The sequence below is a fragment of the Mustelus asterias genome, chromosome 7, assembly GCF_964213995.1.
Source record: "Mustelus asterias chromosome 7, sMusAst1.hap1.1, whole genome shotgun sequence".
Classification (NCBI taxonomy): Eukaryota; Metazoa; Chordata; class Chondrichthyes; order Carcharhiniformes; family Triakidae; genus Mustelus; species Mustelus asterias.
The window spans coordinates 8,253,012-8,374,907 of NC_135807.1; the positions used below are offsets into that span (position 1 = coordinate 8,253,012).

A 121,896-nucleotide genomic window follows, 5' to 3' on the forward strand; every position below is an offset into this window, starting at 1 on the left:
GTATTGGGCTAATGGTAAGATACTTGGTAGTGTGGATGAACAGAGGGATCTGGGTGTCCATGTGCATAGATCCCTGAAAGTTGGCACCCAGGTTGATAGGGTTATTAAGAAGGCGTACGGTGTGTCAGCTTTTATTGGTAGAGGGATTGAGTTTCGGAGCCAGGAGGTCATGCTGCAACTGTACAAAACTCTGGTGTGGCCGCATTTGGAGTATTGCGTACAGTTCTTGTCGCCGTATTATAGGAAAGATGCGGAAGTGTTGGAAAGGGTGCAGAGGAGATTTACCAGGATGTTGCCTGGTATGGTGGGAAAATCGTATGAGGAAAGGCTGAGGGGCTTGAGGTTGTTTTCGTTAGAGAGAAGAAGGTTAAGAGGGGACTTAATAGAGGTATACAAGATGATCAGAGGATTAGATAGGGTGGATAGTGAGAGCCTTTTTCCTCGGATGGTGTTGGCTAGCACGAAGGGACATAGCTTTAAATTGAGGGGTGAGAGATATAGGACAGATGTTAGAGGTAGGTTCTTTACTCAGAGAGTAGTAAGGGCGTGGAATGCCCTGCCTGCAGCAGTGGTGGACTCGTCAACGTTGAGAGCGTTCAAGTGGTTATTGGATAAACATATGGATGATATTGGAATAGTGTAGATTAGAGGGGCTTTAGATTGGTTTCACTGGTCGGTGCAACATTGAGGGCCGAAGGGCCTGTACTGCGCTGTAATGTTCTATGTTCTATATGACAATCATTTTTTTTGTAATAAATGTTTTTTACGAGAATTACATGAAATTAACAGCACAGAAATAGTCCATTCAGTACAACTGGTCTATCCCGGTGTCTACACCAACCTCCTTCCAGCTTAATTCATCTAACTCCATTAACACAACAAATCCAGAAAAGAGTCATACAGACTCAAAACTAATTCGGTTTCTCGCTCCACAGATGCGGCCAAAACTGCTGAGATTTTCCAGCGTTTTCTGTTTTATTTCCCATGAGCATATCCTTCTATTTCTCTCTCCCCTATGCACTTATCTAGCCTTCTCCTCAGTGCATCTATGCCATTCGCCTCAACTAAGCCCTGTGTTCGTGAGTTCTGATGTGGAGATGCCGGCGTTGGACTGGGGTAAACACAGTAAGAGTTTTAACAACACCAGGTTAAAGTCCAACAGGTTTATTTGGTAGCACAAGCCATTAGCTTTCAGAGCGCTGCTCCTTTGTTAGATGGAGTGGATATCTGCTCCATCTGACAAAGGAGCAGCGCTCTGAAAGCTAATGGCATTTGCTACCAAATAAACCTGTTGGACTTTAACCTGGTGTTGTTAAAACTCTTACTGTGTTTCATGAGTTCCACAAGGGTGGTACAGTGGCACAGTGGTTAGCATTGCTGCCTCACAGCGCCAGGGACCTGGGTTCGATTCCTGGCTTGGGTGACTGTCTGTGCGGAATCTGCACGTTCTCTTCGTGTCTGCGTGGGATTTTTCCGGGTGCTCCGGTTTCCTCCTACAGTCCAAAAGACATGCTGGTTAGGTGAATTGACCATGCTAAATTCTTCCTCAGTGTACCCGAACAGGTGCTGGAGTGTGGCGACTAGAGGATTTTCACAGTAACTTCATTGCAGTGTTAGTGTAAGCCTACTTGTGACTCTAATGCATAAACTTTTAAACCCAGTCTCCAAATAAAGTGTTGGACTCCACCACAGGAGTGAATATTATTGACAGGGTTTCTGTGGCTCTGATATAAAGTAGGAAACACAACAGCCAATTTGCTCACAATAAGATTACACTTTCATTTGATTTGATTTATTATTGTCACATTGTATTGGGATACAGTGAAAAGTATTGTTTCTTGTGCACTATACAGACAAAGCATACCGTTCATAGAGAAGAAACGAGAGAGTGCAGAATGTAGTGTTACAGTCATAGCTAGGGTGTAGAGAAAGATCAACTTAATGCAAGGTGAGTCCATTCAAAAATCTGATGGCAGCAGGGAAGAAGCTGTTCTTGAGTCGGTTGGTACGTGTCCTCAGACTTTTGTATCTTTTCCCGACAGAAGAAGGTGGAAGAGAGAATGTCCGGGGTGCGTGGGGTCCTTAATTATGCTGGCTGCTTTTCCGAGGCAGCGGGAAGTGTAGACAGAGTGAATGGATGGGAGGCTGGTTTGTGTGATGGTCTGCGCTTCATTCATGACCCTTTGTAGTTTCTTGCGGTCTTGGGCAGAGCAGGGGCCATACCAAGCTGTGATACAACCAGAAAGAATGCTTTCTATGGTGCATCTGTAAAAGTTGATGAGAGTCATAGCTGACATGCCAAATTTCCTTAGCCTCCTGAGAAAGTAGAGGCATTGGTGGACTTTCTTTACTGTAGCACAATCAGCAACGTGATATGATCAGACAATCTGCTTTTAGTGATATTGTTTAACAGATAAATATTGGTCATTGGTAGAGGGCATTGGGGACACTAGCAGCCCTTCCTTGAAATAATGCCATAGGATCCATTATGTTCATCAAAGAGGGGAAACAACCTCAGTTTGACCTGAACCTCCAATAGTTCAGGATTTCTTCAGTCTCACACTGGAGTATCAGCCTGGATTATGTGGTCAAATGTCTGGATTGGGACTGTAACCCAGTGTGGGAGTAGTTTAACAGCTACTCGGAATACAGCAGCAAATGGAAAGCCAGAGCTTCATCAGTCTATCCTCCATCATCAGCAGAATAATGGACACTTACCAATAAGCTACACACCAATGCTCAGTTTGGGCTCTACGCAGCCCATTCTCTTCTAGACCTTATTACAGCCTTGGCCCAAACTTGGACAAAATAAGAGTTGCGAGTGACTGCCCTTGACATCAAGGCAGCAATTGACTGAGTGTTACATCAAGGAGCCCGAGCAAAACTGAAGTCAATGGGAATCAGGAGGGAAACTCTACTGGTTGGAATCAGTAGGTGGCAGTAGTTGTTGGAGGCCAATCATCTCAGCAGCGATGACATTGCTGCAAAGGATTCTCCGGGTAGCACCCTCAGTCCACCCATCTACAGATGCTTCATCAATGACCTTCCTCTCATCATAAGGCCAGGATTGGAGATGTTCACTAATGATTGGATAATTTTCAATTCCTTTCTCGACTCAGATACTGAAGTAGTCCGTGCCCATATACAGAAAGACCTGGACAATAATTGGGCTTGAATGGGAAATAACAGTCACGCCACACAAGTGTCGGGCAATGACATCTCTAACAAGGAAGAGTTTAACCAATCCCCTTTGATAGTCAAAGGGATTAGCACCCCCCCCTATCTTCAACTCCCTGGTGGATTACCACTGACTAGAAACTGAACCGGACTAACCAGATAGGCATTGGAATGGCACGGTAGCACTGTGGTTAGCACTGCTGCCTCTCAGCGTCAGGGATCCGGGTTCAATTCTTGGCTTGGGTTACTGTCTGTGTGGAGTCTGCACGTTCTCCCCGTGTCTGCGTGGGTTTCCTCTGGGTGCTCCGGTTTCCTCCCACATTCTGAAAGACGTGCTGGTTGAGGTGCATTGACCCGAACAGGCACCGGACTGTGGCGACTGTGGGGAATTTCACAGTAACTTCATTGCAGTGTTGATATAAGCCTCGCTAATAAATAAACTTTAAAAAAAGGATAAATACTGTGGCTACAAGATTTAGTCAGGGGCTAGGAATTCTGACAACATCAGACAATATTTGTCCATTCCAAAGATTCGCAACATTTCTTCTGAAGTGAACACCTGTGAAAGGGTCTGTGTTTTGATCCTTTTCTAAATGACTTTCAAACAAATGTGCGATCGAATCCTGGGAGTGTTCCTTTAAAATATTAACAGCTTTTTTATTGTTCAGTTTCTGGTTAAACAGCCTGTGTGATTAGCAGCAGTAATAACCTCTTTGTTTTGCTTTGTGTCCACAAAGATTACCAATTGAGGACAAATTTCTTCCTTTGCAATTTAAACGTTAAAATAATTTCCTACAGAATCTTCGTGTCCAAATTAATTTTGCGGGTTAAGAGGTTTTGTTCGTTAAAAACTGGAAAACTGCAGACAATGAACCTTGATGTTGCCTGGTATGGAGGGCATTAGCTATGAGGAGAGGTTGGAGAAACTTGGTTTGTTCTCACTGGAACGACGGAGGTTGAGGGGCGACCTGATAGAAGTCTACAAGATTATGAGGGGCATGGACAGAGTGGATAGTCAGAAGCTTTTTCCCAGGGAGGAAGAGTCAATTACTAGGGGGCACAGGTTTAAGGTGCGAGGGGTAAGGTATAAAAGAGATGTACGAGGCAGGTTTTTTTACACAGAGGGTGGTGGGTGCCTGGAACTCGTTGCCGGGGGAGGTAGTGGAAGCAGATACAATAGTGAGTTTAAGGGGCGTCTGGACAAATACATGAATAGGATGGGAATGGAAGGATATGGTCCCCGGAAGGGTAGGGGGCTTTAGTGCACACGGACAGCATGGTCGGTGCAGGCTTGGAGGGTTGAAGGGCCTGTTCCTGTGCTGCAATAAGTTGATAAGATATAGGAGCAGAATTAGGCCACTCGGCCCGTCAAGTCCACTCCACGATTCTATCATGGCTGATATGCTCCTCACCCCCATTTTCCTGCCTTCTCCCCATAACCCTTCAACCCATTACCAATTAAAAATCTGTCTAACTCCTCCTTAAATTCACTCACTGTCCCAGCATCCACCACACTACGGGGCGGCGAATTCCACAGATTCACAACCCTTTGGGAGAAGTAGTTTCTCCTCAACTCCGTTTTCTTCTTTGTTTTCTGTTCTTTTGAAGATTTACGTTTGTTTTCATGTTTAAGATTTCTAAAAGTTGGCATTGCCACTTTGTTTCCGTCCAAGATGTGGTACATTGCACCTGCGCACATTGGCTGGAGTTTTCCCGCCACGCCCGCCCCGGAGTCAGAACTGCAGAACGGAATTCTCCGTTAGCTTCGGGTGGGATTTTATGAGCCTCGCCCGAGCGTGGTCGTACAATACCGGCCTTTGTATCTGCCTTTGTTCTGACCATTTCACACTTGGCCCAATGCATTCCGTTTCCCCAGCTGTCTCGGAAAAGTCACTCGCCTTTTCCAATCTGTTGTGAGCTTCGAACCTGATCAACCGGTCACATTTATGAATCAAAACCACTGGCGCAAGTTAGAAACAGGCCTGGTTGAAAGAGCAAACACGGCAATTTATAGCTCAGAATTTCTCACTTTATCCCATCCTTAAGCTCGGCACGGTGGTTAACGCTGCTGCCTCACAGCGCCAGGGACCCCGGGTTCGATTCCTGACTTGGGTCACTGTCTGTGCGGAGTCTGCACGTTCTCCCCGTGTCTGCATGGGTTTCCTCCGGGTGCTCTGGTTTCCTCCTGCGGTATGAAAGACGTGCTGGTTCGGGTGCATTGGCCGTGCTAAATTCTCCCTCAGTGTACCCGAACAGGCGCCAGAGTGTGGCGATTCGGGGATTTTCGCAGTAACTTCATTGCGGCATTAATGGAAGCCTACTTGTGACAGTAATAAAAAATATTTTTGAACCATCCTTTTCATGGGATGTGGGTGTCACTGGCTAGGCCAGTATTTATTGCTCATCCTGAATTACCCCTTGAGAAGTTGGTGGTGTTAAGATCCCAACTGATGTTACTACTGGACAGTAAGGTCTCAGAATGGAACCCTGGCTCAATGGACCATAACTTTTATCTTTTTGTTTAGAGACATGGATGAACAGTCAGAGGACTGCTGGTTAACTGTGAACAAAAGAATAAAACATTTATTCAGCATGAAAAGATTGACTATAACACAATACTCCTTCACCCCACCTATATCTTCACAGATGTACACAGACTTTTAAGGATAACAGAAGTTACAAAATATACTTTATACTATAATGTCCTCAGTAGGTTTACAGTTCATGTAAACCAACAGACCAACTGTGGTCAGATACCCCACACTGAAACCAAGTGGCAGATGCCATTAAACATTGGTGATGGAAGAGTCATAGAGGTTTACAGCATGGAAATAGGCCCTTTGGCCCAACTTGTCCATGCTGCCCCTTTTTTTAACCACTAAGCTAGTCCCAATTGCCTGTGTTTGGCCTGTATCCCTCTAGACCCATCTTACCCATGTAACTGTCTAAACGCTTTTTAAAAGACAAAATTGTACCCGCCTCGACTACTATCTCTGGCGGCTTGTTCCAAATACTCACCACCCTCTGAGTGAAAACATTGCTCCTCTGGATCCTTTTGTATCTCTCCCCTCTCACCGTAAACCTATGTCCTCTAGTTTTAGACTCACCTCTCTTTGGGAGAAGGTATTAATTATCTAGCTGGTCTATACCTCTCATTATTTTGTACACCTCTATAAGATCACCGCTAAACCTCTGATGCTCCAGGGAAAAAAGTCCCAGTCTCCTCTCCTTATAACTCAAACCATCAAGTCCCGGTAGCATCCTCGTAAATCTTTTCTGCATTCTTTCTAGTTTAATAATATCCTTTCTATAATAGGGTGACCAGAACTGTACACAGTATTCCAAATGAGGCCCAAGTGTGGGAGGAGTGAATATTTGTGGAAGGGGTAGCAATCAAGTGGGCTGCTTTGTCCTGGATGGTGTCGAACTTCTTGAGTGTTGTTGGAGCTGCACCCATCCAGTCCAGTGGGGAGTATTCCATCACACTCCTGATTTGTGCCTTGCAGATGGTGGGTAGGCTCTGGGGAGTCAGGAGGTGAGTTATTCGCCGCAGTATTCCTAGCCTCTGACCTGCTCTTGTCGCCACTGTGAGTCCAGTTGAGTTTCCGGTCAATGGTAACCCCAAGGATGTTGAGATCTGCTGAGAATGGATCGCTTGTCAGGCAGCATCAGGTAAAGAATTGTGAAGAGAAAATGCAGGAAGTAGTCAGCAGGTCAGGCAGCATCTGTGCAGAGAAATAGAGATTTGGGACTGAATTTTACCGCCCCCCCCCCCCCCCCCCCCCCACCCCAGTGAGCAGGGAGAGAGATACGGGGGGGTGAGGGGGGGCTGGTAAAACCAGCCAGACAATGTCATTTGGCTCCCCAACCATGTCCCTCTGCCAGGATATCTTATCAATGGTTGGAAGCGAATCGGGCAGGATGTTCACCCCAAAGGGACGGGCAACCTGTTAGCCCGTTTGCATATGTAACGGTCCTAATAAGGACATTTCACTGTGCTGTGCTTTACTGGAGGGGGTGCAGAGGAGATTCACCAGGATGCTGCCTGGGATGGAACATTTAAGTTATGAAGAGAGGTTGGATAGAAATCATAGAATCATAGAAACCCTACAGTACAGAAAGAGGCCATTCGGCCCATCGAGTCTGCACCGACCACAATCCCACCCAGGCCCTACCCCCATATCCCTACGTATTTTACCCACTAATCCCTCTAATCTACGCATCCCAGGACACTAAGGGGCAATTTTAGCATGGTCAATCAACCTAACCCGCACATCTTCGGACTGTGGGAGGAAACCGGAGCACCCGGAGGAAACCCACGCAGACACGAGGAGAACGTGCAAACTCCACACAGACAGTGACCCGAGCCGGGAATCGAACCCAGGTCCCTGGAGCTGTGAAGCAGCAGTGCGAACCACTGTGCTACCGTGCCGTCCCACGGCTTGGGTTGTTTTCTCTGGAGCAGAGAAGACTGAGAGACGACCTGATCGAGGTGTTCAAGATTATGAGGGACATGAACAGCGTGGATAGGGAACAGCTGTTCCCCTTAGTTGAAGGGTCAGTCACGAGGGGACATGGGTTCAAGGTGTGGGGCAGGAGGTTTGGGAGATGTGAGGAAAATTTTATTTTACCCCAGAGGGTGGTGACAGTCCGGAATGCGTTGCCTGGGAGGGTGGTGGAGGCGGGTTGCCTCACATCCTTTAAAAAGTACCTGGAGGAGTACCTGGCATATCATAACATCCAGGGCTATGGGCCAAGTGCTGGTAAATGGGATTAGGTGGGAGACCAGATGTTTCCTGTATGTTGGTGCAGACTCGATGGGCTGAATGGCCTCATCTGTGCTGTATGATTCTGTGATTCTTATGTCAGCACTTTCTCAATGGTGGAGTGACATCACCCCCCCCTCCTCTCGTAAGGAGGCCACCAGTTAAATGGAGGCACCCTGCCATTGTTGCCCATGAGTTGGGAAGATGGTTCTTAAAGCAAAGCAGGGGACCACAGGTAGGGAAGGTAACCCCCCACTCCCAGCCCCAGCAATCTCTCTGGACCACGTTCCCCTCCAGCACGTGGAGAACTCCGCTGATCTTCTCTGAATAGCGCCATGGGATCCATTACTCTGCCTCCTTCCTCTCTCTCTCCGTGTACACAGCATGTGCTCTTCCAACATTTTCTCCATATTTTAGTTTTTCAACAGCCTGCAGTGCTTTGCTTCTGATATCGGGGAAAGTAAAATGGGTTAAGAATCATAGAATCCCTACAGTGCAGAATGAGGCCATTCGGCCCATCGAGTCTACACTGACCACAATCCCACCCAGACCCTATCCCCATGCATTTACCCTAGCTAGTCCCCTGACACGAAGTGGCAATTTGCCATGGCCAATCCACCTAACCCGCACATCTTTGGACTCTGGGAGAAAACCGGAGCATCCAGAGGAAACCCACACAGACACGGGGAGAACGTGCAGACTCCGCACAGGCAGTGACCCAAGCCGGGAATCAAACCCAGGTCCCTGGCGCTGTGAGGCAGCAGTGCTAACCACTGTGCCACTATGCCACCCATTAAGGTGTGACCTTCCACCTGAACTAGGGTAAAGAAACCCCTTTATACTTACTGTGGAGCTCAGAGACAATGTCACAGAGAAAACATTAGCCTAGCTTTCCCTTACAGATAATCTGTTTCAGTGCTAAAAAAAAACTACACCCTTGGTTTATTTAGGCACGCGATCCATCAGTTGGGTGTCAGCTGAATTAGTTTAAGCAGCAATTATTTTTATTTATAGGGAGATTTTCAAGTTTATTTTTCACTTTAAAATGCATCCCACTTGGAGAATTGTGGACTAATTTGTGACTTTTTGTTACCTGTTTTAGACACAGTCATCCGCTTAAGAGATCTCCAATTAGTTCAAGTTACAAGATAAATTATTTATGTTTTTCCCTCTCAGAGGATTGTCATCTCATTTACTGGGAGCTCTGACTCTCTGTAAACAGTGTGTGAGTCTTTTTTAAAATTCAATCTTGGGCTGTGGGCATTCACTTTTATTGTCCATCCTAAACTGACCTATTGACTTGCTAGGCCATCTCAGAGGGCAATTAAGTGTGAACCACATTGACTGTGAATTTGGAATCACAGGTAGGCCTGACTGGAGAAGGATGGCTGATTTCCTTCCCTAAGATGTGTGGGTTAGGTTGATTGGCCATGATAAATTGACCCTAGTGTTAGCAGGATAAACATGTGGGGTTACAGGAGGAGGGCCTGGGTGAGATTGTGGTCAGTGCAGACTCGATGGGCTGAATGGCCTCCTTCTGCACTGCAGGGATTCTATGATCAATGAACCAGATGAGTTTTTAACAACAATTGACAATCATTCAATTTTTAATTCTAGATTTTTTTTTTATTGAATTCAAATTTCACCATCTGCTAGGGTAGGATTTGAACCCGGGTCTCCAGAGTATTAATCTGAGTCTCTGGATTACTAGTCCAGTGACAATACCACTACACCACTGTCTCCCCTACAGCACGACAACAACTTGTATTTATATAGGGCTTTTAACATGGGGAAATGGCCCAAAGTGCTTCATGGGAGTGTTATCAGGTAGAATCTGATACATGAGGAGATATTTGGTCTGATGACCAAAAGCTTGGTTAAAGAGGTAGGGTTTAAGGAGTGCCTTAAAAAAAAGTGAGGCATATACGAAGAACAAAAGAACAAAGAATAGTACAGCACAGGAAACAGGCCCTTCGACCCTCATTGGTCCAACTAGACCATTCGTTTGTATCCCTCCATTCCCAGAATGCTCATGTGACTATCCAGGTAAGTCTTAAACAATGTCAGCGTGCCTGCCTCCACCACCCTACTTGGCAGCGCATTCCAGGCCCTACAATCCTGAGGACTTGATAGGGGTTACAGAGAGGATGTTTCCAATTGTGGAGCAGCCTAAAACCAGGGGACCCGAAACCAGGGGACACAGTTTAAAACTGTGTTCTTTTTCAGAATGAAATGAGGAGGGTTTTTTTTTCCCTCAGCATGCTGAGTCTGTGGAATCCTCTTCCCCGGAGAGCAGTGGAGGCTGAACCATTGAATTGATTCAAGACTGAATTTGATTTCTGATAGGCACGAGAATCAGACAAGAAAGTGAAGGTGAAACCACACTCAGAGCAGTCGAGATCTTATTGAATGATGGAGCTGGTGCGGAACAGCCAAAGGACCTATTTCTGTTCCTCAGTTTCTATGAGACAGAGTGGTTTGTGGAGACAACTCCAGAATTCAGGGCCTCAGTAGCTAGGAGACTATTTCTGCCAATAACTGATTAAAGTCAGTGGATGCACAAGAGGCAGAATCTCTCATTTGTTTTTAAATTTTATTTATTAGTGTCACAAGTAGGCTTACATTAACACTGCAATGAAGTTACTGTGAAAATCCCCGAGTCGCCATACTCCGGCGCCTGTTCGGGTACACTGAGGGAGAATTTAGCATGGACAACGCGCCTAACCTGCCTTTTGGACTGTGGGAGGAAACTGGAGCACCCGGAGGAAACCCACGCAGACATGGGGAGAACGTGCAAACTCCACACAGACAGTGACCCAAGCCGGGAATCAAACTCGGGTCCCTGGCCCTCTGAGGCAGCAGTGCTGACCACTGTGCCACCGTGCCGCCCATGTTACAAAGAGTCTACAAACTTATAGCCAAGTTCCACACGCATGAGGACGGCCTCAACTGGGATCTTGGGTTCATGTCACACTATCTGTAACCCCCACCATTTGGCCTGGGCTTGCAAAATCTCACTAACTGTCCTGACTTGAGACAATTCACACCTCTTTAACCTGTGATTATCCCTCTCTCCACTCGCACTGTCTGTACCTGTAAAGACTTGATTACCTGTAAAGACTCGCATTTCAACCATTATCTTGCAATTGTGTCTCTGTCTATATATGCCGTGTTTGTGAAACCCAACTCTCCATTCACCTGATGAAGGAGCAGTGCTCCGAAAGCTCGTGATTCCAAATAAACCTGTTGGGCTTTAACCTGGTGTTGTGAGACTTCTTACAAAGAGTTTAAACAATGGAGTCTTCTCACACATACATTACTGCCACCTTCTTTATCTGCCTTGGCAGTTAGCTTAGAGTAACAGAGTTTCCTCATTGATCTCCCTCTATAGTAATCTGGTCTGACAGTCTACTGCCTGTACTGAGGGTCAGGATGTGGAGATGCTGGTGTTGGACTGGGGTGGACAAGTTGAGAGGTCACGCGACACCAGGTTAAAGTCCAACAGGTTTATTTGAAATCACGAGCTTTCGGAGCGCTGCTCCTTTGTCAGGTGAAGTGAATTGAATTGAATTCTGCCGTGGCAGGATTCGAATCCGGGCCCCCAGAACATTAGCTGAGTTTCTGGATTAGTACCACTCGGTCATCGTCCCCCCTTACTGTTGTTGTTTAAGGAGAGCAACACAAGTGAATCCAACCATAAAGATTGAAAGGAAAGTACTGAGGATTCTTTCTAGATGAATAGAATACAAAGCAGGGAAGTAATACATGGATAGATAACTTTGGTTACACAACATATGGAGTACTGTGCACAGTCTCTCTGTTACAAAAAGATTATTGGTGCAATTGAGAAAGTGCAGGAAAGATTACAAGGACAGTTAACAGAATTGATGAGGTACTTTCATCTGTGGAAAAGTGAAGACTAAGAGGAGATTTAGTATAGAACGCCCAAGAGTACTATTCTTTCAGTGGTCGTACTGGTAATTTCAGTATCTGGAGCAGTGATAAGTCTCATGAGAAATAAGTTGCAAGATTTGATCCTCAATCAATGCTGAGTTTGCTGATCTGAGATAGTTCATTGATTGGGCTTCTGCAGTTGGCAGAATATAATTGTTTCATCGTTGGCCTGCATCAGAGAATACAGAGTCAGACTCATACAGCACAGAAACAGGCCCTTTGGCCCATCATGTCTATGCTGACCATCCAATGCCAATCTGCACTAATCCCATTTACCAGCTTTTGAACCATCACCTACTCGGCCTTGGTGATTGAAGTGCTCGTCCAGATGTTTCTTAAATCTTGCCAGAGTTCTTGCCTCCACCGACCTCTCAGGCAGCGCCTTGCATATTTCCACCACCCTCTGGGTGAAAATCTTTTTCCTCAGATCCCCTCTAAACTATTTACTCCTCACCTTAAACCTATGCCCTCTGGGCAACACAGTGGCTGTGGTTAGCACTGCTGCCTTACAGCGCCAGGGACCCCGGTTCGATTCCCAGCTTGGGTCACTGTCTGTGTGGAGTCTGCATGTTCTCCCCGTGTCTGCGTGGGTTTCCTCCGGGTGCTCCGGTTTCCTCGCGCAACCTGGAAGATGTGCTGGTTAGGTGCATTGGCCATGCTAAATTCTCCCTCAGTGTACGCGAACAGGTGCCGGAGTGTGGCGACTAGGGGATTTTCACAGTAACTCCATTGCAGTGTTAATGTAAGCCTTACTTGTGACAATAATAAATAAACAAACTCTGGTCTTAGTCACTTCTGCCATGGGAAAAAGATTCTTGTGATCTACCCTATCTCTGCCTCTGAAAATGTTGTACACCTCTGTCAGATCCCCCCTCAGCCTCCTCTGCTCCAGGGAAAACAAACACAGCCTATCCAGTCTCTCCTCACAGCTGAAACTCTCATCCCAGGGAACATCCTGGTGAATCTTGCCGGCACTTTCTCCAGTGCCATCACATCCTCCTGATAGTGTGGTGACCGGAACTGCACACAAAAATCAATGAGTATAATTTAGAAAGTCAGGATTATATACGTGCTGTTAGCTCTGTTTTAAACCATTGGCAGGCTCAAATCCTACCCTCAGTGTCGATAGACAGCAATTATAAACTGTTCACTAGACTGTAAGTGGAATGTAATCCCATGAGAATGACTTTGTATGGTTATGATCCTTGGCCAGATCCCGGGATGTGGGGGAAGATCCGGCTAGGGATCAAAAACGTGTTGTTTAATGTGGATAAAGGTTGAGGCCGGAATTTTTCCATCCCGCCCGCCACTTGAATTCTAACTGGGGGTGGGGTGCAGGGGGCGGGGTGGGGGGGGGGGGGGGGGACACATGTAAAGGTACATTGAAGTCGGGCGGAATTCTCTGGTTTTCAGGCGATCGCGGCCGGTAAATCCCTTTCAGAGTTTCAAGAAACCTGCTTTTGAAATAAAGCCACAAGTTCCACTGGTTTTGAACAAAGAAAAACAAACCCTACTATACAAGTTGGGCGGTACGGTGGCACAGTGGTTAGCACTGCTGCTTCACAGCGCCAGGGACCTGGGTTCGATTCCCGGCTTGGGTCACTGTCTGTGTGGAGTTTGCACTTTCTCCCCGTGTCTGCGTGGGTTTCCTCCTGGCATTCTGGTTTCTTCCAAAGATGTGCGGGTTAGTGGGGGTTTATCATGGTTTGGCCATGCTAAATTGGTCCTTAGTCCCAAGATGTGTAGGTTAGGGGCATGGTGGGGTAAATATGATTCTATGATATGATTCTATGACATAAATATGTGGGGTTAGGGATTGGCTCGTGAAGTGGACCTGGGTAAGTTGCTCTGTTGGAGAGTCGGTGCAGGCTCGATGGGCCGAATGGTCTCCTTCTGCACCGCAGGGATTCTATGAATTTATAATATGTATCTTGTACTCTAACATTCAGAGTAAGTATGAGGTACATGTGAATTAGAAGATGCACTGTGGTTGGACTCACCACAATGCAGAGGCAAAGGCAGGTACAACCAAGAATACAAATTCCAAAGATCTCTCAACAAATCACCCAGACATTAGTACAACTGTGAGTCAACCAATCTCACTGAAACTTTGTCTTTCTCATTAGAGTTTCCAATCTCTGTTGTTGAAGATATCTCCTTGGCGGCGGGGTGGCACAGTGGTTAGCACTGCTGCCTCACAGCGCCGGGGACCCGGGTTCGATTCCCGGCTTGGGTGACTGTCTGTGTGGAGCTTGCACATTCTCCCCGTGTCTGCGTGGGTTTCCTCCGGGTGCTCCGGTTTCCTCCCACAGTCCGGACGATGTGCTGGTTAGGGTGCATTGGCCATGCTAAATTCTCCCTCAGTGTACCCGAACAGGCGCCGGAGTGTGTGGCGACTAGGGGATTTTCACAGTAACTTCATTGCAGTGTTAATGTAAGGCTACTTGTGATACTAATAAATAAACTTTAAGCTTGAAATTCTCTCCAAAGGCTTGGACAGCTTTGACACTCGCCCAACTCGCTGAGTTTCAGTCTTGTCTCCCTGGATTCCCGAGTCCACTCAAACACTATCTCACAAACACACTATGGCCAAGCAGAATACCACTGCTCCAAATGGGCACCTTTGTCCCAGTGGCCCATAGTTCAGAATCAGTCTGCTAGCTGCAGATCTTTCTTTAATGCATCGCCTACTTTGCTTCCTGCTTTGAGCTTACTTAATAGGACCTACAGCTATCTCTGTGTCATAGAGTCATATAGGTTTACAGCATGGAAACAGGCCCTTCGGCCCAACTTGTCCTTGCCGCCCTTTTTTTTAGAACCCCTAAACTAATCCCAATTGCCCGCATTCGGCCCATATCCCTCCATACCCATCGTACCCATGTAACTGTCTAAATGCTTTTTAAAAGACAAAATTGTACCCGCCTCTACTATTACCTCTGGCAGCTTGTTCCAGATACTCACCACCCTCTGTGTGAAAAAATTGCCCCTCTGGACACTTTTGTATCTCTCCCCTCTCACCTTAAACCTATGCCCTCTAGTTTTAGATCCCATACCTTTGGGAAAAGATATTGATTATCTAGCTGATCTATGCCCCTCATTATTTTATAGACCTCTATAAGATCACCCCTCAGCCTCCTACGCTCCAGAGAAAAATGTCCCAGTCTATCCAGCCTCCGGTAGCATCCTAGTAAATCTTTTCTGCACTCTTTCTAGTTTAATAATATGCTTTCTATAATAGGGTGACCAGAATTGCGCACACTATTCCAAGTGTGGCCTTACCAATGTCTTGTACAACTTCAACAAGACGTCCCAACTCCTGTATTCAATGTTCTGACCGATGAAACCAAGCATGCCGAATGCCTTCTTCACCACTCTGTCCACCTGTGACTCCACTTTCAAGGAGCTATGAACATGTTTGGATTGTTTTCGCTGGAAAGGCGGCGGCTAAGAGGGGATCTTATTGAAACATATAAGATGATTAGAGGTTTAGATAGGGTGGATAGTGATAGCCTTTTTCCTCTGATGGAGAAATCCAGCACGAGGGGGCATGGCTTTAAATTGAGGGGGGGTAGTTATAGAACCGATGTCAGGGGTAGGTTCTTTACCCAGAGGGTGGTGAGGGATTGGAATGCCCTGCCAGCATCAGTAGTAAATGCGCCTAGTTTGGGGGCGTTTAAGAGATCCGTAGATAGGTTCATGGACGAAAAGAAATTGGTTTAGGTTGGAGGGTCACAGTTTTTTTTTTAACTGGTCGGTGCAACATCGTGGGCCGAAGGGCCTGTTCTGCGCTGTAATGTTCTATGTTCTATGTTCTATGTACCCCTAGATCTCTTTGTTCTGTAACTCTCCCCAACGCCCTACCATTAACTGAGTAAGTCCTGCCCTGGTTCAATCTACCAAAATGCATCACCTCGCATTTATCTAAATTAAACTCCATCTGCCATTCGTCAGCCCACTGGCCCAATTGTCTGTAACACTTCTGGCTAATAGACTGCCTGAAACTAACTGCCTCAAGAAGAAATGTTTACTGACATTTCAACTGATCTGGTGACCTATCAAAACACTCACTGAGGGCCCCACCCTTTCTTACTGGGCAGGAACTAATAGGCATTGGAACATTCTCTACCTTAAATGTTATGATCTCCACAGATAGTTAATTTATTGCCCAGGAACACAAACATTCATGAATTCATGACAGTATGCAAACCTATGTGTTTAAAGTTTATAAAATGTATTTATTAGTGTCACAAGTAGGCTTACATTATGAAGTTACTGTGAAAATACCCTAGTCGCCAAACTCTGGTGCCTGTTTGGGTACACTGAGGGAGAATTTAGCATGGCCAACGCACCTAACCAGCACGTCTTTTGGACTGTGGGAGGAAACCGGAGCACCCGGAGGAAACCCACGCAGACACGGGGAGAAGTTGCAAACTCCACACAGACAGTGACCCAAGGCTGAGAATCGAACCCTGGTCCCTGGCGCTGTGAGGCAGCAGTGCTAACCACTGTGGTGTGACCAGAGGGTGTAGATCCTTGTTTGAATTTCTGAGTGTGTGTGCCTTAAAGTAAACGCAACTGAATCTCTGAGTTATATGGCCTTCACTTTTTAAGTGTGTTTGCTCACTAGTGGCTTGTTTTATCACTATTGTACTTGTATTTGCACAAATCATTCCATTGGTCTGTACAGCATACAAATATAAGTGTAAATGGATTCAGGAGGAGGCTTTCAGCACCTCAATCTTGTTCCACCATTCAGTTCGATCATGGCTGATCTGTATCTTGAAAGTTGGAGCTCAAGAAGGAATAACGAGATCAGAGAGTACTCAATGGATGGCAGGATATCAGGAAGTTCAGAGGAACAGAGGGATCTTGGGGTGCTTGTCCACAGATACCTGAAGGTGGTAAGACAGGTGAATAGGGTAGTTAAGAAGGTATACAGGACGCCTGCCTTTATCAGTTGTGGCATGGAGCATAGGAGCACGGAGGTTATGTTGGAGCTATACAAAACTTTGGTTAGGTCACAGCTGGAGTACTGCGTGCAGTTCTGGTCACCTCACTATAGGAAGGATATTCTAGGGGAGGTGGTGGCATAGTGGTATTGTCACTGGACTAGTAATCCAGGGACCCAGGGGACCCGGGTTCGAATCCTGCCACGGCAGATGGTGAAATTTGAATTCAATAAAAAATATCTGGAATTAAGAATCTACTGATGATCATGAAACCATTGTGGATTATTGGAAAAACCCATCTGCTTCACTAATGTCCTTTAGGGAAGGAAATCTGCCAGCTTTACCTGGTCTGGCCTACATGTGACTCCAGGGCCACAGCAATGTGGTTGACTCTCAGCTGCCCTCCAAGGGCAATTAGGAATGGGCAATAAATGCTGGCCAGCCAGCGACGCCCATGTCCCATGAATGAATTTTTAAAAATACATTCATCACTCTCTGGGTGAAGAAATTTCTCCCCACCTCTGTCCTAAAGGGTCTGCCCCTTATCCTCAAACTATTATCCTTAGTTGAGGATTCCCCCATCGTTGGGAACATTCTTTCTGAATCTACCCTGTTTAGACGGAAATATCCCATTTTGAAAATGAGCATTCTCATTGGCGTCCTGGCCAATATTTACCCTCACCCAACCTTAAAAACAGAAGTTAGAACAGGGAACATTGGGAATATTCAGTGGCTGGAATTCTGCGTTGCTGCTGCCAATGAGAACAGAGGAATTGGCGCTCAGCCAAATCTCCATTCACAGCAGCGGGACTGGAGAATCCCAGCCGTGGGCGAGGTTGGAGAATCCCAGCCGCGGGTGAGTTGGAGAATCCCAGCCGCGGGTGAGTTGGAGAATCCCAGCCGCGGGTGAGTTGGAGAATCCCAGCCGCGGGTGAGTTGGAGAATCCCAGCCGTGGGCGAGGTTGGAGAATCCCAGTCTGACAGCCTCAGCAGAGCGAGAAACAGAGTAAATAATTTAAGCCGCGGACCTTTCTTCAAATCAGATAATCCAGTCCTGACATTTGCTGAACACAAATTGGTTGCTGCATTTCCGTCATTGCAACAATAACAAAAAAAGGCTGGGCAGAATGAGGAACCAGAAATGTAATTGGTGATAAATCTAATCGGAGGTTTATGGGAGTGAACTGCCAAACTCCACTAACACCATGGGCCCAAGTTTCCCTAAATTCAGCAAAGGCCAATAGCTGGGGGGAAAAGTGGGACCAACGGCAGGGTGGGCTCTGATTGAGACGGGATGATTCAGGTATAGAGACTCGATAATGATATGCTAATGTAGGGAAACGATGTATGGGGAAGTTATCCATAAGACCATAAGACATAGGAGCGGAAGTAAGGCCATTCGGCCCATCGAGTCCACTCCACCATTCAATCATGGTTGATTTCAACTCCATTTACCCGCTCTCTCCCCATAGCCCTTAATTCCTCGAGAAATCAAGAATTTATCAATTTCTGTCTTGAAGACGCTCAACGTCTCGGCCTCCACAGCCCTCTGTGGCAATGAATTCCACAGACCTACCACTCTCTGGCTGAAGAAATTTCTCCTCATCTCTGTTCTAAAGTGACTCCCTTTTATTCTAAGGCTGTGCCCCCGCGTCCTAGTCTCCCCTGCTAATGGAAACAACTTCCCTACGTCCATCCTATCTAAGCCGTTCATTATCTTGTAAGTTTCTATTAGATCTCCCCTCAACCTTCTAAACTCCAATGAATATAATCCCACGATCCTCAGACGTTCATCGTATGTCAGGCCTACCATTCCTGGGATCATCCGTGTGAATCTCCGCTGGACCTGCTCCAGTGCCAGTATGTCCTTCCTGAGGTGTGGGGCCCAAAATTGCTCACAGTACTACAAATGGGGCCTAACCAGTGCTTTATAAAGCCTCAGAAGTACATCCCTGCTTTTGTATTCAAGGCCTTTAGAAAACTCCTGACCCTTGCAATCTCCTGATTTCCAGGGATGGTTCTGCTTGCCTGAAGCAGTGGAAGAGGAATTTTCCAGGGATTTAGTTTTTCCTTTATTGACCCTCTTTTAACGTGGTGGCGATGGGAGGGCAAGGGGGAGCTGGAAGTCACAAAGCTCCATAATGAGGTGTGAGGCAGGCTTGATGAACCACATGGTCTTTTCCTGCTTGTTAGTTTTTATGTTCAGAAGCTATTGATTAGCATTTGATTTGATTTATTATTGTCACAAGTATCAGTATTCAGTGAAAAGTATTGTTTCTTGCGCGCTATACAGACAGAGCATACCGTTCATAGAGAAGGAAAGGAGGGAGTGCAGAGTTGATGAACTATTCCATTCATGAGGACTGTCCAGAGTCCATACTGAGAAGAGAGTTTCAGATCCGTTATTTCGGCGAGGCCACAAATGGAATCTTATGACACAGTGCAAAAAATGATGCACGATCTCTGATTCCTGCAGCAAGGGGAAGGGGGCAGGGCCTAAGCTCGCTGGAAAGCCGGCTGCTCTTACTGGAGTGCGCTGTCGCACTTGCACAGATCACTCCGTTTTGTGCAACAGAGCAAATAGATCTGTCAAGTCACCTCACCTCACTCGGCCAGTTGCCCCCCCACCACCCAGCTGATCCCCCGCCCCTGGCCCAGTATATCACCACCCCAGTCGATTGCCCGTTACAGAGTGCAAAACCATCCCCCCCACACAGCCGATCGTCAATTGCGGAATGTGCAGGATATAAATCCTACCCTGGTTTGACTTTCCAAACTGCAACACCTCACATTTATCTGTATTGAAACCCATTTGCCAACCCTCGGCCCACTTCCCTAACTGATCAAGATCCCCTGTAATTTTTGATAACCTTCTTTGCTATCAACGATACCTCCTAATTTATTATCATCCGCAGTCTTACTAACTGTGCCTTGTACATTCACATCCAAATCATTTATATAAATAATGAATAACAAGGGCCCCAACACTGACCCCTGAAGCACACCACTAGTCACGGGCCTCAAGTCCGAGAAACAACCATCAACCATCACCCTCTGCTTCCTACCATCGAGCCAATTTTGAATCCAATTGGCTAGTTCTCCCTGGATCCCATGTGACCTAACCTTCCAGACTAGCCTGCCATGCGGGAACTTGTCAAAGGCCTTGCTAAGCTCCACATAAACAGCATCTACTGTGCTACCCTCATCCATCCTCTTGGTTACTTCTTTGAAAAACTCTGAAAGGTTTGTCAGGCATGACTTCCCACACACAAACCCATTCTAACTATCCCTAAACAGACCTTGGCTGTCCAAATGTTGGTAAATGCTGTCCCTCAGAATCCCCTCCAGTAACTTACCCACCACTGATGTCAGGCTCACCGACTTGTAATTCCCTGGCTTGTCTTTGCGACCCTTCTTAAACAATGGAACAACATTAGCCACCCTCCAGTCTTCTGGAACTTTGCCAGTGGAAAGAGATGAAGCAAGTGTCTCTGCAAGGGCCTCTGCAATTTCTTCCCTAGTTCTTTTAAGAGGGCCTGACCTTTTGCGTTGGTTGCCAAGCAATAATACCACTAGGCCATTGCCTGGTCATCTCACGTTTCCATTCCTTATAACTCTTAATTCGGACATTGGCTGTAGAGCGCTTTGAGATGCCATGAGATTTTGACAGGTGCGATATAAATACATTTCTTTTTTTATTGTTAGTAATGAAGTTGCTGTTCTAACGCCTGAGGAAACAGCTGTCAGGTCTACACACACACCACTGTCAGCAGCACCGCTTCTATTAGGCTGAATAATCAAACAATGTTTTGTACAGGGATTAGAAGCTATTATGTCTCTGATTTTTTTTGGGGCCGAACCGTGTCAGGTCAATAAACTTGCAAAGATGCGATTGCAATGAAATCGAGCAAGTGTGCCTAATAAATTAATACTGCCGGAGCCAGATTCTGCCAAGTGTTGAAAAAAAAGCAGCTTACAAATCTCCCTGTTATTGTTGCCAGTCAGAGATGTTTTATTCTGCAGAAAGTTTCAATACCAACAGGAACCATCAAAGCACAAAAAGATTCAGGAAGAAAAATTGAATGTGATTAGCTTCGGAAAGGATTTGCATTCAATGGCACTTTTCCCTGAGCACCGGACGTCCCAGCACTTTCCAAAGAAGTACAAGGGCAGTCACTGCTGTAATGTGGTAGATGCTGCAGTCAGCTTGTGATAAGCAAACTCCCACAGAGAATAATGTGATAATGACCAGATATTCAGGTTTTCCGTGATATTGATGGAGAGATAACATAGAACATGGGAGCAGGAGGAGGCCATCCGGCCCTTCGAGCCTGTTCCGCCATTCAGTGGCACAGTGGTTAACACTGCTGCCTCACAGCGCCAGGAACCCGGGTTCAATTCCCGGCTTGGGTCACTGTCTGTGTGGAGTTTGCATGTTCTCCCCGTGTCTGCGTGAGTTTCCTCCAGGTGCTCCAGTTTCTTCCCACAGTCTGAAAGATGTGCTGGTTAAGTTCATTGGCCGTGCTAAATTGCCCCCTAGTGTACTCGAAGAGGTGCTGGAGTGTGGCAACTGGGGGGTTTTCACAGTAACTTCTTGCAGTGTTAATGTAAGCCTACCTGTGACTAATAAATTTAACTTAACTTACAATCATGGCTGATCGTCCAACTCAGTAACCTAATCCTGCTTCCTCCCCATAATCTTTGATCCCATTCGCCCCAAGTGCTATATCCAGCCGCCTCTTAAATACATTCAATGTTTTGGCATCAACTACTTCCTGTGCTAATGAATTCCACAGGCTCACTACTCTTTGGGTGAAGAAATGTCTCCTCACTTCCGTCCTAAATGGCCTACCCTGAATCCTCAGACTGTGACCCCTGGTTCTGGACACTCCTACCATCGGGAACATCCACTTGATAACTAATGGACAGAATAATAAAGACAGCCCCCCTTCTATTCTTCAAAATAGTTCCACCAGATGATCTTTCTCATGTATGTGAGCAGGAAGACGGGACCTCAGTTTAACATCTCATCCAAAATGCAGCACCACCAACAATGCAGCACTCCCTCTGTATTGCAATGCAGTATCAGCCCAGTTCACATTCTCAAACACTTGTTACAATCTTGTTAGGGACAATTAATTTAAGAGAAATCTGAACACCCCATAATTAACAGACATAAGTACGCCACAGGACTTCAAAAACAAACTTTTTATTGTACGTAAGAATTAAACAAAAGAAGTACTATTAACTTCTTTAGTTTATAGCTATTTATGCTCCAAACTCCGTTGTATTTTTCATCTCACCCTGCGCCCCCAAGAATTCCCTTGTACATTATAAGAATCTAGAAAGTCCATTCAAGTCTTTAGGAGCAAACCCACATGATATGCCATAGCTCCCCAGAATTCACTTTAATTTTCCTCTGTGTTCTAGCTATTCGCAAAGATAATATTTTATGGAGATTTTTCCATGAAAATTTGGGTGGAGCAACCGTCCGACTTTTATTTGTGGTTAAGTACAATTCTGTTGCCGTTGATGGCCCACAGCGCCTCATGGTTTTATAGTCTTGAGTTGCTAGGTCTGTTCAAAGTTTAGCATGGCAGGAGAGCCATACAACACGATGAAGGGTTGGCATTTTGTCCACATCAGAAAGGCCCTCTGCCACATGGAGAGACTGCCAGGTAAAGCTTGGTGGCCCTCCCAGCAGATTCCCAGGGAGGGTGGGCTCCCTAATCAGTGCTACATGTCTCACTCCACCCCCACTCCTTCCGGTGACAACGTCTGTCTCCAACCCAAGATTCTGCTGTTGGAACAACCGCCACCCCTCATTCCATCTGCACTCCACCCTACTGCTCCACACCCCATTGTAGGGACTTGCTGGCCTGTCCTTGACTCCCTGAAAGAAATTCGGAAGATGTTGAATGCGCCTCCCTGGTGTTGCATCCCTCAGCAATGGCCACCGGGAGTGGTGGCGCTGCTGAGCTACCAGCATTCTGATTGGCCTGGCAGCTCTTGAGAGGATGGCAATGGGGGGGGGGTTATATCATCAATTCAACAGCTGCTCCAAAAGCTGCTTGTTAATTGGCTGCTGTCGGCAAAAGTCTTCCCAGGGTCCCACTGCCTGTCAGAGCGAACTCGGCCGTTGCTTCCAACCTGGCAGAGGGACTTCAGACTGCAGAAAAATTCAGCCCGTGGTTCATACCATTTTTGCAACCACTACCAACTTGCAAATAATCTGAGTAACCTAACTCCCAATCTCCGTTCTGTCTCTTCTGGACAATTTCTACAATTAATTACAACCCATAATTCCATATCCCAAAATCTACAAAGTTCTGCTTCATGTAACTTCAATGAAGAATTTCTGAAAGTCCATTTATACTTCATCAAGGGTATTTCCCCGTGTTGGCACAGTGGGTAGCACTGCTGCCCCACAGCTCCAGGGATCCAGCTTCGGGTGACTGTGTGGAGTTTGCATGTTCTCCCCATGTCTGCATGGGTTCCCTCTGGGTGCTCCGGTTTCCTCCTACAAAGATGTGCAGGTTAGGTTGATTGGCCATGCTCAATTGACCCTAGTGTCAGGGGATTAGCAGGGTAAATATGTGGGGTTACAGGAATAGGTGGGATTGTGGTCAGTGCAGACTCGATGGACCGAATGGCCTCCTTCTGCACTGTAGGGATTCTGTGTTATCAAATGAGGTTGCTCAAACACCATCCAACGTTCTGAGCTTTGAGTTGTCACTTTGACCTGTTTAATGTTATAATTCAGGGAATCCATTAGTGTGTGGTGCAGATGCAGTGGAGGACACCACAAGTCAAGAGGGTGAAATGGATTGGAGCCTCCAGACTTGAATGTTCCAATGCTTTCCTGACCAACCTCCCACCTCATACCCTCGCTAGACTTAACCTCATCCAAAACTCTGTAGTCCATGGGCTGGATTCCCCGACCTTGCCTGCGGCTGGGATTCTCCAGTCCCGCTGCAATGAATAGAGATTTGACTGAGTGCCAAATTCTCACCGGCAGCGGCAGCGAGGATTGAACGGCTGTACAGACTGCCAATCTTTTTCTGATTTGCAATCGGTGATAGTGGGGTTCCGCAGGGATCTGTGCTCGGACCCCAACTGTTCACATTATATATTAATGATTTGGAGGAGGGAGCTGAATGTATTATTTCCAAATTTGCAGATGATACAAAGTTGGGTGGGAGGGTGAGCTGTGAGAAGGATGCAGAGATGCTTCAGCGTGATTTGGATGGGCTGAGTGTGTGGGCATCTGCATGGCAGATGCAGAATAATGTGGATAAATGTGAGGTTATCCACTTTGGTGGCAATAATAGGAAGATATATTATTACTTGAATGGATGTAAATTGAGAGAAGTGGATACTTAGCGATACTTTGGTATCCTTGTCCATCAGTTGCTGCAAGTAAGTGTGCAGGTACAGCAGAAAATAAAGAAGACAAATGGTATGTTAGCCTTCATAGCGAGAGGATTTGAGTATAGGAATAGGGATATTTTGCTGCAATTGTATAGGGCGTTGGTGAGGCCACACTTGGAGTATTGTGTACAGTTTTGATCTCCTTATCTAAGGAAGGATGTCCTTGCTATAGAGGGAGTAGAGCAAAGGTTTACCAGGCTGATTCCTCGGATGGCAGGTCTGGCATATGAGGAGAGATTAAGTCGGTTAGGATTATATTCACTGGAGTTTAGAAGAGTGAGAGGGGATCTCATAGAAACTTATAAGATTCTAACAGGGTTAGACAGATTCAGAAAGAATGTTTCTGATGGTGGAGGAGTCCAGAACCAGGGGTCATAGTTTGAGGATAAGGGGCAAACCTTTTAGAACTGAGGTGAGGAGAAATTTCTTCACCCAGAGGGTGGTGAATGTGTGGAATTCACTCCCACAGAATGTAGTTGAGGCCAAAATGTCTGATTTCAAGAAGAAATTAGACATAGCTCTTGGGGCTAAAGGGATCAAGGGATATGGGTGGAAGTTGGCAGTAACCAGAGGGATGGCACAGGGGCACAGTGGTTAGCACTGACGCCTCGCAGCGCCGGGTCACTGTCTGAGCGGAATTTGCACGTTCTCCCTGTGTCTGCGTGGGTTTCCTCCGGGTGCTCCAGTTTCCTCCCACAGTCCAAAGATGTGCGAGTTAGGCAGATAAGCCATGCTAAATTGACCCTAGTGTCCGGGGGATTAGCAGGGTAAAAGTATGGAGTTATGGGAATAAGGATCTGGGTGAGATTGTGGTCGGTGCAGACTCGATGGGCTGAATGGCCTCCTTCTGCATTGTAGGATTCTATGATTCTAAGGAGGATCAGGATATTGAATTCGATGGTCAGCCATGATCAAAATGAATGGCAGAGCAGACTCGAAGGGCCGAATGGCCTTCTCCTGCTTCTAGTTTCTATGTTTCTATAAATTCTGGCCCATATCTAACTCTCACTAAATCCTGTTCACCCATCACCCCTCTTGGTCTGCAATGAATACCAATCCACCAATTACTCCATTTTAAAATTCTCACCTTGTTTGACAATTCCTCCATAAGCTTTAACCCTCCCCATCTCTGTGCTATCCTCCAGCCCTGCAACCTTCCAGGATCTCTGCATTCCTTGACTCTGGCCTCTTCTGCATCCCCAGTCATTTTTGCTCCATCACTGCCGGCCACACCTTCAACTGTCCGTGTCCTGAGCTGACCAATTCTCTCCCCACATATCTCCACCTCTTTATTTCTCACTCCGCTCCTTTTAAAATGCTGCTTAAAACCAACTCTTTGACCAAGCTTTTAATAAGCTGTGCCAATATCTGTGCTAATGTGAAGTGGTTTGGGATCCTTTACCTCATTCAGAGCGCTATATAAATGCGGGTTGTTGCTGATGTGCGTATGAAAGATAAAAACATGAGATTAATGGGGATGTTTTAATCGGAGAAAATATTTTTGTTTCTTTCCTTTAATGGGCACAATGGGGGAAAACCAACAGCTCCGGATGTAAACGGCCCCATCACAGATGAAAGTGAAACCATTGCAGATCACTCCCAACTACTGGAGGCTAAAGAGGTTGAGACTGTCCCAGACAAAGTGGTCACCAGTGAGCCAGGCCCTTCAGAAGCTGTAGGAGGTTTGGAGGTAGCTGCTGAGGCTTATCTCGGGCCTGTTGCTGCAGAGATGTTTGCTGATGAACCAGAACCAGAACCTGAAGCTGAACTAGAACTAGAACCAGAACCAGAACCAGAACCGGAACTGGAACCGGAACCGGAACCGGAACCTGAACCAGAACCAGAGATCTCAGAAGCCCTGAAGGAAGCGACATCTCCTTCTGATGCAATCGTACAACCCTCGGAGACAGAGCAACAGACTGAAGGTAATATAGCAGCCGTGGCCTTAAATTGTGCGGTTGTGACCAGCAGTGTTTTCCACTGATGGTCACAAGTTTCCTATGGTGGCACAGTGGTTAGCACCGCTGCCTCACAGCGCCAGGGACCCGGGTTCAATTCCCGTCTTGGGTCACTCTCTGTGTGGAGTTTTCACGTTCGCCCCCGTGTCTGCGTGGGTTTCCTCCGGGTGCTCCGGTTTCCTCCCATATCCTGAAAAAGGTGCTGGTTTGGGTGCATTGACCTAAACAGGCGCCGGAATGTGGTGATAGGGGAATTTCACAGTAACTTCATTGTAGTGTTAATGTAAGCCTAACTTGGGACTAATAAATAAACTTTAAACTTGTCTTTAAACTCAAAAGGGACAGCCAGTCTCGAAAGGTACAACTGGCGGATTTGGCTCCTGCAGCTGAGTAGAACAGTCTGCACTGCCCGAGCTATTCACACCAAACAACTAATGAATGTGAGAGTCCCAGTGAAAAATAGGAGACATTCATTCTAACCAGCAATGCCCCAAATGGTGAATTGGTATTTCAGATTTATTGGTTTATTTTTAAATTTGTCTTTGGAATGTGGGCCTTACTGGCAAGGCCAGTATCCATTGCCCATCCTTAGTTGCATTTAAGCAAATGGTAGTGAACCACTAACAGGAGCTCACCAGGCTACTTCAGGGGCAGTTAAAGCCAACCAGATTGCTGTGGGGCTAGAGTCACATGTAGGCCAGGCTAGGTAAGGATGGCAGATTTCCCCTCCAGAAAGCCATTAAGAGTTTAGAAGAATGTAAGGTGACCTTATTGGAACATATCAAATTCTGCAAGGGTGGCACAGTGGTTGGCACTGCTTCCTCACAGCACCAGAGATCCGGGTTCGATTCCGGCCTTGGGTCACTGTCTGTGTGGAGTCTGCACGTTCTCCCCGTGTCTGCGTGGGTTTCCTCTGGGTGCCCCGGTTTCCTCCCACAGTCCAAAGATGTGCAGGTTAGGTGGATTGGCCATGCTAAATTGCCCCTTAGTGTCCAAAGGTGTGCAGGTTAGGTGGATTGGCCTTGCTAAATTGCCCCTTGGTGTCCAAAGGTATGCAGGTTAGGTGGATTGGCCTTGCTAAATTGCCTCTTGGTGTCCAAAGGTGTGCAGGTTAGGTGGATTGGCCATGGTAAATGTGCGGGGGTCACCTGGATAGAGCAGCGGGAGTAGACCTAGGTAAGGTGCTCTTTCGGAGAGTCGGTGCAAACTTGATGGGGCAAATGGTCTCCTTCTGCACTGTAGGGATTCTATGGATTGACAGGGTGGATGCTGAGAGGATGCTTCCCTTTGTGGGGGAATTTAGAACCAGAGGGCACAGTTTAAAAATTAGGGATCTCCCATTTAAGCCAGAGAAGGGGGAGAATTTCTTTTCTTAGGTCATTAGTCTTTGGAATTCTCTTCCATAGAGAGCACTGGAGGCTGGCTCCTTGAGTTTATTCAAGGCTGAGTTCGACAGATCTTTTATCAACGAGGAAGTCGAGGGTTATGGGAGGCAGACAGGAAAGTGGAATTCAGCCACAATCTTACCGAATAGCAGAAAATGCTTACTCCTGCTCCTAATTCTGAAGATTTTATGAACAAGATGGGCTTTTCTAATTAACCAGCAGAGCATTGTTAACAAGACCAGCATTTTATTCCAGATTTACTCATTAACTTGGGTTATAATTCCCCTAGTTACCCAGGTGGGATTCGAATCCGTGTCTCCCAAGCATTCATCCGTAACTCAGGATTACTAATAGTTTATTTATTTATCAGTGTCACAAGTAGGCTTACATCAACACTGCGATGAAGTTACTGTGAAAATCCCCCAGCTCTAGTACAATAACATTACCACTGTGTGACCACAAATCCATATTTATGAATCCTTGTTCCAAACTGACAGCCTCAACTTCTGGGACCAAAAGAGAAAACGCTGGAAAATCTCAGCAGGTCCGGCAGCATCTGTAAGGACAGAAAAGAGCTGACGTTTCGAGTCCAGATGACTCTTTGTCAAAGCTTTGACAAAGCTTCTGCAGATTCCGCACAGATAGTGACCCAAGCCAGGAATCGAACCCGGATCCCTGGCGCTGTGAGGCAGCAGTGCTAACCATTGTGCCGCCGTGCCGCCTATTGTCGCTGCCAAGTTTAAGTTGTTCCTTTAACTGCTTGCTGAGTGCATACCTCATGTTGATGCTCACAGTCACAAGAGTGATCTAGTGGGCTGTATGCACAGAAGATTCATACTTGCAGAAGAACTTTTCTCAGTAAATTCTAAGTTGGCCTTGGCAGAGCAGGGATGCTTAGAACAGCATTCCTTTCTGTCGGGAAGCACTGACCGTCAGTGTATGTGTCGCAGGGGAGATAATGACACAATTAAAGAAAGAGGAAAAGGCTCCCACAGAACCATACTGCACAGAAAATGACCATTTGGTCCATTTAGTCTCTGCCAGCTCCTTGAAGGACCTGTTCAATTCGTCCTACTACCCTGTTCCTTGCCCATAGTCCTGCAATTTGTTCCCCTTCAAGTATTTATCTAGTTTTGAAGTTTACTATTAAATCTGCTTCCACCAGCTTTCAGTCAGGGCCTACGAGATCAACATTGCTACAAAAACACTCTCACCTTGGGCGGGATTTTCTGACCGCACCTGCCCCAAAGCAGGAAAATCCCACCCGAGCTCAACGGACCTTGACTCTGGTTCTTTTATCAAAAGTCATCAATCTGTGTCCTCTGATTACTGACCTTTCTGAAAATGTAATGTTTCGCCCCGTTTACTTCTCCCTATTTACTCGATCAATGCCCTTCACAGTCTTAAGCACCTCGTTCAAATCTCTCCTAAACATTCTCTACTCCAAGGCGAATAAACCTACTCCACTCTGGGACTGTTCTGATGCATCCCTCCTGCACCCTCTCTCTAATGTGTGGTGCCTGGAATTGGAGACAACACGCAGGCTGGCTTTGTCTCAGCACTGTTTACCTTTCCGTATTTCAGGGATAAAGCCTTTGGAAGGTCGGCTGGCTGTGAGATAAGAGTGTGTCTGGGTAATGCGTGTAAAATTTGATTTGGATTGCATGGTTACTGTATCCAGGTGAGATTGGAGAGAAGTTGGAAAGCGAGATAAATGTCGACACTGAGATCGAAGAGGTGGAGACAAAAGAAGAGGAAACAGAAGACACTCTGGCTTCTGAAGTGACAGAGACGAGTAAGTTGAAAATTAAATAATGACTGGATTAAACATGGCAGGCTGATAGACGGAACACATCACCACCTGGGCAATCTTAAATTTCTCGCGGTTCCCCACACTTGCCCAAACCGCTCCCCATTCTCACAAGTGTTGAAATAAATAGAATCATCAAATCCCTACAGGGCAGAAGGAGGCCATTCGGCCCATCAAGCCTGCACCGACAACAATCCCACCCAGGCACTATCCCTGTAACCCCGCCTATTTACCCTGCTAATCCCCCTGACACTATGGGACAATTTAGCATGGCCAATCAACCTAACCTGGACATCTTTAGACTGTGGGAGGAAACCGCAGCACCCGAAGGAAACCCACGCAGACACGGGGAGAATGTGCAAACTCCGCACAGACAGTGTCCTGAGGCCGGAATTGAACCCGGGTCCCTGGCGCTGTGAGGCAACAGTGCTAACCACTGTGTCACTGTGCACCATCTCCCACTCTAACTCATTCTTCACCAGGACTTCAAAAATCCAATCCTCTGTTCTTTGGTTAATCAGTAATGCTTTTAAACCTAAGCTTGTCACTTCACCACTGGGTGTCCTGAAAATGATCTCATCTTTCTACCTTGGTGGTGTCCTGCCCTGTGGACCCTAGCCTTTCACCTGGTTCCTCTCAGTAAACTAACTGTAACTTTTGTTATCCATTAATGGAGAGACTGAAATCCTAAATTCTGCACTGATGCTCTGAATGGTGGAAAACACAAGTCTGAAAGTTTACAGATTAATGCTGTGTAGCAGCTGAATTCAAAATGGTCTTTGATTTTAAAGTTCTCAGCCTTGTGTTCAAATCCCACCCTGGCTTCAACCCACTTGCTGTAACTTCCCCCAGCCTGACAACCCTCCTCCTATTCTGGGTTCTTGCGCACTCCTGATTTTAATCACTCCATCATTGGTAGCCATGCTTTCAGCTGCCTGAGTCCTAAGTTCTGGAATTCCTCCTTAAACCTCTCCACACCACCAACTTTCCCTTCCTTTAAGATATTTTCCTTAGAAGCTATGTCTTTGACCAGCTTTTACTCATCTGCCCTAATATGCCCTCAGGTGGTTCAGCATTGACTTTGGATTGACAGTTGCTCCTGTGAAACACCTTGGGGCATCTTACTACATTAAGGTAAAGGGGTATTATAGCCAGTGAGATTATTGCTAGACTATTAATCCAGAAACTCAGCTAATGTTCTGAGGAACCGGGTTCGAATCCCACCAAGACAGATGCTGGCATGAATTTGAATTCAATAAAAAAAATGTGTCTGGAATTAAGAATCTGCTAATAACCATGAAACCATTGTCGGAAAAATCCATTTGGTTCACTAATGCCCTTTAAGAAAGGAAATCTGCCGTCCTTACCCGGTCTGGCCTACATGTGACTCCAGAGCCACAGCAATGTGGTTGGCTCTCAACTGCCCTCCAAGGGTAATTGGGATGGGCAATAAATGCTGGCCAGCCAGCGACGCCCATGTCCCACAAATGAATTTTAAAAAGATGCTATATAAATGGAAATAGTGCTCACAATGACACTTGTTTCAGCGAAGCGTGCCCCCAGCTGTAGCAGCGTGCTGTAAATGCAGCGGATCGAACGAGGACACACTCCCTATTCACTGTGTTAGATCCTCTGTTGTCTGTAAGAGGCCTGATCATGCTCTGTTTAGGACCCCAATTGCAATCATGTTGCAACTTAGCTCATCCTTTAAGATTCTTTAATTGCTGTTCCTTGCCTGTCTATTGAGATAATTGCTTTTGAGGCTGGTCTTTATTTTCTTTCATTAAACTTATCCCTCTCTATTATTATATGCTGACGGACACTGAAATAAGATGTTGAAGACAAGGCTACGGACCAAATGCTGGAAAATGGGATTAGAATAGATAGATGCTTGATGGCTGGCACAGATGTGAAGGGCTGAAGGGGCTCTTTTGTGCTGTAAAACTCTGACACTAAGGGTGGGAGTTTCTGGCCTCGTTTGCCATGAAACTGGAAAATCCCGCCCGAGGTCAACAGATCTTTCCATGGTCGTGCTACGATTCCCGTGGAGAACGGAACGGGAAAATTCGTCTCTCAGAGCTGCAAGCTTGCAGGATTTTTGCAGGAGTATGTTGAAGTCTCATCAACCCCCTGCCTTGCCATCATAGAAACACAGAAAATAGGAGGAGGAGGAGGCCATTTGGCCCTTCGATCCTGCTCCACCATTCATTACGATCAAAACTGATAATCCAACTCAATAGCCTGATCCCGCCTTCCCCTATTGATCCCTTTGCTCCAAGAGCTATATCTAACTCCCTCTTGAAAACATACAATGTTTTGGCCTCAACTGCTTTCAGTGGTAGCAAATTCCACAGGTTTACCACTCTCTGGGTGAAGAAATTTCTCCTCATCTCGGTCCTAAAAAGTTTACCCCGTATCCTTCAACAACAGCCCCTGGCTCTGGAAATCCCCCATCATTGGGAACATCATTCCTGCATCTACCCAGTCTAGTCCTGTTCGAATTTTATAGGTCTTTATGAGATTTCCCCCTCATTCATCTAAACTCCAATTAATATAATCCTATCCGACTCAATCTCTCCTCATACGCCAATCCCAGCACTCCAGGAATCAGCTTGGTAGACCTTCGCTGCACTCCCTCGAGAGCAAGAATATCTTTCCTCAGATAAGGAGACCAAAACTGCACACAATATTCTAGGTGTGGCCTCACCAAGGCTCTGTATAATTGCAGCAAGACATCCCTGCTCCTGTACTCGAACCGTCTCGCTATGAAGACCAACATACCATTTGCCTGCTTTACCGCCTGCTGCACCTGCATGCTTACCTTCAGCGACTGGTGCACAAGGACACCCAGGTCCTGTTGCACATTTCCCCCTCTTAATTTATAGCCATTCAGATAATAATGTCTTCCTGTTTTTGCTACCAAAATGGATAAGTGGATATCCTTACATTTATCCAAATTCTTCTGCATCTGCCATTTGCCCACTCATTCAGCTTGGTCAAATTATACTGAAGCATCTCTGCATCCTCCTCACAGCTCACCATCCATCCAGCTCTGCAAATTTGAAGATATTACATTTAATTCCCTCATCTAAATCATTAATATATATATATAGTGAATTGCTGGGGTCCCAGCACTGATCCTTACGTTACCCCACTAGTCACTTGCTGCCAGTCAGAACCACTCTTTGCTTCCTGTCTGCCAATGAGTTTTCTATCCATCTGAATGGACTACCCCCAATCCCATACATTGTAATTTTACACGCTCATCTCTTCTGTGGGAATTTGTCGAAAGCCTTCTTAAAGTCCAAATAAACCACATCCACTGACTCCCCCTCATCAACTCCACTAGTTACATCCTTGAAGAATTCCAGATTTGTCAAGAATGATTTCCCTTTCATAAGTCCATGCTGACTCCATCCAATTCTACCACCGTTTACCAGAGGTGCTGCTATAAAATCTTTGATAATGGACTCTCGAGTTTTCCCCAGTATCATCATCAGGTTCACTGGTCTATAATGCCCTGTTTTCTCTCTACCTCCCTCTTTAAATGGTGGGGTGACATTAGCTATTCTCCAATCTGTGGGCGCCGTTCCAGAGTCCATAGAATCTTGGAAGAAGACCGCCAATGCATCCACTATTTCTAGGGCCACTTCCTTCAGTACTCTGGGATGTAAATTATCAGGCCCTGGGGAATTATCGGCCTTTAATTCCATCAATTTCCCCCACATCATTTCCCTACTAATACTGATTTCCTTCAGTACCTCCCTCTCACGAAAGCCTGGCTTCTGCAACATTTCTGATGTGTTATTTGTCAGGTTCTCCTTTGTGAAGACAGAACCAAAGTATGTATTTAGTTGGTCACCCATTTCTTTGTTCTCCATTATAAATTCCTCTGTTTCTGATCATAAGGGACCGACATTTGCCAATCTTTTTTCTCCACATAACTCTAGGAACTTTTACAGTTTTTATGCTCCCCGCAAACTTACTCACTATTTTTCCTTTCTTAATCAATCCCTTCGGCTTCCTTCGCTGAATTCTAAACTGCTCTCAATCCTCAGGTCTGTTGTTTTGTTCTGGCTAATTTATATGCCTCTTCCTTGGATCTAATACTATCTCTAGTTTCCATTTGCCGTTGCCTGTTCCCCATCCCTTTACCCTGATAGTTATGGTGATGGAGTTTCACCTTTGGCCTACCAAACTGCAGGTTCTTTGCACAGTGCTATCACTTTAATAATTAACTTGAGAGGCCAAATATTAACCCAGTTTCCAGCAAACGGAAAGAAATCCACACTGGTGCGATACGCCTTCCTCATGTCACCAGGTGGCCAAACAACATTTGAATAAAAACTTGTTTTAGTCGTGATCATTTGTACTTTCCCTTTTTTAAAACAAAGACAATTTTTTTTTACCAAGTTTCCCAATCTCAACAACTGGTTCCAGAAAAATCTTCCTTCAATTTTATTATTTTTTTCACACGTCACACAAGTCTGTGGGATGTAATTTATTTCATTTATTAGTCACAAGTAGGCTTACATTAACACTGCAATTAAGTTATTGTGAAAATCCCACACTCCGGCACCTGTTCGGGTACACTGAGGGAGAATTTAACATGGCCAATGCACTCTAACCAGCACGTCTTTCAGACTGTGGGAGGAAACCGGAGCATCCGGAGGAAACCCACGCAGACACGGGGAGAATGTGCAGACTCCACACAGACAGTGACCCAAGCCAGGAATTGAACCTGGGTCCCTGGCACTATGAGGCAGCAGTGCTAACCACCGTATGTTGTACAGCATGGAGATTCATCAATTATTTTAATTGATTATTCAACTTTATAGATTGCACAGTTAATTCATTAAAAACATGGGTAAATTACTCACACTTTTAATGTTTTCTTCTTTTAATTAACAGAGAGTAAGGAAGATTAAATCTCTGCTGTTCAAGTCTTGCTCACGTGGAACTGTAAAATTGCTTTATATCCTACAATTTACTATCCTCAATAAGAGATTCCAGCAGCAATTCTGCAGAATCGTTACCATTTAATCTGGGGTTTCTACACACATCACTTGCCAAGACATACAGCCATGCAATCATTCGATTGGACTGCTCGGTGTGTTAATGACATCCATTGGCTGTCCACTAATGTCACCAGGTACAAACGGGAGTAACTGAATCATTCTCGGGAGCTGCTGCTTTCACTACATTTACCACCTTTTAGGTCCGAGTAATCGTGGAACCTGTGTGTAATTGCAAAACTGGGCCTGTAACCTGGCAGGCGAAAGAATTTAATTCGGGTGTTTATTCACTCTATGAACACATCGATGAAACAACAAAAATAGGGACAAACTAGTGTCGTATCCTCATCTTTTAGTGGAAAGAAGTGTAGCAATCTGGACAATGTCTTATGTGTAATTATGCTTGCAGTACTAAGTAGTGATCTTTTTAAAATGTTTTTTTGGGGGGGTTAACACTGTACAAGAGCATGCTCATGACTTGATACAAGACCATGCGCTGTGTATCTTTGCTGCTGGGAGCTTTCAGGAGCACTGCCAAGTTGTCTACAGCATGATGCTGCACAAGTTCGATAAAGTGCTCCACCAAAATGATCCTTTCAATGTGCAATGCAATGTTTGACAGATACAAATTATTTTAGGGAACACTTTATAAATTATTGGATACATAGTAAAAATGAAGAAGAACTGTTTATATTTATAAATATATTCCCGCTCTAGCACATCAGAATGTTAGTAAACATATCATTTGAGCACATTGATTGATAAGATTTTTGTAAGTCAATAGTGTTGAGGATTACAGAGCCAAGGTGGTAGATGGACCCAAGATACAGATCAGCCGTAATCTCACTGAATAATGGAATAGGCTGAAAGGAACGAGGAGGAAGAAAGACAACGTTTGGAAGGTGACATCGCAGTAGCTATGAACCTCCTTAAAATGGTCTGTATTTGATTTAAAGAGTAAATGCTGCAAAATATGAAATATAAAACGGCTTTTAACGATATTCTGGTATTTGTGTGGTTTATTCTTAATTGCAGTTTAGCCTGGACTTCACAAAAATACAGTGCAATATTAAACCAAAAGAGAAGATGCTGGAAAACCTCAGCAGGTCTGGCAGCCTCTGTGAGGAGAGAAAAGAGCTGACGTTTCGAATCCAGATGACCCTTTGTCAAAGTGCAATATTATACTTCCCAACTTGCTGAAAAATGGACACACAAGCAGTAAAGCTAATATCGTTACACTTGATGAGGGATTTGCTATCTATTTATTATTCACAAGTCTTGCACGGTTTTGTGAGGTGATGCATTTTGGAGGATCAAATTCAGGTGCGAATTATACAGTAAATGGCAGAACCCTTAGGAGCATTGACATAGAGGGACCTGGGCGTACAGGTCCCCGGATCCCTGAAAGTGGCAACACAGGTGGATAAGGTGGTCAAGAAGGCATACAGCATGTGTTTGCCTTCATCAGCCAGGGCATCGAGTATAAAAGTTGGCAAGTTATGTTACAGTGTACAAAACTTTCGTTTTAGGGTTATGGTGAGCAGATAGGTAAGGGGAGCGGAGTCCACAAATAGATCAACCATGATCTTATTGAATGGCGGAGCAGGCTCGAGGGGCCAAATGGGCTACTCCTGCTCCTAGTTCTTATGTTTTATACAGGCCACATTTGGAATATTACGTGCAGTTCCGATCGCCACACTACCAGGACATGGATGCTTTGGAGAGGGTGCAAAGAAGGTTCACCAGGATGTTACCAGGTTTGCAGGGTTTTAGGTATGAGGAGAGGTTGGATAAACCGGATTGTTTTCATTGGAAAGACGGAGGCTGAGGGGCGACCTGATAGAGGTCTACAAAATTATGAGAGGCATAGACAGGGTGGATAGTCAGAGGCTTCTTCCCAGGTTGGAAAGGTCGACTACAAGAAGGCACAGGCACAAGGGTCCTGGATGTCTCGGAGCAGGTAGGAAGCATCCTAAAAGGGACGGGTAACCAGACAGACGTCATTGTCCACATTGGTGTAAATGACGTAGGCAGAAAGAGCAGGGAGGTCCTGCGAGAGCAATTCAGGGAGTTGGGTAGTGGCTAAAAAGTAGGGCCTCTCGGGTAGTGATCTCTGGACTACTCCCAGTGCCATGTGCTAGTGAGGCTAGGAACAGGGAGATTGTACAGCTGAACGCGTGGCTAAAGGACTGGTGCAGGAGGGAGGGTTTCAAATTCGTGAATCACTGGGAAGTCTTCAAGAGAGGATGGCACCTGTACAAGAAGGACGGGTTACACCTAAACTGGAGGGGCACGAATATCCTAGCTGGGAGTTTTGCTAGTGTGGTTCGGGTGGGTTTAAACTAATGTGGCGGGGGGGGTGGGGATCAGAACAATAGGTCAATAAGCATAGAGGCTGGGGACGAGGTTGGGGCCAAGATAAGGCTATCTAAGAGGAAGAGCATTCTGGGGGAGGATGACCTCAGTGGGCCTGGAGGTCTGGAGTGCATCTGCTTCAATGCAAGGAGCGTCACGGGCAAGACAGACAAGCTTAGAGTCTTAATGCTTGCACGGGACTTGGATGTGGTTGCAGTGACAGAGACTTGGTTAAAAGGACAGGACTGATACCCTGGAATATTCAGCTGTAAGTGTTTTAGGTGAGACAGAGAAGGGGCTAGGAGAGGTGGGGGAGTAGCAATGCTGGTTAGGGAGCATATTACAGCAGATGGTGGACAATTTGGAAGGGTCAGGTAACGAATCACTGTGGGTGGAGCTGAGAAACAGGAAGGGCGCAGTCACTATGCTAGGAGTATACTACAGGCCTCCCAACAGCCCACGGGAAGGTGAGGAACGGATATGTAAGGAGATTCTGGACAGGTGCAGAAAAAATAGGGTTGTTGTAGTGGGAGACTTTAATTTCCCTTGTATAGACTGGAAATCCCTTAGGGCTGGGGGCCTGGACGGGGAAGAATTTATAAAATGCGTACAGGAAGGTTCTTTGGAACAATATGTTGACAGTCCAACTAGAGAGGGGGCTATACTGGACCTAGTACTGGGGAATGAGCCCGGTCAGGTCATCAAAGTTTCAGTAGGGGAACATGTGGCAAATAGTGACCACAATTCTGTAAACTTTAGGATAGTAATGGAAAAAGATGAGTGTTGTCCTATGGGTAAGATGCCGAATTGGGGGAAGGCTAACTACAGCTGGATTAGGCAGGATTTGGTGGCTGTTGATTGGGAGAGGCTGTTTGAGGGTAAATCCACATCTGGCATGTGGGAGTCTTTTAAGGAGCAGTTGATAGGACTGCAGGACAGGCATGTGCCTGTAAAGAGGAAGGATAGGAAAGGTAGGATTCGGGAGCTGTAGATAACCAGTGAAATTGTGGGTCTAATCAAAAAGAAAAAAGAGGCATACATGAGGTCCAGGCAGCTAAAAACAGATGGAGCACTGGAGGAATACAGAGAAAGTAGAAAAGAACTCAAACAGGGACTTAGAAGGGCAAAAAGGCGTCACGAAATGTCCTTGGCAGACAGGATTAAGGAGAATCCGAAGGCATTTTATACATACGTTAGGAACAAGAGGGTTGTTAGGGAAAGAATCGGACCTCTCAGGGACAAAGGAGGGGAATTATGCTTAGAATCAAAGGAAGTAGGAGAGATCCTAAACGAATACTTTGCAACAGTATTCACAAAGGAGAGGGACATGTTGACTGGCAGTGTCTCAGAGAGATGTGTTGACCCGTTAGAAAAAATCTCAATTACAAGGGAGGAAGTGTTAGGTTTTTTAGGAAACATTAAGACAGACAAATCCCCAGGGCCAGATGGCATCTACCCTAGACTCCTCAGGGAGGCAAGAGATGAAATTGTTGGGCCTCTAACAGAAATCTTTGTCTCTTCACTGGACACAGGTGAGATCCCAGAGGATTGGAGGATAGCAAATGTGGTCCCGTTATTTAAGAAGGGTAGCAAGGATAACCCGGGTAATTATAGGCCGGTGAGCTTGATGTCCGTGGTAGGGAAATTGTTGGAGAAGATTCTTAGAGATAGGATATATGCGCATTTAGAACTGAATAATCTTATTAGCGATAGACAGCATGGTTTTGTACGAGGGAGGTTATGCCTCACAAATTTGGTTGAGTTTTTTGAGGAGGTGACAAAAACGATTGACGAAGGAAGGGCTGTGGATGTCGTCTATATGGATTTTAGTAAAGCGTTTGACAAGGTCCCTCATGGCAGGCTGGTGCAAAAGGTAAAATCTCACGGGATAAAAGGTGAGCTAGCTAGATGGGTGGAGAACTAGCTTAGCCATAGAAGACAGAGGGTAACAGTGGAGGGGTCTTTTTCCGGTTGGAGGTCTGTGACTAGTGGTGTTCCGCAGGGCTCTGTACTGGGACCTCTGCTGTTTGTGATATATAGAAATGATTTGGAGGAAGATGTAGCTGGTGTGATCAGTAAGTTTGCGGACGACACAAAGATTGCTGGAGTTGCGGATAGTGATGAACATTGTCAGAGAATAGAGCAGGATATAGATAGGCTGGAATATTGGGCGGAGAAATGGCAGATGGAATTTAATCCAGATAAATGCGAAGTGATGCATTTCGGTAGATCTAATGTAAGGGGGAGCTATACAATAAATGGCAGAACCATCAGGAGTATAGACACACAGAGGGACCTGGGTGTACAAGTCCACAGATCCTTAAAGGTGGCAGCACAGGTGGAGAGGGTGGTCAAGAAGGCATATGGCATGCTTGCCTTTATTGGATGGGGCATAGAATATAAAAGTTGGCATATGATGTTGCAGCGGTGTAAAACGTTGGTTAGGCCACATTTGGAACACTGCGTCCAGTTCTGGTCGCCACACTACCAGAAGGATGTGGAGGCTTTGGAGAGAGTACAGAAAAGGTTTACCAGGATGTTGCCTGGTATTGAGGGTCTTAGCTATGAGGAGAGATTGGGTAAACTGGGGTTGTTCTCCCTGGAAAGACGGAGGTTGAGGGGCGACCTAATAGAGGTGTATAAAATTATGAAGGGCATAGATAGGGTGAACAGTGGGAAGCTTTTTCCCAGGTTGGAGGTGACGAACACAAGGGGTCACGGGTTCAAGGTGAGGGGAGCAAGATTCAACACAGATGTCAGGGGGACGTATTTTACACAGAGGGTGGTGGGGGCCTGGAATGCACTGCCAAGCAAGGTGATTGAGGCGGACACGCTGGGATCGTTTAAGACTTATCTAGATAGCCACATGAACAGACTGGGAATTGAGGGATACAAACGAATGGTCTCGTTGGGCAAATGAGCGGCGCAGGCTTGGAAGGCCGAAGGGCCTGTTCCTGTGCTGTATTGTTCTTTGTTCAAGGTGAGAGGTGATAAGTTTTGGGGAGACGTGCGGGGAAAGTCTTTCACACAAAGGGTGGAGGGTGTCTGGAACACGCTGCCCATGGAGGTGGTAGAAGCAGGCACGTTAGCAACAGTCAAGGTGTATCTTGATAGACACATGAACGGGAGATGAACAGAGGGATAGAAACCATGTAGCAGCACAGGTTTGGTGGGCCAAAGGGCCTGTTCCTGTGCTGTATTGTTCTTCACCTCAAACGAATCAGCCACTAATCTGTTTTTGGCAGTGATGGATGGACGAGCGAGGAATTTAGGAAGACTAGTGTATCTCTTCAAGTATTGCCAAAAGCGAATTGTACCTCCCTGTAAATTGGCAGGCAGGGCCATGGTTTAACGTCTCATTTGAAAAACATTCCAGTGTTTCTCACAGAGCTGTAATGTCAGCCAGGAGTTTTGAGAAAAACTGAGCAAAACATCAATAAATAAACAAGTCCAGTCGCTTAATTTCACATTATATATTTCACCAAACTTTGATCACTGGATATAAAAGCACTATTGGCTACTGATAAACATCGCTTCTTGTTGAAAGGTTTTTTTAAAAAATCACATTTAATTTTGAAAGTGTAATTTAAATTATTGATCCATACAAAGGAATAAAATAACATTGCCGTGATTTCCTTCTATTGAGTGTATCAGTCGGCAGTTTATAATTTCTGTTCCAGGATGCCTTCCACAATCGGCCCCAGCACAGCCACAGCTTCAATCTCAACACGACCTCCCTGCAAAAAATAATCACTAAATCAGGCAAATCTTGACATACAAACATGTGTCAGTGGCATGGGTCCTATAACACAATGCAGCCCATCAATTCTTATGGGATTACAAAGCTTCAAGTTACATAGAATTTGCATCACAAAGTGCAAATGCCGGCGTTGGACTGGGGTGGACACAGTAAGAAGTCTCACAACACCAGGTTAAAGTCCAACAGGTTTATTTGGAATCACAAGCTTTCGGAACGCTGCTCCTTCATCAGGTGAGTCACCAGGCGAAGGAGCAGCGCTCCAAAAGCTCGTGATTCCAAATAAACCTGTTGGACTTTAACCTGGTGTTGTGAGACTTATTGCTGTGCTTGCGTCACAAAAGCAGGCCATTCAGCCCAACTGGTCAATGCTAGAGTTTACACTCCGCACAAGCCTCTTCCCACCCTATTTCATCTCACCCGATCACTGATTCCTTTCTCTAATAACTCATGTGCCTCTCCAGCTTCTCCTTAAATGTATCAATGCTATTCACCTCAACAACTCCATGTAGACTCAAAGTTCTTCGAAAGTACTTACCAAACCTATGACCTCTACCACCTAGAAGGACAAGGGCAGCAAATGTATGGAAACACCACCACCAGCAAGTTCCCCTCCAAGCCTTTCACCATCACGGTTTGGAAAGGTATCATCATTCCAACATTGTTGTTGGGTCAAAATCTTTGAACTCCCTCTCTAACAGCTCTGTTCATGTACCTACAAATATTGTCATCCTCAATCCAGCAAGCCTTGCACAAACAGGCTGAAGCATTTGCAAATATTTTCAGTCAGAAGTGCATAGCAGGTGATCCATCTTAGACTGGATGGCCAATCTACCTACCTGTACATTTTTGGACTGTGGGAAGAAACTGGAGCACCCAGAGGAAACACACGCAGAGACAGGGAGAATGTGCAAACTCCACACAGACGATCACCCAAGACAAGAATCAAACCCAGGTCGCTGGTGCTGGGCAGCAGTGCTTAGGGCAGCACGGTGGCACAGTGGTTAGCACTGCTGCCTCACAGCGCCAGGGACCTGGGTTCGATTCCCAGCCTTGGGACACTGTCTGTGGGGAGTTTGCACATTCTGCCCGTGTCTGCGTGGGTTTCCTCTGGGTGCTCCGGTTTCCTCCCACAGTCTGAAAGCCGTGCTGGTTAGGTGCATTGGCCATGCTAAATTCCCCCTCAGTGTACCTGAACAGGCGTCAGAGTGTGGCAACTAGGGGATTTTCACAGTAACTTCATTGCAGTGCATACTTGACAATAATGAAAAAAACCTAACCACTGTACCACCGCGCCGCTGCTGAGAGTCACCAAACAATCTTACCCGTGGCAATGCAGCAACCTGATAGGCAGCTCTGGCTGGAAAGTTGGTTTTGAAATCTGAGAAAAAAAAACAAGTTTACTTCACACAGAATTAACAGCTAAGAAACAGGTCATTCTGCTCAAATGCTCTATACCAGTGTTTATGGCCCTACAAACGCCTCCTCTTCCCGTTCTTTTCCTTTCTCTGTCATCTAGCTTCTCCTTAAGTTCACCTATGCTATTCACCTCAGGCACTCCATAGGAAAATAGAAGACAAGTTTATCGATCACAAACAGTAAATGCGTTTTATATAAATTGAAAGAAGTCCTCTTTCTCCGGTTGTCAGTAGGAAAATGTTTCAATATTGCAATTAAATAGCAGCCATTCACTGTCATAGATTATAATTCCAGGAGTTATTAAATCCTCAACCCCTTCCATCTACAAACAGGAGATCTATACTTGCTTTAAAGGGAGTGCAATGAGCGCTCACCAGACTGATTTTTGGGATTTCGCAGCCCAAGGCCTCATTGAAACTGAGTACTTAAGGGGCTTGACAGGATAGGTGATGAGGGGTTCACATTCTGAGTAACTCAACTCCTGACTCCTCAAAGCCTGTCCACCAGTTACCAGGCACAAGCCCGGAATGTGGTGAAATACTCTACACTTGCCTTAATGAGTGCAGCTCAACAACACTCAAGAAGCTCAACACCATCCAGGACAAAGCAGTCTACTTGATGGGCACCTCTTTGGGCGGCACGGTAGCACAGTGGTTAGCACTGCTGCTTCACAGCTCCAGGATCCCGGGTTCGATTCCCGGCTCGGTCACTGTCTGTGTGGAGTTTGCACATTCTCCTCGTGTCTGCGTGGGTTTCCTCCGGGTGCTCCGGTTTCCTCCCACAGTCCAAAGATGTGCGGGTTAGGTTGATTGGCCAGGTTAAAAATTGCCCCTTAGAGTCCTGGGATGCGTACGTTAGAGGGATTAGCGGGTAAATATGTGGGGGTAGGGCCTGGGTGGGATTGTGGTCGGTGCAGACTCGATGGGCCGAATGGCCTCCTTCTGCAGTGTAGGGTTTCTATTCTATTCTCTTCCACCACCTCAATCATGTACTCCCTCAATCAGTGACGCACAGTGGCAGCAGTGTACCAGTTACACGATGCACTGCAGAAAACTCTCAGCCTCTACAACCTAGAAGAACAATGGCAACAGATGCATGGGAACGTTATCACCTGCTAGTTTCCCTCTAAGGCGCACACCTTCCAGACTTTGAACTATATCGCTGTCCCTTCACTGTCACTGGTTCAAAATCCTGGAACTTGCTTGCTAACAGCAGCAACCCCCCCCCCCTCATTGCTCAGACATTGAGCACATTCAAGGCTGAAGCTGATAAGATATTTGGACACAAAGTGAATCAGAGGATATGGGGAAAGGGTGGAAAAGTGGAGTTGAGGTAGAAATTTAGTTTGCGCAGGTTTAGGACAGTACGGTGGCACAGTGGTTAGCACTGCTGCCTCACAGAGCCAGGGACCCGGGTTCAATTCCAGCCTCGGGTCACTGTCTGTGTGGTGTCTGCACGTTCTCCCCGTGTCTGCGTAGGTTTCCTCCAAGTGCTCCGGTTTCCTCCCACAGCCCCAAGATGTGCAGATAAGGTGGATTGGTCATGCCAAATTGTCCCTTAGTATCGCAAGATGTATGGGTGAGATTGATTAGCCGTGGGAAATGTGTGGGGTTCTGGGGATAGGGTGGGGGAGGGGACTGAATGAGATATGCTGTCAGAGAGTCGGTGCAGACTCGAGGGCCGAGTGGTCTCGTCTGCACTGCAGGGATTCTATGATTCTGAGGCTCGAACAGCCCAATGGTTTACTCCTGCTCTTCTGTGGGTTTCCAGTGCTTGCATCGCTATAAAGCTACACAAAGATGGAGATCTATACTCACATTGCTTGTAAACATCGTTAACACAGTTGAAATCGTTGATGTCTGCCAGCAGAACGGTTGTTTTTATAACTATGATGTAAATTTCAAAAAACATTCCTCAGTAAGTGCACAAAATTAAATCCAAGTCAACACATCATAGATGATCTATCTTCTCAAAGAATGATTTCAGTAATATTCTCTGCCAGATTGTCCATTCAGCAATTACCACACAAGGTACAACACTCCATTAAATAAATAAAACAAAACTGAAAATGCCAGAAACTGGTCAATTGATCAATTGGGCCAGTGGGCTGACGAATGGCAGATGGAGTTTAATTTAGACAAATGCAAGGTGATGCATTTTGGTAGATTGAACCAGGGCAGGACTTACTCAATGAATGGTAGGGCGTTGGGGAGAGTTACAGAGCAAAGAGATCTAGGGGTACAGGTTCATAGCTCCTTGAAAGTGGAGTCAAAGGTGGACAGAATGGTGAAGAAGGCATTCGGCATGCTTGGTTTCATTGGTCAGAACACAATACAGGAGTTGGGGCGTTTGTTGAAGTTATACAAGACATTGGTAGGGCACTGGAATACTGTGTACAGTTCTGGTCACCCTATTATAGAAGGATATTATTAAACTAGAAACAGTGCAGAAAAGATTTACGAGGATGCTACCTGGACTTGATGGTTTGAGTTACAAGTAGAGGTTGGATAGGCTGGGACTCGTTTCCCTGGAGCATAGGAGACTTAGGGGTGATCTTATAGAGGTCTATAAAATAATGAGGGGCACAGATAAGGTAGATAGTCAATATCTTTTCCCAAGGTTGGGGAGTCTAAAACTAGAGGGCATAGGTTTAAGGTGAGAGGGGAGAGATACAAAAGGGTCCAGAGGAGCAATTTGTTCACACAGAGGGTGGTGAGTGTCTGGAATGAGCTGCCAGAGGCAGTAGTAAAGCTGGTACAATTTCTGTCTTTTAAAAAGCATTTAGACAGTTACATGGGCAAGATGGGTATAGAGGGATATGGGCCAAATGCAGGCAATTGGGACTAGCTTAGGGGTTTAAAAAAAAGAGCAGCATGAACAAAATGGGCCGAAGGGCCTGTTTCCATGCTGTAAACCTCCATGACTCAATGGTTCAGTAGATCAGGGAGCATTAACAGAGAGAGAGAGAAAAGCTGAGTTAACATATCAGGTCAATGACCTCACAGGCTGGATTAAAAGATCATCGACATGAAACATGAACTGTTTCTTTTTCCACAGCTTCTGCACATTTTCAGCACTTTCCATTTTTATTCCAGGAATTCCAGCATCCACACTATTTTGTTTTAAACTTCCCATTTCCAGCAGAAAGTAGATTTGATGATATCCCTCACTAAGCACAAATCATTGAATATTTTTTGATCATTTCCCCTCTACTTTAGTCTTCCTGATTTATGATTGAAAAACGTTCTTGTTTTCTACGTGGCAAAAGGAGGAATGCCACATTTTCACCTCGTACCATTATTGTAGTCACAGTTTGCAGCCTTGAGGATCTCTCCCATGTTGATAAGCGCCTGCCACAGAGAACATTACAAGTTAGTTCAGATCATCAGTCATTCCTTCTCAGTCGTTATTCTGTGCAAATTTACTTAGAAGCTTAAACGATTTTCCCCACAAATCTCCTTTGAGATTGCAAATCATTTAAATAGCTACAAGTTTTTCAAAGTGAAGATTAATTCATGTTAAAGTCTTGGATTGCAAAATGTTTCATAATTAAAGCACAGTCTGCATGCCCAAACTTGCAAATAACCTTCAAAGATTAGGTCCTAGATCATAACGATTCAAAAAGTTACTCTATTGGTAACAGTCATTGAATATCAACTGTTGATGGATCACAGAAATATTCCTCGGATTACATCAAACCTAGCCGGGTGGATCCAGTGAAAAATGGACGATTTTCTCCAAAACAGATTAGTTATGTTTGATATCCAAACATAAAATCAGTGGTTTACAGAATACCTGATTTACAGAACTTGCTTATATTTGGGAGCAACTGCGAGCTATAGAAACATAGAAAATAGGAGTGGGCCATTCAGCTCTTTGAGCTGGCTCCGTCCTTCAATATGATCTTGGCTGATCCTCTATTTCAATGAAATACTCCCACAATCTCCCCACACCTTTAGAGTCTTAGTTCCTTCTTAAGAATAGTCAGTGACTTGGTATCCACTGCCTTCTGTAGTAGAGAACTCCGCATGTTCACCACCCCCAAGTGATATCCTTTATGGCCTTGGCCATGTCCTGAGATTGCGGACCCTTGTTCTAGACCCTCCAGCCTGAGGAAACAACAGCCCTGTATCCAGTCTGTCCAACTCTGTCAGAATTTGATATATTTCAATCAGATCCCCTCATTCTTCTAAACTCCAGCGAATGGGGTTACGGGAATAGGGCCTGGGTGGGATTGTGGTTGGTGCAAACTCAATGGGCCGTACGGCCTCTTTCTGTACTGTAGGGATTCTATGATTCTATGAATACAGTCTAGTCGACCCAATCGCTCCTCATACAACAATCCTCCCATCCCAGAAAGCACTCCCTCTATGGCACACATAACCTTTCTTAGATAACTGCATACAATACCCCAAATGTGGTCTCACCAAGGCCCTGTACAGCTGGAGTAAGACACCCTTGCTTCTGTACTCAGTCCTCTTGCAATGAAGGCCAGCATAACATTTGCCTTCCTAACTGCTTGCTGGCTTTCAGTGACAGGTGTCCTAGTTCACCAAGGTCCCATTGTATGTCAACATTTCCCAATCTATCACCATTTAAATAATATTCTGCCATTCTGTTCCTCCATCCAAAGTGATAACTTTACATTTATCCACGTTATAATGCATCTGCCATATATTTACCAATTCACTCAACTTGTCTAATATATTTTCGATAAACCTTTAATTACTAACATGAATATTTTGGTTTATATTCACATATGTGGTAAAGGTGCAATTGTAACACTTCTGACTAAAAGTATTAAGGATTGAGACAAGAGTGTCAAACATCACAATGCATACTGAATCTATATATAATCAGTGGCAGATAAAGTACTGTCAGTATGGTCTGGTAACCAAGCAAGGCACAAATGTCACTGATTATTACTACTCCAGGGAGCATTCAAGTCTATAACAATAGATCAAAGAGCAGCAATGTGAACTGGAACATTTTATTAAGGAAATCAGGTGAGAAGAAAGTAGGTCAGTGGAGAAAGGACATGATGTTGATTGAAGAAAAGTGTGGTTCAGAAGTAGCGATACAATTCAGGGCAAAGCAGTCTGCTTGATTGGGATCACGTCCACAAACATTCATTTCCTCCACCACTGATGCACAGTGGCGGCAGTGTGTACCAAGTATAAGACGCACTGCAGCAACTCACTAAGCTTCCTTAGGCAGCACCTTCCAAATCCATGACCACAACCATCTAAAAGAACAAGGGCAGCAGGTACCTGGGAACACCACCACCTGCAAGTTCCCCTCCAAGCCACTCACCATCCTGCCTTGGAAGTATATCGCACTACTTCACACTGTCGCTAACTCAAAATTCTGGAACTCCCTCCCTAATAGCACTGTAGGTGCACCTACACCATATGGACTGCAGCGGCTCAAGAAGTCAGCTCACCACCACCTTCTCAAGGATATTTAGGGATGGGTAATAAATGCTAGCCTCGCCAGCAAAGCCCACATCCCTTAAATGAATTTAAAAAAATTAAAACTAATGAGTTGGTTGGGGGATGGAATGGTTGAACGAAGTGAGATGTTCACAGTTTAAAGTTCCGGGAATGATTGCACAATGAGTAGTCAGAACAATCTATCCCGTATCTATAAAACATTATGGCCGGGATTCTCCCAAAAAAATTTTAAGTGCCCAATTCACGTGAAAATTGGAGTGATTCTAACTGGATTTTTTTAAAGTGTGATTTCCAGATTGAATTTCCGACAGTGAGCACTGAAGAGTGCCCCTGCAGGATTTATGCTGAAAATCAGGGGGCGGGACCTAGTCGCGCCCGAGACGCCGACAGCATCGTGCTGAGTGGGCCACTGCACATGCGCCGATTTATCAGAATGGAGGTCGATGCATGCTCAGTGGCCCTGCATTGCTGGCCTTCCAATCGCTGGCCAGTTCCGCAACTCCCCATTGCTGGCCTCCCGCACCTCCAAGGGCAAGCCCCGATATCCCCCACCTCCCACAGTTCCAATTTTCCGCCCCCCCCGCCGTCCCAATTTCTTGAACCCCCCCCACCCCAGCAGTCCCGATCATCCCCCACCCAGATGGCCAGCCCTGATTGCTGTCCTCCCTCCCTGTGATCCTTTTCCGGAGGGGATGCGGGGCTCCCTCCCCCACCACCCCCTCCCAACCCCACCCCCCACCAATTGCAGCCAATAGGCCCCGCCCCTCTGGCTCCACCCCATTGACACTGGGTGATGCCTGGTGGGCAGTGCCATCTTGGCAGATGGCACCCGGGGGCACCCCCCCTTACCCCCAACCTCCGGGGAGGAGCCTTGATGGCCTCTGTTCCCTCCAGTGGGATTGGCCGCCAGTTCCCCGTTTGTGGGGAGCAGTAGTGGTCCCGGCTGGAGTGAACCACACCTGGCTGACTTAAGGACTGATTAGGGACAGTCAGCATGGCTTTGAATGGAAAATCATGTCTCACAAATTTGATTGAGTTTTTTGAAGGGGTAACCAAGAAGATAGATGAGGGCAGTGCAGTTGATGTCTACATGGACATTAGCAAGGCCTTTGACAAGGAACTGCATGGTAGGTTGTTGCATAAGGTTAAGTCTCACGGGATCCAGGGTGAGGGTGAAATAGATACAAAATTGGCTTGATGACAGAAGACAGAAGGTGGTTGTAGAGGGTTGTTTTTCAAACTGGAGGCCTGCGAACAGCAGTGTACCTCAGGGATCGGTGCTGGGTCCGCTGTTATTTGTCATTTATATTAATGATTTGGATGAGAATTTAATAGGCATAGTTAATAAGTTTGCAGATGACACCAAGATTGGTGCCATAGTGGACAGTGAAGAAGGTTATCTAGAATTGCAACAGGATCTTGATCAATTGGACCAGTAGCTGACGAAAGGCAGATCGAGTTAATTTAGATAAATGCGAGGTAATGCATTTTGGTAGATTGAACCAGGGCAGGACTTACTCAGTTAATGGTAGGACGTTGGGGAGAGTTATAGAACAAAGAGATCTAGGAGTAAAGATTCATAGCTCCTTGAAAGTGGAGTCACAGGTGGACAGAGTGATGAAGAAGGCATTCGGCATGCTTGGTTTCATCGGTCAGAACACTGAATACAGGAGTTGGGACGTCTTGTTGAAGTTGTACAAGACATTGGTAAGGCCACACTTGGAATACTGTGTACAGTTCTGGTCACCCTATTATAGAAAATATATTATTGAACTAGAAAGAGTCTAGAAAAGATTTATTAGGATGCTACTGGGACTTGATGGTTTGAGTTATAAGGAGAGGCTGGATAAACTGGAACTTTTTTCTCTGGAGCGTAGGAGGCTTAGGAGTGATCTTATAGAGGTCTATAAAATAATGAGGGGCACAGATCAGCTAGATAGTCAATATCTTTTCTCAGATGTAGGGGAATCTAAAACTAGAGGGCATAGGTTTAAGGTGAGAGGGGAGAGATACAAAAGGGTCCAGAGGGGCAATTTTTTCACACAGAGGGTGGAGTGTCTGGAACAAGCTGCCAGAGGTAGTAGTAGAGGCGAGTACAATTTTGTCTTTTAAAAAGCATTTAGACAGTTACATGGGTAAGATGGGTATAGAGAGATATGGGCCAAACACGGGCAATTGGGACTAGCTTAGGGGTTAAAAAAAGGGGCGGCATGGACAAGTTGGGCCGAAGGGCCTGTTTCCATGCTGTAAACCTCTATGACGCTATGCTAATGGATGTAAATGCAAATTTAAATATTGAAATCAGTTCAGCTCCAATTCCTGGCAGGGAGCTGATGACGCTAAAAATCTTGGCCGCGGAGTAGCGCAGAGACCCGGGTGCCCAGCGGAGAATCCGCAAAACGGCTTCCGCTGGCTGATGTCTCCCGGCCCGTTGCACTGCTGGAGCAGCGCACCAAGCTGGGAGAATCACCTCCTATGTGTCTAATTCTGGGCATTGTACTTTGGGAAGGAAGTGAGTTTTTGGAGAGAGTACAGAAGAAATGTGCTGGAATGGGGTGAAGGGATACAGTTACGTGGATCAATTGGAGAAGTCATTTTCCTAAAGCAGGAAAGGTTAGAGGAGATTTGTGGCGATTGTCCCTTTAAAGATCCATTTGCAGAGGAAGGATCACATGACCCAGGGTGGGGGATCACCCTGGTGAGCTCGCGTTTCTGTCCCAGAACCTTCTCAGAAGCTGAGTGACGGCCATGAGGCTGAAAGCCTCTGTATTATAGTTATAGGTAACTGAACATTTCAGTTGTTATTTACCCAACTGGTGACAGGAACTATTACCAGATTTGATAAAGGTGTTTAAAATTATGAAGTGTTTAGATAGAGTAAATAAAAATAAATTGTTTATGACTGAAGAGAGCTCACATGAGCATAAACCTTTTTCCATAATGTGTGGTTATGATCTGGAATGCACTGCATAGTGGATTGAAAATCTTGGCTTCAGAATGGCATCAGATTAAAATATGAAAATATAAAATATGACAGAGCTTCGAAAGATAGACTCAATGGGCCCAAAGGCCTCTGTCTACACTGCAGTATTCTACAATACAAAAAGGTACAGCATTAATTGGCCAGGAATTTGCTGTTAATGAAGCTTACACATTACCTGCTTAGCTTCCTGTGTTGTTCCTCCTGTCACAAGCTGTCCAGTTGCAGGATCCAACCCCAGCTGCCCAGAAACGTACATGGTTCGATCCACCACCACTGCTTGGCTATAAAATACATTTACAAAATGATCATAGCCACACAGCACACCACACAATAGTACAGTGGATGGAGCACAAGAATTCCCTCTGCCTTTCAATCAATTTTTGGTCACCAATCCTGATATCTCTCCATGTGGAGCAGCGCCAAATTTTGTCCGATTAGACTTCTACGAAGCACCTTGAGATGTTTTACTATGTTAAAGGTGCTCCATAAATGCCTGTGTGGTATCTCTTCCAACTTTGGCACTAGATGACACGGTGGCACAGTGGTTAGCACTGTTGCCTCAACTCCAGGGAACCGGGGTTCAATTCCAGTCTTGTGTGACTGTCTGTGTGGAGTTTGTACGTTCTCCCCCGTAACTGCATGGGTTTCCTCCGAGTGCTCTGGTTTCCTCCCACAGTCCAAAGATGTGAAGGTTAGATGGATTAGCCATGGTAAATGTGTGGGGATAGATTGGGGAGAGGGTGTTGGTGAGATACTCTGTCAGAGAGTCAGTGCAGACTCAATGGGCCAAATGGCTTCTTCTGCACAGTAGGGATTCTATGATTGTGCCTTGATTCAATGCCTAAAAATTGTGGAGTGTTATATGCTAATTTATATCTCTTACAATAGTACAGCCGTATGTCAGCAGCTCCCAGATTCAAGCCATGGTCTTATTCAATCCACAGCGATAGCTAGGGACATTACATTGGCCCAGTTTGAGATTCACAGACCCTCTGCAGAAGGCAGTGTGTGGGATCAGACACAGAGCAAGTCTCTGTCCTAAAGCTCACAAAAGCTCTGTGGTCAACTATCAGTGAGTGAGGTGAACAGTCAGCGCCCTTCCTTCCCTAATTACTGCAGAACCCAAGCCAACGTAGCTCAGGAATGAAGAGGTGCCACTTTGCTAAGATGAGTGTGGAATTAACTCCCAGAATAACAGGAGACAGAGTGGGTGGATGAGAATGGGGAAGCAGAAGAGAAAATTATATAGACAGTAGTAGAACAATTGAAGTAAATAGTTTAATAAAATGGTGCATTTGCACTATTTATTCCGAACGGTCGCATGGCACTGGCCAGTAAACAGTTAAACAGTTAAATATGCAATAATAAATAAAAGATAGACCAAGAAATTATCTAACATTGTGCAATATGCACAGTGCAGATTTTGCGATGACAGTTAGATTCAATTTGTGATAATTGCAGACCCAGTGAAAACACATTTTTTACTGCAATAAATAACTCCCAAGTTAAATTTTTCGCAACCAGTTGGTGGAATGATCAGAAGTCAATCTTTACTCAGTTTTAAAGTTATTCACAAAGTGAGACATTACAAATATATGCAGGGAACCGCACACTGTGATATAAGGTCTGGTAACCAAAAACTTTTTAAAGTTAAAGTTTATTTATTAGTCACAAGTAAGGTTTATATTAACACTGGTCAAAGAGGTAGGTTTTAAGAAGAGTCTAAAAAGGAGGAAAGGAAGGTAGATGTTTAGGAATATAATTCCAGAGCTTAAGGGCCTGACCAAGAGAGAATAGTAACTACAAAAGGTCGAGAATGCAGCCCAATCCATTTCGCAAACCAGCCTCCCATCCATTAACTATGTCTACACTTCCCGCTACCTCGGCAAAGCAGCCAGCATAATTAAGAACCCCACGCACCCCGGACATTCTCTCTTCCACCTTCCTCCGTCGGGAAAAAGATACAAAAATCTGAGGTCACGTACCAACTGACTCAAGAACAGTTTCTTTCCTGCTGCTGTCAGACTTTTGAATGGACTTACCTTGCATTAAGTTGATCTTTCTCTACACCCAGCTATGACTGTAACATTACATTCTGAACTCTCGTTTCCTTCTCTATGAACGGTATGTTTTGTCTGTATAGCGCGCAAGAAACAATACTTTTCACTATGTTAATACATGTGACAATAATGAATCAAATCAAGTGGTACTGTTACTGGGCTAGTGATCCAAAGGCCCAGGACAACACTCTCGAAGATACAAGTTCAAATCACACCAGAGCAGCTGAGGGAGTTCAATTAAATAATAAATCTGGAATAAAAGGCTTATTTTATAAACAATGATTATGAAACTATTGTTATAAAAACCCACTAGGTTCAATACCTTTCCGGGAAGAAATCTGCTGTCCCTACCCAATCTGGTTTATACATGACTCTTAACTGCCATCTGAAATGATTCTGATGGGCAATGAAGGCTGGTCTTGCTAGCAACATTCACATCCCAAGGAGAAATAATTTAAAAAGTCCCCATGACCCAGCTGCCTAAGTTGTGGAAAAGGAAAATGGGATGAGCAAGAGGCAGAATGAGAGGAGCACAGACATCACCAAGTACTATATTTCTCTATATTATTATATATTGGACAGTAAGAGGCTTAACATTCACTAGTGGTTGTGTCCCCTGAAAAATTAGACTGGTTTAGATTATCAACCATGAGAGCAAAGCAAATGTTAAGAAACACCATTCACATACAGAGCAGCTGCTGCTTGTACAGGCGCACACCAAAAACATCTTAAAGCATTAATATCGACAACAGGTTCCCAATTTTTAAAACTGTTAATGTTCCAACCCCTGCTGCCAATTTTCCCTGACCATTGTTGTATCATATTACTAACAGATGGTGGTGGGTGTGGAGTTATTACAAAATTGACTTCATTGCAGTGTTAATCTAAGCCTACTTGTGACACTAATAAATAAACTCTAAACAACTTTAAATTAGGTCACAAGACCAGGATACAGGGAGACAGTGTAGTGGTAATGTCAATGGACTAGTAATCCAGAGGGGGAACCTAATGCTCGGAGGTGGAGATGCCGGTGTTGGACTGGGGTGGGCACAGTAAGAAGTCTCACAACCAGGTTAAAGTCCAACAGGTTTATTTGGAATCATGAGTTTTTGGAGTGCTGATGAAGGAGCAGCGTTCCGAAAGCTCATGATTCCAAATAAACCTGTTGGACTTTAACCTGGTGTTATAAGACTTCTTACTAATGCGCTGAGGACATTCTCCGGTGATGCAGTGGCATTATTTATCCAGTGACCCAGAGTAATGCTCTGGAGACCTGGGTTCAAATCCCACCACAGCAGATGGTGAAATTTGAATTCAATAATCTGGAATTAAAATTCTAACGGTGACCATGAAACCATTGTCGATTGTCATAAAATCCCATCTGGTTCACTGATGTCCTTTAGGGAAGGAAATCTGCCGTCCTTACCCGGTCTGGCCTACATGTGACTCCAGACCCACAGCAATATGGTTGACACTTAAATATTACCTAAAATGGCCTAGCGAGCCACTCAGTTCAAGGGCAATTAGTGAGTTAGCAATAAATGCTGGTCCAGCTAACGACACCCCATCCTATGAATGATTTTTTAAAAAAAGGCCCACCATGGCAGTTGTGGAACTTAAATTCAATTAAACAATCTGGAATTGAAAGAAGTCTCAGAAATGATGGCCACGAAACTGCCATTGAACAAAAAATATTTAGTTCACTAATGCCCTTTAGGGAAGGAAATCTGCCATCCTTACCCAGATTTCCTTCCCTAAAGGACATTAGTGAACTAAATGTTATTTATTCAATGGCAGTTTCGTGGCCATCTTTCAATTCCATCTGGCCTACATGCGACTCCAGAACCACAACAATGTGGTTGGCTCTGTGTCTCCAGTGAGAAACCCCAAGAATCAGCAGCTATTGTGGACCAGAACTCTTCACCTATAAACAAGCCTCTAAACACACAGAATTTTTTGTTGGAGGACTTGATTTGTTGCTTGGTCAAGTTTTACTTTGATGAGTTTCATGTCTTATTTTGCACATTTGGCAGGGGTGCATGTTGTTTTTCTATTTGTGGGAACTGTGATACAATTGTATATTTTAAACTTTATGTTAATAAGGTCTGTGTCTTTACCCGAGCGAGTTAGCAATAAAACTAATTCTTTAATTGTTAACTTAAGACTAGCTTATTGCTTGAACCAAGTAAAAAGTTGGCAGTATCCCTCCCTTTTATATTCAAAGTCTGAGTCAGTTATAAACAAGGAGAGGAGCCAGTTCACCCCTGTTAAAGCGATCAGAACAATATAAAATAAAGCTTACCACCACAGTGTTACACTCAAAGCATAAGTTCCTAACTTGAACATAAGCCCAACACATTGTTATGCCGTTTTACGGTACCTGTAAATTCCGAGTCTAACTGGAGCTTTGGGAGTGTAGACACAAACTCGTTTTGTAGCCATTGTCGATATTAACCTCACTGCCAGCCTCAGATTAACATTAAAGCAAAACGACCTTTGGAGTAAACTGCTGTCAGAACATTATGGCTGTTATAAACACTGCTGGTCCACACTGTAGTGGGTGCTGGTGTTTGGATTTTATAACTCTTCAAATCAGTCTCAAGATGAGTTTGCAGAAGAGGAAAGAAATTTTCACTTTGTTTACTGAACTGCTTCAGCTTTTCCTTTTCTCCGGCCTTGTTAATAAGAACACAAGAACTAGGAGCAGGAGTAGGCCATCTGGCCCCTCGAGCCTGCTCCGCCACTCAATAAAATCATGGCTGATCTTTTCGTGGACTCACTTACCCGCCCGCTCACCATAACCCTTAATTTTTTTATTGTTCAAAAATCTATCTATCTTTGCCTTAAAAACATTCAACGAGGTAGCGTCAATCACTTCACTGGACAGGGAATTCCCAGCGAGATATACAGTTGCTTCCCAGGGAATTGATGTGGAGATGCCGGCGTTGGACTGGGGTAAACACAGTAAGAAGTTTAACAACACCAGGTTAAAGTCCAACAGGTTTATTTGGTAGCAAAAGCCACACAAGCTTTCGAGGCTCTGAGCCCCTTCTTCAGGTGAGTGGGAATTCTGTTCACAAACAGAACTTATAAGACACAGACTCAATTTACATGAATAATGGTTGGAATGCGAATACTTACAACTAATCCAGTCTTTAAGAAACAAAACAATGGGAGTGGAGAGAGCATCAAGACAGGCTAAAAAGATGTGTATTGTCTCCAGACAAGACAGCCAGTGAAACTCTGCAGGTCCACGCAACTGTGGGAGTTACAAATAGTGTGACATAAATTCTGATTCTAGGATCGCATGATAAAGACTCAGGAGGAAAAAAGCAGAAATATTTATGTGAAATAGTGTGACATAAACCCAATATCCCGGTTGAGGCCGTCCTTGTGTGTGCGGAACCTGGCTATCAGTTTCTGCTCCGCGACTCTGCGCTGTCGTGTGTCGCGAAGGCCGCCTTGGAGAACGCTTACCCGAATATCAGAATATCAGAGAATATTAAGGACGGTCACCTCAGCACCTCACTGTACCGCAAGCCCACGGATAACCTCACGATGCTCCACTTCTCCAGCTTCCACCCTAAACACGTTAAAGAAGCCATCCCCTACGGACAAGCCCTCCGTATACACAGGATCTGCTCGGATGAGGAGGATCGCAACAGACACCTCCAGACGCTGAAAGATGCCCTCATAAGAACAGGATATGGCGCTAGACTCATTGATCAACAGTTCCAACGCGCCACAGCGAAAAACCGCACCGACCTCCTCAGAAGACAAACACGGGACACAGTGGACAGAGTACCCTTCGTTGTCCAGTACTTCCCCGGAGCGGAGAAGCTACGGCATCTCCTCCGGAGCCTTCAACATGTCATTGATGAAGACGAACATCTCGCCAAGGCCATCCCCACACCCCCACTTCTTGCCTTCAAACAACCGCACAACCTCAAACAGACCATTGTCCGCAGCAAACTACCCAGCCTTCAGGAGAACAGTGACCAAGACACCACACAACCCTGCCACAGCAACCTCTGCAAGACGTGCCGGATCATCGACACAGATGCCATCATCTCACGTGAGAACACCATCCACCAGGTACACGGTACATACTCTTGCAACTCGGCCAACGTTGTCTACCTGATACGCTGCAAGAAAGGATGTCCCGAGGCATGGTACATTGGGGAAACTATGCAGACGCTGCGACAACGGATGAATGAACACCGCTCGACAATCACCAGGCAAGACTGTTCTCTTCCTGTTGGGGAGCACTTCAGCGGTCACGGGCATTCGGCCTCTGATATTCGGGTAAGCGTTCTCCAAGGCGGCCTTCGCGACACACGACAGCGCAGAGTCGCGGAGCAGAAACTGATAGCCAGGTTCCGCACACACAAGGACGGCCTCAACCGGGATATTGGGTTTATGTCACACTATTTCACATAAATATTTCTGCTTTTTTCCTCCTGAGTCTTTATCATGCGATCCTAGAATCAGAATTTATGTCACACTATTTGTAACTCCCACAGTTGCGTGGACCTGCAGAGTTTCACTGGCTGTCTTGTCTGGAGACAATACACATCTTTTTAGCCTGTCTTGATGCTCTCTCCACTCCCATTGTTTTGTTTCTTAAAGACTGGATTAGTTGTAAGTATTCGCATTCCAACCATTATTCATGTAAATTGAGTCTGTGTCTTATAAGTTCTGTTTGTGAACAGAATTCCCACTCACCTGAAGAAGGGGCTCAGAGCCTCGAAAGCTTGTGTGGCTTTTGCTACCAAATAAACCTGTTGGACTTTAACCTGGTGTTGTTAAACTTCTTACTGTGTTTTCCCAGGGAATTCCCATGAGATACGCACTTGCTTCCCTTGCTTACTATATAGAGGCACTGTTTTATCTAACTACCACAAAACACAAGTGTAAAACCCACAAAGTCTGTGGGGAAGTGCAATGGATAGGAAACACTGTTCATTCACAGATATCCATAAGAATCTGGGTCACAGAATCTCCTTCTATCTACGGATGTGGAGATGCCGGCGTTGGACTGGGGTGGGCACAGTAAGAAGTCTCACAACACCAAGTTAAAGTCAGACAGATTTATTTGTAATCACAAGCTTTCGGAGCGCTGCTCCTTCATCAGGTGGGTGGAGAGGTAGGTTCACGAGCACGGCAGATATAGAGACGATCACAGGGTAAAGAGATATGAATTGTCTCAAGCCAGGACAGTTTTTGCTCGGCGATTCTTTCTGACGACAACACAGAATCGCCGAGCAGAAATTGATAGCCAAGTTCTGCACGCATGAGGACAGCCTCAACCGGGATCTTGGGTTCATGTCACACTACATGTAACCCCCACCATTTTCCTGAGTTTGCAAAATCCTACTAACTGTCCTGGCTTGAGACAATTCACACCTCTTTAACCTGTGATTATTCCTCTCTCCACTCGCATTGTCTGTACCTGCAAAGACTTGATTACCTGTAAAGACTTGCATTACAACCAATCTTCACATTCCAATCTGTAATGATCTTGCAATTGTGTCTCTGTCTATATATGCCGTGTTTGTGAACCTGCCTCCCCACTCACCTAGAGTCATTGAGGTTTACAGCATGGAAACAGGCCTTTAGCCCAACTTGTCCATGCTGCTCCTTTTTTTTTGAAACCACTAAGCTAGTCCCAATTGCCCGCATTTGGCCCATATCCCTCTATACCCATCTCACCCATGTAACTGTCTAAACGCTTTTAAAAAGACAACATTGTACCCACCTCTACTATTACCTCTGGCAGCTTGTTCCAGACACTCACCACCCTCTGTGTGAAAAAATTGCCCCTCTGGAACCTTTTGTATCTCTCCCCTCTCATCTTAAACATATGCCCTCTAGACTCCCTGACCTTTCAGGAAAGATGTTGACTATGCCCCTAATTATTTTATAGACCTCTGTAAGATCTGCCCTAAGCCTCCTATGCTCCAGGGAAAATGTCCCAGTCTATCCAGCCTCTCCTTATAACTCAAATCATCAAGTCCCATTAGCATCCTAGTAAATCCAGGAGAGGGACAGGTTGTGGCCCTCCACAAGTTGCTCAGATGCTAGAGATAGGAAATAGGAAATAAAAACAAAAAGTGCTGGAAAAACTCAAGCAGGTTTTAAAAAAAATATTTACTCCATTCTTAAAGTTACAAAGCCAATGCACAGAGTGGACAGGGCAAACTCGAATCCATCTCCTTGCTTGCTCCAAAAACCAAATTCAAATTGAATCCAAATCATGGTCTTCACAGAGAAACAAACAAGATCCAAGGTGACAAGATAAGGCATTGGGCTCGATCCAACACTTGATCTTAGCCAAAGGGCAGGTCTGGCAGCATTTGTGGAGAGGGAAACAAAGAGTTGAGTTCAATATAGTTCTTCTTCAGAAATCCATAGTGCTTTGTCATACTTTACAGTTTGATTTGATTTGTCACACGGGGATACAGTGAAAAGTATTCTTTCTTGTCCACTATACAAAGCATACTGTTCATTGAGTACATAGGGGAGGAGGAAAGGAGTTTAAGTTTATTTATTAGTGTCACAAGTAGGCTTACATTAACACTGCAATGAAGTTACTGTGAAAATCCCCTAGTCCCCACACTCTGGCACCTGTTCGGGTACACTGAGGGAGAATTTAGCATGGCCAATGCATCTAACCAGCACGTCTTTCAGACTATGGGAGGAAACTACAGTACCCGGAGTAAGCCCACACAGACACAGGGAGAATGTGCAGACTGCACACAGAAAGTGACCCAAGTCGGAAATTGAACCCAGGTGCCTGGCGCTGTGAGGCAGCTGTACCACCGTGCCACCCTGCAGGGTGCAAAATGTAGTGTTACAGCAACAGCTAGGGCATAGAGAAAGATCAAGATATAGATATAGAATAGATATAGAAACCCTACAGTGCAGAAGGAGGCCATTCGGCCCATCGAGTCTGCACCGACCACAATCCCACCCAGGCCCTACCCCCACATATTTACCCACTAATCCCGCTAACCTACGCATCCCAGGATTCTAAGGGGCAATTTTTAACCTGGCCAATCAACCTAACCCGCACATCTTTGGACTGTGGGAGGAAACCGGAGCACCCGGAGGAAACCCACGCAGACACGAGGAGAATGTGCAAACTCCACACAGACAGTGACCCAAGCTGGGAATCGAACCCGGGACCCTGGAGCTGTGAAGCAGCAGTGCTAACCACTGTGCTACCGTGCCGATAATTAGACTAGTTATTCGTTTTAAAGCAAGAATGTGCAATTATATAGAACCCTTCACGGTCTCCAAATGATAGATAGAATAGATAGAAACCCTACAGTGCAGAAAGAGGCCCTTCGGCCCATCGAGTCTGCACCGACCACAATCCCACCCAGGCCCTATCCCCATATATTTTACCCACTAATCCCTCTAACCTACACATCTCAGGTCTCTAAGGGGCAATTTTTTTAGCATGGCCAATCAACCTAACCTGCACATCTTTGGACTGTGGGAGGAAACCGGAGCACCTGGAGGAAACCCACGCAGACACGAGGAGAATGTGCAAACTCCACACAGACAGTGACCCAAGCCGGGAATCGAACCCAGGTCCCTGGAGCTGTGAAGCAGCAGTGCCAACCACTGTGCTACCAAAGTACTTTACAATCAATTAAGTACTTCTGAAGAGTTGTAATGCTTACTTTAAATGCAACTATTTTACAACAAAAATATAGCCGTTCCATAAGTTTATATGAGTTGACAACTATAACAATGTTAAAAACTATTTAATCTCACTTCACCATCCTATCAAAGTTTTTTTTTTTTTTTTTTTTTTTGATTTTAAACTAAATTTTATTTACAATAGAGAACTTCATTGACACACATGCATTTTTACAAATCCATAATGCAGATCAACTGAGCAGGATTTACCTGTAGGGACCGATTGCCCCAGGTGCCTTGGTGGTGCTGACAATCCTCCTGACCAGCGCTGCCATCCTCTCCAAGCAAGATTACAAAGCCACTGGAGTCCTTCAGACTTTAGCAGCGAACAGCGCGCATGCGCAGCCAGGGCGCACAGCAGCCTGGGATCTGTAGTCCCCCAGTCGGACCCATCTCCCAGAATGCTCCTCCGCAAACCCACGCGCAGCCTCTGTCTGATCAATGAATACTGCGCATGCGACACCGGTGCGGCCCACAGCAGCCTGGGATTTGTAGTCCCCCAGTTGGAGCCATCTCCCAGAATGCTCCTGCGCAGCCTGTCTGATGCCGGGAATTGGGAGTCGCAGCCGCTCGCGCGATAACATTTCACGTGGCTGACGGTTGGCCGGAGCCGGTTAGCCCCGACTGACTGACTTTCCGTTCGGTAGGTTTTTTTTTGTAATATTAGCAGATTCGGCAGGTCATTTGGGACATTTTGGCTGGATGTGGCTGTAAAGTTGAGATGACTGCAGTGTGAGGGGATGACTGCCCACGCAGTGCGCATGCCGCTGACGGATTGGCGCAGGCGCGCTCCGACCACAGCGGTTGGGGCATGCGCGGTAGCGCTGCACCGGTTTCGCGGCGCATGCGTGGTGATTCTCTTGCTCGACTGCCTTTTGGCCAAGTGTCTCCTTCAGGAGTGAGTGTGCAGGAAAGGCAGCTCCTCTCCTAATGTCAACTGGAGGCGGTAGGGGGACTGGAAATGCAAAGGGGGCTGGGAGTTAGGTACATGATTCTGGAGGGGGCGGGGTGGGTTGAAAATTAGGCACATGATTTTTGTGGGGGTGAGAATTAGGTACATGATTTTGGGGGTGTGTGAGAGTTAGGTACATGATTTTGGGGGGGGGGGGGTGTGAGAGTTAGGTACATGATTTTGGGGGGGGGTGTGAGAGTTAGGTACATGATTTTGGGGGGGGGTGTGAGAGTTAGGTACATGATTTTGGGGGGGGGTGTGAGAGTTAGGTACATGATTTTGGGGGTGTGTGAGAGTTAGGTACATGCTTTTGGGGGGGTGTGAGAGTTAGGTACATGATTTTGGGGAGGTGTGAGAGTTAGGTACATGGTTTTGGGGGGGTGAGAGTTAGGTACATGGTTTTGGGGGGGTGAGAGTTAGGTACATGGTTTTGGGGGGGGGGTGAGAGTTAGGTACATGATTTGGGGAGGGGGGTGAGAATTAGGTATGTGATTCTTAAGGCATGTTGAATTGAGGCTCAAATATGAGAGCTGAACTTCTTTGTAATTCACTCATGGGATGTGGGCATTGCTGGCTGGGGCAGCATTTATTGCCCATCCCTAATTGTCCCTGGAGAAGATGGTGGTGAGTTGCATCCTTGAACTGCTGCAGTCCATGTAGGTACACCCACTGTGCTGTTAGGGAGGGAGTTCCAGGATTTTGACCCAGCGACTGCGAAGGAACAGTGATATATTTCCAAGTCAGGATGGTGCCTGACTTGGAGGGAACTTGCAGGTGGTAGTGTTCCCATGCACCTACTGCTCTTGCCTTTCTAAATGGTAAAGGCCATGGGTTTGTATGGTGCAGTGCACCTTGTATATGATGCAAGGACGCGCAGTGGTTAGCACTGCTGCCTCAGTGCCAGGGACCCATTCTGGCCTTGGTGACTGTCTTTGGAGTTTGCACGTTCTCCCCGTGTCTGCGTGGATTTACTACGGGTGCTCTGGTTTCCTTCCACTGTCCAAAATGTGCAGGTTAGGTGGATTGGCCATGCTAAATTGCTCCTTAGTGTTAGAAGATCTGGCAGGGTAAATACATGGAGTTAACGGGGATAAAACCTAGCTGGGATTGTTGTCGGTGGAGGCTCAATGAGCCGAATGGCCTCCTTCTGCACTGTAGGGATTCTATGTCAATTTTCTTGAGTTTTGTATCAAGTATTCCATCACCCCTCTTACTTGTGCCTTGTAGATGGTGGGCAGGCTTTAGGGGGTAAGGAGGTGAGTTACTCACAGCAGAATTCCCAGTCTCTGACTGTTCTTATATCTGTGTTAGTCCAGTTCATTTTCTGTTCAGTGGTAACCCCCAGAATGTTGTTAGTCACGAGTCTGTAACAAAAAGTGACTAGCAAATATTCTGTTACTCAGATGACTGTTCAATGAAGGATTATCTCGCTTGGGATGGCACAGTGGTTCGCACTGCTGCCTCACAGCGCCAGGGACCCGGGTTTGATTCCTGGCTTGGGTCACTGTCTGTGCGGAGTTTCTCCCCGTGTCTGCATGGGTTTCCTCCCACAGCTCATAGAACGTGCTGGTTAGGTGCATTGGCCATGCTAAATTCTCCCTCCGTGTACCCGAACAGGTGCTGGAGTGTGGCGACTAGGGGATTTTCACAGTAACTTCATTGCAGTGTTAATGTGAGCCTACTTGTGACGTTAATAAATAAACTTTGAGCTTATATCGAGACTCACTCTGCACCCTCAATGTTCTTGTGGCACTATTTTGAAGTAGGGAAGTTCTCTCTGGTGTTCTGTCCCAATATTTATCTCCACAAACATTCCCAAAACAGATTGTCAGATTGGTGCTTTTTGCGGAACTGCTTGTGTGTAAATCAACTACCATGTTTCCTATCTTATAAAAATGACTGCACTTCAAATGTACTCTGCAAAAGGTGTTTTGGGACATCCTGTGGTTGTGCAAATGGTATGTAAATGCTAGCCTTTTTAAAATTTGATCCTAATTAGCTGACCCCTCCAGTGGTTCCCAAAGGGTGTGGCACGCCACACTAGTGTTGAGTCTTAACACAAAGAGAGATGGCATGAAATCTGGAAACTTCTACGGGTTTCTATACATGAATGTTTAAATGTTTCTTTGATTGTCCTTGAATCTTCCCGCCATCCTCTCTCGCTGCACCAGTGTGGTGCGCCGCACCTTTGGGAACCACTCCTAAGACTGCGACCTCTTGTTCTAGATTCTCAGAATTTACCCTGTCACGCCTGTTAAGATTTCTGTGCTTCAGCAAGATCGCCTCAAAGCTTTTAAACTCCAGAGAAGGCCCAACCAATTCTCCTTTGCTCGTTGGACAGCTCCCTCATCACAGGAATCAACCTGGTAAACTGTTGCACCCTGTCTAAAACAAGCATATCTCCCTGGGTGAGGAGACCAGAGCTGTACGCTGTACTGTGGGTGTGGTCTCACCAAAGCCTGTACAATTAAACAGAAGAATTAGGAGCAGGAATAGGCCATTTGGCTGCTCAAGCCTTCTATGACATACAATAAGATCATGGCTGATTGTGGCCTCAATTACTTTCCTACCCATCCCTCGTAACCCTTGATTCCCATGTAGATCAGAAATCTGTTTAACTCGGCCTATGTTCCAGCCTCCACTGTTCTCGGAGATAATTCCAAAAGTTAACCACTTTCTGAAAGAAAAAATCCTCTTCATCTGAAACGGGAAACTCTTATTTTGAAACTCTGCCCCGGTTAATTAATTTTATTCATTTACAGGACGTGAGCATTGCTGGCTGGTCAGCATTTATTGCCCACTCCTAGTTGCCCTCCATTTCATAGGGGCATTTGAGAGTGCATTTAGCTTGGCCAATGCACATTGCTGTGGGTCTGGAGTTACATATAGGCCAGACCGGGCGAGGACGATAATTTTCCTTTCCCTTAAGGACATCAGTGAACCAGATAGGTTTTTACGACAATTGACAATGGTTTCATGGTTATCAGTAGATTCTTAATTCCAGATATTTCTTGAATTCAAATTTCAGCATCTGCCATGGTGGGATTCAAACCTGGGTCCCCAGATCTTGCCCTGGGTCTCTGGATTACTAGTCCAGTGACAATACCACTACGCCACCACCTCCCCAGTTCAAGATTTCCCCCTCGAGAGGAGATGTTCTCTCAACATCTCCTCTTGAGGGGCGGCACGACATCTCCTCAGGGGCGGCACGGTTGCACAGTGGTTAGCACTGCTGCTTCACAGCTCCAGGGACCTGGGTTCGATTCCCGGCTTGGGTCTCTGTCTGTGTGGAGTTTGCACATTCCTCCTGTGTCTGCGTGGGTTTCCTCCGGGTGCTCCGGTTTCCTCCCACAGTCCAAAGATGTGTGGGTTAGGTTAATTGGCCATGCTAAATTGCCCCTTAGTGTCCCGGGATGCATAGGTTGGAGGGATTAGCGGGTAAATATGTGGAGATGTGGGGATTGTGTGGGATTGTGGAGATGTGGGGACTGTGTGGGATTGTGGTCGGTGCAGACTCGATGGGCCGAATGGCCTCTTTCTGCACTGTAGGGTTTCTATGAATATTCTATGAACACTTACCCTGTCAAGCTCACTCAGAATCATATGTTTCAGTAAGGTCACCTGGGCGGCACGGTAGCACAGTTGTTAGCACTGCTGCTTCACAGCTCCAGGGTCCTGGGTTCGATTCCCGGCTCAGGTCACTGTCTGTGTGGAGTTTGCACATTCTCCTCGTGTCTGCGTGGGTTTCCTCCGGGTGCTCCGGTTTCCTCCCACAGTCCAAAGATGTGCGGGTTAGGTTGATTGGCCAGGTTAAAAATTGCCCCTGAGAGTCCTGAGATTCGTAGGTTAGCGGGATTAGCGGGTAAAATATGTGGGGGTAGGGCCTGGGTGGGATTGTGGTCGGTGCAGACTCGATGGGCCGAATGGCCTCCTTCTGCACTGTAGGGTTTCTATGATTTCTAATTCTTCTAAACTCCAATGGGTATCGGCCCAACCTTTCCTCATAAGTCAACCTAGTGAACCTTCGCTGAACTTCCTTACTGTTGCATGTTGAACCACTTGTAATAAAGGCTAAAATACCAATAGCCTTCCTAATTGCTTACTGTACCTGCATATATAAGGGCAGCTAAATCATTCTGATTGAATCATTCTGAATATCGTCTTTTACTTGTGTCTCACTTTTTAGAAAATAACTCTGCTTTATTTGTCCTTCCAAAGTGGCTTACTTCGCACTTCCCTACATTATATTCCATTTGCCACCTTCTTGTACAATCACTTAACCTGTCTACATGCCTTTGCATCCTCCTTCCTAGCTTTGTATCATCAGCAAATGTGAATGTGTTATACTCTCCTCACGCCTAAGTCACTTGACACAGGTAGTAAATAGCTAAAGCCCAAGGACTGATCCTTGTGACACTCCACTAATTGCATCTTGCTATCCCAAAAATATCCTGTTTATTTCTGCATTCTATCTCTTAACCAATCCTCAATGCATGCTAATATACACTCCCCAATCCCATGAGCAGCCCGTTAGATTAGTACCTCATCCACAAACAATCACTCCCTCCACCACTGATGCATAGTAACAGCAGTGTGGACCATCTACAAGCTGCACTGCAGGAACTCAGTAAGAAGTTTAACAACACCAGGTTAAAGTCCAACAGGTTCCACTGCAGGAACTCACCAGGGCTCCTTAGAAAGCACCTTCCAAACCCATGACTGCTACTATCTAGAAGGACATGGGCAGCAGTAACCTGGAAACACCACCATTTTGAGGTTACCCTCCAAGCCATTCACCATCCTGACTTAGCAGTATATTGCCATTCCTTCACTTGTTGTGTTAAAGTCCTGGAACTCCCTCCCGAATAGCACTGGTGGGTGTACCTACACTTCAGGGACTGCAGTGATTGAAGAAGGCAGCTCGCCACCACCTTCTCAAGAGCAACTAAGGATGGGCAATAAATGCTGGCTGAACCACCAACACCTGCATCCTGAAAATGAATTTTAAGAATGAGCTATAATCTTGTGTAACAACCCCTGAGTGACACCTTCGTTCCTTTCTCCTCCTCTATCTCGCTCCTTCCTTGAGCAGGCATTTACATTTGCAAGGGGCCTTTCTGGGGAATTCTGGAAGACCACAGTCACTATAGAACTACTGACCCTCCAGAAACATTTATTGGAGTCATCAGTTTATAACATATTATTAAAACAGCTTCCATCATCGAATGGTGACAGCATAGAAGGAGGCCATTTGGCCTCTCATGTATTTGCTAGCTCTCCAAGAGCCATTCACTTAGTCTCAATCCTCCATCTTTTCCCTGTGGCCCTGAAAAAATTTTCTCTTTAGATAATGGCCCAATTCTCTTGAAAGCCACGATTGAGTCTTCCTCCAGCAGTGCATTCCAGACGTTAATCACTCGCTGTTTAAAATGTTTTTCCTTATGTTGCCATTGTTTCTTTTGCAATCACCTTAAATCAGTGCCCTCTGGTATTCGATCCTTCCGCTGATGGAATAGTTTCTGCCATCTACTATGTCCGTATATCAGGTCTCAACCCTGTCCAAGGAGAACAGCCCCATCTTCTCCAATCTTTCTATTTAACATTCCTCATCCCTGGAATCTTTGCTGAAGCCTCTCTTATTCCTTCACACCCTTCCTGAAGTGTGGTGCCCAGAATCTGGGCAGCGCTCCTATTGAAGTTAAACGTGTAACGATGTATTGTGTGGAGGTTTGTAATGGAAAGTGTTGTTATTATTTGCTTTGGAATTGTGTGTAAATTTTATTGTGAAAGTGTTAATTGCATTTTCTTTGTAGAGCCATGTCTGGAGTCAATCGGAAAGAAAAGAAATTTGCCAAGTTGATGAGAAACCAGCCCAGCAATATCACCTTCTCCTCCTCCTCTGATCCAGGGGCTGGCAGATCTGGAATGGGATCATCTGAATCACAAACCGATAGTCCTCATTACAGCTGCTTTACACATCATCAAGGTAAAAAAATCTTTGTGTGGTTTGAAGTTTTGAGCAGCTTTCCTTGGTTTATGGGTTAAAAAGTAAAAGTTCTGATCCATTCATGTTGGTGAAATCTGATATCTGTAGATCCTAACGGTTTTACTCCACCCTCTGGTTGCACTCCTGTTCATCCAAGCTGTCTACTTTGAGTCTGCAATACAATGCATTCTTTTCTAGCACTACAGATAAGTCCTTCAGCCATTCCCACCCCTGCACTCTGGAATTCCTGATTGAACTTTGACCTGTCATCCTCCATAATCTTGCGCTTGACCTAACTCGCACCAAACCTCCTCTTATCAGCCCTGTTCTTGCTGACCTGCATTAGCTCCCAGTCCAATGTCATCTCCATTTTAAAATTCTCATCCTGGTTTTCAAATTACAGCTTGTCCTTGTATCTCCCTAGCCACCTCCAGTCCTGCTACTCTCCCCAAATTCCACACTCAGGTAATTCCCCAATTTTAATCACACTGCAATTTGCCACTTTGCTTTCAGCTGCCCAGGCCAGAAGTTGTTGAATTTTCTTCCCAAGCCTTTTGACCTGGCTTGAAGGCACTCTTTAAAATCTACCTTTTTGGCGAAACATTTGATCGGCTGTCCTAATATCTGCTTATCAGGCTCTTTGTGTCTACTAGATCATCAGTAAAGTGATGGAAGATGTCTCTGGGAGTGCTATCAAGAGGCATTTAGTCAGTAATAACCTGCTCACTGATGTTTGGTTGGGTTCCACCAGGGCCACTTGGTTCTAGACCTCATTACAGTCTTGGTTCAAGTCAGAAATGGAAATGTTTGTTGATGATTGCAGTGTTCTGTCCCATTCACAATTCCTCCCAGACTGAAGTAGACTCTGCCTGCAGGCAGCAAGAGCTGGGCAACATTTGGGCACGAGCTGATAAACAGAAAGAAACACCACACAAGTGTTGGGCATGATGAAACTCAAATCTTAATCTGAAGCTGGGCGCTCCAGCTCCAGTTCTGACCGAACCATGTGCTTTTGTGTGTGTGCTGGCTGGGAAATGGCTGCATGTGCACAGTTCATTTATTTTACCACCTTCAGCTCAGGAGCCAGTCCTGCGCAGAAGCGAGGAATCTGATGAACTGGTGCAGCAACAGTAATCTCTCCCTCAATGTCAACAAAACGAAGGGGCCAGTCATCGACTTCAGGAAGCATAGAGGAGCACTTGCCCCTGTCTACATCAATGGGGATGAAGTAGAAAGGATTGGAGGCTTCAAGTTTTTAGGTGTCCAGATCACCAACAACCTGTCCTAGGCCCTCCATGTCAACACTAGTTAAGAAAACCCACCAACGCCTCTACTTTCTCAGAAGACTAAGGAAATTTGGACTGTCAGTTACAACTCTCACCAATTTTTACAGATGCACCATAGAAAGCATTCTTTCTGGTTGTATCACAGCTTGGTATGGCTCCTGCTCTGCCCAAGACCGCAAGGAACTACAAAAGGTCGTGAATGTAGCCCAATCCATCAAAACAGCCTCCCATCCATTGACTCTGTCTACATATCCTGCTGCCTCGGCAAAGCAACTAGCATAATCAAGAACCTCGCGCACCCCAGACATACTCTCTTCCACCTTCTTCCGATACAAAAGTCTGCGGTCACATACCAACCGACTCAAGGACAGCTTCTTCCCTGCTGCCATCAGACTTTTGAATGGACTTACCTTGCATTAAGTTGATCTTTCTCTACACCCTGGCTATGATTGTAACACTACATTCTGCACTCTCTCCTTCTCTATGAACGGTATGCTTTGTCTGCATAGCCGCCAGAAACAATACTTTTCACTGTGTACTAATACGTGTGACAAATCAAATCGAAAGGCAAACCATGCAATAAAACGGGTCTAATGAGTAGAACTGGAGCACCATTACAAAGTAAGTGTCCCAGGGAGAACGTCCCCAATCAGGGAGGGCAACAGTGTCCAAAGAGGACGTCCTAGGTGAGGGACAAAGGCAGGGATCAGGAACAGCTCCCATTAAGTTAAAAGAGCAGAGAAATGGACCCCAAGTTAGAGCAACTATGAGGAGAACTGAAGAGAAGTGGCTTGAGAAAAGCTCTCGGAGCAAAACCACAAGGCTACTGAGAGAATAGTTGACTGAGTTAAGACTCAGCAAAGTGATCAGTTTAGCAGAGATGCTAATGCAAAACTCAGTTCAGTAAATTCAAAAGTTCACTCTACAGTTGAAGAAACATTAAGTATGGGGTGCATTTTTTGGGTGCCTCTGGGAGAGGTGCAAATTGGGTGTGACACATCAAGTGAATGCTCAGGAATCCACTGGAAGGAAACCAGTTGCAACTGTGCCAGCCCAAACGAGAAGCCTTTGTGTCAAGCTAGTGGTAACATTTCACTGGTTTGTGTCTGTAAATATATTGCTGGGGTAAAGGAACAGTTGGAATCTGAATTATCATCTTGTATTTGTATTGAGATCTTTCTGACGTTTTTGTCTGGTGTTAATATTTTCATTTTTCTTGTTTTAATAAATATCTTATTCCTTGTATGAACAGTTCATCAGCGGACTCCTGTGAATTTGTTTAGTAACTTTACTCCATGGTTTCTGAATAAGAATTACGATCTGCCAAATTAGGTTGCCCTCTGGGATCTGACTTGTCCAGTGTTAGCATCAACTGGGATTGTAACATAGGCAACAACGGGAGCGAATCTGACCATCTCTCCTTGACGTTCAACAACAGTATCTTCATTGAGTCCCCTACTGTCAACATCCAGGAACATTGACTAGAAATTGAACTGGACCAGCCAGCTAAATACTGTGGCTACAAGAGCTGGTCAGAGGGTGGGAATCCTGTGCTGAGTAACTCAACCCCTGACTCCCCACTGCCTGTCCACCGTCTACAAGGCACAAGTCAGAAGTGTGATGGAATACTCTCCTTCCCTGGTGACTGCAGCTCCAACATTCAAGAAGCTTGACACCATCCAGGACAAAGCAACCCACATTATTGGCACCCCATCCACTGATGCACATTGATAAGTCTACACAATCATTGCAGCAATTCTCCAAGGCTCCTTAGACAATACCTCCCATCAACATTTACCATCCTGAAGGACAAGTGCAAATTCAAGGGAGTGCCACCACCTACACATTCCCCTCCAAGCCAGTCCCCAGACTGACTTGGAAATATATCACCGTTCCTTCAATGCCACTGGGTAAAAATCCTGGAATTCTGCACTGCAGCAGTTCACAAAGGCAGCCCACCACCACCTTAGAGGGCAATTTGGGCTGGGTAGTAAACACTGGCCCAGCCATTGATGTCCATGTCCCATGAACAAATTTTCTTTTAAATCATCCAGAACACTCATGAGCGTGTTTTCGTGCAACTTTTGAACCATGGTGATGAATTTCACAGGGTAGTCAAATTTCTCCAGTGACCCTTGAGGCTGACTGTGTCAAAGACTTCGGTCGGGTCCACGGATGTGGTGTGGAGGTCGATGTCCTGTTCTTGGCATGTTTCCTGGAGCATTTTGTTATTTCTCAGTGTGGAAGGATTACCAAGAGAACAGTTGATGTCAGCCTGTACCAGTCTGAGTTGCTCCATTAATGGATGGAGGCCGATTGAGGGGTTAAAATGCTCCGACCATCGTAAATTTGGATTGACTTTGAGCAGTGTTGATTAGCAGGGAGGATTGGTGATGAGCCAGTGGACTGGGCTGTGTAGACACAGTTCAGAGCATCATAGAATCTCCTCCATGTTATGGTCAGCATATGATTGAATTTTGTGTTTTCTAATTCGGCCAGGTATCTTGCATCTCTCTGAGCTTACATTGGACAATCCTGTGGATGTTTTGGTAGGCATCGTGCTTGGATAGTGATGAATTGTCATCAGGTGATGTTTTTCCCCCAGCAATTTCTGGACTGCCTCAGTAATTTCACTGAACTAATCTTAATGCCTACGGACTTACAAATTAGGAGTAGGCCCTCAAGCCTGTTCCACCATTCAACAAGATAATTGCTGATCTGTTTATAACCCCAACCCCACACTCCTGCTTACCCCTGATAACTTTCACCCCTTTGTTAATCAAGAATCTTATCAAAAATATTCAAAGACTCTCTTTTTCAAAAGGCAGTGGGAACAGAATTTCAAAGACCTGTGTGACCCTGTGATAGAAAAAATAATCTCCTAATTTCCATTTTAATTGAGTGACCCTTTATTTTCAGATAGTGCTTATTTGAGCAGGTAGGGCCCTGTGGAGCAGTGGAGTACATTATATCCCTGAAGATCACTCAGTCGTCCTTGCAGTGGATTTTATATTTGATTTACAGAAGCAACACTCTCTAGTTTTTCAGATTCCTTTGTGACTGCTCATTTGGGCCTTGAGATTTTGAGACGATCTGGACTTTTATGGATTCAGATCTTTTATTTTGAGCTTTGAAATGACGAGGATGGTCAGTACCGCAGATGGATTTTGTCAAATGCAGACAGTATGAATTGGTTTCAAGCAGGCAATTGGGTGTGTTTGTGAGGAGTTGAGATTAGAGGGATATTGTGTGAAGACGGATTATTGGGATTGTGATCTGATCAGAAAGGAACAGACTTGTGGACCATTTTTCAGAACTCCAGGAATTCTTTTCATTTCTGGCCCTTTTTAAAAAAAATCCAGGTGTTAATGGCGGCCATGTGCAACAACAGCAGGTGGGATCCAGCCATCAGCCATCTTGTTATGGTGACCGACAGAGGGGCTCACATAGAGGAGGTTTCCGAGGGCAGCGAGGAAGCTCAAGAGGAAACTATCGTAGCTACGTTCAAGAAATTCCCAAAATCATAACTGGTAGGTACTCTGCAGTAAATAGAAGCTTGTTTTTATTATTGCAGGAACAAATGAATTTTAAAATATCTGATTCTAAAGCTCTCCTACTCCTTGCCTGTTTATTTAATGATGTTCTTTAACCTGGGTGCCTTGTAATATTGCAGAATGAATGGGGTTATGACCTTCAATGGGAATCTTGCATTCTGGGAACTAATTGATATCGGTGGCACAGTGGTTACCACTGCTGCCTCACAGCTCCAGAGGCCTGGGTTTGATTCCTGGCTTGGGTCACTGTCTGTGTGGTGATTGCACGTTCTCCCCATGGCTGCCTGGGTTTCCTCCGGGTGCTCCGGTTTCCTCCCACACTCTAAAGATGTACAGGTAAGGTGGATTGGCTATGGTAAATTGCACATTAGTATCTCAAGATGTATAGGTTAGGGGGATTCACGGGATAAATATGTGGGGTTATAGGAATAGGGCCTGGGTGGGATGCTCTGTTGGAAAGTTGGTACAGACTCGATGGGCCGAATGGCCTCATATACTGTAGGAATTCTATGACTTCTATGAAGTTGTGACCTTTTAGATATGATGTAAAGTGAGGTGAGATTGGAGAGAAAATCTGAAAGGGAAAGAAGTTAGAAAATGAACTTTTTTTCATCCTAAAATTATCGCTTAAATATTATTAATCAATTTCTTAATTTTTATTTTTAATACCGTAGCAACAAACTTTGCGCAGGCTCGTGCTGCCGAAATCAATGCCATGTTAAAAGCCGTCGCACACAAGTCTAGCTCTCAGTTTCTGCAGTCACTACCACCAGCAATGCGTCGGAGAGCTATGAGTCACAATATTAAACGTCTCCCGAGAAGGCTTCGAGAAATTGCAAAGAAAGAGGTAAAGTTATAAACCAATCAGAGTATTTGGAATGCTCTTCTGGGTCAAGTAACTGAGGCAAAAGCTCTGAAGTGGCTTAGTTATCTGTAGTTGCAATGATTGGTGTGTTCTGAGTATTTGTAAAACAAAGATCCAATTGAGATGAATGGCAACTCATTCAAATGTGTTTTGTAATTATATATTCAACACGCGACTGACTTTGCTGCAATATTCCGTATTGAAATGGTCAATGATAGATTTAGGGGCTTGTGCCCTATTCTTTGTTCTGATTTTCAATGGATGAATCCTTGATTGTATTATGATAGAGAATGAATTTTGTTTCTTTTCCATATGAATATTTTAAAATATTGCTTTTAATTATCCGCTCTCACCTTATAAGCTGGAATGCGACTGTTTTAAAAACTGCAGCTGATAATGTTGTCTTCATAACAGTTTTACCCGAGTATTGATAACTTGTGTTGGTGTCGTTGAATGGCCGATGCGATCCTTTGGAAGAACGGGGGGAAACTCCTTTTTGAAAGCCCTGGTTTATTAATTTGCGAACCAAACCTTTTACTGCAGGTGGAAAAGATCGCCCAGCTGAAGAAAGAGCAATCGAAGAGCAAGTCCCGCAAAGCCCGTCGGCGACATGGCAACTTGTTAATGGAATTCAATCGTAGGCAGCGAAAGAACATTTGGCTGGAGACCCACATATGGCACGCAAAAAGATTCCATATGGTCAAAAAGTGGGGATACTGTTTGGGCAATAAACCAACAACTAAAAGTTACAGAGCATGTTACCGTGCTATGTCAAAGCAGTGTCTCCTGCAGGTACTGTACCCTCAAATCTGTGTTTTTAATCATTTTGTGGAGGACAATTGATTGGGGGCTAGAAGATACAAGTTAAATTTGCAAAATCCTTATTGTGTACTGCTTACAAAATCATCTTTGGCATTGAGCTGGCATGGACTCGGTGGATCAAGTGGCCTCCTTTTGTGCTTTGCTGTACTTGAGATTATTTCAGTATTTAATATTTTCCACTTCCTTCTCCCCCCCCTTCCCCCATTGAAAACCAGAAAGGAAGGTTGCCTCTCTTGTATACCGTTGGGAGAATTCTGGATCAGTTTTCTATGTGTCAGCACTCTATGGTTCACTGGACAGATGTGATATGATGATCTAAAAGTTGTGCATAACATCATGTTTCAATTTACTTGCTCTTGCGTCTCAACTGACCGATCTCTTTCAGTCACTGCATTTTTAACATGTGGTGTTTAATGATGCAATGGCCTTGAAGAGCAATCACTTCAGAGTGTAACAGTCAAGTTTGTCCCCTGGCATGTTATCCAGAAATGAATCTATTCAGCTTTCTGAGACAGAGTGAAAGTTATATTTGGATGAAGTTTCAATAAAATTGTTTAAAGGTTTGATGCATGAAGTCAGTTCTCATGTACTGTGACCGAAATGAATGAGACTAGTAATCTAGATACCCAAGGTAATGCTTTGGGGCCCCGGGTTCGAATCCCACCAGATGCTAGAATTTTACACCAATAAAACTCTGGAATTCTAACGATGACCATGAAACATTGTCGTAAAAACCCTTCTGGTTTCCTCATGTGCTTTCGAGAAGGAAATCTGCCGTCCTTGCCTGGGCTAACCTACATGTGACTCGAGACCCACAGGGATGTGTGCTTGACTCTTATCTGCCCTCTGAAATGGCCTAGCCAGCCACTCGGTTCAGGGGCAATTAGGGATAGGAAACAAATGCTGGCCTTGCTTTCCTGGAAATGGAATTGGATTGAAGAGTAAATATTCTAATTCAGTGCTGTTTTGGCCTGTGCACTTTTTTTTGACAAAACATAACTATTTATCTAGGCGACATAAAGATTGTTTTAATCAATTCAAGTAGAATCATAGAATGATTACAGCACAGAAGGAGGCTATTCGGCCCATCTTATCCATGCCTTGTCTCTGCAGAAGCATCTTAATTAGTCCCGCTCCCTTTTCCTTTCACCTGTAAATCTACAAAATTTTCCCTTTTGAAAACCACGATTGAATCTGCCTCCACCACACTCTCGGGCAGTGCACTGCAGCTCCTAATCACTCGCTGTGTATATTTAAAAACATATACTTCCATCGCTCTTGGTTCTTTTGATTTGCACCTTAAATTGGTGTCTTCTGGTCTTTGCCCTTTCTCTCTATCTACTCTGCTCAGACTGCATCTGTCAAATCTCCTCTCAACCGTTGCCCAGCTTCTCCAAGCTATCCAAAGATGTGCGGGTTAAGTTGATTGGCCATGTTAAATTGACCCTAGTGACAGGGGGATTATCAGGGTAAATGTGTGGGGTTACGGGAATAGGGCCTGGGTGGGATTGTGATCGGTACAGACTCGATGAGTCAAACGGCCTCCTTCTGTACTGTAAGGATTCTGTGTAACTAAAGTCCCCCATCCCTGCAGTCATTATTGTAAATTTTTTCTCTATCTTGCCCAATACTCCCTCATCCTTCCTGACATCTGATGCCTAGAACTTGACATGATTTCAGTTCAGGCTGAGCCAGTGTTTTATAATTTTCTTCATAATTTTCTTGCTTTTGTATTCTCTGCCTCCATTCATAAAACCCTGGAACCCGCTTTCTCAGTCTGCCTTGCCAGCTTTATGCACTTAAACTCTCTCTCTCTCTGTCCCTGCAGCACCTTTCAACTTGTATCATTATATAGTTACCAGTCCATATTCTGGGAGCATTTGGCTATAGTTTTAATTGGTAATTTTTCTGCCTGCAATTCTTCCAGGATTTGTCTTACTCTTGCTGTTTGGAGCTGAGTGGTACAGAGGATAATCTCCTGAAGACTCTTGGACGTTTGAGTAGCAGAGATGCAGGTATGCTCATCACTATTCAATCATCATCCTCCATGTTGTTTTGCTGTTTCTTGATTACGAAACAATGCAGCGTGTTTCCAGACTTGACACAACTGCTAGGAGGTATTCTTAATGTGTGGTTGGTAGGAAGCAAAGTTAACTGATATTTATTACCTCCCCATGGTGGCCTGAACACTCGGTGCCGTATTATCTGTTTGAGGTGTGTTAATTCACCAGAGAAGTCCCCTCAATCCAATTTGTAGAGCTCCCAATACAAAGAATAATTCCATGCTGCATCTGTTTCAGTGGATTGAGAACGTTTATTTTGTTCTAAATCATAATGAGCTTCAAGCTAAATAAATTGTTCCTCCTCTTTGCTGCAATCCATAACAGAGTTTAATGTTCCTGGGCAAAGAGAATCTAACCACCTCTCCGTGACATTCTGTGGTATTACCATTGTTGAATGCGCCACTATCAACATCCTAGGGGTTACCATTGACAGAACCTGAACTAGACGCAGCCATATAAATATTGTGGCTACCTCAAGAGCAGGTTCGAGGCTGAGGGTCCTGTGGTGAGTAACTCACTTCCTGACTCCCCAAAACCTGCCTGCCATCTACAAGACACAAGTCAGGAGTGCGATGGAATACTCTTCACTTGCCTAGATCAATGCAGCTCCAACAACACTCAAGAAGCTCAGCACCATTCAGAGCAAAGCAGCCCATTTGACTGACACCCCTTCCACCACCTTCAACATTTACTCCCTCCACCACCAATGCACAGTGGCAGCAGTGAGCACCATCTCCAAGATGCACTACAGCAACTCACCAAGGCTCCTTTGGCAGCACCTTCCTGTGATCTCTATCACCTAGAAGGACAAGGGTGGAAGACACACGGGAACATTGTCGCCTGCATTTTTTCCTCCAAGTCACACATCATCCTGACTTCGAAACATATTGCTGTTCCTTCACTGTCACTGGGTCAAAAATCCTGGAACAGCACAGTGGATGTATCTACACTGCGGGGATTGCAGCGGTTCAAGAAAGCAACTCACCACCACCTTCTCGAGGGGAATTTAAGGTTAGGCAATAAATGCTGGCCTAGCATTTGCCCTGGAAAATATTTTAAACAAAGCCCGCAAGAAAATGGAATGGTGCTGACTCTCCCACTCTGACTTCACTCGCATGGCCAATCTCTTGATTTCTCTATCTCATTGCTCTGCTTGAGATAATTTAATGGCCCACACCCCCTTACTCTCTCTCTGGAACAACATTACAAGTCAGTCTTCCTCCAAGCTGGTAAAGGTAAATGACCTTGAAGTAAGACGTTTCAGTCCTGTGGAGTTTGCTTGCATTGATTGCACACTCAATGAAAGTTTTTGCTCCATTCCCCTTCCCCACATTTACATAAACACTGTTTGATTTTGATGCATCATGTGGAATTCTATGGGCGATCAACTAGTTATAGTTATCGAAGCCATTCAACAAATAGCTACTTGTGGGAATGACCTAATGAAACTCCGTAATTCTTTTTGTCTTGATTCTTTGCTATAATAAAACTTGTTCTGTGGCATTTTTATTATTATCTTTAATTGATCGAATGAATATTGCCCTGCTGATTCTATTTTTGTCTGGTACTAAAGGTACAACATTTGCCTCTGTGGCCTGCCTGTCTGGGAAGCGTCAAGGGTCATTGGTTCTTTACAAGGCAGATCAATATCCTACGAAGCCACTGGGCCCAGTTACATTCCTCTGGAGGCCTAAAACACCATCTGAAAACAGACAGCTTTGGATTTGGGCACATCCAGCACTTAAAATGGTAACTCATTTTCACTATTCAATGTAAAGATTCACACCGTTTTCAAGGAAATTAGTCAGAAATATAACTTGCAGAGCACCCGAAATTATATGAAATAGGTTTGTAATCAGGTATGGCTTTTACTTTATAGCTTCAAAGAATATTATGCAAGAGGTGTGACCATAAGATGATAAGAAGTAGGAACAGGAGTAGGCCATTTGGCCCATTGAATCTGCTCCGTCATTCAATAAGATCATAGCTGACCTGATTTGTGGCCTTGAGCATTGTCTTGTCTGTCCCCCATAACTCTAACGTGTTGTGTTTTTTACCCCTGCTTTTGCCTAAGTTTCAGCCAAGCCTGGACTATGTTTTATAATTCTTTCTCAACTTTTTTTTCCATTCCCTCTCCTAAGAACCTCACTTTTTAAAACAAAAATCAAGATTTCTTTTTGGCCTTTGTGCTAATACAATGTGGAAAAGTGAGAAGTTATGCACTTTGGAAGAAGGAATGGAGGCATAGATTATTTTCTAAATGGGAAATGCTTAGGAAATCAGAAACACAAAGGGACTTGAGAGTCCTTGTTCAAGATTCTCTTAAGGTTAATGTACAGGTTCAGTCGTCAGTTAGGAAGGCAAATGCAATGTTAGCATTGAGAGGGCTAGAATACAAGAGCAGGGTGTACTTCTGAGGCTCTGGTCAGACACCATTTGGAGTATTGTGAGCAGTTTTGGGCCCCGTACTTAAGGAAGGATGTGCTGGCCTTGGAAACGGTCCAGAGGAGGTTCATAAGAATGATCCCTGGAATGAAGAGCATGTCGTATGAGGAACGGTTGAAGACTCTGGGTCTGTACTCATTGGAGTTTAGAAGGATGGGTGGGGATCTTATTGAAACTTACAGGAGACTGGGAGGCCTGGATAGAGTGGACGTGGAGAGGATGTTTCCACTAGTAGGAAAAACTAGAACCAGAGGGCACAACCTCAGGCTAAAGGGACGATCCTTTAAAACAGAGATGAGGAGAAATTTCTTCAGCCAGAGTGTGGTGAATCTGTGGAATTCTTTGCCACAGAAGGCTGTGGAAGCCAGGTCATTGAGTGTCTTTAAGACAGAGATAGATAGTTTCTTGATTAGTAAAGGGATCAGGGATTATGAGAAAAGGGCAGGAGAATGGGGATGAGAAAAATAGCAAACCATGATTGAATGGCGGAGCGGACTCGATGGGCAGAGTGGCCTAATTCTGCTCCTATGTCTTATGGTGAAGCGCATGGGATATGTTATATGTATGCAAGTTGTTGTATATAGTTTGGAAATATTATAATGGACAGAGGGCACACCTTGATGGAAAACGTCAATGTGGGACTTTTATTCACGTGAGATTGCTGGGGCAAATGGCATAGCGAGTTTGAGGAAGCTAGATAAACACGAGAGAGAAAGATGAAATTAACTGAAAATAGGCCGAAGCTGGCTCTTGTGCACAAAAATCGGCACAGGCCTGTTAGAGTTCAGAAGAGTAAGACACAGCTTGATTGAAATGTGAATGATCCTGAAGAGTCTTGACAGGGTGGATGTGGGGAAGATTTTCTCTGGGGAGAATCTAGAACTAGGGACCACTGTTTAAAAAATAAGGGGTCACTCATCTAAGACAGCAGAGGAGAAACTTTTTCTCAGAATCGCGAGGATTTGGGATTCTCCTCTTCAAAAAGCAGTGGAAGTAGAGTCTGAGTATCTTTAAAAGGCAGAGGTAGATTTTTGATGAGCAAAGGGGTGTCAGGGGTAGGTGGGAATGTGGAGTTTCATGGCTGATCAGACTGTATGGCGGAGCAGGGCTCGAGGGGCCGAGTGGCCTACTCCTGCTCCTAATTGGTATGCTGGTACGAGCAGTCTGTTTCTGTGCTGTACATTCTCTGTGCTGTACAAGTTTTGAGTAGTTTTCCAGTGCCAATTTGACTTGGTGGGAACACAGAAGATCACAGATTCAATTCCCTCACCAGGGCAAGAGTATGTAGTTTAGACTGACACCACAATGTAGTAGGCGGTGCAACTTTTTTTGGGGGGGGGGATGTGCTGCAGTTTTTTTTAAAAAAAGATGTTAAACTGAGATTATACCTGCATGTTTAGGTGCATGTAAAACTTCACAGGTGAACCGAAAGGAAAAGCTTGCACTTACTCCAGGCAGGACATTTACAAAGTACAAAGAGGTGGCCCAACGGATAAAGATCTAGAAGAGTATACAGCTAATAGGAAGGATCTTAAGAAGGAAATTAGGAGAGCCAGAAGGGGTCATGAGAAGGCCTTGGCAGGATTAAGGAAAACCCCAAGGCATTCTGCAAGTATGTGAAGAGCAAGAGGATAAGACGTGAAAGAATAGGTCCTATCAAGCGTGATGGTGGGAAAGTTTGTATGGAACCAGAAGAAATAGCAGAGGTACTTAATGAATACTTTACTTCAGTATTCACTATGGAAAAGGATCTTGGTGGTTGTAGTGCAGACTTGCAGCGGACTGAAAAGCTTGAGCATGTAGATATTAAGAAAGATGATGTGTTGGAGCTTTTGAAAAGCATCAAGTTCGATAAGTTGCCGGGACCGGATGAGATGTACCCCAGGCTACTGTGGGAGGCGAGGGAGGAGATTGCTGAGCCTCTGGCAATGATCTTTGCATCATTCATGGAGACGGGAGAGGTTCTGGAGGATTGTGGATGTTGTTCCTTTATTCAAGAAAGGGAGTAGAGATAGCCCTGGAAATTATAGACCAGTGAGTCTAACCTCAGTGGTTGGTAAGTTGATGGAGAAGATCCTGAGAGGCAGGATTTATGAACATTTGGAGAGGTATAATATGATTAAGAATAGTCAGCATGGCTTTGTCAAAGGCAGATCATGCCTTACGAGCCTGGTTGAATTTTTTGAGGATGTGACTAAACACATTGAAGGAAGAGTAGTAGGTGTAGTATATATGGACTTCAGCAAGGCATTTGATAAGGTGCCCCATGCAAGGCTTATTGAGAAAGTGAGGGGGCATGGGATCCAAGGGGACATTGCTTTGTGGATCCAGAACTGGCTTGCCCACAGAAGGCAAAGAGTGGTTATAGATAGGTCATATTCTGAATGGCGGTTGGAGGGCCGAAGGGCCTGTTTGCTGTGCTGTACCAGTGGAGTGCCCCAGGGATCTGTTCTGGGACCCTTACTCTGTGATTTTTATAAATGACCTGGATGAGGAAGTGGAGGGATGGGTTGGTAAGTTTGCTGATGACACAGAGGTTGGAGGTGTTGTGGATAGTGTGGAGGGATGTCAGAAGTTGCAGCGAGACATTGATAGGATGCAAGACTGGGCGGAGAAGTGGCAGATGGAGTTTAACCCAGATAAGTGTGAGGTGGCTCATTTTGGCAGGTCAAATAGGGTGGCGGAATATATTATTAATGGTAGGACTCTTGGCAGAGTGGAAGATCAGAAGGATCTTGGTGTCAGAGTTCATAGAACGCTCAAAGCAGCTGTGCAGGTTGAGGCTGTGGTTCAGAAGGCATATAGTGTACTGGCTTTCATCAATCGAGGAATTGAGTTTAGGAGTCGTGAGATAATGTTGCAGCTATACAAGACCCTGGTCAGACCACACTTGGAGTATGTGCTCAGTTCTGGTCGCCTCATTACAGGAAGGAAGTGGAAGCCATAGAAAGGGTGCAGAGGAGATTTACAAGGTTGTTGCCTGGGTTGGGGAGCATGCCTTATGAGGATAGGTTGAGTGAGCTCGGCCTTTTCTCCTTGGAGAGACGAAGGATGAGGGGTGACCTGATAGAGGTGTATAAGATGTTGAGAGGTATTGATCGAGTGGACAATCAGAGGCTTTTTCCTAGGGCTGAAATGGTTGCCACAAGAGGACACAGGTTTAAGGTGCTGGGGGGTAGGTACAGAGGAGATGTCAGGGGTAAGTTTTTCACTCAGAGGGTGGTGGGTGCGTGGAATGGGCTGCCAGCAACAGTGGTGGAGGCGGATTCGATAGGGTCTTTTAAGAGACTTTTAGATAAGTACATGGAACTTAGTAAGATAGAGGGTTATAGGTAAGCCTAGTAATCGCTAAGGTCGGGACATGTTCAGCACAACTTTGTGGGCTGAAGGGTCTGTATTGTGCTGTAGTTTTTCTATGTTTCTATTTGTGTTTTTCACTGTATGAACACTGAATTAAAATACTCGTCAAGCAGGGATTTGTTTTAAGGTTGTTTATGTATGGCACTCAGCAGAGAAGGATAAGGTCACCATCAAAGAAAAAAATGTTTTGGGAAGGGGAGAATTAACATTTTGGACAGAGGTGGATCGAAACATATATAAATAACTATAAGATGGGTTTTGTGGAGAGAACAAAATTTATTTCTATCTTGTGTATACTAGTTTACAAAATTTGAGAGGTTTATTGTTTCAATATCAGAAGTGTAAATATTTGTTCTGATGAAGTTTTGTGATAGTTCAGCATATTTGCTGAAGGGATATTTCTTCCTAAATAACGAGGAGGTTACATACAGCGATGTGCAGTGTGCACACTCATTCTTAGTCCCAGCACAAACTTGGCTGGAGTGTTTCCCAGTGTATCCGCACCTTCTTTGAACTTCTTGCAAATGGTTTTCTACCTCTCTTTGCACCTGAATACAGGGTAACCCAGCGTATGTAATTTCTAATTGAATGTTTTTTTCCCCCCCGTTTAGGATTTATTAACGGAGCTTCAGTTGGTCTGTCAATGTCTGGATGTCCCTGTACCTGAACCAGCTCCGAGTGAATGTAAAACTATAACACACGTGACAGCAAACCAAACCGTTCCTGGCTTGAAAAGAAAACTCCAGGATAATGCTGGGGAGGAGGTCATACCCGAGAAAAAGATTATCGGCGATGGGACTAGAGATCCACTGCAAACAGTGACATGGACATCATTAACATCTGGCATTGTAATAGAGTGAGTATGAAGGAAGCACGTGGCCTGAAATCTACATGTAAGCGAGTAGCTAGATGGCATTGTTGACGATGTGGAGATGCCGGCGTTGGACTGGGGTAAGCACAGTAAGAAGTCTCACAACACCAGGTTAAAGTCCAACCAAATAAACCTGTTGGACTTTAACCTGGTGTTGTGAGACTTCTTATTGTTGACAATAACAGCATACTGATTAATGGACTAGTAATCCAGATTACAGACTTGCTGTATCTGTTCTTTAACTATGGCCTCATGAGCAGCCACAACTTTATTCACCCTTCGCGACTGTGGTTCATTTGATCATGTCATAAGCTCTGGAATTCCATCCGTTTCTCTCTTTTCTCACGCGCTTTCTCTTTCTTTTCTCTCTCTTCTCTCACCTTTTCTGTCTCTCTCCTTTTCTCTCTCTCTCTCTCGTTCTTTTCTCTCTCTCTCTCTCGTTCTTTTCTCTCTCTCGTTCTTTTCTCTCTCTCGTTCTTTTCTCTCTCTCGTTCTTTTCTCTCTCTCGTTCTTTTCTCTCTCTCGTTCTTTTCTCTCTCTCGTTCTTTTCTCTCTCTCGTTCTTTTCTCTCTCTCGTTCTTTTCTCTCTCTCGTTCTTTTCTCTCTCTCGGCACGGTAGCACAGTGGTTAGCACTGCTGCTTCACAGCTCCAGGGACCTGGGTTCGATTCCCGGCTTGGGTCACTGTCTGTGTGAAGTTTGCACATTCTCCTCGTGTCTGCGTGGGTTTCCTCCGGGTGCTCCGGTTTCCTCCCACAGCCCAAAGATGTGCGGGTTAGGTTGATTGGCCATGCTAAAATTGCCCTTAGTGTCCTGAGATGCGTAGGTTAGAGGGATTAGTGGGTAAATATGTAGGGATATGGGAGTAGGGCCTGGGTGGGATTGTGGTCGGTGTAGACTCGATGGGCCGAATGGCCTCTTTCTGCACTGTAGGGTTTCTATGATTCTATGATTTCTTTCTTTCCTCTCTCTTTCCTTCCTCTCTCTCTCACTCTCTTTTTCTTCTCCCCCTCTCTTTTTCTTCTCCCCCTTTCTCTCTCTCTCCTTTTTTCTCCATCTTTGGGACACTCCTTAAAACCGATGCTTTTGGTCATTTGACCAAATGTTTCATAGAACATAGAACATAGAACATTACAGCGCAGAACAGGCCCTTCGGCCCACGATGTTGCACCGACCAGTTAAAAAAAAAAAAAAAAAAAAACTGTGACCCTCCAACCTAAACCAATTTCTTTTCGTCCATGAACCTATCTACGGATCTCTTAAACGCCCCCAAACTAGGCGCATTTACTACTGATGCTGGCAGGGCATTCCAATCCCTCACCACCCTCTGGGTAAAGAACCTACCCCTGACATCGGTTCTATAACTACCCCCCCTCAATTTAAAGCCATGCCCCCTCGTGCTGGATTTCTCCATCAGAGGAAAAAGGCTATCACTATCCACCCTATCTAAACCTCTAATCATCTTATATGTTTCAATAAGATCCCCTCTTAGCCGCCGCCTTTCCAGCGAAAACAATCCCAAATCCCTCAGCCTCTCCTCATAGGATCTCCCCTCCATACCAGGCAACATCCTGGTAAACCTCCTCTGCACCCTCTCCAAAGCCTCCACATCCTTCCTGTAATGTGGGGACCAGAACTGCACACAGTACTCCAAGTGCGGCCGCACCAGAGTTGTGTACAGTTGCAACATAACGCTACGACTCCTAAATTCAATCCCCCTACCAATAAACGCCAAGACACCATATGCCTTCTTAACAACCTTATCTACTTGATTCCCAACTTTCAGGGATCTATGCACACATACACCTAGATCCCTCTGCTCCTCCACACTATTCAAAGTCCTCCCGTTAGCCCTATACTCAACACATCTGTTATTCCTACCAAAGTGAATTACCTCACACTTCTCCGCATTAAACTCCATCCGCCACCTCTCGGCCCAACTTTGCAACCTGTCTAAGTCTTCCTGCAAACTACGACACCCTTCCTCACTGTCTACCACACCACCGACTTTGGTGTCATCAGCAAATTTGCTAATCCACCCAACTATACCCTCATCCAGATCATTAATAAATATTATGTGGCCTAGTGTCACTCTTTGTTTTATGATGCTTTCGTGAAGTGCTTTGGGACGTTTTATGTTTAGAAATGTGTGGCAAAGCAAGAGTTTTTCAACAGTAAATGTTCACAAATGAATAGATTTATTGTGTGTGCGTTCGTGTTTAATGCAGAATTGGTGGGATTGTCTTTTTCAGAGATCTGACCATGGAAATTTTGAGGTATCGGCTGATTGGCCCTCTATCCCACTGTGTGATGTTTGAAGCTTTGCAAGCTGCTGCTATCCTGAAAGTGAGTCTTTTGTTGGAGATTTCCTGTAGCCAAGACAAACCGTGGCCTCAAAAGTCGAGCACTGCATTAATTTATAATTCGAGGTTTCCCTCAGTCCCCATGTTACCTCCAAGCCTGGAGGTCCAGTGCTGCTGTCATCTGTGGCTCAGTGCATTTACATCACTGTGTTAACTTGTCAAGTTTTTTAAGTCAGTCAGGTTAGAATCTGACAATGTAGTAAATTATTCCAACACTGAATACTTCCACATCAACATATCTGGGGATAAATCACACTGTAATATTTTCCTGTTGCATGGGTATAGAGGGATATGGGCCAAATGCGGGCAATTGGGACTAGCTCAGTGGTTAAAAAAGGGGCGGCATGGACAAGTTGGGCCGAAGGGCCTGTTTCCATGCTGTAAACCTCTATGACTCTATAGGCAAATTAAATGGCTTTGACAAAGTAGAGATCGGAGAAATTTTGTGTGAATGTTTACTTATCTTGCAGCGTGATTTCAATCTCTCAAAAGAAAATTGCTAACTCTTTCTCCCATTAGTCAATTCCTCCTGTTTAGTTTCCTAATGCCTACCACTTATTAAAGAAAATATACGTTGACTAGCTTTGCGTATGCATCACAGAATTTAAAAAGCACTTTGCAGCTTGTAGATATAGTATTTCTAGGGAATCCGTTGTAGTTATGATAATACCAGAGTTTTAAGATCCACAAATTCTGGCTCCTTCCATTCCCTTCTCTTGCTGCACTAGACTTTAATGTTGTGCACAGACATTTTTTATTCATTCGTGGGTCATGGGCGTCGCTGGCTGGCCAGCATTTATTGCCCATCCCTAGTTGCCCTTGTTCAGAGGGCAGTTGAGAATCAACCACATTGCTGTGGCTCTGGAGTCACGTGTAGGCCAGACCGGGTAAGGACGGCAGATTTTCTTCCCTAAAGGACATTAGTGAACCAGATGGATTTTTCCGACAATGACCAACGGTTTCAGGGTCATCAGTAGATTCTTAATTCCAGATATTTTTTATTGAATTCAAATTCCACCATCTGCTGTGGTGGGATTTGAACCCGGGTCCCCAGAACATTAGCTGAGTTTCTGGATTAATGGTCCAGCGATAACACCACTAGGCCTGTGCTTTGAGAAGAAAGAAATTACAACAGGACACAAAGATACTTGGGAGTTCAAAGGTTATGGGGAGAAAGCAGGAGAACGGGGATGAGCCATGATTGAATGGCGGAGCAGACAAATGGCCTAATTCTGCCCCAAATCTTGGGGGGTTATTTTGTATTTTATTTGAAGTATAACTCATAGAGTCATATCATAGAAACCCTACAGTCCAGAAAGAGGCCATTCGGCCCATCGAGTCTGCACCGATCACAATCCCACCCAGGCCCTACCCCCATATCCCTACTAGTTGCTACTTTAAATGCTGTCACGTGCAAACTGATAAAATTTCAGCTTTGCTCCTATAGCCCTGCGATGCTGCTTATCTTCAATTCCTATGTCTCAGATGGCAGTAATAACATACACATGAACATATCAGTTAGGAGTAGGCTGTTCTGGTCCTCTGAGACTGTTTCTCCATTTGATAAGATCTTGGCTGATCTGAGTGTGACCTCAACTCTATTTTCTTGCCTACGCCCCCACATACATTGCACATTATTTAGTTGCCAGCTCTGAGACCCACGATGATTACCTCCCATAATGTTGTGATGAATTGCGTGCTATGCGATAAATCCACAGTGAACTAATCTCTTTAAGTGATCGATTTTGATCCAAGAAAACTAGCTTTGCCTATGTTTTGTTCTTTTCAGTCTTGATATAGATAGTGTGACTGCTCTGCTGTTGACCTCTGGAATTCTTGCCCAGTTCCCTCGACTCTGTTAATACGCTTTGTTTTTTCCCAAAGCCCTCTTGTTTGAAGCTACCTTTTTAGTTCCCCAGTTCCAGCCTTTCCATTTCTCGTGTATTTTCCAAGCTTGTGACAGCGAGTACTCTGAAATCAAAAAAGTGAGGAGTGCCATATGGGAATTGTTATGGCATGAGCGTGATGGGCTGAAAGGCCTCCTCCTGTGCTGTACATAAATAAACGACCCCACAGTGTACGTTGGTGTGCGGCTGAAAAGAGAGCTGGCGGTGGGTGCACACTAACTAATTTGACAATGCAAATGTTAATTTCCACTCATTCTGGGGAACTGTCATTGGTCAAGTTGGTAAGAGTTTTAACAACACCAGGTTAAAGTTCAACAGGTTTATTTGGTAGCAAATGCCATTAGCTTTCGGAGCGCTGCTCCTTCGTCAGATGGAGTGGAAATCTCATCAGATTTCCACTCCATCTGACGAAGGAGCAGCGCTCCGAAAGCTAATGGCATTTGCTACCAAATAAATCTGTTGGACTTTAACCTGATGTTATTAAAACTCTTACTGTGTTTACCTCAGTCCAACGCCGGCATCTCCACATCATGATTGGTCAAGTTAAGCAGGAATTCTGATGGGTTCACTGTGCCCATGCTGCCTTTTGTTTCTCCTCTTCTGACGTATCCTCTTTGTTTTAAAACTGGCTTTAGAATTCCGAAGGGAGGGAAGAGTCGGGATTGCGCTGCTGGTGGTCCGAATATTGCAAGAGACCTGAAAACATGACCCTTCATAATGGTCAGGAAGGTGTCCTACTGTTACTTCCTGGTGAGTGATACAGAGCTCAGAAACAAGTGATTGTTACTAGTTTGGAGTCCAACAGAAATGTGAATTATTAATTGGTAATTGTCGTTTTGAAATGCGACTTTGAGTGTGCACCACCTTGTATTCTTGTGTTTATTCAAGGTAACTTGACACCAGATTAGAATATCTGATTCTCAACTTTAGGCACACATAATATTTAAGTTATTAGGCCAGAGTTTGGAACCATAAAAGCATCATCAGAACTTGCTGCGCTCCTAACCAAAGCCATTCCAGCTACAAAACTGGCATCAACCTGGCAATGTGGAAAATTGCCCAGGTATGTCCTGTACACAAGAAACAGGACAAATCCAACCTGGCCAATTACCAACCCCATCAGTCTACTCTCGATCATCAGTAAAGTGATGGGAAGGGTCATCCACAGCGCTATCAAGTTGCATTTACTCAGCAATAACCTGCTCACGGATGCTCAGTTTGGGTTCCACCAGGGTCACTCAGCTCCTGACCTCATTACAACCTTGGTTCAAAAATGGACTAAAGAGCTGAATGCCAGGGATGCAGTGACAGTGACTGCCCTTCACATCAAGGCAGCATTTATCCAAGTGTGTTATCAAGGAGCTCTAGCAAAACTGGAGTCAATGGGAATCAGAGAAAACTCTCCACTGTTGGAGTCATACCCAGCACAAAGGAAGAGGGTTGTGCTGGTTGGAGGTCAATCATCTCAGCTCCAGGACTGCAGGAGTTCCTCAGGATAGTGTCCTCAACCCTACCATCTTCAGCTGCTTCATCAATGACCTCCCTTCCATCATAAAGTCAGAATTGGGGTTGTTCGCAGATGACTGTATAATGTTCATCACCATTTGCAACTGCTCAGATACTAAAGTAGTCCATGTCCAAATGCAGCAAGACCTGAATGATATCCAGGCTTGAGAAGTGGCAAGTTACATTCACGCCACACAAGTGCCGGACAATGACCATCTCCAACAAGAGTATCTAACTTTTGCCCCTTTACATTCAATGGCACTACCATCGACATTAACATCCTGGGGATTACCATTAACCAGATACTGAACTGGAACAACCCTATAAATACTGTGGCTACCAGAGCAAGTCAAAGGCTAGGAATCCTGCGGGAGGAACATACCTTCTGACCCCCAAAGTTTACCATCTACAAGGCACAAGTCAGGAGTGTGATGGATACCCTCCACTTGTCTGGATGAGTGCAGCTCCAACAACACACAAGAAGCTTAACACAATCCAGGACAAAACAGCCCATTTGATTGCTGCCCCTTTCACAAACGTTCAATCCCTCCATTACTGATGAACATTGGCAGCCATGTGTACCGTCTACAAAATGCAGTGGGTGGCACGGTGGCACAGTGGTTGGCACTGCTGCCTCACAGCGCCAGGGATCTGGGTTCGATTCTGGCTCTGGTCACTCTGTGCAGGGTCTGCATATTGTCCCTGTGTCTGCGTGGGTTTCTCCTGGGTGTTCCGGTTTCCTCCCAGTCCAAAGATGTGCAGATTAGGTTGATTGACCATGTTAAATTGCCCCTTAGTGTCAGGGGGATTAGCAAGGTAAATACGTGAGGGATAGGGCCTGGATGGGACTGTGGTTGGTACAGACTCGATGGGCCTAATGGCCTCCTCCTGCACTGTAGGGATTCTATACGATGCACTGCAGAAACTCATCAAGATTCATTAGACAGTACCTTCCAAATGTCTGACCTCTATCATCCATAGGGACAAGAGCAGCAAACGTATGGGAACACCACCTAAAAGGTTCACTGAATTGGAAAAATATTGCTGTTCCTTCATTGTCGCTGGGTCAAAATCCTGGCACTCCCTCCCTATCAGCTCTGTAGGTGTAACTACACTCATGGACTGTTCAAGAAGGCAGCTCACCACCACCCCCTTCTGATGGGCAACAAATACTGGTCTAGCCAGCAATGCCCAGATCCTGCAGCAAATGAATTAAAGTAATCACTGCACCAAACAAGTGTATTGGATTACGTTGCAGAAGTCAGTGTCTACGTGAAATTACAGCCTTATTGGCGAGTGTTGATCAATGCAGTGTGAAGTGAATCGTTTTACGATTTAATAACTTAAATGTCAAATTCTGTAAGTAGCCTTTTAAAGAGAAAAATTTCCTCCTGTCGATTTCCTGTACTTTGTCTCGTCATTGTTTGAGATCCGACCCACTACAGTGGCATCATCAGCAAACCTGAGGATGGAGCTGAATTTGGCCACAGGTATAAAAGGAGTATAGCAGGGGGCTGAGGACACAGCCTTGTGGGGCACCGGTGTTGAGGATGATCGTGGAGGAGGTGCTGTTGCCTATCCTTAGTGATTGCGGTCTGTGGGTTAGGAAGTTGAGGATCCAGTTGCAGAGGGAGGAGCCGAGAAATGCTTCAGCCTTCCCTTTTGCATTGATCTACTGAGTTTAAGTTTTAAGCTTAAATTTATTTATTATTGTCACAAGTAGGCTTACATTAACACTGCAATGAAGTTACTGTGAAAATCCCCTAGTCGCCACACTCCGGCGCCTGTTCGGGTACACGGAGGGAGAATTTAGCATTGGCAATGCGCCAAACCAGCACGTCTTTCAGACTGTGGGAGGAAACCGGAGCACCCGGAGGAAACCCGCATAGACACGGGGAGAAGGTGCAGACAGTGACCCAAACCGGGAATTGAACCCGAGTCTTTGGCGCTGTGAGGCAGCAGTGCTAACCACTGTGCTGCCCTGATGTCCTTTGAGGATGGGATATTTGTGCAGTTAGATGTTTAATTGTCTGACGCCAATCATGACTGCATATGACAGGACTGCACAGTATTGATCTGACCTGTTTATTGAATACGTTTCTGCTGCCAATGGCCCATAGTGTGCCAGTGGACAGCCAGTTTTGAACTAATTGGCCTTGTTCAAGTGGGTATAACTCAGATATCCTGTTTGATGAACTTTGGCAGGGCGTTGATCTGTAGAGCGAGGGCTATCACAGCCAGGCCAAATAATGCCTTCACCCAAAATTTTAATTCCTGACAGTTCAATCTTTGGTCACTAATTCATGGAATCATAGAATCCCTACAGTACAGAAGGAGGCCATTCGGCCCATCGAGTCTGTACCTCCCACAATCCTATTCCCGTAACCCTATTAGCATGTCGGGGGATTAGCATTTACCCTGCTAATCCCCCGACACTGAGGGCCAATTTATCATGGCCAATCAACCTAACCTGCATATCTTTGGACTGTGGGAGGAAACCCACGCAGACATGGGGAGAATGTGCAAACTCCACACAGGCAGTGACCCGAGGCTGGAATCGAACCTGGGACCCTGGCGCTGTGAGGCAGCAGTGCTAACCACTCAGCTAACCACCAAGTTCAGTTCTTTTAGCAAATCCTGTTGAACTCTAGACATTGTTGATTTATATGAATTAACTATTTATTAGATAAACCTATCGATCTCCCAGATACTCCCCGTTTTTTGAAAGTGAGTCTTGTATGAATGGACAACATAATCAGTATAAAGCTGATTGTTTTCCATGAAATGTTTCATATGCGACTTGGCAATAACTGCTGAGCAGTAAAGAAAGATGAAGTAATTATAACCTGCAATCAAACTTCCACAATTCTGTGTTTTATTCTTTTAAGGCATTGCTTCACCAGCAGAAATTCCGGCCGGCACCGTACTTGGACTTACTGTGGGTGATCCTCGTTTAAATATGCCTAAAGACAGAACCACGGCTATGCCAGACCCAACACAGGTGAAAGGTAGTATCCCTCAGTCACACCGAGCATAACTCGAGAGATCCTAAATTATTTTCTGCTGACAGACATTGTATAGTTAGAATTTGGAACTCAATGCCACTAGAACTAGCTGATGTGTTTAAAAGCAAGCTAGATTAAAACACAGGAGCAAGGGATTGAAGGCCATGTTGACAGGATGAGATGAGACTGGGTGGAAGGAGGTTTGAACCGAGAATAAACGTTAGTGTAGACCTCGAGGGCCTGTTTGTACTGGACATTGTGCGTAATATTTTGTTTAATTACCTTCTCGAACCAGGATTTTGCATAAACCCTAAATATGCGGAGGCCTGTTTTTGTGTATGCATTTTCTTTCATATTAGATATAAATTGAAAAGGCAATCTTCTGTACGTAGGTTTTATTCTTCACGCAGTTGAAATAGGTTGGTGAACAGAGCGGGGAGGAAATGGCACGTCTGACATTCAACGCAGATCCTTGGACACACATCTTCCTTTCCCCCAACCAAATAAAATATCACTGTTTGGTTTGGAAAATCAGCTTCATTATTATCAAATCGTGGCTGCCAGCACTGACTCCACTAATCCAGAATGGAGAAGATTAGTTTATTCTCACTGATCATCACCTGATCAATGACCGTTCACGGAAATGACCGATTTTATCCTCATAATCATGAAATGCGAGAACTGCTTGACACAACATTGCATTGATTTTGCAGCCCTTTTATTAATTGCCCTTCTATTAAAATGGAGGCATGATCTTTGATAAACTCTATTGGGGCTGGCAGTGTGAAAATAAGATTGAAAAATTAGCTATGAGGAGAGGTTGGGGAAACTCGGTTTGTTCTCACTGGAGCGACGGAGGTTGAGGGGCGACCTGATAGAAGTCTACAAGGTTATGAGGCGCATGGACAGAGTGGATAGTCAGAATTTTTTTCCCAGGGTAGAAAAGTCAATTAATAGGGGCAAAGGTTTAAGGTGCGAGGGGCAAGGTTTAAAGGAGAAATACGAGGCAAGTTCTTTTTACACAGAGGGTGGTGGGTGCCTGGAACTCGCTGCCAGGAGAGATAGTGGAAGCAGATACGATAGTGACTTTTAAGGGACATCTTGACAAATACAGGAATAGGATGGGAATAGAGAGATATGGTCCCCTAAAGGGTAGGGGGTTTTAGTTCAGACAGGCAGTAAGGTCGGTGCAGGCTTGGAGGGCTGAAGGGCCTGTTCCTGTGCTGTAATTTTCTTTGTTCTTTGAGTTCCAAGGCAGTAGTAGAGGCGGGTACGATTTTGTCTTTTAAAAAGCATTTAAACAGTTGCATGGGTAAGATGGGTATAGAGGGATATGGGCCAAATGCTGGCAATTGGGACTAGCTTAGTGGTTAACAACTGGGCGGCATGGACAAGTTGGGCCGAAGGGCCTGTTTCCATGCTGTAAACCTCAAATTTCCTACAACTCCTTTGAAGAAGTGACGAGGAGGGTTGTAAGACTGATTCCCAGTTTATGAAGCTTTTGATAGCCAGACGGGATCAATGTGCCAGTACTTTTGGGTAGACTCGGGAGTGACTTGAGATTTATCCAGTAATGGGATCATAGAATCACTACACTGCAGAAAGAGGCCATTTGGCCCATCGAGGGACTGGATTGCAGTTGTGTAGACCGATCATTTCAACTGAATAGATTAGGGAGGTTGAGGGAGTCAGGCTTAGAAGTGTGTAAATGCAGAACTAAGAAAGGATGTTAGGCAGGTCCTCTTTTCGCAGAATAGTCGACCTATAACACAGTTTGCCAGCTTGGGCAACAAACGCTGATTTCGCTGTGTTCCTTCAAGCGAGGCATGTGTCTGCCCGGGTGGAGATCACCTTGTACAACAGGTGCGTATCCTATCATATAAATCGGGTCAGTTTGATTTGCCTGAGTTTTAATTCTTTCCTGGGATGTGGGCGGCGCTGGCAGGGCCACCATTTGCTGCCCTTCCCGAATTGCCCTTGAACTGAGTGGCTTGCCAGGTCAATTCCGAGAGCAGTTAAGAGTCAACAACATTGACGGCTAGTCTGGAGTCACATGCAGGCCAGACCAGGTAAGGATGGCAGATTTCTGTCCTTGAAGGAACATTAGTGCACCAGGTGGGTGCCGAAGAGTTTCTTTTCACCTGGCAATTGGCTTCGAGTTCCTTACTGCTTCATTGTGTCTCCCTCCTCCAAGATGATGACATGCCTCTGGGGTGGAAAGGGTGTGTATTGTGAAGCATAACGTATCACAACTGTGCAAGACAAGCTGGGTGGAACACTGTCATTTCTTGTCTGTCATTCTTTTGTATGTTTGTATGTAAATAACCTGCTTTGTGTTTAGTATTGTGCAGATGGATCCCTGTTTTTCCCCACTTCCCTGTTTTAGAGTTTTAGACTATTCCTGATTTCAATAACAGCAAATATTTAGGCACACATTGCTGGTCTTGTGCTCAGTGAGAGCCTCTGTTCTTTCATGCAGATGTTCCAGGTTTGAATCCTGGCAAGGCCAACTAAGTGCTGTTTGCGACAAGAGTTTATGTCGATTGATACGTTGCATAGATCTAAACTGACAGTAAGAATATCCATATGACCTGCAAACATATTACAGTGCTTGCCTTGGCTCATTGCTTGTAGCACATGTTCTGTTTAACAATTAGGAGTCTATTGATTTTATTTTTGATGTGAATCCTTTGTCATTTTAACCAGTTATCATGTTATTAACCATGAAACTTTGTGAACTTATCTAAACACAATGGTGTATACTTTTATCAACTTTTTAAAAAGATTTGATTTATCAAATACTCCTGAACTCTCCTATTTCCGAAGATTAAGCTGTTATCTATAGACATTAAATTAAAAAACCCCAAAGTGATTCTTGGCTCCAGCCTTGCAACTGGATGGCTTCCCAAACCACAGTACAAATTGTTGGAACATTCAATTTCTTTTCTTAAGAGGCAACCAACACAAAACTGAAGGTTTTTCTCTTCTCCCTCCCGACCACGTGAAAAATAAAATGCAAACATTAATTGCCGCATGGGGGTTAGGTTAGTAAGTGAATTAATTTGAATTTGGGCAGTTTCAATAAAGGTTCTGGAATGTACAGGCTTATGAATTTCAATGGAAATTTAACTGACGCATGAGAAAATGCTGCCATTAACATTCAAGATTGACCCCCAAGCTGCTTTGATCTGGCCCACACAGGGCAGCATGGTGGCACAGTGATTAGCACTGCTGCCTCACAGTGCCAGGGACCCGGGTTCGATTCCTGGATTGGATCAATGTCTGTGCGAAATCAGCACGTTCTCCCCGTGTCTGCATGGTTTTTCTCCGGGTGCTCCGGTTTCCTCCCACAGTCCGAAAGACGTGCTGGTTAGGGTGCATTGGCCGTGTTAAATTCTCCCTCCGTGTACCCGAACAGGCGCCAGAGTGTGGCGACTTTCACAGTAACTTCATTGCAGTGTTTATGTAAGCCTATTTGTAGCACTAATAAATAAATTTTAAAACCTGACTGGTTGCACAGGTATGGTCTCTGAAGTCTGGTTGTCTGAAAAATGGGCCTTTTTTAGAATGTGCCAATGCGTCAATTTTAATGAGTGCAATTTTTAAAACTTAACTGGACAAATTGACTAGGTGCTGCATGGTGTTGAAGCCGTTTGCCACTTGCAAGCTGGTCTATTCCCATGCTCCGAGCTAATCTGCAGAATATTATTTTTGTCCTAAAATTTAAACCCCTTCCTGGCCAAGCTCTTCCCCCTCTGTTTAACCTCCTACAGCCCTCACTGGACTGACTGCAAGAAGTTAGCCCACCACCAGTTTCTCAAGGGCAGTTAGGGATGGACAACAAAAGCTGGACAACTGCCTGACCTGAAATCCGGCACAGCTTCAATCCTGAGGCAGCTGGTTCTGACGCAAACTGGAAAGCAAAAGTTCCAACCACCCTCTCCGCAGTCTAAGAGCGGCAATTTTAAAGAGAGCCGATGAGTTTATTGCTGCTCCCTGTGCTGCTGTTGTGACACCAACCAGATCTCAAAGTGCTTTACGACCTCTGAACCCTTAAGAGTATTGATAGGCAAAGGGATCTGGGTGTCTGGGTACACAGGTCATAAGAACATAAAAACATAAGAAATAGGAGCAGGAGTAGGCCATCTAGCCCCTCGAGCCTGCCCCGCCATTCAATAAGATCATGGCTGATCTGAAGTGGATCAGTTCCACTTACCCGCCTGATGCCTACAACCCCTAATTCCCTTACCGATCAGGAATCCATCTATCCGTGATTTAAACATATTCAACGAGGTAGCCTCCACCACTTCAGTGGGCAGAGAATTCCAGAGATTCACCACCCTCTGAGAGAAGACGTTCCTCCTCAACTCTGTCCTAAGCTGACCGCCCTTTATTTTGAGGCTGTGCCCTCTAGTTCTAGTTTCCTTTCTAAGTGGAAAGAATCTCTCCATCTCTACCCTATCCAGCCCCTTCATTATCTTATAGGTCTCTATAAGATCCCCCCTCAGCCTTCTAAATTACAATGAATACAAACCAGATCTGCTCAGTCTCTCCTCATAATCAACACCCCTCATCTCTGGTATCAACCTGGTGAACCTTCTCTGCACTCCCTCCAAGGCCAATATATCCTTCCGCAAATAAGAGGACCAATACTGCACACAGTATTCCAGCTGCGGCCTCACCAATGCCCTGTACAGATGCAGCAAGACATCTCTGCTTTTATATTCTATCCCCCTTGCGATATAGGCCAACATCCCATTTGCCTTCTTGATCACCTGTTGCACCTGCAGACTGGGTTTTTGCGTCTCATGCACAAGGACCCCCAGGTCCCTCTGCACAGCAGCATGTTGTAATTTCTTTCCATTTAGATAATCCAATTTGCTATTATTTCTTCCAAAGTGAATAACCTCGCATTTGTTAACGTTATACTCTATCTGCCAGAACCTCGCCCACTCACTCAGCCTGTCCAAATCTCTCTGCAGACCTTCTACGCCCTCCACACGATTCACTTTTCCACTTATCTTTGTGTCGTCTGCAAACTTTGTTACCCTACACTCAGTCCCCTCCTCCAGATTGTCTATATAAATGGTAAATAGTTGAGGCCCCAGTACCGATCCCTGCGGCACACCACTAGTTACCATCCGCCAACCAGAAAAGCACCCATTTATTCCGACTCTCTGCTTCCTGTCGGATAGCCAATCCCCAATCCACGCTAACACCCTACCCCCAACTCCATGTGACCCAATCTTCTTCAGCAACCTTTTGTGAGGCACCTTATCAAACGCCTTTTGGAAATCCAAAAACACTGCATCCACCGGTTCCCCTCCGTCAACCGCACTAGTCACATCTCATAAAAATCCAACAAGTTCGTCAAGCACGACTTTCCCCTCATGAATCCATGCTGCGTCTGCTTAATCGAACCATTCAGGTCACTGAAAATAGGTGGAGAAGGTAGTCAAGAAGGCATACGGCATGTTTGCCTTCATCTGCTGGGGGCATCGAGTTAAAAAATTGGCAAGTCATGTTGCAGCTTTATAGAACCTTAGTTAGGCCTCACTTGGAATATAGTGTTCAATTCTGGTCGCCACATTACCAGAAGGATGTGGAGGCCTTGGAGAGGGTACAGAAAAGATTTACCAGATGTTGCCTGGTATGGAGGGCATTAGCTATGAGGAGAGGTTGGAGAAACTTGGTTTGTTCTCACTGGAACGATGGAAGTTGAGGGGTGACCTGATGGAAGTCTACAAGATTATGAGAGGCATGGACAGAGTGGATAGTCAGAAGCTTTTTCCTAGGGTGGAAGAGTCAATTACTAGGGGGCACAGGTTTAAGGTGCGAGGGGCAAGGTTTAAAGGAGATATACGAGGCAAGTATTTTTACACAGGGTGGCGGGTGCCTGGGGGAGGTAGTGGAAGCAGATACAGTAGTGACTTTTAAGGGGCGTCTTGACAAATAGGATGGGAATAGACGGATATGGTCCCCGGAAGAGTAGGGGCCTTTAGTTCAGACAGGCAGCATTGTCAGTGCAGGCTTGGAGGGCCAAAGGGCCTGTTCCTATGCTGTAATTTTCTTTGTTCTTTGTTCTCTGAACTAATTTCTACAAGGGAGGGAGTGACTGCCTCAGAAGACAGGAAAGATAGAGGAACAGTTCAGAAGTTAGGTTGATTGGCCAGGTTAAAAAAAAAATTGCCCCTTAGAGTCCTGATGCGTAGGTTAGAGGGATTAGCGGGTAAATATGTGGGGGTAGGGCCTGGGTGGGATTGTGGTCGGTGCAGACTCGATGGGCTGAATGGCCTCCTTCTGCACTGTAGGGTTTCTATAATATTAAAAAAAATAAGAGTAAAGAAGCAAGTGAGAAGATAAAAAATTAAATTCTTTTTAAATGACTTAATTAACGTCTGTAATATAATTTTCACCTACATAACTAACTATTCTTAAAATAATTTGTGATAAATTTGGCTGCTTCTCCAAGACCGGGTGAAGCGCTGTGTAAGTTTAAACTCCTCCAGTCTGACTTGAAAAGCACAGTGCAGTCTGGAACCAGAGAAGACAATTTTGAAATAATAGCCAGAAAATCAGGGTGGAGATGCGGATTGTTTTTACTGGGTGAGTTATGATTTGGATACTGAATGTGGTGGAGCTGGTTCAGTTGTAAATTTCAGATGGGAATTGGATTGCTATTTTTAAAGGAAAATAATAGCCGAGTTACAGGGAAAGAGTAGGTGATTGGCAGTAATTGGATAGCTCTCTCCGAGCCAGCACAGGCATGGCTTCCTGTGCAAGCTCATTCTTGAGGAGGGCAGGGGGACATATTACAAGGAAACATTCTCCCCCACCCTTATCCAAAACTCTGTCATCTGCATCCAACCCACATCAAGTCCTGCTCATCAAACACTCCTAACTTTAAAATGTCTCCAGTTTAAATCCCTTTCTAGCCAGGCCTCTTCCCTCTCTGTTTAACCATCTACCGTACAGCCCTCACTAGGTGAACTACAGCCATTCAAGAAGGTTTCTCGAGGACAATTAGAGATGGACAACAAATGCTGGTCTTACTAGCGACTCTCATCCCATAAAGGAATTGAAAGAAAATTCGTCCACTGTACTCTTGTTTCATTACAGGCAGCAGGGCGGCACAGTGGTTAGCGCTGCTGCCTCACAGCGCCAGGGACCCGTGTTCAATTCCAGCCTCGGGTCACTGTCTGTATGGAGTTTGCACGTTCTCTACTTGTCTGCGTGGATTTCCTCTGGGTGCTCCAGTTTCCTCCCACAGTCCAAAGATGTGCAGGCTAGGTGGATTGGCCATGCTAAATTCTCCCTCAGTGTCCAGAGATGTGTAGATTAGGAGGATTAATAGAGTAAATGGGGGAGGAGGGGGGGGGGGGGGGGCGGTTGTTTACAGGGATAAGGCTGGGTGCTCTGTCAGAGAGTCAGTGCAGGCTCAATGGGCCGAATGGCCTCCTTCTGCACCATAGGGATTCTATGATTAGTTCTGCCCTCTTGTATATTCGTCCCTTCCTCATTGGTGATCAAAATCATAACCATTTAGGAACTTCTGCCCTAAACCTCTTCTCTTCTCCATTAAGGTTACCCTCAAACCTCACCACTTTAATCAAGCCTTTGGTAAACTCCCTCTTAATATCTTTAATGTTTTTTTCTTAGAATCCACTTTCATCTGATTACCCCTCAGGGATGTTCTTGGATGTTTTTCTACATTAACAGTGCAATATGATTGCATGTTTTGTTATTGCTGTTTTGTGTGGGAGGGCTTGCATGGCTTGCATTCTTGAATTTGGAGCTTGCAATATTACACTGATATTGAACTATTCACTGGTTTTGCCAGGTGTATCAATTCCCAAAGAACCGTACAGCACAGGAACAGGCCCTTCGGCCCACCAAGCCTGCACTGGCACATGATACCTTCTAAACTAAGGATTTTTTTGCCTCTCCGGGGTCCGTCTTCTTGTATCTGTCAAGATGCCTCTTAAACGTCGCTATTGTTTATGCTTCTACCACCTCCTCTGGCAGCGCATTCCAGGCACTTACCACCCTGTGTTTTTTTAAAAAAAATTGCCGCTCACATCTTCTACCTTAAACCTATGTCCCCCAGTAATTGACATTTCTATCCTGGGAAAAAGATTCTATGACTATCCATGCCTCTCATAATTTTGTAAACTTCTATCAGGTCACCCCTCAGCCTCCAACATTCAAGTGAAAGCAAACAGGTTTGTCCAATCTCTCCTCATAGCTAATATCCTCCAAACCAGGCAGCATCTTAGTAAACCTTTTTTGTACCCTCTCCAAAGCCTCTACATCCTTCTGGTAGTACGGCGATCAGGTTAAGACAACCCTGCTTTAAAGAACCATGTTTAGTAATTGCCAGAATATCTCTACTTTGGCTTGGATAAATTCATCAAACTTACAAAATAAATCGTATCAGGACTCCCCTCAGACAGAGTCTGAGGGGAGACCTGATAGAGATCTACAAAATTGAGAGGCATAGACAGGGTGGAAAGTCAGAGGCTTTTTCCCAGGGTGGAAGTGTCAATTACAAGGGGGCACAGGTTCAAGGTGAGAGGGGGAATGTTTAAGGGAATGTGCGGGGGACGTTTTTCATGCAGAGAGTGGTGGGTGCCTGGAACGCACTGCCAGAGGAGGTTGGTGGAAGCAGGCACATTATCAACACTTAAGAGGCATCTGGATGGGTAGATGAATAGGGAGGAAATAGAGAGATACGGACCGAGTAAAGGCAGAAGTTTTTTTTTAGCTTAGTTAGAACATCATGATTGGCACAGGATTGGTGGGTCGCAGGGCCTGTCCCTGTGCTGTACTTTTCTTTGACTGTATCCCAAGTGGTAACCAAACCATTCTGTCCAACATAGCTTAAACACTTGTTAATGATGTATGGTGGACCAGAAAGCTATTTTCCTCAATTTGAGAAGCCACTTGCAACATTTTCAGGAAGTTTTGAAGAATTCTGAAAATAAAATAAAAAATAATGGACAACCTCTCCTTTCTCAGTTTTTAAACTGAGGCTAGAAGTTGGCGAGGGTCGCAAGTTCAGGTCTTCAGGCTGGATATCGTGATGTGGCTGAAATATTTCAAAGAACAGTTTAGGAACATAGCAATTAGGAGCATAAGTAGGCAATTCAGCCCTTCGAGTCTGCTCCATCATTCAATTAGATCATGACTGATCTCTCCCTGGTCTCAAATCCACCTCCCTATCTGTTCCCCATATCCCTTTAACCCATTTTTGTTAATCAGAAATATATCTCCTTGAAACCATTGAATGATTCAAACTCCACCGCGCTATGGGGCAGCGAGTTCCACAAATTCACCACCCTCTGCGAGAAGTAGTTCCTCCTCATCTCAGTTTTAAATCTACCGCCTCTCAACCTATACCTGTGACTCTTTTTTTGGAATTTTTCTTTTTGAATTGTCCAAGTGCGTATTAACTAGGTTTAGATCTCAGCAGTTAGTTACAGTCAGAGCTGTTTACAGGTTGGTATTGCGGTTCCTTTCCACTCTCCAACACTGCAGCTTTCCTGCCCGTGTCCTGAGAATTGGTCACGTGAAATTGTGCAGTGTCAGCCGTATTTGCGTTCTGTGTGTTCTATAATAATTTTCCTCTTCCATTGTAGATCTGGAAAAGATCAGGGAGTTGTGTCTGAATGGTGTTGGTGCAGAGTTTGCTCAAAGTGAGATCTGGGACCGCAATGTCCGCAATATTGTCACAGAAACTAAACTCACTGAACAGGTAATTCGACTGCAGTGAAAAAGCAGAATCATTGAAGTTGGAAAATCTTCTCCATGTTTACATTTGTTTTTCAAATATCTTCTCATCCCCCCCCCACTCTCTTGTAAGACTGACTTGTGCTGCTGTGTAGTTCCATTATGGGTTTGCTGCTATCTTCAGGTTAGCTGTGGCTCAACTCGGAATCAGAATGTGTTCAAGTCCCACTACAAAGACTGGAACATAAAATTCTAGGCAAATACTTACCAGTGCAATGCTGACTGAGTACTGCAATATGGTATATGATATTAAACTGGTGGAGACTGTTCTGAAAAAAAGAGCAGGCAAGTTCTCCATGGTATCCTGGGCAGATGGTTGGTCCTAAACCAGCATCACTAAAATAGATTAGCTCTTTTTAAGGGCGGTGCAATGGTTAGCACTGCTGCCTCACAGCGCCAGGGACCTGGGTTCGATTCCCGGCTTGGGTCACTGTCTGTGTGGAGTCTGCACGTTCTCCCCGAGTCTGCGTGGGTTTCCTCCGGGTGCTCTGGTTTCCTCCCGCAGTCCGAAAGACGTGCTGGTTAGGTGCATTGGCCGTGCTAAATTCTCCCTCAGTGTACCCGAACAGGCGCCAGAGTGTGGTGACTAGGGGATTTTCACAGTAACTTCATTGCAGAGTTAATGTAAGCTGACTTGTGACTAATAAATAACTTTAACTTTTCTCCCTATGCCTGTGTGGGTTTCCTCCGGGTGCCCCAGTTTCCTGCCACAGTCCAGAGATGTGTAGGTTAGGTGGATTGGCCATGCTAAATTGACCTTCAGTATCCGATATGTGCCAGGGTTAGGGCAGGGGATTGGGCCTCAGTAGGGTTCTCTTTTAGAGGGTCGGCGCAGACTCCGTGGGCTGAATGGCCTCTTCTGTACTGTAGGGATGCTATGATTTACCATACTGTGTTTGTGGGATCTTGCTATTTACAAATGAGTTGCCATGTTTCCAATGCCACAACAGTGATTGCCCTTAAAATGTCTCATTGATTGTAAAGAGAGATGGGTTTTTGTCCTTTCAATTCCTTGGTTGTGATTATTGGAGAACATCAGTCAGCCGCACACTTGTCTGTGGCTTTATCACAGTGGAGCCTAATCCTGGATCCTGATTCCTTTCCACGCTCCGATTCCCGCAGGGTTTCCGCTGCCGTGCTGAAAATTGCCCGCTTGTAAATGTGCAGTGTCGACCATATTTGCATTCTCTGTGCGTTCTATAATGATTTTCCTCTTCCATTGTAGATCTGGAAAAAAATCAGAGCCCTGTCTAAAGAGTGCTGATGCCAAGTGTGCTCAGGGTTTGGGGAGACAGTGGCATGGTGATATTGTTACTGGACTAGTAATACACAGGGCATTGCTCTGGGATTCCTGGGATTGAATCCCACCACAACAGATTCTGGAATTTGAATTCAATAATAAATTTGGAATTATAAGTCTCATGGTGACATGAAACCATTGTTGATTATTGTAAAAGAAAAACCCATCTGGTTCACTGATATCCTTTGGGGAAGGAAATCAGCCGTCCTTACCCAGTCTGGCCTGCATGTGACTCCAGAGCCACAGCAATGTGGTTGACTCTCAACTGCCCCCTGGCAGCTAGGAATGGGCAATAAATGTTGGCCGGCCAGCGACGCCCATGTCCCACGAATAGAAAAAAATACACTTGAACTATGTGCAATATTGATTGCCAGTGGATGTATGTTGATGCATCTTGAGGCTAAATGTTTAGGCCTCAATGGGGTCAGGCACAGGGAAGGATGGATGTGGAGTTTGAAGCCACTAGTTTCGCAGCTCCATCAGGTTGAAATTTTTCCAGTGGCATCCAGGTTCCCAGTGCGGTGCCTGTAGGCAGCAGCCCCGGAAGGATTAGGGGACCCCCTGCCTGCCAGCTTTGGTGACCCGGCTATTTGATGAATACTTTGTACGTGGGGTGGGACTCTGCCACAGCATTCTGCTGCTGTTCTTTGGGGCTCAGAGGGATGGATGGGCTCCTCCTATTGACCTCCAATGCCCAGAGCCCTCCTGCCATTCTTAATTGGATGATGAGCCTGCCCTTTGGCTGTTAATTTGCTTTGAAAAGAATTGCAGGTAAGTAACCGTTTCAGTCTGACGGCTGAGCCCTGGAGCTGACAGGGGAACTCCGGGGCAGCATAGTGATTAGCACTGCTGCCTCACAGCGCCAGGGACCCGGGTTCGATTCTCAGCTTGGGTCACTGTCTGTGTAGAATTTGCATGTTCTCCCCGTGGCTGTGTGGGTTTCCTCCGGGTGCTCCAGTTTCCTCCCACAGCCCAGAGATGTGCGGGTTAGGTTGATTGGCCATGCTAAAAAATTGTCCCTTCATGTCGGGGGATTAGCTAGAGTAAATGCATGGGGTTATGGGGATAGGGTCTGGGTGGGATTGTGGTCAGTGCAGACTCGATGGGTTGAATGGCCTCCTCCTGCATTGTAGGGATTCTGTGATTCCTGTCCTTACTGTTCACTGATTTGAGTCACAAATGATAGTTTGCTGAAATGTGTTTTAAAAAGACATCCTCTCCCAAAAATCTGTGGTCATTTGGGTACTAGTGCTTTGGTTCTGATTCTGCTGTTCAGTATGTATTTAGATTCATTGCATTAAAATTGTGCACTGTTTCTGGGCTGTCTATGGATGTGGCATGTGATGTGAAGTTTTAAATTAGTTTATCTTTAATCTCTGACATGTTTTCTTAGTTATATTGTGCTGATCTCTCTGAGCATCGTATCGCATCTGTTCCCAACCAGCAGCATTTTATAACGTCATGTTCCACTTAACAATCTTCTTCTTCTTCTCCGACTAACATTTTCTTGCTGAATTGAAATCATTAACTATTCTGCATCCTGGAGAGTGTATCCTATTTGTACAAATGTGATTCATGCCAGCCTGAAATGAACAAAGCTGACAAAGGGAACACAACAGAAGTGTCGTAACCTTTCCTCTTTACACAGCTGGTCAGCCAATACCTGTATTCCCAGTTTTGTCTGTTCTGGTTTAATTGGGGCATTCAGCCCTGATTACTGGATTGTTTGCTGCCAACAGCCTGTTTAAAATGCACATTTCTAATGCCAGGTCCTCTCAGGGCACATACCCAAAAGTATGGAGAGTACTTGATACGTTAATGTTATATTTAATGAGGTCCATATCTATGTGAGTAGTCGAATACCTTTCCCACGTGGAGCAGTTAAGGCAGAGACAAAGAACCAAGAGCAAAGAGCAGTACAGCACAGGAACAGGCCCTTCGGCCCTCCAAGCCTGCGCCAATTATGATGCCTGCCTGAACTAAAACCGTATGCACTTAAGGAGTCCATATCTTTCCATTCCCATCCTATTAATGTATTCATCTAGTTGCCCCTTAAATGCCACTATCATATCTGCTCCCACCGCCTCCCCGGGCAGCGCATTCCAGATATTCACCACCCTGTGTGTAAAAGAAAAACTTGCCTCGCGCATCTCCTCTAAACTTTTCCCCATGCACTATAACCTATGTCCCCTAGGACTTGACTTTTCTACCCAAGGAAAGAGCATCTGACTCTTCACTCTGTCCATGCCACTCAGAATCTCATAAATCTCTATCAGGGGTGGCACGGTAGCACAGTGGTTAGCACTGCTGCTTCACAGCTCCAGGGACCTGGGTTCAAATCCCGGCTCGGGTCGCTGTCTGTGTGGAGTTTGCACATTCTCCCTATGTCCCTATGGAAGTGTTAGGTTTTTTAGGGAACATTAAAACTGACAAAGCCCCAGGGCCTGATGGCATCTATCCTCGACTGCTCAGGGAGACGAGAGGTGAAATTGCTGGGCCTCTGACGGAAATCTTTGTCGCTTCTTTGGACACGGGTGAGGTCCCTGAGGATTGGAGGATAGCGAATGTGGTCCCGTTGTTTAAGAAGGGTAGCAGGGATAACCCAGGAAATTATAGGCCGGTGAGCTTGACGTCCGTGGTAGGGAAGTTGTTGGAGAGGATTCTTAGAGACAGGATGTATGTGCATTTAGAACGGAACAATCTCATTAGTGACAGACAGCATGGTTTTGTAAGAGGGAGGTCGTGCCTTACAAATTTGGTGGAGTTTTTTGAGGAAGTGACAAAAACGGTGATGAAGGAAGGGCCGTGGATGTCGTCTATATGGATTTCAGTAAGGCATTTGACAAAGTCCCACATGGCAGGTTGGTTAAGAAGGTTAAGGCTCATGGGATACAAGGAGAAGTGGCTCGATGGGTGGAGAACTGGCTTGGCCATAGGAGACAGAGGGTAGTGGTCGAAGGGTCTTTTTCCGGCTGGAGGTCTGTGACCAGTGGTGTTCCGCAGGGCTCTGTACTGGGACCTCTGTTATTTGTGATATATATAAATGATTTGGAAGAAGGTGTAACTGGTGTAATCAGCAAGTTTGCGGATGACACGAAGATGGCTGGAATTGCGGATAGCGAAGAGCATTGTCGGGCAATACAGCAGGATATAGATAGGCTGGAAAATTGGGCGGAGAGGTGGCAGATGGAATTTAATCCGGATAAATGCGAAGTGATGCATTTTGGAAGAAATAATGTAGGGAGGAGTTATACAATAAATGGCAGAGTCATCAGGAGTATAGAAACACAGAGGGAGCTAGGTGTGCAAGTCCACAAATCCTTGAAGGTGGCAACACAGGTGGAGAAGGTGGTGAAGAAGGCATATGGTATGCTTGCCTTTATAGGACGGGGTATAGAGTATAAAAGCTGGAGTCTGATGATGCAGCTGTATAGAACGCTGGTTAGGCCACATTTGGAGTACTGCGTCCAGTTCTGGTCGCCGCACTACCAGAAGGACGTGGAGGCATTGGAGAGAATGCAGAGAAGGTTTACCAGGATGTTGCCTGGTATGGAGGGTCTTAGCTATGAGGAGAGATTGGGTAGACTGGGGTTGTTCTCCTTGGAAAGACGGAGAATGAGGGGAGATCTAATAGAGGTATACAAGATTATGAAGGGTATAGATAGGGTGAACAGTGGGAAGCTTTTTCCCAGGTCGGAGGTGACGATCACGAGGGGTCACGGGCTCAAGCTGAGAGGGGCGAAGTATAACTCAGACATCAGAGGGATGTTTTTTACACAGAGGGTGGTGGGGGCCTGGAATGCGCTGCCAAGTAGGGTGGTGGAGGCAGGCACGCTGACATCGTTTAAGACTTGCCTGGATAGTCACATGAGCAGCCTGGGAATGGAGGGATACAAACGATTGGTCTAGTTGGACCAAGGAGCGGCACAGGCTTGGAGGGCCGAAGGGCCTGTTTCCTGTGCTGTACTGTTCGTTGTTCTTTGCTCCGGTTTCCTTCCACACTCCAAAGATGTAGGTTGATTGGCCATTCTAAATTGCCCCTTCGTGTCCTGGGATGCATAGGTTAGAGGGGTTAGTGGGTAAATATGTAGGGATATGTGGATAGGGCCTGGATGGGATTGTGGTTGGTGCAGACTTGATGGGCCGAATGGCCTCTTTCTGCACTGTAGGATTCTATGATTCTAAGGTCACCCCTCAATTCTGTCATTTCAGTGAGAACAAACCTAGTTTATCCAAACTCTCCTCATAGCTAATATCCTCCAACCAGGCAACATCCTGGGAAACCTCCTTCTGTACCCTCTCCAAAGCATCCACATCCTTCTGGTAGTGTGGCGACCAGAATTGAATACTATATTCTAAACAAGGCCTAACTAAGATTCTTCCAGTCGCAACATGACCTGCTGCATCTTTTCAGTGAAGTAGAGTGCGATATGACGAGAGAATGAGCCAATGGGATTAGTTTCAACGCGCACTAACAAAGAGTTGGTAAGAAATTATACATGGAATAGGTTCCTTCTCTACTGTAAAATAAATCTGCTGTGAGCTTTATCTGTCCAATTGGTCATCTCGTTGAAGTAAACTAATTTTTATTATTTTAAAAACTCTTTAAAACGAGCAAAAGTGATGTTGAATTATGTCTACTAGCAAGTTATAACGATCCTGTTAATTTTTATTGTATTTCAGGAACTGAATCAGATGAGAAGCAAACTGTTAGTCCCGGGTTCTCGTCTGGATCTGGGGCCACAAGAATCCAAGGTTCCCATCCTGTTAGTGCAGCAGCCCGGGAAGATGGCTGGGCAAGAGCACACTGGTTGGGGCAGTGGCTGGGATATCCTCATCCCAAAAGGCTGGGGAATGGCATTCTGGATTCCTTTGGTATTAATGCATGCAATAGCACGTAATCTACAAACTGTGTATATAAGATATCCCTGTCGGTTCTCCATAATAGACCTGTATGCATTCCGAATGCAGGTCACTGAAGTCATTTACAAGTGGGCTAGCGTTAAGGAATTCTGCAGCAATAAAAGGCCAATCCTCACTCTGTTGGCTCACTGAAATAGTTATTTTTCTCTTGTCCAGGGACCATCATTGCAAGCAACATCCCAGAAATGGGCCAACCCCTGTGACCCCACACCCTGGCCAGTACCAATCTCCTGGTTTTCCTCAACCCCTCCTGGACCCAGATGGCCAACCCCGATCATCGTCCGCCCTCCCTCTGCCCACAATCCCAAATGCAGAGTGGGTTTCCCCCCTCCACTCCCACTGTTTGCCCCACCCCTTAGCACTGCTCGGTGCCCGGTTGGCAGTGCCAGCCTGGTACCAGGGTACACAGTGCCAGGGTACCAAGCTGGCACTGCCCAAGGTGCACCCCATCCTTACTGCCAACATCCTGGGAGCCTCAATTGGGCTCTCTTCACTCTAGTGGGATTGGCTGCCTGTTCCCTGTTAGTGGGAAAGAGTTGTAAACCCTGCTGGAGTGAACCACTCCTGCCCTGGGTCAGGGGGAGAACGCTAATGGACCTTCAGTCCCGGGCCCGCTAATGAAATTTAAATCCAGATTAGCATATTGAAATCAGCCCCGTGCCGATTTCTTGCAGGGAGCTGATTACTCTGAAAATCTTTGGGTGGGAGACGCGCGTAGGCCCGGGCGCCCTGTGGGAGGCCCGGGCGCCCTGTGGGAGGCCCGGGCGCCCTGTGGGAGGCCCGGGCGCCCTGCGGGAGGCCCGGGCGCCCTGCGGGAGGCCCGGGCGCCCTGCGGGAGGCCCGGGCGCCCTGCGGGAGGCCCGGGCGCCCTGCGGGAGGCCCGGGCGCCCTGCGGGAGGCCCGGGCGCCCTGCGGGAGGCCCGGGCTGCCCAGGCAACGGCGTCTGCTGATGTCTCCCAGCCAGCGCACCGGACTGGGAGAATCGCCCCCATCGTCTTATTCTTTAGTCCCAAATTTCTCCTTGCATTTCTCTGCATTGAATTTTATCAAATGTCAATCTGCCCACTGCACCAACTTGTCTATGTCCTTCTGAAGTCATCAACAGTTTTTCCTCAAAAGTTAACCAATCACTCCCTTTCTGTTTTCTTTGTAAATTTTGATATTGCGTCACTTGTACCCGAGTCCAGATTATTTACTTGTGTATCAAGAAGACCAACAGCTCCTAACGATGGGAGAAGCCACTAGTTGAGCAATGAACCACCATTACCTTTGTCCTTCAGCCAACTTCCTACCATGTTGTCAAACCTTTAAAACTATATTTAATCAAATAGCCTCTTACACGGCCGGAATATCCAGTGAAGATCTGCATCGTTAGCAAAGCACGGAAAAACCTCCTTAAAGCACTTTCATTAAATCTGTGACACCCAACTTGACTTTTACAAATCCCTGCAGGCTATCCTTAATTATCAAAAAAGTTTTAAGTGGTTACTAATTTAGCTTGACCTCAAGAACCTTATTTATGCACAACTGAAGCAAGACTAATCTACCGCTGTCCAGTTTCGCTGTTTCTGCACCAAGGTGCAACTTTTGCAGCTGGTCAGTGCTCTTGCACCAATTCAATACCCAAAAATTATGCATGTAATTGGAGCCTCGGCCATGTTCTCTCCGTCACTTGTGATCAGTTGGTATCCCAAGGGCTTAAGATTAAAGTACCATTCGAGGGTTTGAGCACAGAAATCGAGCCTCCGGTGCAGTGTGAAGGAGAATTGCACTGTCGGAGCACTGATCTTTTGGATGAGATGTTAAATCCTGGCCTCGTGCATTTTTTTTGATGAAGAGCAGGGGAGTAATTCCTGCTGTCCTGATCAATATTTATCCCCCAATCAATATCACAAACAAATGATCTGGTCACTATCGCATTGCTGTTTGTGGGAGTTTGCTGCGTGCAGGTTAGCTTTGATTTGATTTATTATTGTCACATCTATTAACTTACAGTGAAAAGTATTGTTTCTTGCACGCTATACAGACAAAGCATACCATTCATAGAGAAGGAAAGGAGAAAGTGCAGAATGTAGTGTTACAGTCATAGCTAGGGTGTAGAGAAAGATCAACTTAGTGCAAGGTAGATCCATTCAAAAGTCTGACAACAGGGAAGGAGCTGTTCTTGAGTCGGTTGGTATGTGATCTCAGACTTTCGTATCTTTTTCCTGATGGAAGAAGGTGGAAGAGAGAATGTCCGGTGTGCGTGGGGCCCTTAATTTTGCTGGCCGCTTTTCTGATGCAGCGGGAAGTGTAGACAGAGTCAATGGATGGGAGGCTGGTTTGCGTGATGGATTGGGCTACATTCACGACCTTTTGTAGTTTCTTGCAGCCTTGGGCAGAGCAGGAGCCATACCAAGCTGTGATACAACCAGAAAGAATGCTTTCTATGGTGCATCTGTAAACGTTGGTGAGAGTCGTAGCTGACATGCCAAATTTTCTCAGTCTTCTGAGAAAGTAGTGGGCTTTCTTAGCGATAGTGTTTGCATGGGCATGCTGCGTTTGCCAATCTGAATCGCACGAAGAATCATTGATAACCAGGCAGGAAGCCCATTTAACCATTCGTAACTGTTATGTAACCAATGACTTAAAAAATTCCTTTTTAAAACAAACGCCTATTTTGTTTTCTTGAATTGTAGAAATAATTTCAGATCAGCATCTTGACTTTAGTTCTTGAATTTTGATGGATTGATAAACGTTTAGGATATTGTTCATTTTCTTTCTCAAGGTTTTGAAACATTGACCATTTTGTCAGATCTACAGGGGGGCTCGAGCAGGAGGTTTGCAAGAAGGAGCTAAGCACACCCAGTACAAGGGGCTTCCACACTTCCCGGATGATTTTCCGGACTGTCCAGCAGGCATCCAGCACAGTATGGAGACTGAGAAGGAGCTGATAGGCAAATATAAGAAGTAAGTACAACAATTTGACTTGCCAAAACCGCACAGTAACTCCATCGAACTATTAAAAGCAAGGTTAACATTTGGGACCAAATATTTCTGGCCTGTATCTGGGGCAATTGGATGATCGAGGCAGAAAAATTCAGGTGAATCAGATATTGAAGAATACGCACCCATAATGGAGCCCATGGAGTGGGTGTGTGGGTAGCACTGGTTAGCACTGCTGCCTCACAGCACTAGGGACCTGAGTTCGATGCCCGGCTCTGGTCACTGTCTGTGCAGAGTCTGCATGTTCTCACCATGTCTGTGTGGGTTTCCTCCCATAGTCAGAAAGACGTGCTGGTTAGGAGCATTGACCATGCTAAATTCTACCTCCGTGTACCCGAGCAGGTGCCAGAGTGTGACGACTAGGGGATTTTCACAGTAACTTGATGCATTTTGGTAGACTGAACCAGGGCAGGACTTACTCAGTTAATGGTAGGGCGTTGGGGAGAGTTACAGAACAAAGAGATCATGGGTACATGTTCATAGCTCCTTGAAAGTGGAGTCACAGGTGGACAGAGCGGTGACGAAGGCATTCGGCATGCTTGGTTTCATCGGTCAGAACATTGAATACAGGAGTTGGAATGTCTTGTTGAAGTTGTACAAGACATTAGCAGTTGATGTCATATACATGGATTTTAGTAAGGCGTTTGATAAGGTTCCCCATGGTCGGCTCATGAAGAAAGTAAGGAGGTGTGGGATAGAGGGAAATTTGGCCGATTGGATAAGTAACTGGCTATCTCATAGAAGACAGAGGGTGGTGGTGAATGGAAAATTTTCAGACTGGAGACCAGTTACCAGCGGTGTACCACAAGGATCAGTGCTGGGTCCTCTGCTATTTGTGATTTTTATCAATGACTTGGAGGAGGGGGCTGAAGGGTGGATCAGTAAATTTGTTGATGACACCAAGATTGGTGGAGTAGTGGATGAGGTGGAGGGCTGTTATAGGCTGCAAAGACACATTGATAGGATGCAGAGCTGGGCCGAAAAATGGCAGATGGAGTTTAACCCTGATAAGTGCGAGATGATTCATTTTGGTAGGACAAATTTGAATGCGGATTACAGGGTCAAAGGTAGGGTTCTTAGGAATGTGGAGGAACAGAGAGATCTTGGGGTTCATATCCACAGATCTCTGAAGGTTGCCACTTCTCCTTGGAAAGACGGAGGATGAGGGGAGACTTAATAGAGGTGTATAAAATTATGAAAGGCATAGATAGGGTGAACGGTGGGAAGCTTTTCCCCGGGTCGGTGGTGACGTTCACGAGGGGTCATAGGTTCAAGGTGAAGGGGGGGAGGTTTAACACAGATATCAGAAGGACATATTTCACACAGAGGGTCGTGGGGGCCTGGAATGTGTTGCCGGGCAAGGTGGTGGAGGCGGACACACTGGGAACGTTTAAGACTCATCTGGACAGCTATATGAACGGAGTGGGAATGGAGGGATACAAAAGAGTGGTCTAGTTTGGACCAGGGAGCGGCGCGGGCTAATTGTTCCTTGTTTCTCGTTTCAAGGCTTCATTCTATGATCATCTTGCTGGTGCCAGTCCAGAGCGAGACTGCGGATAGTTGGGAACCTGTCTCGGGGGCAGGGAATTCATATGGTGTTCGTGGAAGTGGAAATGACTAGGGTTGGGAAGCATTTTCCGATCAGGGCCATTGTGATCTCCTGGACTCGTTTCGATCGCCTCAGGGGGTCGGAGAGGAATTTCCCAGATTTTTTTTCCCCATATTGGCCCTGGGGTTTTTCACTCTGGGTTTTCGCCTCTCCCTGGAGATCACATGGTCTGGAATGGGGGGGTGGGGGTGAGTTAATAGGTTGTAATGAACAAAGCATCGTAGCTGTGAGGGACAGCTCGGTGGATAGGATATTGGTATGTAGATAGGCTGGAAAATTGGGCGGGGATCCTGGATTCAGGATTCAATCCTGGACCGGGGAGTGGCGCGGGCTTGGAGGGCCGAAGGGCCTGTTCCTGTGCTGTATTGTTCTTTGTTCTTTGTTCAAGTGGATAGAGCCGTGAAGAAGGCCTATAGTGTGTTAGCGTTTATTAATAGGGGGTTTGAGTTTAAGAGCCGTGGGGTTATGCTGCAACTGTACAGGACCTTGGTGAGACCACATTTGGAATATTGTGTGCAGTTCTGATCACCTCACTATAAGAAGGATGTGGAAGCACTGGAAAGAGTGCAAAGGAGATTTATCAGGATGCTGCCTGGTTTGGAGGGTAGGTCTTATGAGGAAAGGTTGAGGGAGCTAGGGCTTTTCTCTTTAGAGCGGAGGAGGTTGAGAAGCGACTTAATAGAGGTTTATAAGATGATGAGGGGGATAGATAGAGTGGACGTTCAGAGACTATTTCCTCGGGTGGATGTAGCTGTTACTAGGGGGCATAACGATAAGGTTCATGGTGGGAGATATAGGAGGGATGTCTGAGGTAGGTTCTTTACTCAGAGTGCTTGGTGTGGAATGGACTGCCTGCTGTGATAGTGGAGTTGGACACTTTAGGAACTTTCAAGCGGTTATTGGATAGGCACATGAAACACACTAGAATGATAGGGAGTGGGATAGCTTGATCTTGGTTTCAGACAAAGCTCAGCACAACATTGTGGGCCAAAGGGCCAGTACTGTGTTGTACTGTTCTATATTCTATAAGGCCACACTTGGAATACTGTGTGCAATTCTGGTCACCCTATTATAGAAAGGATATTATTAAGCTAGAAAGAGTGCAGAAAAGATTTACCAGGATGCTACCGGGACTTGATGGATTGAGTTATAAGGAGAGGCTGGATAGACTGGGACTTTTTTCTCTGGAGCGTTGCAGACTGAGGGGTGATCTTATAGAGGTCTTATAAAATAAAAGATCTTATAAAATAGATCTTATAAAATAATGAGGGGCTCAGATCAGCTAGATAGTCAATATCTTTTCTCAAAGGTAGGGGAGTCTAAAACTACAGGGCATAGGTTTAAGGTGAGAGGGGAGAGATACAAAAGTGTCCAGTGGGATAATTATTTCACACACAGGGTGGTGAGTGTCTGGAACAAGCTGCCAGAGGTAGTAGTAGAGGCGGGTACAATTTTGTCTTTTAAAAAGCATTTAAATAGTTACATGGGTACAATGGGTGTGGAGGGATATGGGCCAAATGCGGGAAATTGGGATTAGCTTATGGGTTTTTTTTTTTTAAAAAGGGCGGCATGGACAAGTTGGGCCGAAGGGCCTGTTTCCATGCTGTAAACCTCTATGACTCTATGACTTAATTGCTGTGTTAATGTGTCTCAAGTAGACTTACAAATAAATAAACTTAATTAATCTGAGCAAAGATTCGGCCCATGTACTTGCATCCTCCCTGTTTGATATTTTTCTATTTTTGGTACATCCAGTCTCTCCAGTGCCTCGGGGATAGAAACAGGAAAATCTACCCTTTTTTTTGCTTTTATTTAACACGCACTTCTTTTCTAACTGAAACCCTTTCATTGTAATTTTTTTGACAGGCTTTGTGTGGAGTGAATCTTAGATTCCTGTGATTCACTGCTTCAGTTCAGCTTGATTTGATTCTGACAATTTTTTGTCTCTCTGCTAAATGTTGTCTCCTCTGCGCACCTGACTTTCTGGAATTAAGACATCTGGGTAAACCGTGCAGTTTATAATTCAGCCCTGCAGCACATTGCAGTGTTTGCAGCTTCTTCTTTTCAGCCTATTCTGTTTTTCCTGAAGTTTTATCCACGTTGCATCCTTTTTGGTGGCATCACATGAAACACACTTGTTTAATTGGAATTCAGCAGGCATAGAGAATAGGAAAGGCCGAATGGCCTCCTCCTGCTCCACTATTCATTATGATGTCAGGTGTCAGATCTCTCAGTGGGAGAGCATCTTGGGGAGAGCGATCATAACTCTATCTCCTTTAGGCTTGCATTGGAAAAAGAGAGGATCAGGCAAGCTAGGAAAGTGTTTATATGGAGTAAGGGGAAATATGAAGACATTAGACAGCATATTAGAGGAGTAAATTGGAAGGAGGTATTCTCGGGGAAATCTACTGAAGAGAAGTGGCAGTTTTTCAAGGAATGTCTGTCTAGAGTTCTACAGGACAACGTTCCGAGCAGACAGGGAGGTGTTGGTCGGTTAAAGGAACCGTGGTGCACGAAAGCTGTGCGGGACCTAGTCGAGAAGAAAAGGAAAGCGTACAAAAGGCTCAGAGAGCTTGGCGAAGATAGGGATTTAGAAGAGTATACGGCTTGTAGGAAGGGACTAAAGAAGGAAATTAGGAGAGCCAGAAGGGGTCACGAGAAGGCCCTGGCAGGTAGGATTAAGGAGAACCCTAAGGCGTTCTATAAATATGTGAAGAGTAAAAGGATGAGACGTGACGGAATAGGGCCTATAAAATGTGAAGGCGGGAAAGTCTGTACGGAACCAGGAGAAATGGCAGAGGTGCTCAATGAGTATTTTGCCTCGGTTTTCACAGAGGAGAAGGACCTGGGTGGATGTACTGCGGGCGTGTGGTGGACTGAAAGGATTGAGTATGTGGACTTTAAGAGGTTGTGCTGGAATCTTTGAATGGCATCAAGATAGATAAGTCGCCGGGTCCGGATGGGATGTACCCCAGGTTACTGTCAGAGGCGAGGGAGGAGATTGCAGAGCCTCTGGCGATGATCTTTGCGTCGTCGATGGAGGCTGGAGAGGTGCCAGAGGATTGGAGGATTGCGGATGTGGTCCCTATTTTCAAGAAGGAGAATAGGGATAGCCCAGGTAATTACCGACCGGTGAGTCTAACCTCAGTGGTTGGTAAACTGATGGAGAAGATCCTGAGGGACAGGATATATGAGCATTTAGAGAGGTTTAGTATGCTCAAGAATACTCAGCATGGCTTTGTCAAGGGCAGATCGTGCCTTACGAGCCTGGTGGAGTTCTTCGGGAAATGTGACTAAACACATTGACGAAGGGAAGGCGGTAGATGTGATTTATATGGATTTTAGCAAGGTGTTCGACAAGGTTCCCCCATGCAAGGCTTCTAGAAAAAGTGAGCGGGCATGGGATCCAAGGGGCTGCTGCCCAGTGGATCCAGAACTGGCTTGCCCAAAGGAGGCAGAGAGTGGGTATAGATGGGTCTTTTTCTAAATGGAGGTCGGTCACCAGTGGTGTGCCCCAGGGATCTGTTCTGGGACCCTTGCTGTTTGTCATTTTCATAAATGACCTGGATGAGGAAGCGGAGGGATGGGTTGGTAAGTTTGCCGACGACACGAAGGTTGGTGGGGTTGTGGATAGTCTGGAGGGATGTCAGAAGTTACAGAGGGACATAGATAGGATGTAAGACTGGGCGGAGAAGTGGCAGATGGACTTCAACCCAGATAAATGCGTCGTGGTCCATTTTGGCAGGACAAATGGGATGAAGGAGTACAATATAAAGGGAAAGTACGGTAGAGGATCAGAAGGACCTTGGGGTCCGGGTCCATAGGACTCTAAAATCGGCCCCGCAGATGGAGGAGGTGGTTAAGAAGGCGTATGGTGTGCTGGCCTTTATCAATCGAGGGATTGAGTTTAGGAGTCCGGGGATAATGATGCAGCTATATAAGACCCTCGTCAGACTCCACTTGGAGTACTGTGCTCAGTTCTGGTCGCCTCACTATAGGAAGGATGTGGAAAAGATTGAAAGGGTGCAGAGGAGATTTACAAGGATGTTGCCTGTATTGAGTGGCATGCTTTATGAGGATAGGCTGTGGGAGCTCGGTCTTTTCTCCTTGGAGAGATGAAGGATGAGAGGAGACCTAATAGAGGTGTATAAGATGTTGAGAGGCATAGAGCGGGTGGACTCTCAGAGGCTTTTTCCCAGGGTGGAAATGTCTGCTACGAGAGGACACAGGTTTAAGGTGCTGGGGGGTAGGTACAGGGGAGATGTTAGGGGTAAGTTTTTCACAGAGGGTGGTGGGCGAGTGGAATCGGCTGCTGTCAGTGGTGGTGGAGGCGAACCCAATAGGGTCTTTTAAGAGACTCCTGGATGAGTACATGGAGCTTAATAGGATGGAGGGTTATAGGTAGGTCTAGAAGGTAGGGATGTGTTCGGCACAACTTGTGGGCCGAAGGGCCTGTTTGTACTGTAGTTTTTCTATGTTTCTATGATACTATTGAATGGCGGGGCAGGCTCGAGGGGCCAGATGGCCTATTCCTGCTCCTAGTTCTTATGTAATGGTTCAAGAAGGCAGCTCACCACCACCTTCTCAAGGGCAATTAGAGATGGGCAAAAAATGATGGCCTAGCCACAGATGCCCAGATCCCAGGAAGTTATTGTTGCCAATGATTCTTTATTTTTTTTAAAAACTTAATCCAAAGTCCTGAAAAGCAATTCTACATCCTTCAACGACTTTATATTGCACAATAATGTGTTATTTGCCAATTTAACATCAAAGTGTGTTTGGAGTCACATGCAAGTCAGGCCAGGTAAGGACTCCTTATGTTTCTACCACTGACGGCAGGTAAAGACTCCAAACCCACACTAATGTGGTTGACTCTTAACTGCCCCTCCAAGGGCTATTAGGGATGGGCAATAAACGCTGGCCCAGCCAGCGTCGCCTGAGATCCATGAACGAATAATAAAAAAATGTGCCTGTTCACTTATTTTAATATTCCTGTCGCAGATTTGCACTTGCTTTTAAAGTTAAACTTTAGAGACGTTAATAAATTAGTTTAACAAATATCTCGCCATAGCATAATACAAGACAAGTGTGCGCCAAATGGAAGTTGAGTTGAACTCACACATTCATTTCAACTGACAGATCCATAGCAAAACATTATAGTTCTGGTTCATGTCATGGCTTGCTTGTTTGCGTGAGAGGATGTTTTTTCTTTCAATCCTCTTGGTAATGTTGAAAGATCAAGTTGATGTTTCATGCACTTTTTTCTTCAGATTAAGTAACCAAATTTCTCTACAGGTACCCACCAGCCAAGAGGCCTAACTATATCCATCATGGCACCATGACTCCATTCCGTTGTCCTTGGCAACAACTAGTAGAAGATTGGAAGACCCAGAACCAAGATGGCAGCTTCAAGCTTGCTGGGAGCGACCAAGAACAAGGGCTGAGACCTGAAATGCAAGTTTCAAGCAGGGAATATGTTGGGGTCCATGAGAAGGAAATATCGAGTGAAGAGAAACCTCTGAAGTTGGAAGAGGAAATGGAGGAAGAATCTGAAAGTGTGACCACTCTTGAGCCAAACATAGGATGTGAAAATCTTCAAAATCCAAGTACTGGAGACCGCTGCTCAGAAAGTGGCCATGTTTCTATTTTGAGGTCTGTACATGACATGTTTTCTTTCTAAATTCAACAAAAGTCATGATTCTATGAAAATATTCTTCTGTAAATGGTTCTCTGCCTATATTAGGCAATACAATGATTCAGTAGTCATTAGAGATGCAATTAGAGATAAAGTACCATTCTGCAGGCACCACCCTCGCATAGCTGAGTGCTTTGGCAAACTGCAGTTCATAAATACTCCTGTCCAACCTGCAGAATTGTTATTTTCCATTACTTCAACCAACTGGGAGCTGAGATTGTTGTTCTCGGAAGATAGTCCTCACTAAATTTGGTACAAAAACTATCTTCCCATCTCTCTATATTTTCAGTTAAACCCAGGCATGTGGATGCCAAATTCTCACCAGGCAAGTGGGGAGTATTCCATCACACTCCTGACTTGTGCCTTGTAGATGGTGGATAGGCTTTGAGGAGTGAGGAGGTGAGTTACTCACTGCAGTATTCCTGGCCTCTGACCTGCTTTTGTAGCCACTGTGCTTATGTGGCGAGTCCAGTTGAGTTTCTGGTCAATGGTAACCCCGAGGATGTTGACAGTAGGGGATTCGGTGATGGTTACACCATTGAATGTCAAGGGCGGTGGTTAGAATGTCTCTTATTGGTGATGGTCATTGCCTGGCATTTGTGGGGCACGAACGTTACGCCACCTGTCGGCCCAAACCTGGATATTGTCCAGATCTTTTTCCCAATAACTGCGATAGAAGCAAAATATGGCAGATGCTGGAATCTAAAATGAAAACAGAAAATGCTGGAAAATCTCTGCGGGTCTGACAGCATCTGTGGAGAGAGAATAGAGCCAATGTTTTGAGTCTGCTGGATGACTCTTTGTCAGAGTTCTGACTGAAGAATCATCCGGATTCGAAACGTTGGCTCTATTCTCTCCCCACAGTTGCTGTCAGAGCTGCTGAGATTTTCCAGCATTTTCTGTTTTCATTTCCTAATAACTGACTGTTTTCAATACCGTTGGGTAAGTGGAACTCAGTACAGGGTGGAGTATTGACAATAGAGTATTTTGGCACGGGTTAATTTTGAAAGGGATGTGGACAGTACCCAGGGAGAGGGAACTGTTTGCAAAGTCAGCAAGTATGGGAATCGAGAGGAAAAGTTGGTTTGTTAGTTTTAGTGAAAATAAGGTCAAAGAATTATAGAATCCTATAGTGCAAAAGGAGGTCATTTAGCCCATCGCATCAGCACCGACCACAGTCCCACCCAGGCCCTATTCCCAAACCCCACATATTTACCCTGCTAATCCCCCTGATACTAGGGGCAATTTATCATGGCCAATCAACCTAACCCGCACATCTTTGGACTGTAGGAGGAAACCGGAGCACCCGGAGGAAATCCACGCAGACACGGGGAGGACGTGCAAACTCCACACAGACAATAACCCGAGGCCGGAATTGAATCCGGTCCCTGGCGCAGTGAGGCAGCAGTGCTAACCACAGTGCCATCGTGCTGCCCTTATGCAGTGGGTTTTTGGGCAAAACCAGTTTGGGGAGAGCATGTGGGGAGATGGAAGAAAAGCTAGAGAAGATAATTAGTGTGGTGGCAGTGGCATAGTGACATTGTCACTGGACTAGTAATCCAGCGACCCAGAGTAATGCTCTGGGGACCTGGGTTCAAATCCCGCCACCGCAGATGGCGAAATTTAGATTCAATAAATACTTGGAATTAAAATTCGAATGACCATGAAACCATTGTCAATTGTTGGAAAACCCACTTGGTTCACTAATGTCCTTTAGGGAAGGAAATCTGCCGTCCTTACCTGGTCTGGCCTACATGTGACTCCAGAGCCACAGCAATGTGGTTGACTTTCAAACGCCTTCTGAAGTGGAGGGCAGGTAGGGATGGGCAATAAATGCTGGCCCAGCCAGTGACACCCATAATTCCGTTAATGAATTTTTAAAAATAGGGTCCGAGCTGGAGAGGTTTAACCTGGGTAGATATTGGGGGAAGAAACAGCAGAGTTCCAGTTTTAGTGACACAAAATTCCATCAGCTGCCCACACTTGCTGGGTCTGGAGGGGGGCATGGAAACAGAGTGAAAATAGATGGTCAACAAGGAAGAAAAGTAGCTTTCCAACATTGTGCGTTTTACTTAAAACCGTTTTGTTCTATTGATTTTAATAGGCAAAGTATTGTGGACATGAACGTTTTTCTGTTGTGTTCCAGGAGTAGGAAGTTGCTGAAGCAGATATCCACGTGGTGTCGGCCTACGTCCAGCAAGGGTCAGCAGACCCGGCGATACGTGGGGTCTGCACAAGTGCAGATGACCGCAGACGCTGTGAAGGCCATCATCTGCTCCCATCCCCGGTTCCTCGTCTGGGTCAGGCTGTCATTGCTGAAGAAAGGCAGTCCTGTCACTAATGCGACCATTTGCATTCCTTCCGAAGAGGATCTTCATCTTTTGGCATCGGAGCCTAATTGCCCTGGCCCTCAGGAGCCAAAGCACAGGGATCCGTTCAAACACCAGTTTAAAGCTTCGAAGAGCCAGAAGAAAAGGGCCTTCTCGCAGGATCCAGAAACTGCTGCTGGAGATTTGCAACGGAAACCAGTAGCCAGCTGTGGAAAGGATTTAATTCGAGGGCTATGGCCTGATAGACCACAGAATGTGATGTCCCACTGCTCCAGACTAACCATTGGCTTTGTCACCCAAGGGGATTTCTCACTGACTGTAGGCTGCGGAGAAGCACTGGGATTTGTGAGCTTGGTGGGACTTTTGCATATGGTATCCAGTCAGCCAGCAGAGAGACGAGGTCTTGCACTAGTGCGGTGTCCAGCTTCCCTACAGTATCGATTCGCTAAGATAGACATTGAGGTGTAGATCCGGATACAAATTCCAGATAGGTCAATTTAAAACAATATCGCAAAGCGTGACTGATGTTAAATGTTTACATTTCCTTTCAAAAGGCCAGAACGTTTTTGACATAACAATATTTCAAAAATAAAATGCTGGAGGAAACAAAAAAATCAGAAATGAAGCAAAAAAAATCTGGGAATACTCAGCAGGTCTGTGAATCGGGAGTTAATGGCTGGAATTTTCCCATCCCGCTCGCCGCAGGAATCATAGCCAGGGGAGGGGGGGCAGACCGGACCATGCAGAGGTCCATTGACTTCGGGTGGGATTTTCCGGTCTTGGGAGCGAGCGTGGCTGGAAAATTCCACCCAATGTTTCTGGAAGTTGTGTTTCTTTGAAACAGTTAATTCTGGTTCTCTCTCTCTGCACAGACGCTGCCTGTCCAGCTGAGTATTTCCAGCATTTTCTGATTTCATTTTGGTATCTCCTGTTGGATTTGAATTCCGCTGATGGCGAATTGAAGAATCTAGATAAACTCCATTTCAAACATATCAAGAACTGGCCAGTTTTTTTTTGAATGCTGCTCCCATTTATGGTGCACTTAACAAGACAACCTTCCTGAAGAGGGCAATTTCCAATAATGGTGGGTGTCAGTTGATGAATTTCAGTGTAACTGCAGCATATAATTAATATGAAAATTAATATTGGCATAATTGTAATCATTGTGGAGGATTACTGAACAGGAAATAATCCACCCTCTGCTTCAACCTCAAATAGACTGTGGTGAAAAGAATTTTAAAATAAAATTGCTGAGAATGGTCCTGTTTGTTTTATGGTTGTCTTCAGTTTTTTGTTTCAACTCTACAAGAGTTCCTCGTTGCAATGACCTGGGCCCAGCGATCTTCAGCTGCTTCATCAATGACCACCTTCCAACATAAGGTCAGAAATGGGAATAAGACCTCAAGACGTAGGGGCAGAAGTCGGCCATTCGGCCCATTGAGTTTGTTCCATCATTCAATGAGATCTTGATTGATCTGATTTATAATAATTCTCATCTCCACTTTCCCACCTTATCCCCATAACCCTAGATTCCTTAACTGATTGAAAATCTGTCTAGCTCAGTCATAACATAAAATCAACAATGTACAAGGAGGCCATTTGGCCCATCGAGTCTGCACCGATAACAATCCCACCCAGGTCCCATCCCCATAACCCTACATGTTTACCCTCTTAATCCAATCACCCTGACACTAAGGGGCAATTTAGCATAGCCAATCAACCTAACTCACATCTTGGGACAGTGGGAGGAAACCAGAGGAAACCCACGCAGACACGTGGAGAATGTGCAGACTCCGCACAGACGGTGACCCAAGGCAGGAATTGAACGCGGGTCCCTGGCGCTGAGAGGCAGCAGTGCTAACCACTGTGCTGGCCAAATCAAGGTGGAGAATGTGGGCATCGATCCCACTACCTATCACATGCAAAGCGAGCGCCTACCATTTGAGCTAATACCCCGTGGCACATGGTCTGGAACATACTCAACAACCCAGCCTCTACAAATGTTTGCAGAAGTTCCATTTATGGCTTCTCAGAGACTGAAGCAGTCCGTGTCCAAATTCAGCAAGACTGGACAATATTCAGTCTTGGGCTAATAAGTA

The 121,896-nt window shown here is 45.4% G+C and overlaps 2 protein-coding genes across 9 annotated transcripts; one reads left to right on the forward strand and one right to left on the reverse strand.

Annotated features, from left to right (window-relative positions):
* Positions 1–40,258: 40,258 nt before the first annotated feature.
* rida (reactive intermediate imine deaminase A) lies at positions 40,259–60,531 on the reverse strand. 2 transcript variants are annotated; one of them, XM_078215638.1, is made up of 6 exons: positions 60,393–60,531; positions 50,588–50,693; positions 45,272–45,326; positions 43,794–43,862; positions 41,883–41,938; positions 40,259–40,537 (listed from the first exon to the last, which is right to left on the reverse strand). In XM_078215638.1, exons 1-6 carry the CDS (start codon positions 60,455–60,457, stop codon positions 40,463–40,465), a joined length of 426 nt encoding a protein of 141 aa, XP_078071764.1. In that variant the 5' UTR covers positions 60,458–60,531; the 3' UTR covers positions 40,259–40,462. The 2 variants fall into 2 exon arrangements, with proteins under 2 accessions (XP_078071764.1, XP_078071765.1); XM_078215639.1 differs by lacking the exon at positions 60,393–60,531 and adding an exon at positions 54,853–54,995.
* A 144-nt stretch (positions 60,532–60,675) lies between these two features.
* On the forward strand, positions 60,676–121,056 carry pop1 (POP1 homolog, ribonuclease P/MRP subunit). Of its 7 annotated transcripts, XM_078215633.1 has the most exons (17): positions 61,055–61,080; positions 62,362–62,390; positions 66,948–67,120; positions 71,769–71,936; positions 72,635–72,807; positions 73,369–73,617; positions 75,575–75,662; positions 77,284–77,459; positions 82,127–82,371; positions 84,638–84,731; positions 87,291–87,405; positions 91,050–91,169; positions 100,805–100,920; positions 106,939–107,130; positions 109,973–110,127; positions 117,068–117,424; positions 119,614–121,056. In XM_078215633.1, the coding sequence occupies exons 3-17, from the start codon at positions 66,952–66,954 to the stop codon at positions 120,263–120,265; spliced, it is 3,069 nt and encodes a 1,022-aa protein (XP_078071759.1). In that variant the 5' UTR covers positions 61,055–61,080; positions 62,362–62,390; positions 66,948–66,951; the 3' UTR covers positions 120,266–121,056. The 7 variants fall into 7 exon arrangements, with proteins under 7 accessions (XP_078071758.1, XP_078071760.1, XP_078071759.1 ...); XM_078215632.1 differs by lacking the exons at positions 61,055–61,080; positions 62,362–62,390 and adding an exon at positions 60,676–60,825; XM_078215634.1 differs by lacking the exon at positions 62,362–62,390 and having other exon boundaries at positions 61,026–61,080.
* The last annotated feature ends 840 nt before the right edge of the window (positions 121,057–121,896 follow it).

Bases quoted from the DNA above. Each gene is read 5' to 3' on its own strand.
- rida (XM_078215638.1), bottom strand. From the start codon at position 60,457: ATGGCAGCGCTGGTCAGGAGGATTGTCAGCACCACCAAGGCACCTGGG. The intron at 43,863-45,271 runs GTACGAGGTGAA...TTTACATCATAG, and splicing joins AAACTGTGACTACAATAATG to TTATAAAAACAACCGTTCTG. The intron at 41,939-43,793 runs GTGAGTATAGAT...TTTTTTTCTCAG, and splicing joins TAACGATGTTTACAAGCAAT to ATTTCAAAACCAACTTTCCA.
- pop1 (XM_078215631.1), top strand. From the start codon at position 61,144: ATGCAAAGGGGGCTGGGAGTTAG. The intron at 71,937-72,634 runs GTAGGTACTCTG...TTAATACCGTAG, and splicing joins AATTCCCAAAATCATAACTG to CAACAAACTTTGCGCAGGCT. The intron at 91,170-100,804 runs GTAGTATCCCTC...CTTCCATTGTAG, and splicing joins AGACCCAACACAGGTGAAAG to ATCTGGAAAAGATCAGGGAG.